The sequence below is a fragment of the Pogoniulus pusillus genome, chromosome 25, assembly GCF_015220805.1.
Source record: "Pogoniulus pusillus isolate bPogPus1 chromosome 25, bPogPus1.pri, whole genome shotgun sequence".
NCBI classification, from domain to species: domain Eukaryota; kingdom Metazoa; phylum Chordata; class Aves; order Piciformes; family Lybiidae; genus Pogoniulus; species Pogoniulus pusillus.
In genome coordinates, this window is record NC_087288.1 from 17,330,218 (window position 1) to 17,472,953 (window position 142,736).

Below are 142,736 nucleotides of genomic sequence, written 5' to 3' on the forward strand. Positions count from 1 at the left end.
CTCGCTACCCACGGTGAAGGACTGATGGTTCAAGGCTTCCTCGGCGCCTCGGCGCGGGAGGGCTTGTGGGCGCTGGGCCAGCGTTACAAGCCGAGACTCTTCTCTCTCTCCTGACGTTATGCATGCAGCGTTATCAAAAGCTCCCAGAGCGCCCGCAGCGACGTCGCCGGCTTGAGAGGCTCGCTCCCTCCCCTGAGGTGGCAACACCTCATGGCTCATCTGGCCCCGCACGCCGTCCCCTCGGGACCCCGCTGAGGCCTCCAAGAACGCGACTGGCGCCGGCCGCAAGCCCGCCAACCCCGAGGCGGGCTCGGGTTAAGTCAGGCCCACCGCCTTCAGGGGGAGGCTGGGGAGCCGCAGCCCGCCCGGGCGGTCCCAAGGACAGAGCCGTAGGACCTCTGCCGTGAAGGAAGGCACGCACGACTTCCCCGCAGCGGAAGCGCGGGCTGAAGGGCATCCCAACGCCCCCAGGCCGAGGCGATCGGGTCTGAGGGAAGCCACCAGCGCTCCGCAGCCCCTCAGGTGGCGACTTGGCCGCGCTCCGCGCCCCGCCCAGCCAGACCCCCGCCCGCCTGTCAGTCCTGACGGCAGCCAGCGGCCAATGGGAAGAGAGGACGGGGAGGGGGGCGGGGCGATGGCCGAGCAGCCTCCGCAGCGCTATAAAGTGCGGGGCCGGGGGGCGCTGGGAGGTGCGGGGCAGAGCCGAGCGGCGCAAGGAGCGGGCGGGCTGGGCGGCCGGGAGGCGTCGCGGAGCCGGCATGGGCAACTCCGTAGCTAGAGAAGATTTCGAGTGGGTCTACACAGACCAGCCTCATGCCGACCGCCGCAAGGAGATTCTGGGTGAGAAGTGGTGGCTGTGGGGCGGCTGCTGGCTGCTCCTTGTCTCTGGTTGCGTGGGGGGGGGGGGCACCCTACAAAATGGCTGCCAGCCGCCCGCGCTGGGGGGCACCGCGGGGAAGCGCAGCGGCGGAGTGTGCGCTCCTTACCGCCAGCCGTTAGGGGCTTCCGGCGGGGCGGGTTTGCGGCCGTGGCCGGAGTCGGTCTGGGCCAGCGTGAGAAGAGCGGCGCTGGCTGCGTACGTGGAGGCGGGAGCCACCGCCTTGGCGGCGCTGGCGGGGGAGGGGAAGGGAAGGAGCGAGGGGGCGGCTCGCCGCTGGTGAGGACAGGGCTCGAGTCCCGGAATGCTGGACAGGCGATCCGGGCTGCCGTTCTGGGGCACCAAGGAGTGCTGAGGAGCTGTGCCGGTGGCCGGTGGAGAGCGGTGTGGACAGCGGCACGGTTACCCCTCCTGGCCGGCTGCCGGAGCTGCCCGGTGCCGGCCGAAAGCAAGCGGTATAATTGATAAGGTGCCTGCTGCTCGGTATAAATAGCTCCCGTGTGGTGCGCGGAGGTCATCGCGGCGTGGCTAAACAACTGCTTTTTCGAGTTAGATGACTCTATGGGTCCTGAGCTTACTCGAGCCCTTCCGAACCACCGGCGGCTTGTCAGTCCATAGCCATTTCCTTCCTGGGTAGGCTGGAGGTGCAGCTGCTGCTTGCTGGAAGGGTGTCTTCTAATTGCTAGCAACAGAAAAACGCTAATTCTAGAAGCTTCATTATCGCCACAAATGGAAAGATGGTGCTTTTTCACTGCCTTTGCAGCCACATCTTAGTTGGGAAGAAGGGAAGAAACTGCTCTTTTAATCTAAGTGGGTTAGGTAGCTGTAAGGAGAGCTTCTAAATATTTGTTTCTCCTTGTTTTATTCTTCCCCATCTAGCTAAACACCCAGAGATTAAAGCACTGATGAAGCCAGATTACAACCTGATCTGGGTGGTTGTGCTGATGGTTCTTGCACAGTTGACTGCTTTTTACCTAGTGAAAGACTTGGACTGGAAATGGGTAATCTTCTGGGCATATGTTTTTGGAAGCTGCATTAGCCACTCCATGACTTTAGCTATTCACGAGATCTCCCATAACAGTGCCTTTGGCAACAACAAAGCAATGTGGAATCGATGGTTTGGAATATTTGCCAACCTGCCTCTTGGTCTCCCATATTCCATATCCTTCAAGAGATACCACATGGATCATCATCGCTACTTAGGAGGTGATGGAATTGACGTGGACATTCCTACCAACTTTGAAGGCTGGTTTTTCTGCACCCGTTTCAGGAAGTTCATATGGATTGTTCTTCAGCCTTTTTTCTATGCAATTAGACCTCTCTGCATCAATCCTAAACCCATCACTCGACTTGAAATCATCAATTTGTTGGCTCAGCTTTCCTTTGACATTGTGATATATTACTTATGGGGAGTCAAATCCACTTTTTACATGCTTGCTGGTTCAGTGCTTGGACTTGGGTTGCACCCAATCTCGGGCCACTTCATAGCTGAACATTACATGTTTTTAAAAGGACATGAGACTTATTCCTACTATGGGCCACTTAATTTGCTTACTTTTAATGTTGGCTATCACAACGAGCATCATGACTTCCCCAATATTCCTGGAAAGAGCCTTCCACTGGTAAGTTGACCTTCCAAGTTCTTTTTCTTAGAATAAAGCCTTACTTTAACTTGAAAGTCAGGTAGAACAGTGATAGTTGGAAGAATGGAAGTTGGAGAGGGAAAACAAAGCCAAGCCAAAACAGATCAGTTGCTAAGTTGAGTGATAAAGTGAGTAACTACTTACCATGTCGGTGGTATGCAGTGTACTGGTTGCTCAAGCCTCTTCCACAGGTAAAGGTGAGGAAACCTATTTTATGCTTTGCACTAATCAGAACTCTGCAATTACAACCAGCCTTCTACTGTCTTTGGTTTCCATGTATGCAGGGAGCTAGTTAAGCAGCAGATACCTGCAGAGACTTGTCTCTGTCTCCAAAATCTTAAGCATACATTGCAATGCAGTCATTTTTTTAGCCTCTCCTACCCCTGCCATTCTCTGATGGGGGGGAAAGGTGTTTGGATGTACCGCTAATGTTTGTTGTACTGTTGACCAATGTTTAACAGCTTTCCATTCTGGAGCAGCTCTCTTTCCTCTAGTGAGAACCTTTGAACCCTAAATTAGTGTCAGCTGTACACTGACACGATTTAGACTTCAAAGCTAAGCCATAGACCTGTCACATCTGCACGAGATGTGACTTTTCAAACTAGTTTCTCCCTACTTCAGTCTTTGCTGGTGTCTTTTAAACAGGAACTTAATTCTCATTGTCTGTGTTTTCCAGCTGGAGCATGGGAGCACAGGTTTCCAGGGTATACCTAAAACTCATTGACACTCAATTTGCAATCTGACAGCATCTGTAGTGTTGGTCTTACAGGTTTGTTGTGACACTTAGTAACCCTAAGACCTTGTGAGCTTGTGCTTTTGGAGTCTAAACATGATTGTTTCAGTTACCAGAAACAACTGGTCTTGACCAACAAGTGTTGGTGGAACTGCAGATGTACTTTCTTAGCAGGCCAGTTAAATTCTGTAATTGGTTTGAGGCTTTTTTTAAGTGGGATTTCAGGGTTTTGAAAAGCAAATCTTTTTTGTACTCATAGCTGTGTTTGAAAGATTTAAAGCTAAAGTTGCTTTAACTTCCTTTGGTTCACCAGCACAGACCTAGGTACTCAGTGTTTCACCTTTTGCATGAGTAAGAGAATGTAAACAGGGAAGGTTTGTTTGGGGTGCATATGTATGTATATTTTTGATTTAATTGCAGAGGTAAATACTCAGCTCTACTCCCAGGACTCTTAAATCTGCAGCTCTGATAAGGCAACAAAGCCTTCTTTTAGAACAGCGTAGTTAATTTGATTGGACTGGACTCTGCTATGCTGTGTGCTAAAGATCACTGAAGTACTGAACACTCGATTCCAGCTGGGAGTAATTACTGCTGAATAAAGGTACACTGGTTAGATGCAGTGTTCTGCAGGTGTGGTCATGGAACAAAATGATCTTCAGCTCCAAACCAAGCACACAAAGATCTTTTGTTTTGTTTTTCTTCTGTGAAATTCAGTTTTGGTCTATTCAGGTTTTAAAGGCTTTAGGTGATTTGCTTTAAATATCAGTGAGGAAATGGAGTGGGAACCACATCTCTTTGTTTTAAATCATGGTTTAGTCGGCATGTACCTCTGAAAAGTAATTCTTTGCAAGCAGTCTAGTTCTTGAATATCTGTCTTGAGAAACAAGATGTTCCTCAGCAATAAAATGCTTTTTCTTCTGAAGGCTGAGGTTTGAAACCATATGCAAAAATAGCTCTGTTAAACATTTCTGCCTAGAACTCACAACATCCATTTTGGTGATACTCATAACCTGTGACTCACCACTGAACTGAGTCACACGTTTCCACTAGCAGCCAAACTGCTTGCTGTTGTGAGCTACATCATTCCATAGGTAGCACAGTGACTAGAATTCAGTTTCAGCAGAGTTTGTTCTGCTTAGCTTCCAAGTAAGTTTCACACAAAGTTTACTTTAACCAGGGAGCTGCTTTTTCTTTCAAGATATGTTCACACTGGCACTAGCAGCCTGTTCTGGAGAATCTTGCATCTAAAATGAAACTCTGGTGCTCTGCACTGAGGTACAGGTCGAGGACTGTAGAGCTGTCACAATTTGTGCTAATAAAAATAGTAAACAGACCTTGTCTCTCCTCTTCAGGTGAAGAAAATAGCAGCTGAGTATTATGACAACCTGCCACAATATAACTCTTGGATAAAAGTACTGTATGACTTCGTGATGGATGACACAATCAGCCCATATTCACGCATGAAAAGGCATTTAAAGGGTGAAGTGAAACAAGATTAAACTTCTGGCAACCAAAACAAACTCTGAAATGTCTGCTTGCTTTTGAAGTGGCTGGTATAAGGCCTCTTGCTAAAGCTGCTCACCTCTGTCCTAAATTAAGATGTACAGCAATGCAGTAATGCATCCTAAAGGACTTTGTAGCAGACTCCTACCAGCTATAACATTCCTCAGAGTCCTCAGATTCATTGATTTAATAGTGTGTCTTATGTTTGCCTAAGGATCAGTGTTATGTGCATAATGCTCAGTTAAGTCTGTTACAGAATTTACTTTGGCAGGTGTTAAATCTATATATAATGTCTCTGACTCTAAATATTTTATAAGGTCTCAATATAGAGCACTGTCCACAACATGCTATTTTAGATGACCATGGTATTAAAATGCTCTACTTACCTGTTAATTCTAAAGTAACATGATTGGTTAACTTAAACCTTCTGCTGAACCTGTTTCTTACCTGGTGGAGAAGCTAAATTTGCACAGAAATGCCTGCTTTTGTTTGAATATGTAGCATGTTTTAAAGTTCCACCTTTCTTACTGAAGATACCTTCAAGGAGCTATTTCTCAGAATGGAACTGGCATCTTTTGAGATAGCTTGTGTGACTTCTTTACACAGGGGAAAAAAGGTAGGGAATTCAAGGGTATTGCCAGCTTTGTGGGTCCCTACCTACTGCCCTGAGCTGTCTGTGTTAGCACACATAGCATGAGCAGCTAGCATTTAGAACTGTGCATGGAGGGATGTTATTAGGGAAGTGAATATCACCAGCTAGGATATTTCATATTGGAACAGGAGGGGTGTTACTAGGGAAGATAATACCACCAGCTTGGATACTTCATATTGGAACAGGAGGGGTGTTACTAGGGAAGATAATATCACCAGCTAGGATATTTCATATTGGAACAGAAGGGGTGTTACTAGGGAAGATAATACCACCAGCTTGGATACTTCATATTGGAACAGAAGGGGTGTTACTAGGGAAGATAATACCACCAAACTGGAACAGGAGGGGTGTTACTAGGGAAGTTAATACCACCAGCTAGGATACTTCATATTGGAACAGAATGGGTGTTACTAGGGAAGATAATACCACCAAACTGGAACAGGAGGGGTGTTACTAGGGAAGACAATACCACCAGCTAGGTTATTTCATATTGGACCATGAGGGGTGTTACTAGGGAAGTCAATATCACCAGCTAGGTTATTTCATATTGGACCATGAGGGGTGTTACTAGGGAAGTTAATATCACCAGCAGAGTTTTTTTTTCCCTATTGGAACAATCTCATTAATTGGAGATTTTTCTGCTTTGTAAAGAAAAATGATTAGGTTTGTCCTGCTGGTACCATGGTTTTAAATGATCAGCCTATAAATAATCATCTGGAAATATGGCTTTGTATGAAAAACAATCAATTGAAGCAGACTGTTTGTGGCAGGCCTTGTTTGCCAGAATACTGTCAGCTTCAACCATTAAGCATATTTGTTACTTCTATACACAAAGATTTTACTTGATTTCTGTCCCCTCCCCCACAACCTACTCTACATCTACAGCTTACTGAATTGTGGTGAGAACACAGCTGGTGACATCAAATTTCCTGCTCCAGATTTTAAACTGGCCAACAGAGAATGGATAGACTTTCTGAATGCTAAAGAATCTCTACATACCTCAGCACAGTATAGTTGCTTTCTGTCTAATGCATTGATGATAGCTCTAAGTTGTTAAAGGTGTCTACAAGTCGCCCTTGTATCTCTATCTGAAAAGATGGAGTCTGATGAAGATGGAAGTCTTTGCTGCTGCCCACACTGGTCTGCTGTAAGTAACTTTATCTGTAGATGCCTTCAACTCCTGCTTTTTGTTCTTTCTTTTTTGTTTGGAAGAAGCTGAGTGTCTCACAGGAACGTGTTGGTGGATCTTGAGCCTTGCTTAACTGAAGTCCTGTTTTTAATGCGTGTTCTTTAAGTGCAGGCCTCTCATCTGTGGTAAGCAATAGCCATGTTATGAAAGTGTAACAACCACTTACAAAGTGACTTCATTATGATGCCAATAACGTGCTGGGGTAGTGTCAAAATAGACTTCATCCCTATTTTTACATGTAATAAAAAAAGGCACATATTAAAGTAATGCTGGGTGATCTTTGTACAGATCTTATACTGAAGGACTTGAGCTTTAATTAGGTGAACTGTAAAGAATCATTCCAGAAGAAAACTGACTTTGGTTGAAAGGCATAAATGAGCTTCCCAGGTTGCAAAACAGTTTCTTTTTAAGATACTTTTGCACAACTGTTTGATTTAAGAAGCAAAAGGTGGAATTACATATCTTGGTGTCGATGGAGGATGGAAAGTGTCTCCAGAAAGCTATACAGCTATAGTTAAGAAATCCTAGATGAATACTTCAGCAGAGTTCAGTGTCAAAATGTTATGCTTCAGCTTAGTTTCCTACTTCATGCAATTACTGATGCCCCTTACTGTCTTCCCAGTGGGTGCTGCAAGTGTGATCTGCTGCTTTTAAACAGGGCTGAGCTTGCCATGTCTCATTTAATCATAGACTAGATTTTATAGCATTGTTTCAGTTGGAAAAGGCCTCCAAGATCAAGTCCAATCATCAACCTAAGGACCACCCTGCCCACTAAACCATGTTCCAAAGTGCCATGTCCACATGTTTTTTGAACACCTCCAGGAATGGTGACTTCACCACCTCCCTGGGCAGCCTGTTCCAATGTCTGACCACTCTGGTAGGGAAGAGTTTTTTCCTAATCTCCAACCTAAACCTCCCCTGGCACAATTTCAGGTCATTTCCTCTCATTCTATTGCCTAATACTAGGGGGAAGAGACTGCCTGCCCACCCCTCTCCAACTTCCTGTCAGTGAGTTGTAGAGAGCAATGAGGTCTCCTGTGACCCTATTTAGAGGAAGCACATTTAAAATGTCTCTAACAATGCTTGAAAGAGACAGGACTTAAGTTTGGCTCTAACCATGGTCTGGTTCTTGCAAGTACTGGTAACCCTAATTTTTAGGCTTACAATTATTGTGTGACACACAAGAGGCTTTGCCATTTAACTTCAGTAGTAGGGATTTTGCCAGACACAGACCATCTGAAAGTTAACCTGTATTGCAGCATAGTTTTACTCTTGAAAACCAAAAGCATTTTTGACCTACTGGTAAAAAGAATTGGGGCAGCTGGACTACCTGACTTGCATTTGTTACATTCTAAATGAGCAACTCTTTCTCCAGTCATAATGTAGTGTTTTAGTCCAAAGGTATGGCATAGAAATAAGAAACATTCCTTTTTTTAATACCTATGAATCATGTAGCTATTGTTTTTAATGAGTTGCATAATAGCATTAAAACCAATGCAAACAGCTGGCATAAGCAGGTTAGTATCATTTGGGGAGTGCTTTATCTGAAAGTTGGAACTAACCACTGAAGAACAAATTAAGCCTAAAGAGGGTTAGAACTCTTGACAGTTAATCTGTTTTGCTTTCAATAAATTCTATTCAGGTGGAATGAGTTAACTTTTTGTCTTTCTGCTTGCTTGTTCTATGTAAATAAAGCATCTTACTAGTTTGTCAGTTTGGCAAACCCTTTTCCTTTATGTGAAATCACCCAGGAGTTTAACTGTCAAAACACAGTTGACTTTGGGTCAGCTCTGTTAAATATGTCACCCAAGTATTTTAGCTGCAGTTAAGTCATGCAGAGCTCTGAATCCCCTTCAGGGCTTTCTGACTAACTTACAGGTTTTGGAATAAACCCTTGCATGGGTTTGTTTATGGCATGCAGTAAGCCTTGCATGGCTTCTAAATACACACATACACACTTCCTCTCCCTCCTCCCCTTCTCCCCCCTACAGTTATTTGAGGCTGCTTAAGTGTAATAAGAAATGCATCCTGGAATCTGCTTACACTAGGCATGAGTTTTCCCACAGGACAGGCATGGGTATATTCCTCTTTCAAAACAACTTTTCTCTCTAGCATTCTTGTTTTGCTGTTGAACTTGTCTGATCCACAACAGTGGCCAATTAGCATGTGTTAAGTGGGTGCATGTTTATGGCTATGAAGCTCCATATTTTCAGATCCAAGGCAAGACTTCCTGTCTCTCAGGAACCAGAGGTCAGCTGAAGTGCAGTTAAGACTTCTGTTTCTGTGTCTCAGAATTTATCTGGCTAAATCTTTAAATGCAGACAGAAATGTCTCTCTTGTAGAGAGGTGGACACTTAATGATCTCGGTGGTTTACTTCTGCTTCCTTTATTCTATCAGATGAAGTGGCATGCCCTGGTAGACCTTAAATATTTAATGCTATAGCCTGTCATACTAACCCTGTTGGCCAAACAGGAGAAAATCTGCTTTCAGAGAGTGGCCTTGCATGGTAAGTGGCCTAAGATGCAGCTTTTGGAATGTGTACTCTGTAATTTGCAAAAGCAAAGCAAGTTCTCCTGGTGTTTTGTGTTTGGTTGGTTGTGTTTTTTTTGCTTGCATATTCTGGGTCTGCCAATATTGCTTTAGTAGAGTAACCTGCAACTCTATAGATAGAGAATTTTCTATCACATCCTCTAATTCACAGTCAAGGCTGCCATACTATACAAGGCTTTAATCAGGACAAGAATGTTGAAAGTTTCCTATTGAGCCCGAAACTTTTTCCTTGCTGTCAGTTCTCTGCTCTGCCTCTGCCCCATTTACATACTTAAGTTAGCATCTAATGTGCACTGGGACAGAGTCAGCCTCATCATTAAATATGTGGCAAGCCTCAGGAAAAAAAGAATGGTGTGATGAACAATTTCTTCCATCTTGTCCCAACAGAAACAAGGTGACTAAAGGGAAAAAGTCCTCTAGGCATATCTGTTGGGAGGAGGAGTAGCTGCACATGCAGGGTGGAGTGGTCTCTGTATTGCATGAGAAAGCTTGTTCCTCAAAGCCTCATCCTCTGTACAAGGAATCTTGGAGTTTCTTTCTTACCAACTTTGGGTTTGTTTTCAGTGAGCAGTAGCATAGCCTAAGCTGAATTTCCCACAAGCAGCAGTGTAGGTGCAGCACTTGGGTAAACAGAGCTCAGTTGCCTACCCGGGTCTGCTTGTGACAAAGGTGTAGCCCAGGCGAAGTAAGCAAACAGGATATGGGCACATTGCTGACCTGGCAATTTCTGCCTTTCAACTTTGCTTGTAAACTTCAACTCCTCCTGCACCCTACTTCTTCACTCCCATGTTAGGGAAGAATGATCATCGGCCACCTTGTTTGTAAAAGGAGTTTTGTGTTACAACTCTGGGAAAGACTACATTGTTACTACTTGGCTAGTACTTTCCCCTTACTCTTGCCTTGCAAGTCCTACCTTCTTTTTTGCTCTGAGTATTTACACAGGAGTAATACCACTGTAAGAAAGCAGGAGTGAAAAAAAAGGCTTTGACTGTGCTGCTGCTTGAGGACTTCATTCTTCATAAGCTCATCAACTGCAGCTAGCTTTGCGTATGGCATCAGAATTTTCCTCATGTGGTTATTTTCACCTGTAGTAAGTGGCTTTCTTGCCACATCACTTTTCCAAGGAAGGAGGACAAACTTTTCTAAGTTGTGTCACAGTTAGACCTTTTTCAAGTCCCAGTTGGGGTTTTAAATGTAGTTTGTGTTGAAGCCACTGTTTTTATCTTCCTGTGGCATGCACTGAGTAAAATGGAGGGCAGCTTCAGACTTGATCTTGGAGGTATTGTGTAATACTTTCATAGGGCTCCTGCATGACTCTCTTCTCCCTGAGCTGAGTGCTGTTATACTAGAAGTCCACAATTTACCTTCTCACAGTTGTAGCTATGGTAAAAGGTAGTAAAAGAAACATCCTGTGAAGTTGTGGATGTAGAGCTAAACCACAGAGAAGTTTATGTAACAGAGGTAGTACTTGTCTAGCTCTGCACATGACATGGAGGTAGGATTTCACACTGAAATTAGTAATTTTGCTGATATCTACTAATTGCATTGCCTCATAGAATGTTAAGGGTTGGAAGAAACCTCCAGAGGTCAAGTCCAACCTACTTGCCAAAGCAGAATTACCTCGGGCAGGTCACACAGGAACACATCCAGGCAGGGTCTGAAAGTATCCAGAGAAGGAGACTCCACAACCTCTCTGAGCAGCCTATTCCAATGCTCCAGCACCTTCACTCCAAAGAAGTTTCTCCTCAAGTAATGACGTTGTAGTAATGAACATCCACAAGTGAACTACTCTGATAAAATAATTCTTCCTCTTGGGTTTCTGGGAATCACAGCTCTAATATTTACAAGCAGAAAAGTGTCTGCTTTATATGCAGGAACTTAATTTGTTGGCCTTGCCAAAGTCTGAGTCACTGAGTTGCAGATTTCCTTAGAAGAGGGAGTGAATATCATACTGTGCTGTGAAAAAGAAATCAATGCTAAGTACAAGCAGCCCTAACTTGTGGTTTTGAAATGTAATTCTGTGGTCATTAGTCATCTGTAACAGCCTTCCACATTTACCTTTGGCAAAATAGTACATCTTTTGTCATGGCAACTCTGAGAAGAATCTAGGATGCTATTCCCTTTCAGGGCAAGTTCAGTCTTCAAGTTAGATAAGGTTGTTCAGGGTCACATGTAGCAAAGCATGGCAGTTTAAAAGAATTATGATCTTGTCCCTCATTAAGTACAGGGGAAAGTGTAAGGAATAAAGGTTGCTTACAAACCTGTTTTACAAGGAGAGTTCATTAAGTTGGATAATATCAATTACTTAATTGTCCCATGAAATGTTCTATGATGTCCTAGAATAGAATCAGTCACAAGGATCATCCAGTTCCAACCTTCCTGGCATGGGCAGGGACACCCTACCCTAGATCAGGCTGGCCACAGCCCCATCCAGCCTGGCCTTAAACACATCCAGGGACAGGGCTTCAAACACTTCCCTGGGCAACCCATTCCAGGCTCTCACCACTCTCATGCTGAAGAACTTCTTCCTTGCGTCCAGTGTGAACCTACTCATATCCAGCTTTGCTCCATTCCCCTTAGTCCTGTCACTCCCTGATATCCTGAAAAGTCAGCCAGTTGTATTTCTGATCCTTGTCCAATGGTTGCAGTGCTTCTAGGAAGAGTATTACTGATAAAAGACAGGAGCTGAGATTAAAGAAATCCACAGCATATGGCAGTGGGGAAAAAAATAAATCAGTGACAGCTCATAGGTTTCAGAAATCAGTTCACCTTTCAGTTTGTCTTAGATACTTCCCCACTTGCTGATGCTGAAAGTTATGATCCCTCTTTCCAAGATGGAGTTTACCCCCCCAAAAAAAAAACCACCCCCAAAAAAAAACCCACCAAAAAGTCCAACAACACAAATCCCTCAAAACTTCAGGCTCTTGGCCTTGTTCATAGAATCAACCAGGTTGGAAGAGACCTTCAAGATCATCCAGTCCAACCTAGCACCCAGCCCTAGCCAGTCAACCAGACCATGGCACTAAGTGCCTCATCCAGGCTTTTCTTGAACACCTCCAGGGACAGTGACTCTACCACCTCCCTGGGCAGCCCATTCCAATGCCAATCACTCTCTCTGTGAACAACTTCCTCCTAACATCCAGCCTAGACCTCTCCTGATTGCACAACTTGGACTGTGTCCCCTTGTTCTGTTGCTGGTTGCCTGGGAGAAGAGGCCAACCCCCACCTGGCTACAACCTCCCTTCAGGTCGTTGTAGACAGCAATGAGCTCTGCCCTGAGCCTCCTCTTCTGCAGGCTGCACACCCCCAGCTCCCTCAGCCTCTCCTCATAGGGTTTGTGTTCCAGGCCCCTCACCAGCTTTGTTGCCCTTCTCTGGACACCTTCCAGCACCTCAACATCTCTCTTGAATGGAGGGGCCTGGAACACAAACCCTTAAAAGAGTAACATTTTCCTCTCTACAGAGGATAGCAAAACACTTCAGATATGCAATGCAATTTTTGGTTGGTTTAGATTTAGCCCAAACAATCCAAACAACAACAGCAAAACAAGAGAAAGGGCTTGTTACACAGCTTCCAGTTTCAAATGTTTCTTAGGTAGCTGTTAAATTGTATCATAGCACTCCCTGGGTTTTCAAACTTGACTCTCTCCTGCCAGCTTGCCATCTGTGGATAGCTGCTTTTGCTAAGGTGAAGAGAAGCTGTGAGAACCTGTGCTGGCACAATCATAACTTGTCACTGTATTTGGGAAAGGCATGACTAATGGTATGATCAGATACAGTATGGCACTTCCCCAGTCTGCTTTCACAGCTTTGTTCTTCCAGTGATTCCTCCAGAGTTCTTGCAAGCAGCAGCTTTCATCTGAGGTTGTAAACAGCACCTGGAGCTGTGTAAACACTTTGCAGGGTTAGGCTTTAGGCTTCTGATGGATTTCTGATTGAGGGCACCAACCATATCAGAATGGTTCTACCTCTTTGGCACTAAAAGCACACTGTAGCACATTTTTATGTAAATGGTGATGAGCAGGAAGGGTGTATTCTGTTTTTTTTTATTCTGCAAGTAGCCAAGAATGCTTTAGTAGGTTGTGAGGACCTTTTTTCCTGGTAGTTAAAAAAGCTAAGTGATTCAGTATGGCTTCTTTCCAACCTGTCTCTTGAAAAATTAGGTGCCATAGGTGTTATTCTCTTCTGGGAATTGTCCAAACGTGTCACCTGCACAGGGAGTGATGCAGTTCTTCATACATTCTTTGATCCTAACAGTGCCAAGAGAAAAGGAAACAAGAGATGAGTGAAAAAATCATGCAATGTTGAAAAGTGACTTTGTATGTATGACTTCAAGGGACACAAACCAGCTATAGACACTACAAGCTATATTAAAAAATTACAAACCCCTAACTAAAGCCAAGTGCCACTACCATGGCTCATCAGTGAGGCTCTCCAGTGACAGTCACCAACAATATGTAATTAACCTAAGTCTTTGGCAGTGTCCTTACACTTTGTATTGTCATGCTAGATTCAGATCACAACTTCACTGAGAAGACACTGCCATTTTTACCAGGGGAGCTGCTGAACTCTCATCTTATCATGAACAGATAAGGTCATCTTTTGCTAGGCTGTTTCTTTATCCTTGTCATGAGTCACTCAAATTACAGCTGAGGGACAGAATTACTTAAAGCCATTAACTTCCACTGAAATAACTGGCTTCAGAAGATGATGTCTGTCCACAACTTGGTTTGGTTTGTCTTGAATCAGCCAACTTATCCAAAAAGCAAGTTAACTGAACTCAAAGGTGTGTATGGGAGGGAAGGGAAGAATTTGAAGCACTAAATCAGTGAGATGCAGAAGTATTCATCAGAAAGTCGTGGAAAGCTGTTAGACTGAATTTGTCTAACCAGTTGGAAGTAACATCCAGAAAAGGGAGGTAAGTGTCTTAAACTCCAAAAGAGAATTTTGAAATGCCTAACTAAAAATTCTCCAAAATGGGTATAACTGAAATATCAGGACTCAGATGTGATATTTAAGCTGCCTTTGATGCTAGATGACATTTCTGGTTAACTTATGAACCAGAAGGAGTATGTCTGAATACTTAACCAGTGATTATTATGGTAGAAGAGATGTTTTAAGTTTTTTGTGGCTGTTACTCCCCAAGTGTTTGCTTAGCAATTAGCAAAGGGGAAGAAAACAATTCATGTTATTTTAAAAGGGTCTTGGGGCTAAAGATCACTTTCAAAGTGTTGAAAAGGTCACTGACCATCAGAATAAAATAATGATGGAAGTAAATAGTTAACTTCTCTCTGGCTAGTGCTCAAAGAGTACATATTAAGGTATATTGCATGCAGTATACTTGTGTATAGATCTGTGTTGCCACAAGCTCTGCAGCTACAGCAATTCCTATGTATATTAACTTCTGAATTACAGCAGTTAAGATAACTGAAGAGTTTTCCTGTCAGTCACTAAAAAGCAGGTCATAAGAAAACCTTTAAAACAAACTTCCTTGACAAACACAAATAATTAAAAGACTGATAAGAAATAACTGAGATGATTACAGTGGGTTTTACTTCTTATCTCAAAATTTTTTGCACATCAACAGAGATGGTGAAGCATCTCTGCATGTCACATGTATCTAGGTTGGGGGAAGGTGGTGGCAAGGTGTGGTGTACTCTGAAGGCCTTGAATGTTAACTGAATTCCACAGATGTAAGAGGCTGGGGCAAGGTCAATAACCCTTCTGGGAATGTCACTAAGTCCAAGGTGCTACACTAAAAGATAATCTTGATAGCACAGTAATGCATCATCTGCTCCTGGAAAGGGAAACAAAAATTCTGACCTTGCAAAAGACATTAGGTTGTGTCAGTTAGAAATACATGCAAGTATACAGCAACCTTAACTACTCTCACCAGTCTCCAGTGTAAGAGAAGCCTTTCCAGGGGAGTAATGAGGCTCCCATACCTGAAGCTTATCAGCAACCTTAACTACTCTCACCAGTCTCCAGTGTAAAAGAATCCTTTCTAGGGGAGTAATGAGGCTCCCATACCTGAAGCTTATCAGCAACCTTAACTACTCTCACCAGTCTCCAGTATAAGAGAATCCTTTCTAGGGGAGTAATGAGACTCTCATACTTGAAGCTTATCAGCAACCTTAGCTACTCTCACCAGTCTCCAGTATAAGAGAATCCTTTCCAGGGGAGTAATGAGGCTCCCATACCTGAACTTATCAGCAACCTTAACTACTCTCACCAGTCTCCAGTATAAGAGAATCCTTTCCAGGGGAGTAATGAAGCTCCCATACCTGAAGCTTATCAGCAACCTTAACTACTCTCACCAGTCTCCAGTGTAAGAGAATCCTTTCTAGGGGAGTAATGAGGCTCCCATACCTGAAGCTTATCAGCAACCTTAACTACTCTCACCAGTCTCCAGTATAAGAGAAGCCTTTCCAGGGGAGTAATGAGGCTCCCATACCTGAAGCTTATTAGCAACCTTAACTACTCTCACCAGTCTCCAGTATAAAAGAATCCTTTCCAGGGGAGTAATGAGGCTCCCATACCTGAAGCTTATCAGCAACCTGAACTACTCTCTCCAGTCTCCAGTATAAGAGAATCCTTTCCAGAGGAGTAATGAGGCACCCATACCTGAAGCTTATCTTACCTTTTGTGACACTGATGATCTCACTTTCTTAAAAGCTTCTTCAAAATGTTTACGGGAAACCTTGATTCCTCCTTCAAGAGCAAGGCATAATAAACAACAAAAATGGCAAAGTAAGAGACAATCACTTGCTTATTGCACTTATTTCAAGGCAGCATTCATGAAACCTAACTGCATATGCTAGTCAGCTGGATGAGATTTGATTTGGTAGTGTTATGAACACCTGAACTCTCGTATTTTATGTAGACTTCTGCCCGTGATGGTAGGTGAGATCTCAATCCTTCTATCTATTGCACCTGAAGCCAAACAATACTTAGTTGTTTCAGCAAGTTATTTTAGTTATTACTGTTTCAACTTGATTGATAATTTTATTCATCAGTTAACTGCAGCTTGTATCAAATCCAGTTAAAATTCAAGTTTTTAGCTGTCCTGAAAGTGGATGCCTCAGATCCTGCTGCTTCCACACTGGGCTGTAGTTTCTACACATATTTAATACAAAGCTTCCCTACAGAGTGTTTTTCAGTGGGTATCTACTATGTCATTCCAGTTCTACTGCAGGATGCTAAACTCTTAAATAATCAGCTTCATATCATTGCTTTATCTGGCATTACCCATGAGTGATCATAGAATCATAGAATCAACCAGGTTGGAAGAGACCTCCAAGATCATCCAGGCCAACCTAGCACCCAGCCCTAGCCAGTCAACCAGACCATGGCACTAAGTGCCTCATCCAGTCACTTCAACTCCCTGTGTTTAAGCTGATGCAAATTGCCTTTTTTACCTCAATGCAACTATCCATACTTATCATTCTTAATAATAACCTTTTGAAACAGGTGGTTGTTTTGTGTTTTTTTTTTAGCAATCTAAAATATAAGCATGTCTGCAATAAATAACAAGACTTCTCTACTCTCACAAGCAAGTGCTTTGTTCAATTTAGACTTAAGAATCCCAAGATACCCCTACTGTACGGATTCATTACAATGCTACTGTTATGCACAGGGATCAGATATGATAAATGTACAAAAAATAAGTCTTCAGAGTCAGTTTGATATAAAACAGAACAGGAATTAGTCCAGACTGATTCCTTAAAAAGGAAAGATGAAGGTGAAATTTCATTAAGCTAACCACACAACGTTGCTGCTCTTTCTCACCTCAGTCCCCTGAAGCTCTATATGGTGATGGGAACCTTGAATAGAAGTTATACCAGTATAAATGAAGCTGTAAACTCAAAACATCAGCACCTTAACTTAATTCCCTCAGGGAATACTACTTCAACTTTTGTCCAGGGAGATGGTGGAAGCACCATCCCTGGAGGTGTTCAAGAAAGGTGTGGATATGGCACTTCAGGACACAGTTTAATAGCCAGGGTAGTCTTAGGTTGATAGTTGGACTCAATTATCCTGGAGGGCTCTTCTAACCCAAATGATTATGTGATTCTGTGAAACTTAGGTGTTTCCCAGAAGCCAGGTCATTTTATGACTGAGTCATCAAAAACTCCATAAAATGAAGCTTTCACTTTTGTTTTTAAAGCCTGTAACTTCTAAATCAAATTGTGAAGCAAGATACAGCCTTAACTGCAAGGAGGGAGGAAAGGGCATTAATCAAGTAGGAAGATCAATATCATTAAGGACATGGTTATTAGAAAAAGTCAAAGTGAAACAGTCTATGATACTGCTCTCCTCAGACCCCACCTGGGATACTGTGTACAGTTCTGGAGCCCTCAACACAAGAGGGGCATGGAACTGCTGGAGTGAGTCCAGAGGAGGGCCACGAAGATGCTCAGAGGGCTGCAGCAGCTCTGCTATGAGGACAGGCTGAGAGAGTTGGGGCTCTTCAGTCTGGAGAAGAGAAGGATTCAAGGAGACCTTATAGTGGCCTTCCAGTATCTGAAGGGGGCCTACAGGAAGGCTGGGGAGGGACTATTGACAAGGGCTTGTAATGACAGGATGAGGGGGAATGGGTTTGAACTGACAGAGGGGAGATTTAGAATGGATGTTAGGAGGAAGTTCCTTCCAGTGAGGGTGGTGAGACACTGGCACAGGTTGCCCAGGGAGGCTGTGGCTGCTTCCTCCCTGGAGGTGTTTAAGGCCAGGTTGGATGAGGCCTTGAGCAACCTGCCTATGGCAGGGGGTTGGAGCTGGATGATCCTTGAGGTCCCTTCCAAGAGTCCCTTGCAAGAGTATTAGCTAAGGCTAGACATAAGCATCCTCTTATTTATTGCTAGGTTAAGTAGTCTGTTTCTCACCAATTATCAGATTATGCTACTCCCTGCTTACTGCATGATAAAAGTAGGCACAAAGCTTGATACCATGGAGAATTTAGCTGTCAACCCATACCTTGGCTGTCTGCATTAACACAGAATCACAGCATTGCTTCTTGATTTCTGTTGACAAAACCATTTAGTTCAAGTAGGTATAAATGGTTTAATACTTAAAACTATTTATATTGATAATTATTATAGTTAATAATTAAATTTATCAACGGGTAGAATATCTTTAAAAGAAAACACCAAGTACTTAAAACCCAAAATGTGACATTTGGAGGGGTTTTCTTCCTAGTTTTTTCTCATTAATTTGAAAGTATCAAACAAATATACATCAGATTCATGAGGCTGGGGAGAGGCCTTGAGCACAGCCCTATGAGGAGAGGCTGAGGGAGCTGGGATTGGTTAGCCTGGAGAAGAGGAGGCTCAGGGCAGACCTTATTGCTGTCTACAACTACCTGAGGGGAGGTTGTGGCCAGGAGGAGGTTGCTCTCTTCTCTCAGGTGGCCAGCACCAGAACAAGAGGACACAGCCTCAAGCTATGCCAGGGGAAATTTAGGCTGGAGGTGAGGAGAAAGTTCTTCCCTGAGAGAGTCATTGGACACTGGAATGGGCTGCCCGGGGAGGTGGTGGAGTCGCCGTCCCTGGAGCTGTTCAAGGCAGGACTGGACGTGGCACTTGGTGCCATGGTCTGGCCTTGAGCTCTGTGGTAAAGGGTTGGACTTGATGATCTGTGAGGTCTCTTCCAACCTTGGTGATACTGTGACACTGTGTGATACTGTGATACAGTTGTTAAACCGTACTTGCTTTTAACTGCTGTAACAAGAAGTCTCATAGACTCTTCACTTAAGAATATCACCTTTACAGACTACTCAGGTGATTTGATGTCACTTGCTACCTTTAAAAACAACTATACCAATAAAAAGGGGTCCTCTGGGATACGGTCATTGATTCAGAAAGCTAATGAACTTTTATTCTCAAGTTGTGCCAGGGGAGGTCTAGGCTGGATGTTAGGAGGAAGTTGTTGGCAGAGAGAGTGATTGGCATTGGAATGGGCTGCCCAGGGAGGTGGTGGAGTTGCGATCCCTGGAGGTGTTGAAGAAAAGCCTGGATGAGGCACTTAATGCCATGGTCTGGTTGACTGGCTAGGGCTGGGTGCTAGGTTGGCCAGGATGATCTTGGAGGTCTCTTCCAACCTGGTTGATTCTATGCATTTGTCTTTGCAGCTGAACATACCAACAGCTTCTCACACTCTGCATATTCTTTGTAACTAGGATCTACATGAAAGATATACACAGGCAATATTAAACTAAACAGGTTGGTTGGGATGTTAAGTCACAAGGATCAGATGGTGTTCACCCAAATGTTCTGAAGGAACTTGTTTATGGAAGTGCAGAATTGCTGGCTAGATTGTGCACTTGCTGTTACAGCCACCAAAAGACTGGTAAACTCCAAAGAGTGGACAGAAAGCTGATTTCAGGATACCATAGAGCTTAATGGTCACTTTTCAGTACAGGCAGTGGGAGGTTCCTGCTCTGGCACTGGTGCTGAATGAAATCTGTTTTATGCAACATCTTCAATAGTGGTTTGCAAAAGGGAGCCATCAAGTTTGCACATGATACTGAACTCTTCTAGGCAGTCAAACTCTGGGCCAGTGATGAGGAACTTTAAGGATGATGGAGCACTGGAACAGGGCTGCCTGGAGACATTCAAAACAGGGCTAGACATGTTCCTATGTGACCTTTAGATGAACCTGCCTTGGCAGAAAGTGGAGTTTGACTTGAGCTCCAGAGGTCCCTTCCAGCCCCTACCATACAGTGATACTGTAATTCACAGTATCACAGTATCACAGTATCACCAAGGTTGGAAGAGACCTCACAGATCATCAAGTCCAACCCTTTATTCCAGAGAGACTACATAAAACTGAAAATCTGCCCAAGCCTTGTTAGGATTCCCTCCCTTCCCAGACAAACTGCAGTATCTGGCAGCTCCCAGAACACAGTGGCTAACACAATGAGCTCTCCCAGGAAGAGCTGGAAGTAGAACTTATGGATTCTTTCAGGAAACAGTACAAAAAGGATACCTTTCCATTCCACTATAAAGAAGTCCTTTCCAACAAACCACTGTGAAGTGTCAAAAAAAAAACAACCCACCCACCCTACCCCCTGAATTTATTCCAGAGGGAAAAAATATCAGGTTGCAACAGAAACATTGCAACAGTTTGCACATTGATAGATAGGTGCAGCACTGATCTCAGCCAGGTGATTTCAAAGTGCTGGCTGATGAGGACACATCTACAGTCACGCAAAGAACGTGGGAGAGGGAGTCAGCTGTGCACATCCTGTGGCAACACTGAAGGAAGAAATTCTCCAGTCTGTGTACACACACTGCCCTTTTTGAAGATACAAATGAACAAGGTCTCAAATCAGAAACCACCTTGGGCACTCTCATAGCAGCCAGGGCTGACATCTTGGAAATCCAAATGCAAGGACATCCCAAAAAAGCAGTTGCTATAAACATGCAGATCAAGCTCTACATACTCTACGAGCCTGCCAGCTGCCAACACTAGCTGCAGCTCTTATATGTGAAGGGCTCAGCTCTGGATCACTATAAAATCCCCAAATTTCCATCTCAAATCAGGAAGGTTTTTCCATCTATGATTGGACTTGATGATCCTGGAGGTCTTTTCCAATCAAAATTATTCTGTGATTCTACAGCAAGCAAAATGGGTTAAATCACATAGGTGAATATGTGAGCTGGTTAAATATAGGGGATTGTGTAAAAAATATATATAAATAAATAGAGATACATGTATCATTTGGGATGGATTCTGGATGTACAGGGAGCTGTTGGTCTTCCCTTTGGAGAAGACAGAGGGGAGATTGGGTCAGTGTCTACAAATATCTGAGAGATGGGTGTCAAGTGGATGGGGCCAATCTTTTTTTGCTGCAGCAATAAGACAAGGAGCAATGGCTAAAAATTGGAACATAGAAGGTTTCACCTCAGCATGAGGAAGAACTTCTGTACAGTGAGTGTGATAGAGCACTGGAATAGGCTGCCCAGAGCGGTTGCGGAGTCATCTCTGGAGCCTTTCAAAACCTACCTGGATGCATTCCTGAGCAAACAACCCTGGGTGATCCTACCTTGGCAGGGAGATTGGACTTGATGATCTTTGGAGGCCTTTCCCAAACTCTAAAATTCTGTGATTCTTTTAATAGTGAAGGTTTTAAAGGTTTCTTTCTATTTTGGTCTCCTTCTAAATGAAAAGAGTAGTTCTCTCAAAAAAACCAACAAAAACCCCCCACAAATACAAACATTCTGCTCCTAACCTGCTGTGGTTAAAAACTACAGGAGACTGAATATGTACTAACCAAAAAAGAATGATTCAAAGCCATTAAATGCCCATCCTGGTTCTTAGGAACCAGAGGCATAATGAAAGCCTAATACAAAAGCCCAGCCTGGTTCTTAGGAACCAGAGGCATAATGAAAGCCTAATACAAAAGCCCAGCCTGGTTCTTAGGAACCAGAGGCATAATGAAAGCCTAATACAAAAGCCCAGCCTGATTCTTAGGAACCAGAGGCATAATGAAAGCCTAATATAAAAGCCCAGCCTGGTTCTTAGGAGCCAGAGGCATAATGAAAGCCTAATATATTTTCCAAGGACCTCACCTGTTAAGTCACAGTTCCATCTCAGCTTTGCATTTTGACTTAAGTGTAAACTAACCAACAAAATTACTGGAAAAATAATTCTAGGTACACATTTCAGAGCAGAACTTCCAATTTAATTTTCTTATTTGCACAGAAAAAATAATAATTGAAAACCCAGGAAAATACAACTTAAACCAAAAGTGCAGAGAGATATAGAAAGGGCAGACTTGAAACAAGTTGAACTGAGGTGGTTTTGTCTGGAAAAGAAATTAAGGGGAGATCTTGCAGCTCTCTACAACTACCTCAAAGGAGGTTGCAGTGAGGCTGGTGTTGGTCTCTTCTCCCTAAATGGCCTTAAGATGGGGGAGCTGGGGTTGTTTAGCCCAGAGAAGAGGAGGCTCAGGGGGGACATCATTGCTGTCTGCAACTACCTGAAGGGAGGCTGTAGCCAGGTAGGGGCTGATCACTTCTCCCAGACAACCAGCAACAGAACAAGGGGACACAGTCTCAAGTTGTGCCAGGGGAGGTCTAGGCTGGATGTTAGGAGGAAGTTGTTGGCAGAGAGAGTGATTGGCATTGGAATGCGCTGCCCAGGAAGGTGGTAGAGTCACCATGCCTAGAGGTGTTGAAGCAAAGCCTGGATGAGGCACTTAGTGACATGGTCTAGTTGACTGGCTAGGGCTGGGTGCTAGGTTGGACTGGATGATCTTGGAGGTCTCTTTCAGCCTGGTTGATTCTATGATTCTATGTGCCAGAGATGGTTTAAGATTGGCTATTAGGAAAAAATGTCTTCCCTGCAAGAGTGGTCAGGCATTGGAACAGGCTGCCCAGGGAAGTGGTGGAATCACCATTCCTGGGGGTGTTCAAGAAATGTGTAGATGTGGTGCTTCAGGATATAGTTTAGTGGTCATGGTAGTTGAGTTATGGTTGGACTCAATCTTAGAGGTGTTTTCTGACCTTAGTGATTCTACAATTTGTCACTCCCTGTTAAAGCCCTGGCAAGAGCCACTGATAAGCTCAGCACCTACAATCAGAAACAGCAAAGAGATTTTCCGAGTGCTGCTGCTACTACACATCTGACAATTCTTCTTTGGCTTAGGAGTCATCATTAATGCACAGCATGCACATCTTTATGCTTGCTTTGAACTACTTCACATCCCATTTATCCTCTCATTGTTAAGAGTTTTTGTAAAGCTCTCTTACCTTTCTTGCTTTGAGCATTCTGCTGGGCCATCTCCTGTCTCAAGGCGCAAATGGAAGCCTCACGCACTAGAGCAGAAAGGTCTGCCCCTCTGCAGAGACAAACACCACAGTAGTTTAGGATAAATTTCTCTTCTCTTTTGCTGATGGCTTGCAGCATGGCAAGGCACTACAAATGATGGTCAGAGACTCACTGTGCTGTCATAAAGGTTCATCTTATGAACACTGGAAAGAGATCTGAGAACTACTTAAAGCTGCAACTTCCATTATGTGATGACATCCTCCAGATTTTAGGCACAGATAAAACAAATGAGGAGCAGGGGAAGAGTAAACTCCCTCACCTAGCATCCTTAAAAACACCAAAGGATTGAACAACACTGTGCTACTTAGTGAAAACTTGATGGTTTTGTTCGGTCAGTCTAATGAAAGATTCAATCAGAAAGACACGTTATTACAAAAGGGAGTTGCCCTGCTGAAAGCTGCACCAACAGGTAACATGCTCTTAAAATAACAGCATCCACAGAACATGGTCAGATTAATCTTCACAAATATTTGTTTTCAGCTGTCAGACTTTTCACAATCCTGCAAACTGCTACAAGTCACTGAACCCAAGAACATTTTCTTGATTAACTCCCCCTGCTTCATTAGAGGGCATTAGGAAAGTTGCTATATGAAAAACAACTAAAACAAATTCAACCAAACCCAAAATCCAACTAACTAAAAAAAAAAAAAACAAGCCCACCATCCCACAAAACAACCAACCACCACCAAAACACAAACTCAAACACAATAAAACAGAAACCCCCCACAACAACAACAACAACAACAACAAAACCCAACCCAAAGCCACACAACGCATGCAAAAACCAAAGAAAAACCTAAAACTTCATAGTAAGTACAAAGGGCAGAAACCCAAAAAATGTTCACCTTCCCCAAATATGAGACAAAGGCAAGCTAAAAAAAAATCATTACTGGTGATAGCTTCCATTTCTAAGATTCAAAAGCAACACTTTGACAGCAGTGTCTTGTACATTTATAGCGTCATAGAATGGTTTGGGTTGGAATGGACCTTGAAGAACATTTAGATCCAACCTTGTTGCCATGGGTGGGGACACCTCCCACTCAACCAGGTTGCTTAAGACCTCATCCAACCTGGCCTTGAATACTTCCAGGGAGTTTTAAAATTTACAATCTCCCTGGGCAGTGCCTCACCATCTATAGAATCATAGAATCAAGCAGGTTGGAAGAGACCTCCAAGATCATCCAGGCCAACCTAGCACCCAGCCCTAGCCAGTCAACCAGACCATGGCACTAAGTGCCTCAGACAGGCTTTGCTTCAACACCTCCAGGCATGGTGACTCCACTACCTCCCTGGGCAGCCCATTCCAATGCCAATCACTCTCTCTGCCAACAACTTCCTCCTAACATCCAGCCTAGACCTCCCCTGGCACAACTTGAGACTGTGTCCCCTTGTTCTATTGCTGGTTGCCTGGCAGAAGAGGCCAACCCCCACCTGGCTACAGCCTCCCTTCAGGTAGTTGTAGACAGCAACCCGTTCCAATGTCTCACCACCCTAAATAATTTCTTCCTAACAATTTCTTCCTAATCTCCAGTCTAAATCTCCCCTCTTTCACCTTAAAGCCATTCCCTCTCATCCTATCTCTACAAGCCCTCTAAAAAGTCTTTCCAGGCTTTCTTGTAGACCTCATTCAGGTACTGAAAGGCCACTATAAGGCCTCCCCAGTGCTCATTTTTTGTGAAATACAGAAAATGATTAACTATTAATAAATAATGTAATGGTGTAAAGCTTTTTGAAGTTGTGTAGAACACAACTGCAGTTTTTCTGACAGTTATGATTCTCAAGCATTCCAATAGGCTGGATGTTAGGAGAAAGTTGTTGGCAGAGAGAGTGATTGGCATTGGAATGGGCTGCCCAGGGAGGTGGTGGAGGCACTGTCCCTGTAGGTGACTGGTTGAGGCATTTAGTAACATAGTGTAGCTGACTGGATAGGTCTGGGTGCTAGGTTGGCCTGGATGATCTTGGAGGTCTCTTCCAACCTGGTTGATTCTATGATATGATTCAATAAAAGGCATCTTGCTATTCCTAAAGCACAAGCTGAAATAGGCCCTCATTACTTTGTCAAACACATTGCTTTCAACTGTGTGATGGAACAAGTTGGTTATGGTTATTTAACCAATTTGCTTTCATCACCATATTTTGGTCCACAACTTGAAGATCCTCAGATCATGAAAGCTTTATGAAATAAATTCAAGCAAAACCAGCTTCTATTGATTTGTATACAAAACATAAGTAGGACTATTTCAGATGCTAAAAGACCTTAGCATCCATATAGCCTGTGGATGTGGTCTATCTGGACTTTAGCAAGGCCTTTGACCCTGTCCCCTATAGCTAACTGCTGGCTAAGCTGTCAGCCCATGGCTTGGATGGCAACACTCTGTGCTGGGTTAGGAACTGGCTGGAGGGATGAGCCCAGAGAGTGGTGGTGAATGGTGCCACATCCAGCTGGCAGCTGTCACTAGCAGTGTCCCTCAGGGATCAGTGCTGGGCCCCATCCTCTTTAACATCTTCATAGATGATCTGGATGAGGGCATGGAGTCAGTCATCAGCAAGTTTGCAGATGACACTAAGCTGGGGGCAGATGTGGCTGGGTTGGAGGGCAGAAGGGCTCTGCAGCAGGACCTTGACCGCCTGGACAGATGGGCAGAGTCCAAGGGGATGGTGTTCAATAGCTCCAAGTGCAGGGTGCTGCACTTTGGCCACAGCAACCCCATGCAGAGATACAGGCTGGGGTCAGAGTGGCTGGAGAGCAGCCAGACAGAGGGATCTGGAGGTGCTGATTGATACCCACCTGAACATGAGCCAGCAGTGTGGCCAAGAGAGCCAGTGGCATCCTGGCCTGCATCAGGAATGGTGTGGTCAGCAGGAGCAGAGAGGTCATTCTGCCCCTGTACTCTGCACTGCTTAGACCACACCTTGAGTGCTGTGTTCAGTTCTGGGCCCCCCAGTTTAGGAGGGACATTGAGATGCTTGAGCGTGTCCAGAGAAGGGCAACGAGGCTGGGGAGAGGCCTTGAGCACAGCCCTACGAGGAGAGGCTGAGGGAGCTGGGATTGGTTAGCCTGGAGAAGAGGAGGCTCAGGGGAGACCTCATTGCTGTCTACAACTACCTGAGGGGTGGCTGTGGCCAGGAGGAGGTTGCTCTCTTCTCTCAGGTGGCCAGCACCAGAACAAGAGGACACAGCCTCAGACTACGCCAGGGGAAATTTAGGCTTGAGGTGAGGAGAAAGTTCTTCCCTGAGAGAGTCATTGGACACTGGAATGGGCTGCCCGGGGAGGTGGTGGAGTCGCCGTCCCTGGAGCTGTTCAAGGCAGGATTGGACGTGGCACTTGGTGCCATGGTCTGGCCTTGAGCTCTGTGGTAAAGGGTTGGACTTGATGGTCTGTGAGGTCTCTTCCAACCTTGGTGATACTGTACTGATACTGATAGTCCTACCAACTCTTTGGAAAAAAAAACCCAACCCACAAGCAAAAGCAAGAGAAATAGCATAAAGGAAAGGCTTATAAACCTTGGAAGTGAGACTCATAACACATTACCAGGCTTCAGAAGATGGTGGGCACTGAACACCATATTTTCAAGTCAAAACTAGAGGCTACTCACGTGTAACAATCACAGTGCTGACTGTAGGCAATTTCTTCAAGGCTTACACTGCTTTCGAGGGGAGGCCGGGTGCCATCCTAAAGGAGTGGAGAGAATCATTACTATGAAACAGTAATGCTAACTTGTAGCTTCCCACCAACAGAGGAGAGCAGCCCTGCAGAAAAGGACTTGGGGGTACTGTTGAATGAGAAGCTGGGCATCAGCCAACAATGTGCACTTGCAGCCCAGAAGGTCAATGGCATCCTGGGTTGCATCAAAAGTAGCATGGCCAGCAGGTTGAGAGAAGTGATTCTGCCACTCCACTCTGCTCTGGTGAGACCTCACCAGTACTGTGTCCAGCTCTCAGGCCCCCAACCCAAGAGTGGCATGGACCTGCTGCAGTGGGTTCAAAGAGGGCCACAAAGATGATCAGAGGGCTGGATCATGTCCCCTCTGGAGAAAGGCTGAAAGAGTTTGGGTTGTTCAGCCTGGAGAAAAGGCTCCAGCCTCGTAGCTGCATTTCAATAGCTGACCTACAGGAAGGCTGGGGGGGGACTGTTTAGAAGGGCATGTAGTGATAGGACAAGGGCAAAGGTTTTCAACTACAGCAGGATAGATTCAGATTGGACATTAAGTTCTTCACAGTGAGGGTGGTGAAATTCTGGAACAGGCTGCTCAGAGATACCATTGAGGCTCCACCCCTAGAGACATTCAAGATCAGACTTGCTATGTACTTGGGCAACCTGATCTAGTTGGAGGTGTCTCTGCTCACTGTAGTGGGGCTGGACAAGATGACCTTTGAGAATCCCCTCCAACCAGATGCCACCTGTGAAAATGATGCCCAGCCTGTCACAGGGCAATGTAACACTGACAGGATTCCATCTGGACATGCCTTAAGTAGCTGGTGACACCAGCAGTGTTGCTTAGCTTAACTTCCTCTAATTGTACTGTGTCTGGAAATTAAATAGCTAAGAACAAGAGTGTAGATTTAGCATCACACCTTTAAGACAGAATAAATGGTATATATTTTATGGTCTAGATATTCATTTTCAAACTTACAAGTCTTCCACTCTGGATTTCATAAAACTTCACATATAATGGAGACTTTTTGACACTACTCTTCCATATTATTACTGCTTCCTCCACAAAGATCCCAGAAGTGGTTTCTTTTGTGATGATTTTTGAATCTCCAATACCAAGAAATACTGAATAATGTTATAAATTGTATCTGAAATTAGCCAACAAATGGAGATTTCCCTATTGCCCTTCAACAACAGTAGAACAGTAACATGGTAGTACAGAAATTCTAGATGCCTATAGCATCAAACAATACCAGAGTTCACACATGGATGTCCCCTCTCTGGAGGTGTTCAAGGCCAGGTGGGATGAGTCCCTGAGCAATGTGGTTGTTGTGGTAGGCCTGATGGGCCCAAAATAGGCTTATCCATGCCCTGCCTTGCCTAGGCATGCTTCTCTGCTTTGCCAGAGAGGCAAGCGAGGGAAATGGACACAAAAGAACCTGGAGCCACTGAGTCTGGCCTGCCCAGGGTCCTGTGGTGTAAGGCACACACACTTAACTTGTGCCTGCCTAGTGCAAGGCCTGTGCTCTTCCCAAATTAGGGAAAAGCAAGCCTATGGCTTTGCCTAATATGGTAACTGTCATCCTGATTGGTTATTCTGTGTCCAAAGGGCAATTAATCTCAGCCCACATTGATAAAAGGAGATGTGCAGGTGAACAACCTGCTTTGCTTCCCTGCTTTGCTTCCCTGCTCTGTGCCTGCTCTCTCTGCTGTGCCCAGCCCTGCTGCTATTGCACACTGCCTTATTGCTGCCTGCTAAACTCCACTGCTGCCAGTTACCAGGAGCAGACGCTGGATGCCTGCAGGCAATCAGCCTGTGTGGCCAGTGTGACACCGTGCTGAGACTGCACCACATCTGCCTCTGCACCTGAAGGTGCTGCCTAGAACCCCTGGACATATATCCAGGAGACAAGGTCAGAGACTGTCTGCGTCCTGTCCTCAGAAGCTGGGAAGATTCAAGCCTCAATGTCCAACAAGACAGAGTCCCCTGAAAGCATTTGGGCACTGTGTGGACTGTGGCTAAGCCCCCACGAGTGGGTAATACTAATCTGTGAGTAAATGCTCAATGCCTCTTTGTAATTCTCCATTGCCTTCTGCCATAGAGCAGAAAGAGCTCCTTGAGCCCAGCTACTGGGCATGTGGCATAGTGACCACAAGCAGCATCTGACCTCAGGAACCTTCTCTGCCAGCTCAATGAATGTTTCTATATTTTGCTGGTTATTGCTAGGTCTAGATATTATCCACAGAATGTTTCCATGACTGTGTAAGAACCAAAATATTATTAAAATGAGTGGTCAGGGGTGAGGAGAGTTCTGAATAGCAACATTAACAAACAATACTCATTTTGGAAAATATCATCTCCCATCAACTAATTTCCCCTCCCCAACAGTGGTCTAGTGGAAGGTTTCCCTGCCCATGGCAGGAAAGGTTGGAACTAGATGATCTTTAAGACCACTTCAAACTCAAAACATTTACTGAATGTTGAATTAATCTTCAGTAAAATATCAGGTAGAAAGAGGCACAGCACAGTAACCAAACCAGCAAAGAAGTTCATAGACTCATAGAATCAACCAGGTTGGAAGAGACCTCCAAGCTCATCCAGTCCAACCTAGCCCCCAGCCCTATCTAATCAACTAGACCATGGCACTGAGTGCCTCAGCCAGTCAAAGGAATAGCCTGATTTTGGAACACTTTGAAAGGAGACACCTGGAAACAAGGAAGCTTTCTACAGTTTCCTATGAGATGCTCTAGTAATGATACAGGACTGCAAGTCAGAGAGACACCTTTGCCACTATAAGGACACATCTTACCTATAGCTTTGAGCAACAACATACTTTGGGCTTTTTTTGAGTGGGGTGATCTGTCTACTCTGGAGACAAGGTCAGCAGTATGTGCAGCAGAGAAGCTTGATACAGCCTGCAGGAACCTAAGGATACTACTTCATAACTGCAACATGTGAAGACATGCTTCTCTTGCATAATTAATACCCACCTTGAAAAGGACTGATTTCTACAAGTTAACTGAAATAAAAGCCTTTCACAACAAAGCTTCAACCTACATTTATGCTGTCAGCCTTCATTACAACCTATTCCTCCCCCTGACTCCCTCGCCTACGCATACTGCCTTTGTAAGTGTCTGTCTTGGGTTCAAATGCAAGTTCCCAGAGACTCTAATAAATTTAATAGACCCAAGGACAATTTATAGAATTTATAGAGTGCCCTCCCCTCTTCCCCCTCCTTTCCCCAAAAGACAGGGAGAGAGAGAGAAGTAGGGACACCCAAATAAATCAATCTCACTCGATTTGGAAGTTAAAAAGGGAAAGTTTAACAATAACTTAGAAAAAAAAAGGGATTGGAGGTAGGGGAGTTTACAAAGGATAAGGAAGGGAAAACAGCAAAATACAAACAGGGATGGATACAACCCGAGCTGTGTGATGGTGTCTCTGCCTCGTGGCTGCCACGTGGTGTGCTGGGATGCAGTATGAGTGTGTGTGGTCATTGGTGAACGCAGGAAAAGAGGAAGAGACAGGAGAACTCCTGTCTCTTTTATACCACAGGAAGTAGGGGGAGTGGGCTAACCATCACCTGGAGTGTGGCCCACCCCTGGGGAGGGGCCAAGACCCCTAGGGTCAGGTTCAGGGTTACTCCCCCAGGAGTGTTAACCCTATACAGCATCCATGTTTTCCATTAGCAACAAGTCTCAGTCTTCACACCCTGTGCACATAACTCAGGGATTTCTGGGAATGCATACCATCACCCAGGAACCACTCACAAGTGCACCAAACACTTTGTTTTATCTAGCTCTGAGCACATAGCAAGTGTTCCTGTACACAGATTTTACAGATTTCCTTTATCTGAAGTGTGTGGATGAAATCTGACATTTTCAGTTGAATGTATTTTCCTCCCTGCATAGTTCATGTGCTTCTTGCAGATAATTCCTGTACACTCTTGAAGAAAACAACAAGTGTTTTTCTTGTTCTTAAAACTAGAAACAGAAACCTTTGCCTAGCTTTACTGGAACTCTGGTGACTGGAGAAGTAATAAAGTGAGAACACCATCAGCCTCTGCATGGAACGAACACAGAAACAGGCAAGGAAAAGACTCATTCAGAGGAGGTTTGTATTTCATTTCTGCTGGCCTGTTAATTAAGAGCTGAGGAAAAAATCCATTAAATACTTAATATCTCGTTAGCTACAAAGATTTGTGACCAAAATATTAAGAATAATATGATTTAAATGTGCAGAGAAGTATCTGGCATTCCAAAAACAACACACTCTGATAACCAAAGACAGGATCCACAGGAACCAAGCTGTTGAACACCCTGCAATGCATTGCTGTTATCACAAGGGCCATAATCAGATAAGGCCACAGCAAAGACTGTTTGTCAGCAGAAGACAATATGTTCTGAGAGGAGAATAATGTCAAGGTTACCACATCCCATATGCCACTCCTCTTGGTGTTATCCCAACAGGAAGATAGGCTGTAACCACAAAGATTCCCAGAAGGTAGGAGCAAAGACTCTTGAGCAACCTCACGCAAGATTTCTAGCAGCTGAAGTAAGCACAATTCTGAACTGTTTGGTTCTTACAGGGAGATCTAGAAAACAACCTAACAATCAGTTTGTCATCAGTTAAAGGGAAGCCAAAAGATGAAGCAAGGACTGAGCACAGACTTCCTTATCCTCCATGCCATGCACAGTTTAGGTGCTTGCATCTTCATGACTATATGGGGCTGTAAGAGTGCGAGCAAGTGAATTTTACGAGTGAGAGAAATCAGTTTTCCCATGGAGTCCTACACCAAGCTTTGCTGCACTGTTTACCATATCATTAACTAAACTGAGAGCACTTCAGACAATCCCAAATCTCCAAAGATTCTCCAGCAAATAAAAAATAGAGAGAACAAGGCCCAATACCTCTGTCTTAAAAACCAGAGCAGATGTAAACTCTGCACCAAAATCTTACTACTCTTTTTAGAGAGTCTAGTGACTGTCTCTTACCACTGCCTTCTTCCAGAAGAACAAGGTTGTCTGCATCAAGTCAGAACACCAAAGTTTTCAAGAACACTTTGAGTTATTTAAAATAATAAACTTGGTAAAATAAAACCCATTAATTCCTTAGAGTATGCTTGAAAAGCCAATCCATGGATGCTACACTGCAATTCTCCCTAGGTCTTCAAAAATCTTTAACAACAGGATTGTAAAATCCTTAACTGAAATAGTTCTATAAAGCTTAGAAACAATAAAACTGATCTACTGCGAATATCAAGGGGACGGAGTGGCTGGAGAGCAGCCAGGAGGAAGGGGACCTGATAGAGAGTAGGGTGAAGATGAGGCAGCAGTGTGCCCAGGTGGCCAAGAGAGCCAATGGCATCCTGGCCTGCATCAGGAACAGTGTGGCCAGCAGGACAAGGGAGGGCCCAGAACTGGACACAGCACTCAAGGTGTGGCCTGAGCAGTGCTGAGCACAGGGGCAGAATAACCTCCCTTGTCCTACTGGCCACACTGTTCCTGATACAGACCAGGATGCCACTGGCTCTCTTGGCCACCTGGGCACACTGCTGCCTCATCTTCAGCCTACTCTCTATCAGTACCCCAGTGTCCCTTGCCTCCTGGCTGCTTTCCAGCCACTCTGTCCCCAGCCTGTAGTGCTGCTTGGGGTTGCTGTGGCCAAAGTGCAGAACCCTGCACTTGGCCTTGTTCAATCTCATCCCATTGGCCTCTGCCCACCCATCCAGCCTGGCAAGGTCCCTCTGCAGGGCACTCCTACCTTCCAACAGCTCCACACCTGCTCCTAGTTTGGTGTCATCTGCAAACTTACTGATACTGAATTCAATCCCCTCGTCCAGATCATCAATAAAGATGTTGAACAGGACTGGGCCCAGCACTGATCCCTGGGGCACACCACTAGTGCCAGCTGCCAGCTGGCTGTGGCACCATTCACCATCACTCTCCGGGCTCTGCCATCCAGCCAGTTCTTGATCCAGCACAGAGTGAATCTGTCCAAACCATGAGCTGCCTGCTTGGCTAGGAGCTTCTTGCAACTCATTCTGTACAATTTCAGTTTGTCTGAAATCATTCCACCAAGCTCTGGGATTAGGATTTATTTCCAAATACTCACTTTGGTGATGGTCTTTAAAATAGCAAGTCGATCTTCAGGTGGTGGCAAACCAACATACAGTGTTTTATCCAGTCTACCAGGACGTAGGATAGCTGGGTCAATTATATCTTAGAGAGGAGAAAAAAAAACAACCAGAAAAAGAATTATCCAGTAATTATATAGAGCTGTAGGAAAATGTACAGATGAGAAGAAATATAGGCAGACTTGTGGCATAACAGGAATCTCTGAACATTAACATAACTGACTGAAACAGAGTTACTGAATGGTTTGGGTTGGAAGGGACCTTAAAGATCACCTAGTTCAAGTTTCCCTGCCATGGGCAGGGATGCTTTCCACTAGACCAGGTTGCTCAAGGCCTTGGCCAACCTGGCCTCTAATGCCTGTAGGGAGTAGGCATCTACAACCTCCCTGGGCAACCTATTCCACTACCCTCAATGTAAAGAATTTCTTCCCTGTCAAGTAGGAGCCTCTATTACCTAATACAGTTAAGCTGCATCTGCTCATAAATACCAGCTTCATCTCTTCCCAGAGGAAGACCACTCTATCAGTGGCAATACAGTCCTACAGCATTGTTCCTGTCACACCTAGTATACTCCAGTGAGGAATTCCACATGAATGCAGAACAAGAGATACAAACAGTTTCAGTTTGTTCTATAGGAAGCAATCCTGCCTGTTTTAACCATTGCAAACCTGTTTGAAAGGCACAGTGAGAAATTACAAACAACAAGCACACTGGGCCAATTAGAAGCATTCAGATGTAAACTTAATTCTACTGAATCACAGAATTACCCAGGTTGGAAAAGACCTCTAGGATCATCAAGTACAACCTATCACCTAACCCTTCCAATTAACTAAGCCATGGCACTAAGTGCCTCATCCAGCCTCCTGTTAAACATGTCCAGGGACGGTGCCTCCACTACCTCCCCAGGCAGCCCATTCCAATGCCAATCACTCTCTGCCAACAACTTCCTCCTAACATCCAGCCTAGACCTCCCCTGCCACAACTTGAGACTGCGTCCCCTCCTTCTGTTGTTGGTTGCCTGGGAGAAGAGGCCAACCCCACCTGGCTACAGCCTCCCTTCAGGTAGTTGTAGACAGCAATGAGGTCTGCCCTGATCCTCCTCTTCTCCAGGCTAAACACCCTCAGCTCCCTCAGCCTCTCTTCATAGGGTTTGTGTTCCAGGCCCCTCACCAGCTTTGTTGCCCTTCTCTGGACACCTTCCAGCACCTCAACATCTCTCTTGAATTGAGGGGCCCAGAACTGGACACAGCACTCAAGCTGTGGTCTGACCAGTGCTGAGTACAGGGGCAGAATAACCTCCCTTGTCCTGCTGGCCACACTGCTCCTGATGCAGGCCAGGATGCCATTGGCTCTCTTGGCCACCTGGGCACACTGCTGCCTCATCTTCAGCTACTCTCTACCAGTACCCCCAGGTCCCTTTCTTCCTGGCTGATCTAAGCCACTCTGTCTCCAGCCTGTAGTGCTGCTTGGGGTTGTTGTGGCCAAAGTGCAGAACCCTGCACTTGGCCTTGTTCAATCTCATCCCATTGGCCTCTGCCCACCCATCCAGCCTGGCCAGGTCCCTCTGCAGGGCTCTCCTACCCTCCAACAGATCCACACCTGCTCCTAGCTTGGTGTCATCTGCAAACTTACTGATGCTGAACTCAATCCCCTCGTCCAGATCATCAATAAAGACTTTGAACAGGACTGGGCCTAGCACTGATCCCTGGGGAACACCACTAGTGCCAGCTGCCAACTGGATGTGGCACCATTCACCACCACTCTCTGGGCTCTGCCATCCAGCCAGTTCCTGACCCAGCACAGAATCTATCCAAGCTATGAGCTGCCAGCTTGGCTAGGAGCTTCTTGTGGCAGACAGTGCCAAAGGCTTTGCTGAAATCCAGGCAGACTACATCCACAGCCTGCCCCACATACACCAGGCAGTAACCTGATCATAAGAGGAGATCAGGTTGGTGAGGCAGGACCTGCCCTTCCTAAACCCATGCTGGCTGGGCCTGATCCCTTGGCCATCCTGTAGGTGCTTTGTGATGGCACTCAAGATGACCTGTTCCATGCCCTTGCCTGGCACTGAGGTCAGGCTGACAGGTCTGCAGTTTTGTTGTAAGACAGTGCCATTTTCCAATTCATTTGGCAAAATCACACAACATGACACTTAAGAGCACATCCATTCCCTGCTGTTTTCAAAGGTTAAAACAGGCCCTAGCCTCCAGACCATTACACATTTCAGTTTGCTACACTGCTCCTCAAACTGCTGCAAATTTGCATCCTTTTCATTCAGTTCTGTTGGAAGCATCTTTTCATGAATGTGACATTTTATTGTACAGCTGATTATTTACACATCCACACAACTGCAAAAGAGTCTGCCACGTTCACACAAGTTTGGTGCCTATCAGCAACAATGGTATTGGGTTGAGTCCATCAAACTTCTCCTATAGTCACCTACAGCTCATGATGTTGTATCTGAGGTATACAAGATCTAGGTCCTGACGCTCTTGGTGTTCTGGAATGTAAGCTCAGAAACCCTGAAAGCTTTTCTTTGACTCTAGATGAACACTGGAATCAACTTTGCTCCTACACAACAACTGACCTCCACTAAAGTTACTGGGAAAGACATAACAACATTTAAGGGCTGCTGAAATATGCATTATACTACACAGAAACCTCATTTCTACGTGAATTAGAATCATCATGAAAGAAATTGCTCCATGCCTCATGTATTAGTTGCTTTTCTTAGATATTATCTTGCCTTTAAGTCAGAAACATCTATAAACAGGTAGAAAAACAGCAAACAAAAAAAAAAACCCAAACCAGAAATGTAGCTATTGTCAGAGACTGGAGATTGTTTTTTTAGTGTTTCCAAACATGTGGTTCAGGTGAATAGCTCTGGAAAACTTAACATAAACTTGCTGAACTAAAATAGAACTCAGGGAAACTAGCCCCAGACTTTGAAAGTAACAGGTGGAGGAGGATTTTGCAGGAAGTACTTGAAAAAAGCTAGAGAAAAAGATCATGAATAAAAGCAGACACAACTGCAATTGACCTCAAGCTTAAGTCATTATCAATTTGTAGTGTTCTATTGGAAACAACTCCAAGCAGCGCTACAGGCTGGGGACTGAGAGGCTGGAAAGCAGCCAGGAGGAAAGGGACCTGGGGGTACTGATAGATAGTAGGCTGAAGCTGAGGCAGCAGTGTGCCCAGGTGGCCAAGAGAGCCAATGGCATCCTGGCCTGCATCAGGAACAGTGTGGCCAGCAGGACAAGGGAGGTTATTCTGCCCCTGTGCTCAGCACTGGTCAGGCCACACCTTGAGTGCTGTGTCCAGTTCTGGGCCCCTCCATTCAAGAGAGATGTTGAGGTGCTGGAATGTATCCAGAGAAGGGCAACAAAGGTGGTGAGGGGCCTGGAACACAAACCCTATGAGGAGAGGCTGAGGGAGCTGGGGGTGTGCAGCCTGCAGAAGAGGAGGCTCAGGGCAGACCTCACTGCTGTGTACAACTACCTGAAGGGAGGCTGTAGCCAGGTGGGGTTGGGCTCTTCTCCCAGGCAACCAGCAACAGAACAAGGGGACACAGTCTCAAGTTGTGGCAGGGCAGGTCTAGGCTGGATGTTAGGAGGAAGTTCTTGCCAAAGAGTGATTGGCATTGGAATGGGCTGCCCAAGGAGGTGGAGGCGGCACCGTCCCTGAGGGTCTTCAAGCAAAGCCTGGCTGAGGCACTTAGTGCCATGGTCTGGTTGATTGGACAGGGCTGGGTGATAGGTTGGCCTGGATGATCTTGGAGGTCTCTTCCAACCTGGTTGATTCTATGATTCTATGTGTTATTCCTTTGTGAGTTGTACTGCAGATGAACAGCTGCTGTCTGAGCTAACAGCGTGTGCTGGATTGGAAATTTATCACCTAGCATCCAGTTCTGCAGAACTGAAACAAAGCAAATACCTTGACTCTGGGTGTCACCTGGATTTGCACACTGGATAAAGTAGCTTTCTTGGGGGACTACCTTCTTAAGCCATGTAAATCATGAATGAATTACACAAGAGAAAAATCAGTTTGCCAAGTTTAACAGCAACCTCAGTAGAAGTTCTTTTGCTAAAAGTTGCATCAGTTGGAAACTATCATTCACACTGACAAATGCAGGTATCATAGCAAAAGTTGGCAGTCTAAACTTAACAGTTACTCAAACACACAGCTGATACCCTTCTGAAGCAGGAGACCTATTCTATCCAAACTGCACAGACAATTGCCTCCCCCAGCTAAAGCTGCATGTGCCAAGCTTTGCCTTTCAGAAAGATACTTTATTGTGTTCACAAATCAACTCTTTTAGCAAGACAGAATTATTTTCCAAGTCTAGAATTAGTAGGTATCTTTACATTCTTCAATTTCAGAGTATTTGCTACCCTTACCATTGCATTTTCTTCATGTTTGGTATTTTTAGCTTTAAGTCACTGGCTAGAAACACACTGCTGAAGCAGTGGAAAATCATGGAATCATTAAGGTTGAAAAAGACCTCTAAGATCACTGAGTCCAACCATTGACATAGTGTGGATGGATTTCTTGCTAACAGAGGACATGAATTGATAACCATGAGCAATCTGTGCTGCAGAGTGTCCTTGAGCCCATCCTGGAGGTAGAAAGAAGGCAGTGAAGCAAATCCCCACATGCAGCTGCAGGAGGCAGGGTCTGCTGGCTGCAGGAGGCTGACCCTACAAGCTGTTTATATAAGTTTAATCTATCTGTACCTCACACACAACCTTAAGCCTATCTGTGCCTTTCACATGTATCAATCTTAGCTAAGCTAGCTATGCACACCTCTTCCAAGTTAGCATATAAGTCACTGTATCACTGCATAAACAGGAGATCAATGATCTAACCATAGTGGTGCTCCAATTGTTACTCTGGGGTGCGATTGCCAGCAACATAGCACCACCATGGCCATTAAACCATGTCCCTAAGTGCCATGGCCAGACATTTCTTGCACACCTCTGGGGATGTTGACTCCACCACCTCCCTGAGCAGCTTGTTCCCATGACTGAACACTCTTTCAGTAAAGAAATTCTTCCTAATATCCAACCTGAACCTTCCCTGGTGCAGCTTGAGGCCATTACCTCTTTTCCTCTTATTAATCACTTGGGAGAAGAAGTCAACACTGACCTCACTACAACTTCCTTACAGGTAGCTGTAGAGAGTAATGAGGTCACTTTTCAGCCTCCTCTTCTTCAGAGTTCATATCTTGCAATTTTCCCACCTTCCCTCAAGCATTAGTTCCACCTTCATTACTCAACAGAACTTTATAACTTTAACTATTCTAGTATAGTAAAACAAAACGTTTGTCACTGCAACTCTGCAAGACAAACATGACCTTTTGAAAAGTGAAAAACATGAAAATAAATAAACATAAAACCCCTCAGCTGTCACAAACGTAGTTCACATTAGCATAATGGTAAAACTGCATCCACTACAAGGCTTATCATGGGACAGGTTAATACTCCTACAAGTGTCTATTTACTCATGAGACCCATAAGCAAATAGGGAATCAGTGTAAATCTAAACCTGCAAAGCTGGGAGGTAGGACAAACCTACCACACACACAAGTATTCACAGCTTGAAATCAACATTTGACCAGTATTTACACTGAATTGGCCCTTACAAAGCTACTTAAATTACTTGCACTCAGCTGCCTCTAGGAGAGCAGGCATTAGCTTGGAGCAGTGCCATGTACACACTGTACCAGGGTACTGTTCCCACAGGACCTGTGGTACACCTGAACTGGCACTGTAGGAGGTCAAGCTGGGTATTTCCTCAACTTCAAATGTTGGAATTCACATCCCAAACCAGTCATACCAGTCAGAGTTAATGAAGATGTTACTGTCACCATCAACAGTTACAGAAACAAAGAACTGTTTCAGTTGAAAAGACCCCTAGGATCACCAAGTCCAATAGTCAACCTAAGACCACCATGCCAACATTTCCTGAACACCACCAGATTCCCAGGCAGCCTGTTCCAATGCCTGACCCCTCTTTCAGGAAAGAAATTCTTCCTGGTATCCAATCTGAACCTCCTTGGCACACTTTCAGGCCACTTCTTCTCATTCTATCACCTGATACCAGGGAGAAAAGACCAACCCCCACTTTGTGATAACCCACTTTCAGAGAGTTGTAGAGAATAATGAGGCCTGTCCTCAGCCTCCAACAGACTAAACAAAGCAAGTTCCCTCAGCCACTCCTCATAAGACCTCTTCTCTACAACCTCTGCCAGCTTTGTTGCCCTTTTCTGAACGTGCTCCAGCAGCTCAATGTCTTTCTTGTAGTGAGGGACCCAAAACTGAACCCAGGATTTGAGGTGTGACCTCACCAGTGCTGAGTACATGGGCACAATCACTTCCCTACTCCTGCTGGCCACAGTGTTCCTGATCCAGGCCAGCATGTTGTTTGCTTTCTTGGTCACCTGGGCACACCACTGACTCATGTTCAACTGACTGTCCACCAGCCCTTGAGAAACACTAACAAATAAAGCTGCTTAACATAAATATTTGCACTGGCCCAAATAATTTAACAGTTGGTTTTGTTCCTAAGGCCACCTGATGAGAGTACTACCAACATCCTTGATACATCCAACAGGATATATATATGTATATATAAAATGTGCCCAGGTGGGCAAGAGAGCCAATGGCATCCTGGCCTGCATCAGGAACAGTGTGGCCAGTAGGACAAGGGAGGTTATTCTGCCCCTGTGCTCAGCACTGCTCAGGCCACACCTTGAGTGCTGTGTCCAGTTCTGGGCTCCTCAATTCAAGAGAGATGTTGAGGTGCTGGAAGGTGTCCAGAGAAGGGCAACAAAGCTGGTGAGGGGCCTGGAACACAAACCCTATGGGGGGAGGCTGAGGTAGCTGGGGGTGTGCAGCCTGGAGAAGAGGAGGCTCAGGGCAGAGCTCATTGCTCTCTACAACTACCTGAAGGGAGGCTGTAGCCAGGTGGGGTTGGTCTCTTCTCCCAGGCAACCACCAATAGAACAAGGGAACACAGTCTCAAGTTGTGCTGGGAGAGGTCTAGGCTGGATGTTCGGAGGAAGTTGTTGGCAGAGAGAGTGATTGGCATTGGAATGGGCTGCCCAGGGAGGTGGTGGAGTCACCATCCCTGGAGGTGTTCAAGCAAAGCCTGGCTGAGGCACTTAGTGCCATGGTCTAGTTGACTGTCTAGGGCTGGGTGCTAGGTTGGACTGGAGGTCTCTTCCAACCTGGTTGATTCTGTGATTCTATGCTACACTGTATAATCTCATTTCCTTTTCTGCATTGGATTAGCTAGGTCAGAATCATCAAGATCACACCAAGAAATTTACCACTTTAAAAATCAAAGACTTTCTACAAACAGAAACAGATTTAAGTATCTACCGCCCATAATTCACCACATAGAAGTTTGTCATGGTGAAAAGAATTCAAGAGACAAGAAAATACTTCTCAAAATCTTTCAGTTTTTGGACCATTGGAAAAAAAACCAAGAACACCTTTTAACTGTTATTTTATGTGATATCACAGAAACATTCTGGTTGGAAAAGCCCCTCAGGAGCACCAAGTCCAACCCAGATCCCTGCTCTGAAAGGTGAACCCTAAACCATATCCCCAAGCATCACATCCAAAGGACTTTTAAGCACATCCTGAGGTAGTGACTCCATCTCCTCCCTGGACAGCACATTCCAGTGCCTGACCACTCTTGCTGGAAAATATCCTCATGTCCTAAACCTACCCAGTGGCAGCTTGAGGCCATTCCCTCTTGTTCTATCACTGTTCACCTGTGAGAAGAGACCAGCACCAACCTCTCCACAAGGTCCTTTCAGGTAGCTGTAGACACCAATGAGGTCTCCCCTCAGCCTCCTCTTCCTCACACTAACCATCCCCAGCTCCTTCAGTTACTCTTTGTAAGATTCATTCTGCAGGCCCTTCACAGCCTCCTTGCCCTCCTCTGCACTCACTCCAGCACCTCCAATTCCCTCTTGCATTGAGGTAGCCAAAACTAAACACAATGCCTGAGTCACAGGCCTCACCAGAGCTGAGTACATGGGCACGTCGTGGCCAAAGGTGGCAGTCATCACACAGCTAACTGAACTGGGGTCATATGGAGCTGGCAGTGCAAGAGGTTGCATTTTAGAGCACCTACCTTAGAAATCCAAAAGAAGAACAAACAAAAAGCCTGGAGAACTAATGTGGGGATAACAACACATTTTCCTTGACGTATAAGACTCAAGCAACCTGCCAAGCATTTTATCTTTCTCTCCTTCTACTTTATATCCAAAGTAGCTATGCCACTATTTTTCCCTGTTATTGAGCTGTTTTCTTCATTAGCATTCTATTACTTGTCCTTACTGAATACATGCGAGAGGGCAGGAAAGAGAGGGCAGGAAAGAGAGGGCAGGAAAGAGAGGGCAGGAAAGAGAGGGCAGGAAAGAGAGGGCAGGAAAGAGAGGGCAGGAAAGAGAGGGCAGGAAAGAGAGGGCAGGAAAGAGAGGGCAGGAAAGAGAGGGCAGGAAAGAGAGGGCAGGAAAGAGAGGGCAGGAAAGAGAGGGCAGGAAAGAGAGGGCAGGAAAGAGAGGGCAGGAAAGAGAGGGCAGGAAAGAGAGGGCAGGAAAGAGAGGGCAGGAAAGAGAGGGCAGGAAAGAGAGGGCAGGAAAGAGAGGGCAGGAAAGAGAGGGCAGGAAAGAGAGGGCAGGAAAGAGAGGGCAGGAAAGAGAGGGCAGGAAAGAGAGGGCAGGAAAGAGAGGGCAGGAAAGAGAGGGCAGGAAAGAGAGGGCAGGAAAGAGAGGGCAGGAAAGAGAGGGCAGGAAAGAGAGGGCAGGAAAGAGAGGGCAGGAAAGAGAGGGCAGGAAAGAGAGGGCAGGAAAGAGAGGGCAGGAAAGAGAGGGCAGGAAAGAGAGGGCAGGAAAGAGAGGGCAGGAAAGAGAGGGCAGGAAAGAGAAAGTTGGTTGTAAAAGCCATAGTACTTGTAGATGTCAGGGCTTAGCTTATTAACTGAGAAGATGCTGCAGGGATTAGAAAAAGCTATGGAAAACTGAAAAGCCACCAAGCAAGCACAGGCAGCTGTTAATAGCAAAGAATGACAGATCCTGAGGGAACAACAGAGTAACAGCTTCAGGCTGAGGGAACAGAATTTGAAACATGAAACCCAGGAAGCAAAAGAGAGGCAAATGGAAAAATGATTTAACGTTTGGCAGATGCCTCAAGGGAAAAACTCCACAAAATTAAAGAGCAGAAAACTGTAAGATTGCTTTGAATAGAAAATCAATGCAATCAGCAAACCCAAAAACACCCCAAAGCCCCCCAGTTTATGTATTAGTTCTCACTTGTTCTATTATATTTTAAGGAGATAATCCAAAATCCAATTAAGACAAAGACCTTCAAAGCATTTTACAGTAATGGTATCAGGTGGTAACTAAGACACATTTTAAAGAGGTTGCTTCAGCTCACACTGTCACAAGAACAGTGGAACTGATAGGAAAAGGTCTGGATTTGAGGAGATATTCTAATTTTAAGAACAGGTAAAGTTAGTTATAGAATTCAACTACACAAGAAAAGATGACTTTATTGTAGGAGAACCAAGGCCATCCAGTTTCTTTTGTTTATGATTTCTGTTTCCTTACCTGGCCTGTTTGTGGCAGCCATAATGAAAACCTGCTGACGATTCTCCAGACCATCCATCTCTGTCAGTAACTGGTTAACAACTCTGACACTGGCTCCTGACTTTAAGAGAAGGAATTTGTCAGCAAAATGAAGGAAACAGTGGGAATGTGAATACTTCAAAGTGAAAAAAACCCAAAGATCTATTAGCTCCTTGCCCTGAAATACTACTCAATGTTTCTTTTTCACAGTTCTAATGTAGTTGCATTCTGGATTTCTACTGTCATATTCTTAGCATCTTTCCAACCTGAATTCATGCTACTTAAACACCTGCCACACATTTTGATGTGTGGCAAAGGTTTTCTTTCCCATTAAAAAGAAAGGAATCACTTAAATACATATTTATAAGCACTTCATAGAGGTATTTATTTATAGATATTTATGCTAAGAGCAGCCAAAACTTTCCAATATTCAGGTTCTGAAATAACCCAAAATAAGTATGTTCTCCAAACCACTGAAACAGCAGTTTCAGTAGGTAAGCTACTCAGAGTTAATTGTTAACTTCACAGGAGAGCCATCTCAGTACAACCAATCTCAACAGCTTAATCCTAATTTCATTCCAAAGATGGGGAGAGAGAAAGCAGAGGAGCTGGAGGACAAGAGTTCAGATAGCCTGATGATTCTGAAGAATGTTGTTCTGAGTGTTGTTGTTTTATTTGAAACATACAAAGCTATAAATCCACCTATGGATAATTAGAATACACCATCAAAATGCACACACGTCTTCAAGAAAAGACTGCATGAGGCACTTGGTGCCATGGTCTAGTTGACTGGATAGGGCTGGGGGATAGGTTGGACTGGATGATCTTGGAGGTCTCTTCCAACCTGGTTGATTCTATGATAAAAAGCCAGTGGAAACACCAAATACCCCTGAGTTTCAGTTATGAATACCAAGGGTTGTCACCAGTATCAGCCTGAGTGACAAAAAGTGTCCAGTGTCCTGCCTTGACAGCACTTTAACAGGGTTAAAGGTGGTTGTGAAGAGCAGGAGTGAGGTCAAAGCATGCTTGCTCTCCCTCCTTGGCTACCATCTATGCCAAGTAGTGGGTACCTTCTTTCCTGGCTCTGTGAGAGCCACCACAAGAAGTCAAGTCTGAACTTTTCAGCTGGGCTGTCTTTCATAGAAGGCAAAAAACATTCAAAAGACAAGGTACCATTCAGAAACAGTTGACCAAACTTCCCCTCTCTTATGAACAGGCCCCCCAGTTTAGGAGGGACATCGAAATGCTTGAGCGTGTCCAGAGAAGGGCGACGAGGCTGGGGAGAGGCCTTGAGCACAGCCCTACGAGGAGAGGCTGAGGGAGCTGGGATTGGTTAGCCTGGAGAAGAGGAGGCTCAGGGGTGACCTTATTGCTGTCTACAACTACCTGAGGGGAGGTTGTAGCCAGGAGGAGGTTGCTCTCTTCTCTCAGGTGGCCAGCACCAGAACAAGAGGACACAGCCTCAAGCTATGCAGGGAGAAATTTAGGCTCGAGGTGAGGAGAAAGTTCTTCCCTGAGAGAGTCATTGGACACTGGAATGGGCTGCCCGGGGAGGTGGTGGAGTCGCCATCCCTGGAGCTGTTCAAGGCAGGATTGGACGTGGCACTTGGTGCCATGGTCTGGCCTTGAGCTCTGTGGTAAAGGGTTGGACTTGATGATCTGTGAGGTCTCTTCCAACCCTGATGATGATACTGTGATACATTTTTCTGTTGAAGTAATTGATGGTAATATCTGAATAGTACTCTACTCAACTTGTCTGTTGAAAAAAAAAAGATTAATCTTCCCTTTCAGCTATCAACAAGCATGCACCAGTACAGTATTATAAAACAGATGCATGAAAACTAGAGCAGATTTTCCTTTCAACACACTAACTGTTCGTGCTAACACTGCCTTGCAAAAGCAGAAGTTAATTTTAGGTGCAGATGTAGTTCCTAATTGCAAAACAACAACAAAAAATGAGGTCAGAGAAAACTTCAGAAGTTCACACCTCTGAAGTCTAATGCATTTCAGTTGTGCTCCTGACTCAAACTGTCTCATGGCCCAGTTCACATTGTTCAAATTAATATCTACTCCATGCAGGCATATTAGGAGGAAGTCTTCACAGAGAGAGTGATTTCCCATTGGAATGGGCTGCCCAGGGAGGTGGTGGAGGCACCGTCCCTGGAGGTGTTCAAGCAAAGCCTGGCTGAGGCACTTAGTGCCGTGGTCTAGTTGACTGGCTAGGGTTGGGGGATAGGTTGGACTGGATGATCTTGGAGGTCTCTTCCAACCTGGTTGATTCTATGATCACAGCTGTGTAAAGGTATCAGGCAGGATTCAGCCACAGACATGCTATTAAGCTGTGCTCCATCTTTTCCTGTGGCTCTCCAAAACCACATTGGTGGATACACACAGATCTCTGGATGTTTTTTTTATATATAGGTGTGCTAGTTTGAAGCAGGCTAGAATGTTTTGGTGAGAAGAACTAGATTACAGGCTGTGGAAAGAAAACAATGGTGATGGCTACTTCGCTCACAGCCTTGCTGAGATGTATAGGAACAAGAAATGAAAACATTAGATAAGACACTCGGCACCATGCTCGCTTGGGCTGCTGGCTGAGCTGCATCTCTCTAACCTCACTCTCCACTTTGGGCTAATTCACTTTGCTTCCTAACCCCTTGACCAAACCTCTATTCTTTCTTGGGACTGGGGTAAGGTTGAGAGGGGTAGGGGAAAGGTGAAGGGGTGGTTGAGAGCCCCTCCTGGGGACTCAGGTTTCTGGGAGTTGTGTTTCTGCATTACCTTTTACCTTGTCTATTTCTGTCTATAACTGCATACACTGTAAATCTCTGCTTGTCTATTGTGCTGAGCTGTAAGTATAAGCTTCATTCATATTTCCAGAGCTGGCTGAATCTAGTCTGGGTGATTTCTAAAGTGTGTGGGGTGGGTGTATAGGGTTAACACTCCAGGGGGAGTAACCCTGAACCTGACCCTAGGGGTCTTGACCCCTCCCCAGGAGTGGGTCCGATGGTTAGCCCACTCCTCCACTTCCTGACCATAAAAGCAGGGGGCGTCTGGTTTATCTCTCTTGCTCTCTCGCTCTGCAACACATCTCTCTCTGCCGATCTCTCTGCATTTTCCCTGCATACCATGAGGCAGACACGAGGCAGACAAAGCCATCACCATCACAAACTCGGGTTGTATTCATACATTTTGTGTTTTGCTATTTTCCCTTCCCTATCCTTTGTAAACTTCCCTACCTCAGATACCTCTTCTAAGTTATTGTTTAACTTTTCCTTTTAACTTCCAAATCGAGTGAGATTGATTTATTGGGTGTGCTTATCTCTCTCTATATATATATCTAATCACTCTCTTTGGGAAAGGAGGGGGAAGAGGGGAGGGCACTCCACAAATTGTTATTGGTTCTATCAAATTTATTAGAGTCTCTGGGAATTTAAATTAGAACTGAGACAGTGAGGAACACCCAAACCATCACAATTGGATTGCTTTTCGTGGGAGATACTGAACGCAAAACCTCTCCGTGTACTCCTGTTGCTGCCACAATGCCATAAAAACTGCAACTGAGATAATTTATATATATATGGATATATTTGAAGACAGACTTACTTCATGGCCAGACCTTCGAGGGCACAAAGCATCCACTTCATCAAAAAATATAACACAAGGGGCAGAATTCCTGGCACGCTGGAATACCTGACGTACAGCACGTTCACTTTCACCAACGTACTAAAGCAAAGGACAAAGCACAGTCAGACATGAAGACTTTGCTTGGAGAAAAAACAGAAATTCAGTTTTAAAAGCCATCTGAGGTGCTCTGCAACCTGCTAAGAAGTTTATTTCTGCTAACAGTTTATTACACCTATTTCCATACAGACCTGGGCCAGAATGTTGTGGTGAATGGGGTTACATCTAATGAGCAGCCAGCTAGAAGTGATGTTGCCCTGGGCTTATTACTAGGGCCAGATTTGTTTAACATTTTAGCAATGATCTGGATGAGGGAATTAAGTGCACCCTCAGTAAGTCTGCAGATGACACTAAGCTGGGAGGGAGCATTGCTGTGCTTGAGGGTTAAAAAGACTCTGCAGAAAGAGCTGGGCAAGCTGAGCTGATGTCAGTTGCATAAGGGTTAACAAAGCCAAGTGCCAGGTCCTGCACTTAGGCCATAATGAACTCACAAAGACTTCAGGTTTGGGGCAGAGTAGCTGGAAAATCGCTCAGCAGAAAAGGATCTAGAGGTGCTGGTTGAGAGATGCCGAACATGAGCCAGCAGTGTGCATAGGTGGCCAAGCAGGCCAGCAGCATCCTGGCTGGATCAGGAATCGTGTGGCCAAACAAGTAGAGAAGTGATCATGCCCCTGTATTTGTCATTGCTGAGTCCACACCTTGAATGCTGGGTTCAGTTTTGGGCCTCCACTATAAGAAAGAGATAGATGTGCTGGAGCATGTCCAGAGAAAGGCAACAAAGCTGGTGAAGGGTCTGGAGAACAGGTTTGGTGAGGAGCAGCTGAAGGAACTAGTTTTGTTTAGTCTGAAGAAGAGGAGGCTTTAGGGGACCTCATTGTTCTGAGGAATATGGTTTAACAGCCATGGCAGAGTTAGGTTGAAGGTTGGACTCAATGATCTTAGAGGTCTTTTCCAACTGAAACAATTCTCTGATTCTATTCTGCAACTCCAAGATTTACAAGGGAAGTAGCTCACTTTTGGCAGTTTGTAGCATGCTCAGATTTTAATAGAATTCCTATTCTCTGGAAGCATCTAAATCTAAGTTACCACCATTCTGCTGATGAGAATTAACAAATACCACCTTCATTAATGACCCTGTTGTTCTTCAGCTGTTCAAAAGTAAGCCCAATGAGCAACTGGAGCACAATGAACAACATCAGTTCATACAGTAGTTGCCTGAAGTCAAGGGATAGGTGGTAGGGAACTGCATAGTAAGCCAGAATTTCATTTTGCATTATTAATTGCAGGACTGGGAGTTACCAAGTTGAAATGCAAGCAATTCTCTTGGGACCTCATTGCTGTCTGAGGGATGAGTATGAACTTTGTGTATTTTACATGTTTTTGTACTGCTTTATGTAGTTGTGAATAGTACTTCCACTTAAATTTCCAGTTCTTTCCAATCCTGTGTGGAGAATTTTCTTCTACTCCTTTGGGGAGGGATAAGAGAGTTCCTCTCTGCTCTCTAAACCCAATACAATTAGAAATTCTGCTTGCCCTACATGTTGGACAAGAATTCCATGAATATCAAAACCCACACTGATTAGTGCCTACCATATTTAGCAGTTCAGGACCTTTCACAGATATGAAGTTCAGTCCAGATTCATTTGCCACAGCCTATAAAAATAAGAAAGAGATATATAAACCTCACATTTGAGATATAGAAACCTCACTTTTTTTTGTGTTTTCTCTGGCTCTGAGCATGGAGCATAAACAAACTTACAGGAAGGAACATAGTTATCAACTCTTTGTAAAATACAGAAAACAGCACAAAGCATAATTAGATGCAATTAAGAGTGAAAGAGAGGCAGGGAATTTAGCAAGATGTTTTCTTTCCTTCATGAGGCAGTGTTCCAGACTCACATCCCCACCCTCCTCCTGCATATTAGCTGAAGATTCTTCAATAATTACTGGGAGTTAAAGAGATATTCAGTTACATAAGAACATTTGCAGACAAAGATGAGTGACTACCTGCATTTATATGGGGAGGCCTTAAGAAGGTGAAATATTTGAGGAGAAGGCTAATAAAAAGTATTTTCAGTAAATATAAGAAATAAAAATACTTAAGGATCATAGAATGGTCTAGGTTGGAAGGGACCTCAAGGAGAGACTGAGGGAGCTGAGGTTGTTTAGCCTGCAGAAGAGGAGGCTCAGAGGGGACCTCATTGGTGTCTACAACTACCTGAAGGGAGGCTGTAGTCAGGTGGGGGCTGGTGTCTTCTCCCAAGCAACCAGCAACAGAACAAGGGGACACAGTCTCAAGCTGTGCCAGGGGAAGTATAGGCTGGATGTTAGGGGGAAGTTCTTCACAGAGACAGTGATTGGCATTGGAATGGGCTGCCCAGGGAGGTGGTGGAGCCACCGTCCCTGGAGGTGTTCAAGAAAAGCCTGGCTGAGGCACTTAGTGCCATGGTATGGTTGACTGGATGGGGCTGGGTGCTAGATTGGCTTGGATGATCTTGGAGGTCTCTTCCAACCTGGTTGATTCTATGATCATCCAGCTCCAGTCTCTCGCTGTAGGCAGGGACACCTCACACTAGAGAAGGCTGCTCAAGGCCTCATCCAGCCTGGCCTTAAATATCTCCAGGAAGGAAACAGCCACAACCTCCCTGGGCAACTCGTTTACAGTGTCTCACCACCCTCACTGGAAAGAACTTCCTCCTAACATCTAGTCTAAATCTCCCCTCTGCCAGTTTAAACCCATTACCCTTATAATAGAGTGTAGACTACTTCCAAATATATATATATACACACACACACACACACAGAAGTTCATATAACTTAGTGGCAGTGAAATATTTCTGGAATTGTGCCAGGGGAGGTTTAGGTTGGTGTGATGGTTTGGGTATTCCCTGCCCCCACACACTTTGGAAATCACCCAGACTAGACTCAGTCAGCTCTGGAAATTTGAATGAAGCTTACAGTTTAACTCAATATACAAGGAGGTATTTACAGTATATGCAGTTATAGACAGAAATAGACAAGGTAAAAGGTAATACAGAGACACAACAGCCCTCCCAGAAACCTGAGGCCCCAGAGGGGCTCCCAACTGCCCTTCTACCTTCTCCCACCCCCCTCAACCTTACCTCAATCCCAAGGAAGAATGGAGGTTTGGCCAGAGGGTTAGGAAGCAAAGTGGATTAATCAGAGAGACGGGAGAGAGACTAGAGAGAAGCACAGCTCAGGCAATGCCCCAAGCAGAAGTGCCCTATCTATGTTTTGATTCTTGTTTTTATACATCTCAGCAAGCCTATGAGGGAAGTAGACATCACCCTTGTTTTCCTTTCACAGCCTGTAATCGAATTCTTCTCACCAAAACATTCTTCAAACAAGCACAGTTTGATATTAGGAAAAAATTATTTCTTGCAAGAGAGATCAGGCATTGGAACAGGCTGCCCAGAGAGGTGGCAGAGTCACCATGCCTGGAGGTGGTCAAGAAATGTGTGGACATGGCATTTCAGGACATGGTTTTATGTCCATAGTGATCTAAGGTTGACTGTTGGACTTGATAATCCTAGAGGTCTTTTCCAACCAACACAATTCCATGATTCTGTAAGTGGCTAACAGAGCTTCTTTGCTACTTTCTTCTTAATCAACTTAATTCCTTCAAGTTTTGCAGTAACTCCCCTTTAATTCAAGTAAAACAGTAACTTTGGTGAGACTAAGAAAAATCAATTAACTTTAACACAGAGCCCCAAATCTATATTCCTGATAAGAAGCAGTGCAAAAGCTCAGCTTCAGGCAGTGTCATGCAGATTCTGCATTCCTACACAAATGTCCATTTCAAGAAGATTCTCCAGTAGTTTTATATATGTTTAGAAAATTCATTACCTTAGCTAACAGTGTTTTGCCACACCCAGGAGGCCCTGCAAGAAGGACACCAGCTGGAGTAGTCAGGCCCAGAGCTTTAAATTGCTCAGGGTTTCGCACAGGTGCCTGTAAAAGCAATTATCAGTTAGCTGTGAGAAAAACCTAACATAAAACTTTTCATTTCAGTTACAACTGGATGAAGCAATCATTCATAAATGAGTTCTTTATCCCAATTCTTTGTAGGATAAAAAAAAAACAACACAGGAAACAAAAAAACAGCCATTCAGCATCTTATTATCTTGCACTGGTAAGTACCCCAAAATGAGACAAAGAGGCAAAGATTTTATTTACCCAAATTATAATCTTAAAGTGTTAGCTTTAAGAATCAATCTGTGGGATTGAGAGGGCAGTGAGGCTGCTAACCTCCCAGGTATACAGTCTCCAATTCTTTGTGTGGCAATTTCACAACTATGGTTATTGGTATAAAACTCTTAGAATACTTAAGATACAGCAAAAACAAACACACTGAAAACCATAAGGCTGAATACAGTATGTGAAATAGAGCCCAGAGCATGGCCACTAAGATGCTGAGGGCACTCTGATGCCTGTAAGCTAAGGAAAGGCTGAGAGAGCTGAGGCTGTTTAGCCTGGAGAAGAGAAGGCTGAGGGGTGATCTCACTAATGCTTACAAATATCTAAGGGGTGAGTGTCAGGAAGATGAGGCCAGACTCTTCTCAGTGGTCCCCAGTGACAGGACAAGAAGTAATGAACAGAAACTTGAACACAGTAAATTCCATCTAAACATGAGGAGGAACTTTACTGTGAGGGTAGCAAAGCACTGGAAGAGGCTGCCCAGAGAGGTGACAGAGTCTCCATCTCTGGAGACTGCCTGAGATGTTCCTATGTGATCTGCTTCAGGTGATCCTGCTCTGGAAGGGTGTTTGGATTCAATGACTTTCAGAGGTCACTTCCAATCCCTATCAAGCTGTGATTCTGTGAAGTGTTAAGCACATGCATTAGACCAGTAGCAAATTCAAAAGTAAGTTATAGAAGCCTGACTATTTTAAAGGAGGACCATGTACAATGTATAGTTGGTGGCACATTAGATCCCATAGGTAGCACCATTATACCTTAAACAAATATTCAAAAGCAAACAAGTGTAGTTTTATTTACAGTCTAAGACATCTTTTAAAGTAAGGTTAATTCATACCAATATTGCCATAGTCAGCTCCTCCCGAACGTCCTCCAGGGCTCCAATGTCTGCCCATGTCACATCAGGAATTGTGACAAAGCCTTCTCTCTTGGCAGAGGGCTGCACTGATGACAGTGCAACAATAAAATCATTCATCTCAATGCACAGCTTCTGCAGCTGCTCCTCAGGCAAGGGCTCCTGCTTCTTCAGCAAATCCAGAAGTCTCTGCAATTCATCCTTTGAGGAGATAGAAAGACAGAGAAAAAGATTATGGACTGGATTAGATTTCAAGAGCCCTTTTTCTTCTAAAAGCTTTTTTAAAGCACTATTTTCTTCAACTGCAATATTAAAGAAATTCTTATAAACAATACACATAAAATATGGAAAACAACATTAAACATTAACATCAATGATAAAACTATTTCAGGAAAGCACTGTGCACACTTAACATTTGTGTAAGCACTGAGATGACAGACTGCATCAGAAATGGTGTGGTCAGCAGGAGCAGGGAGGTCATTCTGCCCCTGTACTCTGCACTGGTTAGACCACATCTTGAGTACTGTGTCCAGTTCTGGGCCCCCCAGTTTAGGAGGGACACTGAGATGCTTGAGCATGTCCAGAGAAGGGCAATGAGGCTGGAGAGAGGCCTTGAGCACAGCCCTAGGAGGAGAGGCTGAGGGAGCTGGGATTGGTTAGCCTGGAGAAGAGGAGGCTCAGGGGAGACCTTATTGCTGTCTACAACTACCCGAGGGGAGGTTGTAGCCAGGAGGAGGTTGCTCTCTTCTCTCAGGTGGCCAGCACCAGAACGAGAGGACACAGCCTCAGGCTACTCCAGGGGAAATTTAGGCTGGAGGTGAGGAGAAAGTTCTTCACTGAGAGAGTCATTGGACACTGGAATGGGCTGCCCGGGGAGGTGGTGGAGTCGCCGTCCCTGGAGCTGTTCAAGGCAGGATTGGACGTGGCACTTGGTGCCATGGTCTGGCCTTGAGCTCTGTGGTAAAGGGTTGGACTTGATGATCTGTGAGGTCTCTTCCAACCTTGGTGATACTGTGATACTGTAATCTCCATTTAGATGCTACAGAGACAGAGCTAGCACATGTGCTTCACCTTCATTTTGTCTTCCTACTGTTTCTCCCATACTGATTTGGAGGAAGTTCTTTCTGTGCTGAATTTTCCAAAGTACATATTTATGGCAAGTATCTATTTTTAATAAGAAATTGGTTTCCAGACAAAGCAAAAAAACTTCCCCTGAACAGCACAATTTCAGCACACACATACACTTTTATTCAAGAAAACCTGACTTCAAGCCATCAACATATTTCTTAACCTGGTTTTGTAACCAGGCCCTGATAAAGTCTGGGCAAACAGAATGGAGATACAGCGAAATGCTTCTCAGCACTGTTTCACCTTGCAGACCAAGGCATCCCAGATAAGTATGTCTCAATTTCCCTTACCAGTTCTGTACTGAGAAAACTATCTGTGCTAGTTTGAAGCAAGCTAGAATGTTCTGGTGAGAAGAGCTAGATTATAGGCTGTGAAAGGAAAACAGTGGTGATGTCTACTCCCCTCAGAGTCTTGCTGAAGAAGAAACGAAAACATTAAATAACACTCTGGCCATTTTTCACTCTCTCTGGCTGGGCTCTGACTGAGCTGCATCTCCCTAACCTCACCTTCCATTTGGCCTAACCCACTTTGCTTCTTAACCTTTTTGTTGAACCTCTATTCTTCTTTAGGACTGGGGTAAGGTTGAGAGGGGCAGGGGGAAGGTGCAGGCGTGGTTGGGAGCCCCTCCTGGGGACTCAGGTTTCTGGGAGGGCTGTTGTGTTTCTGTATTACCTTTTACCTTGCATATTTCTGTATATAACTGTATATACTGTAAATATCTGCTTGTATATTGTGCTAAGCTGTAAATAAATAGCTTCATTTATATTCCCAGAGCTGGCTGAGCCTAATCTGGGTAATTTCTAAAGTGTGGGGGGGCAGGGAACACCCAAACCATCACACTATCAGAGAAAATAAATGATCAAAGAACTTTACACCTTCATAGCATCAATGCATCCCAGTCTAATACAGAGTGGCAGCATCAAAGCAAGCTGATATGTAAAACTACACCATGAGTTTTACTGTGAGACAGTAAGAGAAAAAACCTCCTCTGTTACATTCCCACATTCTTCTCAGAGCAGTGTATGGGCAAAGTACCACTTCCCATTTGTTGCAACTAAGATAGCCCTACAACTGAATACAGAGAAACAGAAGTGTTTTAAGCCCTCCCTCTTTAACAGAACCATTGAGAGAGCCTCTGTGACCACTGAGTTTGTTTACATGAATTGTGTGAATGATTTTTAAAGGTTTTGTATGTTTGTTTTTCCATTTATAAACATAATAAAAGGGCTTTAATTACAATACTCTGTATTAGACTATGTCAACCTCCTGCCAGCTATCAAAATATGGCTCTGTTAGGATTAGATTTCCTCATTCTCAAAAATCCCTTTGATCGTGGTGGTGTTGATAAAAGCCCCAATCACCTGCCCCTCCCTGCTTTCTTTTGGCTCCATCAGGCCCCAGGAAACACTGAGGCATGCAATTTGACTCTGTTACCCTAATACAAAGGCTTACTACAGCTTTTTACACTACTTACAATAACAGTTTTCTTTGACAGTACTAAAACAAGAATCTGAATACAATGTGGATTTAAAAGCACTTTGTTTTAATTCTCCAGACAAATCTTTAGGAAGCCTACACATAATGTAGGCACACACTCCAGATTTTGAGAAGCAGGACCAAGAATTTCTATACTAAGACAGACTTTAGCTAACTGTAACTATACCACATCAAGAAGAGCCCAAGGCATTATTACAGATATTTCACTGAGGGCACAGCAAACAGCCTGGTAAAAACCTCAGTGCAAGTCTGTTATTGTTTAAATTCTTTTAGAGGTGATACACTTTTGACAAGAGATATAGCCACTATTTTAACCCCTGGTCTGCTAGAAAACTACCTGAAGGGAGGTTGTAGCCAGGTGGGGGGTGGCCTCTTCTCCCAGGCAGCCAGCAATAGAACAAGGGGACACAGTCTCAAATTGTGCCAGGGAAAGTACAGGCTGGATGTTAGGAGGAAGTTCTTCACAGAGAGAGTGATTGGCATTGGAATGGGCTGCCCAAGGAGGTGGTGGAGGCACTGTCCCTGGAGGTGTTCAAGAAAAGCCTGGCTGAGGCACTTAGTGTCATGGTCTAGTTGACTGGCTAGGGCTGGGTGCTAGGTTGGCCTGGATGATCTTGGAGGTCTCTTCCAACCTGCTTGATTCTATGATTCTATGAAACAACAAAATACATAAACCAAGGAAAGAAACTATACTTTGTATAAAATATTAACACTCCTAGAAACAGTGGGGTTTGGAAGTCAGTTATTCAGACCCATTGCATGGGCTGGTATTTCTAAATGAAAATTTAATATTACACTGACAATAGATTGTTGAAGGAAGAGATACCTTAGGAGGAAGCTCTAATTGCCTGGTATCCTCTTCTACCATGATGTCTGCTCCTGTTCCCGTGTTCTCTTCAGCAGTGGTTCCTTCAGTGTGCATGTGTTTCCTTTCCTGCTTTTCAGATTTTATCAGGACCCTGTTCACTGTGCACATAGCTGCTTCACGACAAAGTGCCATCAGATCAGCACCGACATAACCCGGAGTCAGCCGTGCTAAGTGATTAAATTCAAAGGACTCTGGGAGCTTAAGTTTTCGACACAAGGTCTGAAGAATTCTAATCAAGAAGGGAGAAAGAACAACAAAATAAAGATGAAGCTGTGGCTTTTTAAATTTCCACATCAGAACAGCATTGACTTAAGGTTTCTTTCAGTCCACATGAACTGACATCGTACAGTAAGAACAGTGTTCACTCAACTAGGGAGAAACCAACAAAGCTATGCTATGTATCTTTCCAGTTCTTAAAACAAACAGCAACAGCATCAACCTCTTCCTCTACTCTGCCCTGGTGAGACCACAGCTGGAGTATTGTGCTCAGTTCTGGGCTCACCAATTCAAGACTGTCAAAAGACTGGATGAGGCATTTAGTGCCATGGCCTGGATGACTGGGTAGGGCTGGGTGCTAGGTTGGACTGGATGAGCTTGGAGGTCTCTTCCAACCTGGTTGATTCTATGATTCTAAGAGGAGTAGCAATATACTAGAGAGTGTCCAATGGAGGGCTGCAAGGACAATTAAAGGACTGGAACACCTGTCTGATGAGGAAAAGCTAAGGGATCTGGAGAAGACTGAGAGATCTTATTAATGTTTATAAATATCAGAAGGGAGAGTGTCCAGGGGCCAGTCTCTTTTCAGTGGTGACCTGTAATGAAGAGCAATGCATACAAACTGGAACACAGAAGTTCCACCTCAACATGAAAAACTTCTTTACTGTGTGGGTCATGCAGCACTGGAACAGGTTTCCCAGAGAGGTTGTGGAGTGTCCTTCTCCAGAGACACATCTGGACGTGTTCCTGTGTGACCTGCCCCAGGTGATCCTGCTTTGGCAGGGAGGTTGCATTCAAACTCTGGAGGTCCCTTTCAATCCCTACAGTTCTAAGATTCTGTGAACCAGGAAATGTCAATCACTGAGTAAAAGCTAGTTTTGGTGAATCTAAGTATTAGAGACTTCTTAAATCTTAGTTTGATTCCAAATTGACAGAGTAGACCTTAGAATGTAGTGCTGAAATGCACACAAGTTATCTCTTAGTGCCATGGTCTAGTTGATTGGTTAAGGCTGGGTGATAGGTTGGACTGGATGATCTTGGAGGTCTCTTCCAACCTGGTTGATTCTATGATTCTATGATTTAACCTTGTATTCATAACAATCTTACTCTGCATTGTCTGTGCCATCCCATTTGTATGTATTTAATGAAGAACATTCATGATATTCTGCAAGGAGCAAACGAAATCAGACTGTGTGAGTAGCTTAGTCTTTTAATCTTTAGTATCTTTCCCCTACCATTGTTGTTGGAATACAATTGTAGCTATTTCCTATATTCCCAGTAAAACTACTGGGTGTTGGGAGGAAGTTCTTCACAGAGAGAGTGATTTGCCATTGGAATGGGCTGCCCAGGGAGGTGGTGGAGTCACCATCCCTGCAGGTGTTCAAGCAAAGCCTGGCTGAGGCACTTAGTGCCATGGTCTGGTTGACTGGATAGGGCTGAGTGCTAGGTTGGGCTGAATGATCTTGGAGGTCTCTTCCAACCTTGGTGATACTTTCATAGAATCATAGAGTTGTTTGGGTTGGAAAGGACCTTTAAAGGTCATCTAGTCAACCTCTGCAGCAGGTAATCTAGTCAAACCTTCAGTTAGACCAGGCAGAGCCTGCATTCTGTAACTTCTTGCTTTTGAAGCAGCATCTAAGCATCAGCTGGCTCCTGACAGCAAATGGCCATAAGATGTTCTCCTTACTTTCCTTAAATTTTCATGTTAACTTACATATTATTTGTTTCTGAATTAATCAAAAAGAAGCTTAAAAGTTTATGACACATACTTTTCTCTGGCTTGTTCATCTGGGATCCCTAAACAAATTTCTCGATCAAACCTCCCAGCTCGCCTCAGCGCAGGGTCCAGTGAGTCAGGTCTGTTGGTTGCTCCGATAACGAGGACCTGAGTAGTGACAGCCACATTGTTCAAGTCTAAGAAAAAGGAAGGAAGGAAATCAGTAGTCATATTTACCATCTCAACTTTGCTCTGGTATTTATGGGACTTTGTTTCTGCAGCACACACAGCAATACTGAGAACAGAGATAAACCATCAAGAGGCACACTAAAATGCTGTTCAACCTGATTTCTACTACCTAGAACTCACATTTTGCAGACTCAAGCAAAAAGAAGCATTTCAAATTCCATTTGACAATTTTTCCTATTGTATCTCTTTACACAACAGACAGGTTTCTATAATGCTGCACAGACCATTGTGAAAGTAATGTAATAATGTCTCCTCAAACTCATTAAAATCTTCCTACTAACCCTAAGTAAACCAAAAATATGATAAGTTATTACCACTCTCTCCACTAAAGTCACCACAAGTCTCACTGAAGGAAAGCAGAGAGTGAGCCTGATAATGAGAAAGTTCAGCTGCTCCTGAAACTGACCATCCATGCAGGTTAGGAACTGAGCAACAATCCTCCTCTCCATGTCCTTCGATGCCACTTCTCTTTTTGGGGTGATTGCATCAATCTCATCAATGAAAAGGACACATGGTGCACTGGACTAGCAACAGGAAAGAGAAAGAATTACAGAATTATACTGACAAGTGGATTATGAAAGACCTTTTTTTCAGGTTTTCTGCCTTATGACTATTACTGCAAGTCAACCTATCCTGGAGCAATTCTACTAACTATTTTGAGCGTCACCAGACTACAAAACTGTGCTCAGATGAAGCTCTGCTAAGGTGTGAGATTTAAAATGTCTCCACATGTTGTTTAAAATGTATATGTATCTTTATATTCCTGCATCTTGGCCTGGATCAGGATTGGAGTGGCCAGCAGGAGTAAGGAACTGATTGTGCCCAAGTACTCAGCACTGGTGAGGCTGCACCTCAAATCCTGGGTTCAGTTTTGGACCCCTCACTGCAAGAAAGACATTAAGATTCTGGAGTGTGTCTAGAGAAGGCAACAAGGTGGTGAAAGGCCTGGAGAACAAGTCTTATGAGGAGCTGCTGAGGGAACTGGGATTGTTTAGTCTGGAGAAGAAGAGGCTGAAGGGAGACCTCACTGATTTCTACAACTCCCTGAAAGGAGCTGTTCAAGGCAAGATTGGATGTGGCACTTGGTGCCATGTTCTAGCCTTGAGCTCTGTGGTAAAGGGTTGGACTTGATGATCTGTGAGGTCTCTTCCAACCCTGATGACACTGTGATACTGTGAGGTGTAGTGAGGTAGTGGTCAGTCTCTTCTTGCTAGTATGGGTGATAGAATGAGAGGAAACAGCCTGGAACTGTGCCAGGGGAGCTTTAGGCTGGATATTAGGAACAATTTCTTTCCTGCAAGAGTAGTTAGGCACAGGGACGGGCTGCCCAGGGAGGGGGCACTGTCCCTGGAGGTGTTCAATAAGTGTGTGGATATGGCACTTTGAGATATGGTTTAAAAGACATGGTGGTCTTAGGCTGATGGTTGGACTTAATCTTGGAGGTCTTTTTCAACTGATACAATTCCATGAATGCTATGTTTTCCATAAATATAGAAAATCAGACAAGAAAGGTTTGGTTTAAATCAGACAAGAAAGGTTTGGGTTTTCCTTTTGTCCTCTCAGTGACATTAGAGCTGTGGAATTTCAAGAGCTAGTATTACTGACATGCAGAATGAAACAAAAGAAGCAGTAGGTAGTCATGAAAAAAACATCTGCCAACTTCATGATTACTACAGAGTCTGACCATGCTCAAAGAGTAAAAATGAGCAACGAGCAACTCCTACAAGTGTTCTTAAACTCCATGTACTGCATGTCCAGCAAAAGACAACACTAATATGCAATAAGTGAGAAGCATGGAATTGTGTCAGTTGGAAAGATCTCTAAGATAACCAATTAGTGCAACTAGCAGAAGAGGAGAGTGTTTAAGTGACATGAGATTATTAACATTCTCCAAAAGGACTAGAAACACAAAGGAATACTTAAGGAAAACACTAGAATCGTCTTCCAAAGAAGTCCCATTAAAACCAATGTTTTCAAACCCTTGCACCGTGTTATCAGGTAGAAACTGCGCCATCTAGTTGCCGTCCATTTTTTTGCTGGCAGAGAGAAAAAGCTCTAAAGGTTGATTTACAGAACCATAGAATCAACCAGGTTGGAAAAGACCTCCAAAATCATGCAGTCCAACCTATCACCCATCCTCCTCCTCAGCTGCAATGCAGCAGCTCTCTCTCCTGCTTGATGATGATTCATCTGTCAGGCTGATGTCTGACATGAGGGAGAAGAGGTAAAGTGGGCCTCAGGTAGGCTTAGAATCAAAGATACTCATTAATAAATAACATCAGTCTTAGATTAATAGGATTTAAAGTGTATTAAAGGCTACATAACAGCTGTGAGTCTGTCCTAGTTTCAGCTGGGATGAGGTTCGTTTTCATTCCAGCTGGTACAGAGTAGTGGTTTGGGTTTAGGATGAGAGGAGTGTTGCTAACACATGGATGCTTTAGCTGTTGCTGAGCAGTGCTTACACTAAGCCAAGCACTTTGCAGCTCCTCATGCTGCCCAATTAGTGAGGGGGGCCGACAGTGCACAAGAAGCTGATCCAGACTGTGCAAATCATAGAATCAACCAGGTTGGAAGAGATCTCCAAGATCATCCAGTCATGGAATGGCAGGGGATGGAAGAGACCTCTGAAGATTGTTGCATCCAATTCTCTTGTCAAAGCAGGACACCCCCAGGGATGGTGACTCCACCACCTCCCTGGGCAGCCCATTCCAATGCCAATTACTTTCTCTGCCAACAACTTCCTCCTAACATCCAGCCTATACCTCCCCTGGCACAACTTGAGACTGTGTCCCCTCCTTCTGTTGCTGGTTGCCTGGGAGAAGAGGCCAACCCCACCTGGCTACAGCCTCCCTTCAAGATAGCAATGAGGTCTGCCCTGAGCCTCCTCCAGGCTGCACACTCCCAGCTTCCTCAGCCTCTCCTCACAGGGTTTGTGTTCCAGGCCCCTCACCAGCTTTGTTGCCATTCTCTGGACACCTTCCAGCACCTCAGCATCTCTTTTGAATTGAGGAGCCCAGAACTGGACACAGCATTCAAGGTGTGGCCCGACCAGTGCTGAGTACAGGGGCAGAATAACCTCCCTTGTCCTGCTGGCCACACTGCTCCTGATGCAGGCCAGGATGCCATTGGCTCTCCTGCCCACCTGGGCACACTGCTGGCTCATGTTGAGCTACTATCCACCAGTAACCCCAGGTCTCTTTCTTCCTGGCTGCTCTCCAGCCACTCTGTCCCCAGCCTGTAGCACTGCTTGGGGTTCTAGCATCTTCACAATCAATCTTTTGCACTACTTAGCATTCCTTTTAGCAGGACATACTCTAAACATCTATATGCAGTGGTGGAGAAGATTAAAAATGGAAACCCAGACCATTATCAGAGATCAGGAATAGAAAACTATCTGCATGAAATAAAACATTAGTCATGGTGGAAATAAAAGAAAAATCTGCATTTAAAAAAATTAAATTATCTCAACCTGATGCTCTTTGCTTCTTTCTAGTCTGGAAGTCACACTAAAGCAAGACTACAACTATAATTTAACTCCTGCTTGTATGATCTTTGTCCCCGATTTCTCCTTTCAAATCTAAACACTTCAAGTCTTAAGATTTACTCAAATTCCAAGCCATATAAAACCTGCAAAAATCCCCTCTACTAAAATAAATCATAATGAGCTGCTTTTATACATATTTTTTTAATCACAGTATCACAGTATTATTAGGATTGGAAGAGACCTCACAGATCATCAAGTCCAACCCTTTACCACAGAGCTCAAACGATTTCACATTCTGTAGCCCCTTCGGGTCTCTCAGTCTCTCTAATAAAATAGATATTCCAGACCCTTAGAATCATAGAATCAACCAGGTTGGAAGAGACCTCCAACATCATCCAGTCCAACCTAGCACCCAGCCCTAGCCAGTCAACTAGACCATGGCACTAAGTGCCTCAGCCAGTCTTTTCTTGAAGACCCCCAGGGACGGTGCCTCCACCACCTCCCTGGGCAGCCAATTCCAATGGGAAATCACTCTCTCTGTGAAGAACTTCTTCCTAACATCCAGCCTATACCTACCCTGGCACAACTTGAGACTGTGTCCCCTTGTTCTATTGCTGGTTGCCTGGGAGAAGAGGCCACCCCCCACCTGGCTACAGTGCCCCTTCAAGTAGTTGTAGACAGTAATAAGATCACCCCTGAGCCTCCTCTTCTCCAGGCTAAACAGGCCCAGCTCCCTCAACCTCTCCTCATAGGATTTGTGCTCCAGGCCCCTCACCAGCTTTGTTGCCCTTCTCTGGACATGTTCCAGCACCTAATGAAGCTAAGCAGCTCAAAACAAGGAAACAGTTTATGTTGTTTGCTTTACATGGATACCATGAACTATCTTTCGTCAAGACTTCAGAACAATCATCTTTGTGCTTCATGACAGCATGGCAGTACAAGGGAATTCTGGTTACAGAAGGGGAGACACTATGACTTGGGTGCAAGAGTATAAAGATTCACTAACATTCAATCAAATTAAAACTATAGCAATAAATTACAAATCTTTACAAAGAAAAAGACAGACAGATCATGGTGTTATTTCCAATGGGTGCCTCACCACAGCCTGCTCAAATAATTCCCTCAGTTTCTGCTCAGATTCTCCTGACACTCCAGATACCATCTCTGTTGCTGCTACTTTCAGCATTGGCAGCTCAAGTTCCTGAAAGAGACAAGGAACACTGAATTGAGATATCCAGAGATTAGAAATGTTTCCTGTCCTAGAGGACAAGCATTTTCTATTATCACAGAAACATTTAGGTTGGAAAAGACCTTTGAGATTTTTGAGTCCAACTATTAACTCTACCAACTCCACCACTTAGCCATATCATCCACAAGCACCGCATGTATGTGGCCTTTAAGCACCTGAAAGGGTGCTGTGGAGGGTTGGTGCTGGTCTATTCTCACAGGTAATTAGTGACAGAACAAGAGGGAATGGCCTCAAGCCATGACCAGGTAGGTTTAGACTGGATATTAGGAAGATTTTTTTCACAGAAAGAGTGGTCAGGCATTGGAATGGGCTGCCCAGGGAGGTGGTAGAGTCGCCAACCCTGGGTGTGTTTAAAAGTCATTCAAATGTGGTGCTTGGGATTATGGTTTAGGGGTGAACCTGGTAGAGTAGGGTTCTCCATTGGTCTTGGTGATCCTGAAGGTCTTTTCCAACTTGAATGTTTCTGTGATTCTGTAATTTACACACACTTAAATCTAAGTTATAATCTCTGACATTTAAGGAACACCTGTATTAAAGAAATGGCCACATTATCACTGAATAGCCCTAAACAGACCCTAGATTTACATCCAAAACAGGCACACAGCAGCCTCACCACACACCAAACTACCAATACTAATAATGTCATATGCTCTGAAATCATTAATTTGAAAGAGGCAAGGCAACATCCAATTTTGAAACTCAGAAATCATTGTTTAACAGGTATCACCCAACAATGTAATGCTTCATAAAAGATGGTAAAGTTGAATCCAGACTTAGAACAAAACACTATGATAAATATAACCACAAGTATCTTCCATTTATAGCCTTCTCAATACCCATGCCTGCATTGCTGGTAGATGGCAAGTTATCCACAGAATAGCAATGTGCCCCTGTGGCCAAGAAGGCCAATGGTATCCTGGGGTACATTAAGAAGAGTGGGGCCAGCAGTTCAAGGGACACTCCTCTTGCCCTCTACCCTGCTCTGGTGAGACCACACCAGGAGTACTGTGTCTGGTTCTGGGCTTCTCAGTTCAAGAGGGACAGGGATGTAGTAGAGTGTCCAACAGACAATGGTTAAGGGACTGGAACATCTGTCTGATGATGAACAGCTGAGAGACTTGGGGCTCTTTAGCCTGGAAAAGAGAAGGCTAAGAGGGGATCTTATCAATGTCTACAAATATCTGAAGGGTGGGTGTCCAGAAGAAGGTGCTATGAAAGGACAAGGGGCAGTGGACATAAGCTGGAACACAGCAAGTTCCACCTTGACATGAGATAAAAAACTTCTTTACTGTGATGGTGATGCAGAACTGAAGCAAGCTGCCCAGAAAGGTAGTGGAGTCTGCTTCTCCAGAGACTTTCAAGACCCATCTGGATATGGTTCCTGCATGACCTGCCCTAGGTGATTCTGCTTTATCCAGGAGGATTGGATTTGATCTTTAGAAGTTCCTTCCAATTTCCCTACCATTCTAGGATACTGTGATTGTCATCCTCAGAACAATAAAGTCAAACATAAAACCTTATCATTATGTTGCCTCTTCACATATGAGCCTCTGTCAAGCACAGACTGAGATGGAATTCAAACAAGGGAAGTGAAGAAGAATGTATTTTAGACTAAGACAAGAAGGAGAGAAAAGAGAAGAAAAGAGGGAACAATCTAGTTTAGCATGAAGAGGATTATTCTTTTATTTCTCTAAATATAATTTAGAAGAAGAAACTGTCAATGTAAATCCATCTCACCCCAGCAATTGCCTGTGCAAGCAGTGTCTTTCCACAGCCTGGTGGTCCATGTAAAAGAAAACCACGAGGTGGAACCACACCTAACTGGTTATAGACTTCAGGGTGACGGAGATGAATGAGCATCTTGCATATTTCCTGTTGACAATGGGAGAGACCTTCCATTAAATTGCAGGAATTAATATTACAGATTGATAATATCACAGTCAGGCTAAAACAAAGCTAGTTCTGTTTATTAATGTAGATCATAGAATTGTTTCAGTTGGAAAAGACCTCCAGGATCATCAAGTCCAGCTATCAACCTAAGACCACTATGGCCATTCAACCACATCCCAAAGTGCCACAGCCACAGGTTTCTTGAACACTTCCAGGGATGGTGACTCCACCACCTCCCTGGGCAGCCTGTTCCAATGCCTGACAGCTCTTTCAAGAGTGGTCATGACTGGCACAACTTGAGGCCCTTTCATTCTGTTACTTGATAGTAGGGAGAAGAGACAGACCCCCACCTCACACCAATCTTTTAGGGAGTTGTAGAGAGTGAGATCTCCCCTCAGTCTCTTCTTGTCTAGACTAAACAATCCCAGTTTCCTCAGCCACTCTCAAGACCTATTCTCCAGACTCTTCACCAATTTTGTTGCCTCTCTCTGGATGTGCTCCAACACCTCAGTGTCTTTATTTTAGTATGGGGCCCAAAACTGAACCCAGCATTCAAGGTGCAGCCTCACCAGTGCCGAGTACACGGGCATGATCACTTCCTTACTCCTGCTGCCTACACCATTCCTGATCCAATCCAGGATAATGTTGGCCTTCTTGGCCACACTGCTGGCTCATGTTCACACAGCTGTCAACCAGCAACCCCAGGTCCTTTTCTGCCAAGCAATTTTTTAGCTGCTCTGCCCAATTTCAGTGACTGCTTTCAGAAAGATCAAAGGAAAAAACAGAACAAAACAAACCAAGCACAGAAAACTTTGTTGCTGCTGGCATAAGCAGCTATTCTCAGTGCCATGCAGATGAATTCTGCCAAATCTCATCTTCGTAATTTTTTTTTGGTGCAACATTTTATTCAGTGCATTTTGTAGCCCACAAGTACAATTTTAACTAACCTTTAAAGTTTCGTCATTGCCTCCCACATCCTCAAACTTCACTGAAGGATGGTAAAGCTCTGGTCCCTTCCTTCTAACTGTTAAGGAGGAAAAGTTATGCACGTTTAAGTATAGTATAATAGTTGCTAACTTCAAACAAAAGAGTACTCAGTCTAAACAATTAGCTAAGCATAGGGTGTATTATTTTTTGATAGCAAACACAGGACTGGAGGGTTTTTTTAGTACATTAAGGCTAAATTTCTTATGAAAAACCACTCAATTTCATGTCACTTCTCTGCACCTAAGGAAACACTTCCCCACTAATGGACTCCAGCCCTGGAAAGGTAGAGGTTGGAAGGGACACCCAGAGATCATCGAATCCAACTCCCCTGCCAAACCAGGATCACCTAGGGCAGGTCACACAAGAATGCATCCATGTGGGTTTTGAAAGTCTCTATAGGAGACTCCACAATCTTTCTGGGCAGCCTATTCCAGAAGTTTTTGCCCAGGTACCATCTTTTTATTTGAAGCAGCACACCAAAAGTAACTTCTCACCTTTTTCTTTAAGTAAGGCAGAATTAATTTCGCCATCTACATCCGCAGATTCTTCCTTTTTCCTTTTTGCTCTCTTACCCTTTGTCTTCTTCCTTTCACTCTCCAATACTGAAAACTCTGGTGATTTCTAGGGCATAAAACCATAATTAAGACATACAAAACTTTGCAAGCCAATGAATTTCTGCAAATACTTCAAGAACAAAAAGTATTCTTAAATGATCTTCTATGATGCTCAATTTAAGACACAATATTCAACATTACATGAATAAAGACAAGCAAGGCAGGAATGTAACCTCTTGATTTTTGTAGAAAATTCTTTTTTTACTTAGGATTTTGCTCCCTATTAAGGAGTTAATTACATCAGTCACTTCTTTGCTAAGAACACACACTTGTAAGCAAAATATATTCCAAACCAGCTCCCCAGAAAAAATCCAAACCACTAATCAAAACTAGACACCAGTTATTTGCATATCATAAAGCAATCCACTTTGGGAATGAGTAAAACTCTATCATATGTATTTTCTCCAACAACACCAATTCTTATTACTAGTAAGTCATGAGTGACTGTGAGAAAGTATTATTTAGTGTCAACACAAGTTAACTGCTTGTTAAACAAGGACTAGTACAGGAGAAAAGAAATGAAAAAGAGAGTTAATGCAAGTTGGGGGTTGAGTGGTTTAGGGTTTTTTTTGAGTAAAAAGTATTGCAAACATTTTACACACTTGTAAGCAAAATATAATCCCAACCAACTCCCCAGAAAAAAAACCCAAACCACTAAGCAAAACTAGACACCAGTTATTTGCATATCATAAAGCAATCCACTTTGGGAATGAGTAAAACTCTATCATATGTATTTTCTCCAACAACACCAATTCTTATTACTAGTAAGTCATGAGTGACTGTGAGAAGTATTATTTAGTGTCAACACAAGTTAACTGCTTGTTAAATAAGGACTAGGACAGGAGAAAAGAAATAAAACAGAGATTTAATGAAAGTTGGGGGTTGAGTGGTTTAGGGTTTTTTTTTGAGGAAAGAGTATTGTAAACATTTTACACACTTGTAAGCAAAATATAATCCTAACCAACTCCCCAGAAAAAAAACCCCAAACCACTAATCAAAACTAGACACCAGTTATTTGCATATCATAAAGCAATCCACTTTGGGAATGAGTAAAACTCTATCATATGTATTTTCTCCAACAACACCAATTCTTATTACTAGTAAGTCATGAGTGACTGTGAGAAAGTATTATTTAGTGTCAACACAAGTTAACTGCTTGTTAAATAAGGACTAGGACAGGAGAAAAGAAATAAAACAGAGATTTAATGAAAGTTGGGGGTTGAGTGGTTTAGGTTTTTTTTTGAGTAAAAAGTATTGCAAACATTTTACACACTTGTAAGCAAAATATAATCCCAACCAACTCCCCAGAAAAAAAAACCCAAACCACTAAGCAAAACTAGACACCAGTTATTTGTATATCATAAAGCAATCCACTTTGGGAATGAGTAAAACTCTATCATATGTATTTTCTCCAACACCACCAATTCTTATTACTAGTAAGTCATGAGTGACTGTGAGAAAGTATTATTTAGTGTCAATACAAGTTAACTGCTTGTTAAAAAAGGACTAGTACAGGAGAAAAGAAATGAGATTTAATGAAAGTTGGGGGTTGAGCAGTTTAGGGTTTGAGGAAAGAGTATTGCAAACATTTTACAGTTTGAAGATGTGCTAGTTTGAAGCTAGCTGAGGTATTTTGGTGAGAAGAATTAGATTACAGGCTGTGAAAAAGAAACAATGGTGATGTCTCCTTCACTCATAGGCTTGCTGAGATGGCTAAGAAAAAGAATATAAATATAGGTAACAGGTCGCTCTCTGAGGCTGAACTTCTCTCTCTAACCTAACCTGCTGTCTGTGTGACTAATCCACCTGCTTCCTAACCCCCCTGGTCGACCCTCCAAACTACCTTAAACATAAGGCAAGGTCTTGGGTAAGGTAGAGGCGTGGGAGGAAGGTGGGAGGGTGGTTGTGAGTCCTTCCTGGGGACTCAGGTTTCTGAGAGGGCTGTTGTGTTTCTGTATTACTTTTTAACTTGTATATTTCTGTCTATAACTGTTTATACTGTAAATCTCTGCTTGTCTATTGTGCTAAGCTGTAAATATAAAGCTTCATTCAATTTCCAAAGCCACTGAGTCTAGTCTGGGTGATTTTCCAAAGTGTGGGGGGTGGGGAACACCCAAACCATCACAGAAGATGAAGATCTCCCTTTTACTTGACTTCCCTATATATAGTTCTTCCTTCATAGAAAAAAAAGAGCATCCTGCCAAGATGTCTGGTTGACCAAACACCCTAAATCTTCTCTCTCATACATAAATGACAAGGTTTTGATAGTAAAAGTTGTTGCTTCCTAATCAACAAAAAAAATAGGGAGGAGGAGGAGGAAATCAAAGTAAGCAATATGTCTGGATAGGAAGAGGGTCCTATTTGTGAGTAGGTCCTGGGTTTAATTCTTATAAATCAATGAAACTTCCTTTTAACTTCCTCAACTCTTGTCCATTCAAAACATCACAGCCTTCCCCAAGTTATTAAGACTTAAACAGTGGTAAAGAGAGACCACAAGCTCTGGCTACAGCAAGCCACATGCTTCCTGACTAGTTAGGTTGGTCACTGCCAAATGGAGTAAGTAACAGCTAAATTCCATTTGTTTCTCTCACTACAGTCACCAACTGGATCTTTCTAATGCTGTGAGAAAAGTTCCACCAGGTTCTGCTTTTTCCCTTGAAAAAATGTGGAGGAAATTCAAAATTCTGTGACTTTTCACAGGTTTGAAATGGGTCAGAAGGTTCAAAAATCACTTCTGACATGGCAAAGCCTTTCCTTCTTCAGAAACCAAGATAAAAACAAGTACTCCACTGGCTTAAGCCAGTGTTTTCTTTCTATGTAACATGTTCACTATCTTTAAAGACAGCATGAACAGTTGTAATGAAGTATTTTTAAAAGCCAGAGAGAAAGACAGTCTTTTTGGTCACCTTAGTACCACCCTTCCAAAGTCTGTCAAATTACACAGGAATTCATCACACAGAATCAGAGAAAGACAGGAGTTAGAAGGATCCTCTGGAGATTCTAGGCAGGTTCACCTACATCAGGCTACAAAGGAATGCATCCAGGAAGGTTTTGAATGACTTCAGAGATGGACACTTCACAATCTGTCTGGGCAGTCTGCTCCAGTGCTCTACCATCCTCAGCATAAAGAAATTCCTTCTCATGTTTAGATGGAACCTTCCACAGTCAAGTTTGTGCCCATTACCTCTTGTCCTGTCACTGGGCACCACCAAGAAGACTGGCCCCATCCTCCTGACACCCACTCATCCTTTAAATATGCATAAGCACCCACAAGATCCCCCCTCAGTATCCTCTAGGCTAAAAGGCCTCAAGTCTCACAGCCTTTCTTCCTAAGACAGATGTTCTAGTCCTTTAATCATCTTTGTAGCCCTTTGCTGTACTACCTCAAGCAATTCCCTGTTCTTCTTGAGCTGGGAAGCCCAGAACTGGACTCAGTACTGCAGATGTGGCCTCACCAAGAGTAGATGGGGAGGAGAACCTCGCTGCCAGCCTCCAGCTTTGGCTTAGCAGAATTAAAGTTGCCTGGTGCTGCATTTATCAGGGGAGGAGAGAGAGTATATCTAAAAGTTATTATATTTCTGCTTGCTACTTAAATCACACTGGGTTTGTAAAACACAATACCTCAGAAATCAGTTTCTTTCCATCTCCTTCTCCATCCTCAGAAAGGTCAGTGAAAAAGTCTTTTCCAGAGGGAGTTTTATCAATGAACCAGCCACCATCGGAGACGCGTGTTCCAACCTGTGTTCCTGGTGAGAGGGTGCTTGTTTGAGGTGCTGTTCTCACAGGAGCAGGGGTTTCCATTGGTTCACTTTTTGGAGTGGTTGGAGTGGAATTGGGATTCCCTTTCTTGTACAAGCTCAGCAGAGAACTGTTCATGTGATTTGTAGACTGTAGATTCATGTATTTTAAAAGAAAATGCACAGGTTATAATGTGGATTATTCCTATTAAGAGGCCAATGAAAACATAAGCATTACTCAGCTTTGCCTCAGATGGAGGAAGCAGAAGCACAGAATGGCTTAGGTTGGAAGGAACCTCACAGATCATCTGCTCCAACTTCCCTATCATGGGCAGGGATATCTCTCAACTAGACTTGCTTGCTCAAGGCCTCATCCAACCTGGCCTTGAACACTTCCAGGGAGTGAGCATCCACAACTGCCCTAGGCAACTCATTCTAGCATCTCACCAGCACTGTACTGAAGAACTTCTTCCCCAGATCTAGTCTAATCCTACTCTCCCTCAGTTTAAAAACCATTCCTCCTTGTCCTGTCCTTATTCTTATAAAATAAAAGTGCCTCTCCAGCCTTCCTGCAGGTTCCCTTCAGGTATTAGAAGGCAGCTATAAGATCCCCCCAGACCATGCACCTTTCAACCCATTCCCCTGTAAATCAAATGACTGCATATAAATCCATGTGCTGGTTGGAGACACAACAGCCTTTGCTATTTATCCTGAAATCAGCCCTGTTAATTGACAGTCACATATGTCAGTTCCATCACTCATTTCATTAATTTCATAGCCAAACACTTCAGACCCCTAGTGTGCTTTTCCTGCCATGGCTTCCTCCTTTTTATCCAGAAAACAGCCTCTGCTCAGCTTTGTAGATTCTCAGTTGGAATTGTCATCTCTGACCATGCATCATTTCATCTCCACTTCTAAACTCTCCAAGTGCATTGCAGTGTCACAACACAGAATCATGTCTGACCCAAATACAATCATAATGAAATACAACTTACTAGATCTTCTGGATAATCATCATAATCAGAAGTATCTGTGGCACTCCCTGTAGTCCTTTTCATGGAAAGAAGGCAAACATTATTAACATTATCAGAGAAGAAATACAAGTGAGACACCCACAAAACAAAATAAATGCAATTTCCACAACTTAGTTCCCCAGAACTATGATATATAGCCTAAGGCTGGAGAAAAAAATCTTGATCTGCAAGGTCTAAATTTACTACCACGAAGAGTAAAAGCTGCATCTCTTATAAGGCTGTGGTGACTTGGATCAATCTCGCAATCTAGCTGAAAGACTTAGGTTTGAAAGTCCTAAAATCAAGTGATGTAGGATCAGTTTGATTCAGTTCACTGAGATATTACACAATCACCAATTCTGGCACAAGGAAAGTAGAAGCAAATCACTGTTGAACTAGACTCATCCTTATGACTAATGTCCTAATTTCACAGAATGGTAGAGGTTGGAAGGGATGTCCATGGACCATCGGGTCCAACCTCCCTGCCAAAGCAGGAAGATCTAGGGCAGGCCACACAGGAACACATCCAGGTTGGCTTTGAAAGTCTCTAGAGAAGCAGACTCCACAACTTCTCTGTGCAGCCTGTTCCAGTGCTCTGTCATCCTCATAGCAAAGAAGTTTCTCCTCATGTTGAGGTAGAATTTCCTGTGTTCTATCTTATATCTGTTATTCCTTGTCCTATTACAAGGTGATATTGACAAGAGCCTGTCTCCTTCCTCTTGACACCCATCCCTCAAGATACATATAGACATTGAAAAGATCCCCTCTCAGCCTTCTCCAGACTAAGCAGTCCTATATCTCTCAGGCTTTCTTCATAGAATAGATGTTCAAGTCCCTCATAGCTCTCTGTTGGACCCTCTCCAGTAGATCCCTGCCTCTCTTCAACTGGGAAGCCCAAAACTGGATACAAATTTCAGATGTGGTCTCACCAGGACAGAGTAGAAGGGCAGATCCTTAATATGTATCATACCTTCGAGAAACCAGAATAGTCTGTGGGACTATGCATAGGGTTAGGAGCCAGGAAATCTTAATCACAATCTCATACCCAGTAGATATTTAATTTGAATTATCTTGTCTTGTAGTCTTATCTCTCAGATTTAGCTAATATCTCTCACACCCAAAAAAGACTAAGAAGTAAACAAATGAACTAAATTGCATGAGGACTATGGTATTATGTGGAAAAGTATCAAGGAAGCCCCAAGTATATCTGCTGATTCAGTGACATATATATAAAGAGAGAAGTCATGACTGGCTCTAGTAACTGGTAAAAAAAGTGCTTCCATTAACTGGAGGTAACTTCTGATGAAGTCAAGCTTATGGGAAGTCTAGGATCTCTCTGTGATTTTTAAACTATCAATAGGAAGACAGAAACTTTTAAGGAAATTATAATACTAATGGCATTATTAAAGTAATCCAATGGTAAAAACTCTTCTTACTCATTCTTCTCTTGTTGTCTTGCTCTTTTTGCCAGATGTTCAGCTTCTAAACCTGCTAAATCTTCTTGTTCCTTTTCGTTACTGATTATTCCAAACACTGTAAAGGTAAGTTCAAACACAGTAAGAAAACAGCCAAAGCATAATCAAAGAATTTGGTGTCTTGGACATAATAGTAGCAGAACTACCTTTTTCGACTTGCAGTCTAAAAGCATTTCTTTTTCTTCGTCCATATTCTACACTAGAAGAAGAATAAAATAAACATGTGACAACAATTTCTTTTGCCACTCAAAGTGTTGTCATTTGCAATGAAAAAAACAAATAAAAGGGAAACAAACAACATTTTAAATTGATACCCAAGCTTCTACACAGTGACTGTTTTCCTTAAGCCTGGAATAGCTCAATCACTGGGAGGAAAGAAATCCACTAAACTATAACGCTCTGTAAAAGGATGTTTAGTAAAAAATATCAAAGTCTTCTTTAACTGTAGCTATAGAGAAGCAGCAATGGGTGTCACAACACTAATAACACTTCAATTCAAACAAGAATATATACATACAGACTACTGTCCAGAAAGGACAGCAAGAAGTAACTGTGCTAATTCATAATGGTCACTGTAAGAAAATTTGATTCAAAGTGCATTCTTAAATATTAACCCAAACCAAACTAAAAAAATCAAAATGGAAGAACCTAAACCAAAACCTGGAAGCACCCTAAGGAAGAAGTCTGGTTTCCTTTCTCTAGCAAGGCACTAATAAACAGAATATGCAAACACAAAGGAATATACTTCACCTTCAGTAACCCTGACACCCACAAAACCTACTGCAATAAAACCTTGCCCTCCACTCAGAAAAACACAATGGCCTAAAAATAATTAGACTCACTGTCCTGCTGAGCAACTGAGTGAGATTTAGACTTACTGAATCCTGCATTTGCCTGCACTTAAGTGTTACTTTCCCTCATACTTTAAGCTTACTGAAGTATGGACCAATGCGCTGTAATGCATCTGTAGCTGTTTAATAAAAGCCAAACCAAAATCAAACCAAAGACACAAAAAAGCCTGCAGACCACAACTAGATCTTGTAATGCCAATGCACTAATAAAATATAAATTACTAGATATATCTGCAGAGGAAAATGATCATAGAACTGCAAGATTGGAAGAGACTTTAGAGATCATCAAGTCCAACAGCTCACAGTGATACCACTAATGCTAAACTACTACCACTAGACCACATCCCTATGTGTATCTACCTTATTTCAATCAAGCTCAACAACTCACAGTGAACATAAGGCAAATGAAAATGTTGACTGAAAATACATAAATGTGATATAACAAAATAATTATACTCTATATTTTAAATGCAGAAGATAAGAATATGAATCTTTGCTCACCTGTAGGTTTTCTGCAAATCAGATGCTAGGATCCTCATGTCAACATATTGGCCACATTTATTACTTGCAAGATACTGAAATGAAGAGTTTTAAGCAGTGAATACAATTTTTGTCAATCACTTCATCAGAACAGTTAGGTCAAACACATCTATTTCAAACTGTAGTACCTTTAGAAGTCAAAATGAAAACTAACACCAGCTTTGAACACAGCTAGCCAGCACTTCCCAAAGAAATGGGAAATGGTAAGACAGATAACTAGGTAGCTGTGTTTTGTGGGGGAAAGCAGCGTATATTATTTTGGTCCTTGAATGACTACTGCTGGTGGCACTGCTGGAGCAGCTCCAGAGGAGAGCCATGAGGATGATCAGAAGGCTGGTGCACCTCCTCTGTGGAGACAGGCTGTGGAAGCTGGGACTGTTCAACCTGGCTCTGGGGAGACCTTACAGTAGCCTTCCAGTACCTGAAGCGGGCTACAAGAAAGCTGGAGAGGGTTTTTTTTCACAAGGCCTTGCAATGATAAGACAAGGGAGAAGGAATTAAAGCTTGAAAAGGGCAGATTTAGACTGGATATTAGAAAGAAATTCTTTACAGTGAGGACGGGGAGACACTGAAACAGGCTTTCCAGGCCATGGAAGCCTCTTTCCTGGAGGTGTTCAATATCAGGTTAGATGTGGCCTTGAGCAACCTCATCTAGTGTCCTTGCCCATGCCAGGGAGGTTGGAACTAGATGATCTTTAAGGTTCCTTCCAATCCAAACCATTCTATAAATTACTCTGCAAGCCACACACCATTTTATGGTCAACCCTTCTGAAGTTCTTGGTTACTCTCAGTTACACTCATTGCTTTGGGCTTTTTTAGCATCTCCTATCTTAAAAATGAAACAACCTAACTCAATTAGTATGGATCATTGGTATGGAACCTTAATCTTTGCAATACTTTTCAATAAATAGAATCATAGAATCAACCAGGTTGGAAGAGACCTCCAAGATCATCCAGTCCAACCTATCACCCTGCCCTATTTATTTTATTTATTTTTATTTTATTTCTATATATTTATATTTATTTATACTAAGCCTTTTTTCATTTTCTGACTTATTTTATTTCTATATATTTCTATTTATTTATATTAAGCATTTTTTCATTTTCTGACTATTTTTATTTTATTTCTATATATTTATTTCTATATAGTTATATTCGTTTATAGTAAGCCTTCTTTCATTTTCTGACTATTTTGTTTTATTTCTATATATTTATATTTGTTTATAGTAAGCCTTCTTTCATTTTCTGACTATTTTATTTCTATATATTTATATTTATTTCTATATATTTATTTATATTAAGCCTTTTTCATTTTCTGACTATTTTATTTCTATATATTTATTTCTATATATTTATATTTGTTTATAGTAAGCCTTCTTTCATTTTCTGACTATTTTATTTCTAAATATTTATATTCGTTTCTATATATTTGTTTATACTAAGCCTTCTTTCATTTTATATTTTATTTCTATATATTTATATTGATTTCTATATATTTCTATGTATTTCTATATATTTATATTTGTTTCTATTAAGCCTTTTTCATTTTCTATTTTATTTTATTTCTATATATTTATATTTATTTCTATATATTTCTATTTATTTCTATTAAGCCTTTTTTCATTTTCTGACAGCTGCTAGTCCAACCTATTTTCAAATCACAAATTATGAAAGTGTGCTAATATGTACTAAGTTGCAGGTACCACTGTACTCCACTGGCTTTCTTCCTCTACTCTTTGAACTAGGAGTGAGATGAAGAGTCAATACTCTAATGGTGGATTCCTTCTTGAAAAAAAAGGGTAGAGATTCTCTCTAAAGGACAAAGTATCACAAGTGTCAGAGCAAAGTGAATTTCAAAATGCCATTAATACCTCTAATTCAGGCAATCACATTGCATACAGCTGAATACAGCTGCTACTGACCTGCAGAAAATAGCAAGCCTATGATAAATGCATGTGCTAATTTGAGGCAGGCTAGAGTGTTTTGGTGAGAAGAGCTAGATTACAGGCTGTAAAAAGAAAACAGTGGTGTTGTCTGCTTCACTCACAGGCTTGCTGAGAAGGAAAGGAACAAGAAATAGAAACATTAGATAACCACTCTCACTTGGGCTGCTGGCTGAGCTGCATCTCTCTAACCTCACCCTCCACTTTGGGCTGATCCACTTTGCTTCCTAACCCCCTGGCCAAATCTCCATTCTTCCTTGGGACTGGGGTAAGGTTGAGAGGAGCAGGGGGAAGGTGCAGGGGTGGTTGAGAGCCCCTCCTGGGGACTCAGGCTTCTGGGAGGGCTGCTGTGTTTCTGTATTACCTTTTACCTTGTCCATTTCTGTCTGTAACTGCATATAGTGTAAATCTGTGCTTGTCTATTGTGCTAGCTGTAAACATAAGCTTAATTCGTATTTCCAGAGCCGGCTGAGTCTAGCCTGGGTGATTTCTAAAGTGTGGGGGGATGGAGAACACCCAAACCATCACAATGCAGCTGCCTTTCCCATTTCAGAAGACACAGCCTGTATGATCTTGTAAAGGAAAATAAGCAAGCTTCCTCAAGCTGCCACTCAGATTAAGGAGTTTGAAGCAGAGTACACTTACACATGCTAAAAATGGTGTCTAATCTGAGAAGAGACCCTAAATGTTAATAAAGGGTAACACAGCACTATGCCACCTGAAGAAATCCCTATTCTTCACACGTGTTGTGGAAGTGATCACATTTTCCCCCCTTTCTTCACTCATTTAATATAATCAAAGTAAATAGTTCCAAATGCAAAACGTTCAACTTGCCTATATCCACCCAGAGTGTACTCTTTTTTGGGGGGCTATTTATTTTATGCTTGAATCATGGAATCGTTAAGATTGGTAGAGACATCCATAATGATCATATTCAATCATCAACCCAGCACTACCATGGCCACAAAACCATGTCCCAAAATTTCATGGTTTTTGAACACCTTTTGTTGACTCAACCACTTACTTCCCTGGGCACCCTATTTCAATGCCTGACCACTCTATCAGTAAAGAAGTCATAGAATCATAGAATCAACCAGGTTGGAAGAGACCTCCAAGCTCAGCCAGTCCAACCTAGCACCCAGCCCTAGCCAGTCAACCAGACCATGGCACTAAGTGCCTCAGCCAGGCTTGGCTTCAACACCTCCAGGGACGGTGCCTCCACCACCTCCCTGGGCAGCCCATTCCAACGCCAATCACTCTCTCTGCCAACAACTTCCTCCTAACATCCAGCCTAGACCTGCCCTGGCACAACTTGAGACTGTGTCCCCTTGTTCTGTTGCTGGTTGCCTGGGAGAAGAGGCCAACCCCACCTGGCTACAGCCTCCCTTCAGGTAGTTGTAGACAGCAATGAGCTCTGCCCTGAGCCTCCTCTTCTGCAGGCTGCACACCCCCAGCTCCCTCAGCCTCTCCTCATAGGGTTTGTGTTCCAGGCCCCTCACCAGCTTTGTTGCCCTTCTCTGGACACCTTCCAGCACCTCAACATCTCTCTTGAATTGAGGGGCCCAGAACTGGACACAGCACTCAAGACGTCTCTCCTAATACACAAACTAAACGACTCCAAGCACAACTTGCGGCCATTTCCTCTTGTCCTACCACTGGTTACTTGGGACACTGACTCCCACCCCATCACAGCCTCCTTTCAGGGAGCTGCAGAAAGCGGTAACGTCTCCCCTCAGCCGCGCTTTCTCCAGACCGAAAAATCTCAGTCCCCTCGGCCCTCCTCAGCAGCCGGCTTCAGAATCCTAAGTACCGATTAGGATGGAAGCAAGCAGCAAAATGTAACAGACGAGAAGTGAGAGATAAAAAAACAAAAACCCCAAACGTTTCTTAAAGGTCTTTTTAAAGCCCTGAGAGACAAGGCCGAGGTTTGACGCCCGCTGCCCTCCCACCCCGCACTTGAGCGGGCCGGATGCTCCAGGCCGCTTCCAGCGAGCCCCACCACATCAGCCGGGTGGGATCAACGCCTCGCCGCCGCCGCCGGGCCGCGGAGCCGAAAGCTGCCGGCCAGCCGTCGCTGCACGCCACGGCCGGTACCTGCTTAATCCGCTGCTTCAGCCGCAGATCCACGAAGTGCCCCGGACGGCTTCGCATGGCTGCTTCCCGCCCGCCCCAGCCGAGGGCCTGTCCGCCGGCACAGGGTCTGTCGCCGAGCGTCGCCGCGCAGGCGGGAGCCGGGAGCCGGGAGCAGACAGCGGCCGGGCGCTCCAGCCGCGCCGCCGCAGCCCCCTTCGCGCCGCCCGCCAGCCCCGGCACACCAAACCGGCCCGGCGGCGGAAGAGTCCCCGTCTGCGCACGCTCTTCTTCCGGCTCTGACCCGCCGAGAGTCTGATTATCTTCCAAACAGGTACCCCGGTCAGAGCTGCGTGCGGTCCCCGCCAGCACCCAGGCAGGGCAGGCACATGCCCGCACTGCCACCGCCCGGCCGCGGCCCCTCGGGAGGCCTGGGCGCAGCGAGCCGCAGCGACTCCGCTTCCCAGCACGCCGCGCGGCGCGGCCCGCCCTGAGGACTCCATTTCCCAGCATGCTGCGCGCCGCAGGCCGGCCCAGCCCATGGGGCGTGGCGTACGGCGGCCGGGAGGGAGGGCGGGCGGCGGCCGCGGCGGGATGGAGTCGGTGGTCTTCATCTTCTCGCTGATCGACTGCTGCGCCCTCATCTTCCTCTCCGTCTACTTTGTATCCTTCTCCTCTGGGTCTGATTGCTGTTCGGGGTGGGTAGGGTTGGGGTTGCACCCTCGCCTAGCGGACCGAGAAGGGTCGGCGCTGAGGGCGGTCGGGGCCGGAGCCGCCAGGCTGGCGGTGGGTTGAGGCTGGCGGGGCGGGAGGGCCTCCGCCGGGCAAAGGCCGATGGCGAGGCGTGCCCGGGGCGGCAGCCCCTCTGAGGAGAGCGAGAGAGAGAGGCGGCGGTTGGGAGGCAGGCGCGCCTCTCACGGGGAAAGGGCGAGTGATTCAGTGCCCGAAATATGTTGGCTTCCTCGAGTGCTGGAGCTCTGGGGCTGCAGGCTGCCTTGGGCGTCTGCGCCCGGCGCTGTGGAAAACACATCTCCGGGCAGGAGCGGCGTGTGCTTGGCGTTGGTGTAGAGGAAGCGGCGGAGAAGTGTGCTGGGCACCCTTTGGAATGAACAGGCCTATTACAATTACGGCAGTGCAATAGTCTCGTAAGGATGCCTCGCTCTAGCTGAGAGTTGGAGCCTGGAGACTGTCAGTTCTTCGGCAAACAACATTTCCGTGTGATTTGTTACGCAGTTGCCTGCAGCCTGGCGTTGTTAGAACGTGAAAGCACTGATTTGGTTTTCTCTTCTCGATTGTTTGTTTTGTTTTCCCAATTTTCTCTCCTACTCCTTCAAGTTTGGGTTCTATTTCAGCATCTACCCAGTTGTGCTGCCAGGACATTTTATAGCAGTACAGAAGCACTTAAATTCGTCCTAGGGGGACAGGTTAATTGTTGAAAAATTCAAAGACTGCCAGGGGGACCTGGAGAGGCTGCAGAGGTGGGCACAAGCCAACCTCAGGAGGTTCAACAAGAGCAAGTGCAAGGTCCTGCATCTGGGTCTGGGCAATGCCAAGCACAAATGCAGGCTGGGCAGTGAGTGGCTGGAGAGCAGCCCTGAGGAGAGGGACTTGGGGGTGCTGGTGGACAAGAAGCTCAACAGCAGCCAGCAGTGTGCACTTGCAGCCTGGAGGGACAGCCAGAGCCTGGGCTGCATCAGAAGTGTGGCCAGCAGGGCCAGGGAGGTGATTCTCCTTCTCTACTGTGCTCTGCTGAGACCCCACCTGGAGTCCTGCATCCAGCTCTGGAGCCCCCATTACAAGAAGGATGTGGAGATGCTGGAGTGTGTCCAGAGAAGGGCCACTGGGATGCTCAGAGGGCTGCAGCAGCTCTGCTGTGAGCACAGACTGAAAGAGTTGGGGCTGTGCAGGCTGGAGCAGAGGAGGCTCCCAGGTGACCTTCTTGTGGCCTGCCAGGATCTGAAGGGAGCTTACGAAGAATTTGGGAAGGGACTTTTTAGGCTGTCAGGGAGTGCCAGGACTGGGGGGAATGGAGCAAAGCTGGAGATGGGTAGGTTGAGGCTGGAAGTGAGGAGGAAGTTGTTGAGCATGAGAGTGGTGAGAGGCTGGAATGGGTTGCCCAGGGAGGTGGTTGAGGCCCCATCCCTGGAGGTGTATAGGGCCAGGCTGGCTGAGGCTGTGTGCAGCCTGCTGTAGGGTAGGGTGTCCTTGCCCATGGCAAGGGGGGTTGGAACTGGCTGCTCCTTGTGTTCCCTTCCAACCCTGCCTGATTATATGATTCTGTGCCTCTATTTTAGGGATATAATTTGTTGGAGCATTTGTTTAGCATGATCTGCACAAATGTATCCTCAGCCTTTCCTGTGAGGACTTTTCTGTATAAAATCTTCATATTTTACTTGCTGGAAGTTCATTTGATAACGATATTGCCTGCTTATTTCCTAGCACAGTATGATTAACTCAGTGTTGCTGTAAATGTAAGAAAAGCAAGGCAGATCCACTCAAAGCAGTACTGTGTTTAGTATTTAGCTGGATTGTGAGGACAATGTTTAAAGTGCATTAGCTTTTTCTTCCCTTTAAGTTCTAGTTTCAAGTATTGTAGTAATAGTTTGTGATGTGGAAAATAGCAAGTTGGCCTCCTTGGTGTGTTTTAAGGTTTGAACTGAACTTTAGCACTTGTGCAACAGTTGTCATTGAAATGGCATCATAAAATCATTTGGCCTGATGATAAATGTGGCCTAACTTCCTACCTAAGGTAGGAATGAGTTGTAACCCATTGAAAAATGCCTCAGCACTGGTCAGGCCACACCTTGAGTACTGTGTCCAGTTCTGGGCTCCTCAGTTCAAGAGAGATGTTGAGGTGCTGGAAGGTGTCCAGAGAAGGGCAACAAAGCTGGTGAGGGGCCTGGAACACAAAGCCTATGAGGAGAGGCTGAGGGAGCTGGGGGTGTGCAGCCTGGAGGAGGCTCAGGGCAGACCTCATTGCTCTCTACCTGAAGGGAGGCTGTAGCCAGGTGGGATTGGTCTCTTCTGCCGGGCAAGCAGCAACAGAACAAGGGGACACAATCTCAAGTTGTGCAATCAGGGGAGGTCTAGGCTGGATGTTAGGAGGAAGTTGTTGGCAGAGAGAGTGATTGGCATTGGAATGGGCTGCCCAGGGAAGTGGTGGAGGCACCGTGCCTGGAGGTGTTCAAGCAAAGCCTGGCTGAGGCACTTGGTGCCATGGTCTGGTTGACTGGCTAGGGCTGGGTGCTAGGTTGGCCTGGATGATCTTGGATGTCTCTTCCAACCTGGTTGATTCTGTGATTCTAAGACTACACTGAGAGCAGAGTGCTCTGCCTGAGGGGATAAAAATAAAGCTTTATGTATTCCGAGTTACTGTACAAGTTTTCCTAATCTTGGATTTCAGATAATTACTCTCTCAGATTTGGAATGTGACTACATTAATGCTCGATCCTGCTGCTCAAAACTCAATAAAGTAAATTCTTCTTCTTTACATTCATTATTATTTAAGAAAAAGGGATGTAATGTACATCTGAAGAGCATGTATCTCTTGTCTGTGTTTGATTGTCTCTTTCAGATGCACATATTTCAGGTCATTCAGTCACAGAAGGCTGTGCTGCTGACCCTCAGTGCTCTGAGTTAGGCTGCTGCTTTGAATTTGTGGGACTGAGACATAACTCTTCACAGAGCTTTTGAGTTCTGTGCTTTAATTCTTGAATCTGCCCACACCAAGAGGCTCTGCTCTGATCCTTACAGCAACTTTCTCTGATGCTTCTGTCTAGTTTCTTACCACTTGAACAGTAGAGGGGTTTATTGTTATAACTACTGTTTAAACCAAGTCTGATTAAAACTGATAGTTTAAACCAAATCTGATTAAAACATGGGCTTTCCCACATGGATGTTCACTTTAAAGATCTTTTCTCTCTTAGTATTAGAGGGAATGCTACAAGATACTATCACACTGAAAATGAATTATTGGATATTCACTTTAAAGATCTTTTCTCTCTTAGTGTAAGAGGGAATGCTACAGGATCCTATCACACTGAAAATGAATTATTGGATATTCACTTTAAAGATCTTTTCTTTCTTAGTGTAAGGGAATGCTACAGGATAGTATCACACTGAAAATGAATTATTGGATATTCACTTTAAAGATCTTTTCTCTCTTAGTGTAAGGGAATGCTACAGGATAGTATCACACTGAAAAGGAATTATTGGATATTCACTTTAAAGATCTTTTCTCTCTTAGTATAAGAGGGAATGCTACAGGATACTATCACACTGAAAAGGAATTATTGGATAGTCACTTTAAAGATCTTTTCTCTCTTCGTGTAAGAGGGAATGCTACAGGATCCTATCACACTGAAAAGGAATTATTGGATATTCACTTTAAAGATCTTTTCTTTCTTAGTGTAAGAGGGAATGCTACAAGATACTATCACACTGAAAAGGAATTATTGGATATTCACTTTAAAGATCTTTTCTCTCTTAGTGTAAGAGGGAATGCTACAGGATCCTATCACACTGAAAAGGAAATTATTGCTAGAGACTGACCCAATTGAATTATGCCAGTTCTCCTACTGATCAATTCTCTTTACTGTTCCAAGCCTGAGGGTGTTTGTATGTCCTGTATCTGCAGGTTTTAGTTACCTGCTTCACTCGTTCCTAAGTCCACTGCTCTCTGCACTCTATACTTTCTTAACTTGCTTTCTTAAGTGCTTGTGTAATATAGTGATGTCCAAACAGCTGCTGTGCTTCTCTTAGGAATGTTTGTGATACTTTGATAAAGTAACTCTGTTATATTATCTCAGGGCTTGATTTCTGGCTATCTCACCTGTTATCTGAAGGTATTCATTTCTCCACATTGTGATGAAATCAGATGCCTTGAGTTTTAAGTGATTAGATTGAATGATAATTCCATGATGGATCCCTTTTTCAGAAAGGAATTTCCTTTTGTATGTATAACTTTTATTTTTCTTTCTCCCTTTTTGCAGTGGGTGGTCCCTGAGGTGATTGGCCATGCTGTTGTCACTGTATTAATGCTTATTTCATTGCACTGGTTCATCTTTCTCCTTAATTTACCAGTAGCAACGTGGAATATATATAGGTAAGTGCAAAGGGGCTTGTGTGCTTGCTTATTTTTCTCAGTATTACTTTGTAGTGCAGTGTGGAAATAGTGTCCAGTTTAGGTTGGACCTTGAAGATCATCTGGTTGTTGAAATCCTTCAGCTGTGTTCTTGAGCTGCAAACAGTCTTCATGGATCTGACATGAAACTCCTTTCCTAGCAATTAAACTTAGAAGAAACTCTGCAGTGTCAAGGGTATGAAAACTTTGGGCCTTTCCTTGCGTTCTCTCTTAATTTGTGACTCATTCCCAAGTTCAGAAGAAACAGTAGCATGTTAATTGGGATTATGAAGTACCATAAACAACTGTTAATCCTTTTCATGCTGTACTTAGAGATCTGATAATGATATCAGCATAAAAGTACTTAGTTCAGCATTGCTGATGGCTGTAAAACTATCAGCCCGTGGTATTGTTTTCTACACTGTCCTTGCTTTACTGTCTTGTCTCTCCCCCTCATTTTCACTGTTTTCAGTCCCTTATTTTTGCCTTTTATTTGGAAGGGCTTGCAGAATATTCATCTCTTGACAGCTATTAATGTTACCCCTCTTTGTATACTGGTCCATACTGGAACTGGTTTATCAGTAGGCATCATGGGGACTGTCAGTTCAGTTATTTTTGGTGTCACTTGACATACAGAGAACTAAAACTTTACAATTGTCCAGCTAATGAAAACTGGGTGTGGATTTGTTGCAATTTATCTACAATCACTGTACAGAGGACAAAATGATAGTCAGAAAAATGGTGGACTCTCAAGTAGTTGGGCTGCATGAGAGAGAGGAGAAGCTGTCTATTACTGAAACTAGGATTAAGTAGGAACAGATGAAAGTTGGACCCAGTATTAATTGCTGCGAACTTCTAGCATCAGCCAAATGTGTTTGATTCATCTTCATATGCTATAATAATTCAGGAAGCAATTTCTGGAGTCAATGTTGCTGCACATGAATTCAGTAAGGCTTATGATTATCATTCTAGAAATTAAAGTGTGTTGAGATTGAAGAAGTCTGTGCCTTGTAGTTTATCTAAGTGATTATAGGGAGAAAGCAGGATAATAATGTCATCTGCTTATTCTCTTTCCTTCAAAACCTGCTTAATCTTGCAGAGTAAATGGCAGTTAACAGGCAGCACTGGTTTAATATACTAATACTAATGCTTTCCTCAGTGTATATCTGGAAATGGTTTCTCCTGGAGCTGCTTTGTTCCTTACATGGAGCTAAGAAGGCCATCAGCACCCTGGCCTGTATCAGGGAGTGTGACCAGCAGGACCAGAGGAGCAATTGTCCCCTGTACTCCACGCTGATCAGGCTACACCTTGGAAACTGGGTTCAGTTTTGGAGCACTCACTACTAGAAAGACACTGAGATGCTGGAGCATGTCCAGAGAAGGGCAACAAAGCTGGTGAAGGGTCTGGAGAACAGGTCTGGTGAGGAGCAGCCGAGGGAACTGGGGTTGTTTAGTCTAAAGAAAGGAGGCTGAGGGGAGACCTTTTTGATCTCTGAAACTCCCTGAAAGGAGTCTAGAGCCAGGTGGCTGTTGATCTCTTCTCTCTAGGAAGAAATGGCCTCAGATTGGACCAGGGGAGGTTTAGGTTGAAGATTAGAAGAAACTTCTTACTGAAAGGCTTCTCAAAGACTGAAACAGGCTGCTGAGGGAGGTGATTGAGTCCCCATCCCCAAAGGTGTTTCCAAGATGCCAGAGATGTGGTGCTGAGGCCATGGTTTAGCACCAGCTTTGGTAGAGTTAGAGAATGGTTGGACTTGATGATCTTAAAGGTCTTTTCCAGCCAAAACAATTCTATGCTTCTATGATTGTCTTGATTTCAGAAAGAGTAAGGAAGCTTTCTGTGAAGTTGTTTGTGTGAAACAAATCCTGGGGAGATGAAATTGGTCAAAAACAGCATGAAGGGAGACCGTCAAAGCTGCAGCATGTTTATTTCAACATCCTGCTGGCTCTTATTTGCTCAGCATACTCAGATGCTGAAGTTATTTTTTTAATGAAGTTTGTAGTGCCTTCCAGAATCTCCAGTGGGATACAGTTTTATCTTACATTCCCCCTTGTTTTAAAACACATTTTTGAAGCATCTTGTTTGATATGTAGATAGCTATCAAATCTATTAAATATCTAGATAGATATAAAATAGATGCTTTTAAAATTCTGAAGTGTTTCATAGACCTGCTAATACATAAAATAAACCAAAATTACAAAGAAATTATGTGGATGAGAAGGCAGAAAGAAAGCAGCTCTTAAAGTTGAGCACTTCCCTTTTCTTTTCCTTGTTCTCTTTTTTTATGTACACATCCTTGTGATGACAAGTCCAAGGAATGTGATCCTTGCCGTGGCTTTAAGTAGATTGTTTCCCTCTTAAAACTGAAGGAGTGGGCAAAACAAAAAGTGTGTGGAGGGGAAGTGCCTTTAAAGTACAGGGGAAATTTTGAACAGGTTTTCCATGGTTTCATTTAGAGAGAAATGTCCTGTTGATGTGGCAGCATCTTCCACTGAATAGAGGTGCTGGATACACCAATCTGTAAATTCACTACAGCTGACAGTTTTCTTGGAATCATAGAATCAACCAACCAGGTTGAAGAGACCTCCAAGATCATCCAGTCCAACCTAGCACCCAGCCCTAGCCAGTCAACCAGACCATGGCACTAAGTGCCTCAGCCAGGCTTTGCTTCAACACCTCCAGGGATGGCCACTCCACCACCTCCCTGGGCAGACCATTCCAATGGCAGATTTGCTGCAGAAGTTTTTTGCTGTTTAGAGTATGACAGCTGGTATGAATTGAGTTTGCCACTGTGCAGCATCCTTGTGTCCATGACTGCAGTTCCTTACATGTGTAACAGGAGTTGTGCTCACTTCTGGGCCTCTTGGCAAAACTAGCTCCCTTGGGTTGAGGAGAGGCTGAGGGAGCTGGGGGTGTGCAGCCTGCAGAAGAGGAGGCTCAGGGCAGACCTCATTGCTGTCTACAACTACCTGAAGGGAGGCTGTAGCCAGGTGGGGTTGGTCTCTTATCCCAGGCAGCCAGCAACAGAACACGAGGACACAGTCTCAAGTTGTGCCAGGGCAGGTCTAGGCTGGATGTTAGGTGGAAGTTGTTGGCAGAGAGAGTGATTGGCATTGGAATGGGCTGCCCAGGGAGGTGGTGGAGTCGCCGTGCCTAGAGGTGTTCAGGCAAAGCCTGGCTGAGGCACTTAGTGCCGTGGTCTGGTTGACTGGCTAGGGCTGGGTGCTAGGTTGGACTGGATGAGCTTGGAGGTCTCTTCCAGCCTGCTTGATTCTGTGTGTCCCTGCTGAAATAAGGCAGGATGGTTGTGATAAAAACAGGAAGAATCACATAGATCCTTTGTCTGAGGACATCTCATTTTGACCTCTGGAGTTTGTGATTATCTGATGTGGCTTTCTGGTAAATAAATAGCTAGTTCTTAGCTAAATTAATTATTTTCCAGTCCCTTTCTTCTAATGTATTTTTCCACTGTGGGTAGAGGTTTCCTTCATTAACACCAAGTAACCACATACAGCAAGTAAAACAAACAGGGATTGGCTATGGCCAGGAGTCACCGTCCCTGGAGGTGTTCAAGAAAAGACTGGATGAGGCACTTGGTGCCATGGTCTGGTTGACTGGATAGGGCTGGGTGCTAGGTTGGACTGGATGATCTTGGGGGTCTCTTCCAACGTGGTTGATTCCATGAAACTCTCCCTTTTATGCATGGGAAGCTGGGCTGATCCTTTTAGCAGCACCTCTGTACTCTGTGGGCTGTAGTGGCAGCAACACAAGCAACATCCTGATACTGAAAGGGAAATTAAAAAGCTCCCTTGTGGTGAATTGTGAAGCAGCTCTTTAGATAAAAGTTCCTTTTGTTAAAGCTCTTCCTCTCTCCTTTCCCTAATGTTTTGATGAGTATACTTCTGGTCTTTGTTGTTTGGTTTTGTCTTTCTTTTTTCTGCTCTTAAAATTTCAGGTACATTATGGTGCCAAGTGGAAACATGGGGGTGTTTGATCCCACAGAGATCCACAATCGAGGACAACTGAAATCACACATGAAGGAAGCTATGATTAAACTAGGCTTTCATCTGCTGTGTTTCTTCATGTACCTTTACAGGTTAGTTCCCAAAATTTCTCCCAAGGAACAAAGGAATTGTCTGCCAGCTATTTTTATACCCTCTGTTCTGCTAGTGTAATTGCTGTGTTCATGTCTTATCTTCTTGCATCCTGCTAAGCCTCAATAACGTGTTTTGACAGCTATCTGTGAGCTCATTATATGCCTTTATTCTTCCTGATCAAACACTGTTTGGAAACCTAAACTACTCCTTAATCTCAAAACCACTATTAAGTACAATCTAAAGAGTTAGACAGTTTCAGCACCTAGAATAAGTGGCCTATTTAGAATGGAAATTATCTTGAGGATTAAGTTTATTTTACAAGTTCTGGTTTAGAAGATAAGGTGTTAACTTACCCAGCTCAAAACAGATGAGTTTTGTGATGGGGCCACTGAGTACAAGATGAAAGAACTGCTGTTCTACTGCAGTATTCCTTGTGCAGTGCTTCTCTTCATAAGCAAAGCCCATAGCACAGTTGCCTTGACTTTCTCTTTCAGAATCAAGTGCAGTTCTCTCATGAAAGTAATAGCTATTCCTATTTGCACATGCTTCAGTAATCCACTGGTGTCATGTTTTCTGTTTTGTCACAGTATGATTCTGGCTTTAATAAATGATTGAGAAGTTGAAAAAGAATCCTTAGCTGCCAAATTGGGTCATCACTCCAGTGACTGGTGGTGGAGCCTCAGACACCTTCCGAACATACCTAGATCAGTGTCATCATGCAGTATATTTTTTCCTCTTTGAACAAGAAATATTTTTCTGTATTTTTAACATAAAATCTTTTCAAAAGACGTTGGATTTGTCTAGCAGTTGTTTTTGTTCCTTTTACAACCCAAACTGCTGGAGCTGCTACTTCTGTAAGATGAAATCCTTACTTACAGAGCTGATTAAATGGTGAGAAGTGAAACTCACTTCAGAAGCATGGGCTGGTAACAGGGGTAGTTCCAGAAGGAATTTAAGTGCAGCTCTGATTGCTGCTTACTGAAAGGCATCAGGATGTGCCTCTGGCTCTCAAGCTGTCCTGTTAGAGCCTGGTTTGAAGCAGTGCTCGGAACATAGATTTCAAAGTGGAAGCAGTAGCTCAGTTTGCATCTTTGTGTCAGTGTGTTTTCCAGCTAAAAAACAATGGAATAAACATCATGCTTTACTCCCTTCCCATCCCTCTCTTTGACAACCCCTATGAAGTGTTTTGTGTTTGGTGGATCAAGGTCTGCTTTGGTAAAAATGACACTTGTGTGTAAGGCTGAAAACCAGATAAATAAGAAACATGATTAATACTTGCTTTTTCCCTTCAGCTCTTGTTATTGAAAATAGATATCCATACAATGTAAGCTTTGTATTGTGCCAGGGTTGGAGTTGATTGCAGAGCAAAAGACTTATCTGCAGTCACTACTCCATGGACCTGCTCTTTCCATATCCACTGAGGTGAAAAAAAAAGAGTATGCCTAGCTCAGGGAGGTGGCCTAGTGAACCAAAACTCAGTTATCTCAATTCTGATGTGACTCTGCTTCAAGGACACAAACCCTGTGAGGAGAGGCTGAGGGAGCTGGGGGTGTTTAGCCTGCAGAAGTGGAGGCTCAGGGATGACCTCATTGCAAGCTGTAGCCAGGTGGGGGTTGGTCTCTTCTCCCAGGCAACCAACAACAGAACAAGGGGACACAGTCTCAAGCTGTGCCAGGGGAAGTATAGGCTGGATGTTAGGAGGAAATTGTTCCCAGAGAGAGTGATTGGAGTTGGAATGGGCTGCCCAGGGAGGTGGTGGAGTTGCTGTCCCTGGAGGTGTTCAAGAAGAGCCTGGCTGAGGCACTTAGTGCCATGGTCTGGTTGACTGGCTAGGGCTGGGTGCTAGGTTGGCCTGGATGAGCTTGGAAGTCTCTTCCAACCTGGTGGATTCTATGATTCAAAGTAAGGTTTCTGAAGTGCTGTTTTTGCAGCAGCAGTAAGTATATAAATTGGAATTTGTACCCTCTCTGTCCAGTAGCTTTTACATCTTTTTATATGTGGATGGAAATGGGGTTTTGGAAACAAACACTTCAAGTGAACACTTCAGAAATACAGCTCTGCAGTTAAGTCCTAAAATTTATGAGCCCTTCCTTCTTCAGGTCTTGTTCTTCGGCATTATCACTGCAGTTGGCAGATTGTTTTCAGGGCCAGCAGTGAAAATACAACACTGAAGCTCGAGTTCCTCTAGATATCTTGTCTTCAGTGTTTGATCTAGGAAAAGCTTGGATTTAAATTTGTGATGGATGGAGTCCAAGTTCAGCTCTTGCAAAGATGAAAATCACTCGTTAAAATTATAGCTAAGGAAATAACAACCACAGCTGCATGCTACTGACTGCAAGTCACCACACAAATCAAGCTACAGAAAGTACTGCCTTACAAAGCTGAAGTCCAGACAGGAAAAAGAGCAATTCAAACTTTAAAAGAGAGAGAGAAGTTAGCAACTTTTGAAGCAGCTCCTAGGGTAAGCAATTAAGTTAGTTGTCTGTGCAAGATATATTCACAGTATCACAGTATCACCAAGGTTGGAAGAGACCTCATAGATCATCAAGTCCAACCCTTTACCACAGAGCTCAAGGCCAGACCATGGCACCAAGTGCCACGTCCAATCCTGCCTTGAACAGCTCCAGGGACGGCGACTCCACCACCTCCCCGGGCAGCCCATTCCAGTGTCCAGTGACTCTCTCAGGGAAGAACTTTCTCCTCACCTCCAGCCTAAATTTCCCCTGGCATAGCTTGAGGCTGTGTCCTCTTGTTCTGGTGCTGGCCACCTGAGAGAAGTGACCACATACTTTGGCTTCACAAGCAAGGGCAGTGTGAGTAAGCTGCTTGAGAAAGGTCCTTGCTGTAGTGGTAGCTGTAGATAAATGTAACAACAGTTAGGTCTAATTGCAAAGACATGGGTTTGAGCTAAGAGCTTTATTACTACTGAAAATGTATGTAAGGTACAGGGACATTGTCTTCAATGATTTCTAGCTAATTGCACCTCATAATTACTGGGATGACATGAGAAAGAGTAGGCCTCTTCCCCAGTGTAATTGGTAAAAATTGCCTCTCATTGCAAAGCTTCTGTTCTCCCCTGCTGAGGGAAGGGTTTCTTCAGAGGGCAGCAGAATATGGATGGATAAAGGACAATAACAACATATCTGGGGTGGGAATAAAGTGTGGGGGTAGCACATGTCTTACTTTGTATCCCTGACCTAAAGGCTGAGGGAGCTGGGGTTGTTTAGCCTGGAGGAGGCTCAGGGGCAGCCTCATTGCATGCTGTAGCCAGGTGGGGTTGGTCTCTTCTCCCAGGCAACCAGCAACGGAACAAAGGACACAGTCTCAAGTTGTGCCAGGGGAGGTCTAGGCTGGATGTTAGGAGGAAGTTGTTGGCAGAGAGAGTGATTGGCATTGGAATGGGCTGCCCAGGGAGGTGGTGGAGGCACCGTCCCTGGAGGTGTTGAAGCAAAGCCTGGCTGAGGCACTTAGTGCCATGGTCTGGTTGACTGGCTAGGGCTGGGTGCTAGGTTGGACTGGACGAGCTTGGAGGTCTCTGGTTGATTTTATGAACACAGTCAGTGAGATGAATGGTGTGACCCAAGAAAATGCAGGGTAACAACTTGAAACACTCCTGCACTCCACCAAACCACATCTGTTTAGTGTTGGAACAGCCTTTTTCCTCATTCCTTTTCTCACAAGCAGCTCTGCAGAATTTCGTGCAAATGCTGAGAAAAGAACCTTTTAGTGTTTTGCCTCTCAGGATATGCTAATTATGGGATGGAAGCATGCAAGAGCTACTATTGGGGCTAGGACCATAAAGCAGTTACCAGTAAAGCGTCTTTGGCAGAAATGTTAGTCACATCAACTTCAGTGGTTACTCTTCAAAGCATTATAGCTCTTTCATAGTGAGGAGACAACTGGGACTGCTGTCCTTCTGCAATGAGTTGATTGAAAGGCAGAGATAAGGCAGCAGTAGAAGCATAGTACCAAACCCAGCCCAAAACTCCTAACTGCCTTTGTCTGTTGTGTGGATCTTTCATAGCTGACGTGAGCCTGCAATCTAACAAGGCTCCTACAAATTCCCAAGGGAAGCAGCACCTTGAAAGGAGTAAAGCAGAGCCATTGCATTTGCAGCTGCCTGTAAGCCATCATTATCCATACACTGCTGAAACTGTGAGGGAGGGAATGAAGTTAACACAGAGGTGTTACTGCAGGGAGCAAAGACCTTTTCTAACTGCTTAAAGCCTCTGACCTTCTCTAAAAGGGAAATGCATTTGGCAAAAGGTTTTGAGTTTGGAAAAGCTACAGCAGGGGGAGGGCAAATGTAGCTACAGCTTTTTATTTCACAGAACATGAGCTAGAGCTGAATCAAAACCATCTAAAATCATGGAATTACAGAATGGTAGAGACTGGAAGGGACCTCTGGAGACCAAGTCCAACCCCCCTGCCAAAGCAGGATCATCTAGAGTGGGTCACATAGGAATGCATCTGCACAGGTTTAGAATGTCTTCAGAAGTCACAAGAAACAAATCCAGATGGGTCCTGAAAGTCTCTAGAGGAGGAGACTCCACAGCCTCTTTGGGCAGCCTGTGCTTGGTACCCTTACAGTAAAGTTTCTCCTCACATTGAGGTGAAGCTTCCTGTGTTCAATTCGTATCCATTGCTCATCATCCTAGCACAGGGCACCCCTTCTCCTTGACACAAAAATGGGGTTCTTTGGCACAGGAAAGAGGTATAAAAAGTCAGGATTAATTGGAACAAAGACAAGTGGAGCAGTGGTTGCAAGAGCCCTAAGCCACAAAAGCTGCTTAGGTCAGGTTCCAAGAGAAGTCTGGTGGTCCCTGATGTCCAGTTTAAGAGAAAACTAAGCAGGAGCTGGAAGTACAGGAGCGCCTTCCTAAGAAGTAGTATCAACCTCCCCCGGAGAACTCAGTGATCATCTAAAGCAACCCTTGTCTGGTACTGAAGCCAGCTCCAGCACGGAGGAGTCAAGGCTTTCAGGGAGCCTCAAAGGAGCCAGACATTCAACAACTTAGATAAGCACACAACAGAACACAGGCAAGCAGAGTGCTAAAGGCAGAATGAAAACACAAACACAAGGTAGAGCAGAGCCCTGCAGCAAGGGCTAGAAAGCCTGTAACAAAACACTTGAGTGAATCTTCTTCAGCTAAAAGGCCACAAATGAAAGAAAAGAGAATGGGGGGGAGAGGGAGTCTATAATTAATCATAGAATCAACCAGGTTGGAAGAGACCTCCAAGATCAGCCAGTCCAACCTAGCACCCAGCCCTATCCAATCAACCAGACCATGGCACTAAGTGCCTCAGCCAGGCTTTTCTTGAAGACCCCCAGGGATGGTGCCTCCACCACCTCCCTGGGCAGCCCATTCCAATGCCAATCACTCTCTCTGTGAAGAACTTCTTCCTAATATCCAGCCTAGACCTACCCTGGCACAACTTGAGATTGTGTCCCCTTGTTCTATTGCTGGTTACCTGGGAGAAGAGACCAACCCCCACCTGGCTACAGCCTCCCTTCAGGTAGTTGTAGACAGTAATACGATCACCCCTGAGCCTCCTCTTCTCCAGGCTGCACACCCCCAGCTCCCTCAACCTCTCCTCATAGGATTTGTGCTCCAGGCCCCTCACCAGCTTTGTTGCCCTTCTCTGGACATGTTCCAGCACCTCAACATCTTTCTTGAATTGAGGGGCCCAGAACTGGACACAGCACTCAAGGTGTGGCCTGACCAGTGCTGAGTACAGGGGCAGAATAACCTCCCTTGTCCTGCTGGCCACACTGCTCCTGATGCAGGCCAGGATGCCATTGGCTCTCTTGGCCACCTGGGCACACTAATGATCCAGAAATGAACATCCAAGTCAGTCGTGCCAGTGAAGGTAGGGAAACTAAGAACTATTCATTCCAGTTATTTATTCTGTTTATTGAATCGAAAGAAAGGGAATACAAACATTTCTGTCAAGTGCTGTGCACCAACATGGAGGAAAAAAAAAAAGTGTTTTGTTGTTTTGCTTTTTTTCATAAGAAAAAAAAAAAACAAACCCTCCTAAAACCAAATCTGAAGTTAATGTAGTTCCAATTGAACAGTAGTTTTTAAAAGATAGGTTTAAAACACTACACATTTACAAAACGAGAGTTAAAAAAAAAGCTCAAAACTGTGTCCTGTAAAATAATTCAAGTCAACCCAAGTGAAAATAAATACCAGCCCCCAAAAAAGTTCTGATGGTTTTAACATAGCAAAGAAATTTAACTAGGTAATAGAATCTGAGGAGAGTAAACACTCCAACCCCTTCCCCCCCCCCCCCCCCAAAAAAAAAAATCAATCCAGAAAGTTTAAGAACGCAAATCCTTTTGAAACATTTAATATCAGTCCATAGCAAAGAGTCATTACATACCAAAAGCTCTAAGTGTTAACTAGTTCCACCACAACTCCATGTAAATCTTGACAATTTAGAAACCTTGAGATCAACAATCAAGTTCTTGGTTTGGTGTTTTTCCCCTCCCCCCCCCCCCCCCGATCTCTACAGCTTGGTTTGTAAGTACATACATGCTTTGAGGAGTTATTTTTGTCCCTTGAAGTTTTGAAGGAGCCAATCATTAAGTTTAGGGTTTATTTTTTTTTCCCCCCCTCTTCATCTGTGCCTAAAAAAAGGTTAAAAGGTTCAAATCTAGCACGTGGAGCCCTAACAATGAAAAATGGGTGAGGGAAAAAAAAAAAAAAGAGAGATGGGGCACAATAAATTTCAAGTTTATAAAAATATATTGATATTAACCAAAAAAAAAACCCTCCAACCCCCACCTCTTCTGGTCAAAAGGACACTTCACATACACAAGACTTAAAAGCATGTAATAAAACATTGACAAGTACCTAGAACGTTTGGTTCTCTGTTTGTGCACTCAACACATTCACACCAGATGGGTGGAACACTCTCACGGACCTTTTGAGTCCAGATTATCTGGATTAATAGACTGAAAAACTTTTAGTTCAACTAGAAGCAGCTACTGCAGCAGTAGTTCAACACTGCACACTTCAATTAAGTCCACCCTGTTTAAAAACAAAAGTGTCAGAGTTAATTATTCCTTTTTTTTTTTCTTCTCCTTTCTATGAGTTTGCAAAATTAAAGTGTGGCAGCTGAAAAATGGTCTCCAGGCAATGTGGTAAAGACGGGGGGGGGGGGGGGGGGGGTGTCAAAAGGATTTAGCTCTTTATGGGATGGATGTTCCCCTGAAGAGTTGTCTCCAAAAACACCCAACCAACCAAAAAGATAGATACAAAGTGTATTTTGTAGCTAAAAATATGGACTATTGAAAGTGCATTTTTCCTTCTCCACCTTGAGTTACAGTAGTTTGTCTGTTGCTTTTTATGTGCATTGCTCTTTCTCTATTTCCCTGCCCATTTGCATCTACATCATCTTCCCCCAACCTACAACTAGTTGTACAAGCCCTGCTTTCCTTGCTCAGCAAGGCTTCAGAACTGATTTCTGATGGGATGATGGCTTAGCTGTGTAGAAGTATACAACTAGGCACAAACTCCCACCAACAGACCAAGTTAACTTCAACATAGCCTATTTGAAACCAAGTTGAGGTACTGGCAAGATCTGGATACATTTCCAGATTGCATCTTTGCTGTAATCCTAAAAAGAAGTTAAAGTTGGAGAACTTCAGAAAATCCAGGGGGAGTTTAAAACAAGTGTCATTTGCCCCCCCCCCCCCCCCCACTACCCTCCCCTCCAAAATAAGGGCAGATCTAGCATTTTGCCTTTTGTGCTCTGGAAATCACTTACCTGAGCAGCTGAAGAGCATTCAGATTACAAAATGCTTCAGCAGAGCTTTTAAGGATCTGCCTTAACAAGAACCTGTGGCTCCCATGAGTATTTCAAGCTAGCAGCTGACCAGAGAAAGTTACAAGAGGAGTACACAATTATTTACCTCGCAAACCATAGGTCTGTTGACTAGAAATACTGGCACTGTGTACTCATTCCATGCTCTTACAAATGTAGATAGGCTGGAAATTGTGTTGGAAATAAGCAAACTTACTTTCCCCCCACCCTGCTCCCCATAACCTCATTCTGTAGTTTGTGTACACAAAGTATTGGTGCTTTTCAATGCACATACTGTGAATAGCTGACACGTTAGAAGCACCTGGGAAACATCACTCCTGCCAGATCTAGTGATGTCAGTTTACAGAGGGACCAAGTAGTTGAAGATTTCTGTCACCTTTCTCTCCTCTCTGTCACCTGCAAGCAGCAAACCCCTGTGCAGTCTGCTGTTACACTGGAAAAGCTGCTACCTCTCTGTGGAGATTCCCTTGATGCTGCATAGCTGCACCACAAAACTGAAGTGGCTGTAGTGGAATATGTGCTTCTCACTCACTCTGTTTCTAAATACCTCAAGTGTTATTTTAGAGATACAAACCAAGCCCAGAAGAGAAACCTCGAAACGGAGGGGTAGTTATTTTGGCAAAAGGACTACATTTCCATTTCTAGTTACAATGCATTGCAGTGGAAGGTAGGCAGCAGTCTACACTCCCCCCCCCCACCCAGAGCTTGTACTAGGTAAGGGGCCTCACTTCGGTCAGATGCAGCCACCACATTCAACATGCCTATTGAAGTGCATGAGACTTCAAATCTAAACCTGAGATTTGATCCAGCCTTCAGCACCTGCCTACAGCTCCCACTGAAGTCCCGTGAGCGTAATGCAAGCAAGAGGTGCCAGACTATTGTATGAGACACTGCTAAGAGACATCAAACCCAGGATTATTATTATTAGGTCAATGATGCTGTTTGAAAACAGAGGTTCCAGAGTAAGACAGTACTAGAGGAACTCTGAAAGACTCACATATTGGTGTTGCTTATGAATTATACCAGGTTCTAAACATACAAAACATTCTTTACAGTTTAAATATCCAGACTTTCAGCAAGCTAAACCTTTGGGGTATAAAGTTCACTTTAGAAACTGGTCTGTTTCTCTGTAACATAGATTCCACAAAACAAGACTGACTCATCTCATGCTGTCTTAACTAGGAAGAGAAACAAACGTTCTCCTCTAGAACTGGCTAGAAGAAATTAGTTGTAGCCTTAAATTTACACCTGTATTTCCAGTACTGAGGACCAGGAATTGCTGCAATGGCAACCACACCCTCAGCAGGTGTCTGGAATCTAAAAACATAATTAAAATTAAGTCTAAGCTGCTGAGCTTCATTTTGGTTTTGTATTTTTCTGGGAAAGAAAAGAGGGACTGTTTATGTTAGACACCACATTCCCATTCAAAGTGGCTACACTTCCCAGGAACTCCAGCAAACCTTCCCCCACCCTTCTTCCACACATGACTAATATGAACACTAAATCATCATCTCTTTAAAGGATGAACTCCACTCTTCTCTTCACATCCATTATTGGTGGCATGCCTTTCCCTGCTCCCTTCTCTACTTCACAGCAGTACCAACACAACTTTTCCACCCAAGGTGGCAAAAGAGGATCCAGTGCCATCCCATGATTAATTTGTATGTAGTACAGAAGCACATCGATGCCACACTATCTGTTTATGTAATATATATATATATACACTTAAAATGCAGATGTCTCTTAGTGTGGAATATTAATAGAACCACTCCTAGGTGTGTCAAGATGTTCACAGCACCAGCTGGCAACAAATTCTGGGAGAGGCCTTTAGATCTCCAAACTTAAAAAGGATTATTATGGAAAAGAAAACAAAATCTATAGACCTTTATCAAACAAAGAAAAATTTGCCATTGTAATACAAGTGTTTAATTATGATTTGTTAGGTTAATTACTTTTACAAAACGTTGACTTGGTGAAGAAAGGATTCCACACATTCTTCCCTGGAGGCATAGTCGTCTACCTTTTTTTTTTAACCAGCGCTGTTGCATACGTTTAGGTCATTAAAACACACACAACAAACCAAACCCAACGCTGAGACGACCTCATCTTGTTTAAATTCTCGGTCTGGTGGCGCACTCTGAACACTTCTCCTAACAACCTGGCAAGGTGGACAGCGAAGTTTATCCTTCTAGAACAAGCTTCACTGCCTAAACAAAGCTCTTTCCAGACACTGCTTGTGATTGGGTCTCAAGACACTCCGGAGAAGCATCGGTGATAGCATAGCGTGTTTTCACGACGCTTCTTGCATTGTTTGAATTCCAAATGTATACAAATGAAGTCGTTTTCATCCTATAAATAATTTATTTTAAAAAAATTGTGCTGTTAACCCCTTTGGCAGGGCAACGAGCTATGTGAAAAGTACAAAACTTTCTGTCCAATGTGATACTGAGAGTGCTTTTGACATAGTTCATTGGTTTATCATCTCAATTGATATATACTGCGCAACGGGCAAGGCTAGAATCCATGAACCAAGCTGCAAAGATCTCAAGCTAAGTAAGGCGGAGAGAGACTTGAGAAACAAGAGAAGGAAATACTTTCCTATCCAATGTATACTCTTCAGACTAAAGCACTCTTTCTATCAAGCCTTCTAAACTGTTAAATAAAGTGTTCCAAACAAGCATTTAAACTTCATTACACAGAAGAGCAACAAGAACAGTAGCCTGCCAGACAAAAAGGCAGGAGGGAAAAATATATATACTGAGTTCAATGGTTAGCCTGAATGTAGCACAGTTCTTCACAACCGATGGGGGGGGGGGGGGGTAATTTCAACACGGTGTCCAACAACGTTCTAACGACGTGCTTCATCTCGACTGGTTACTATGAAGCAAGGTGGTAAATGTTTGGCCCCAACTGGGCTTCAGAAATGGTTCTTTTTTTGTTTGTTTGTTTTCATGACGAGCATGTCTGTCCAGCTATCAATCATGTTTGTTTGCACCAAATCCCAAGCCATTTAAAATACGACTAATTAAGTTACTGAAGTCGTCTGCTCCAAATTTGCCATCAACTATCCATGCTACTGCATTCCTCTGAGCAAAAACAAAAACATAAGAGAAAGAAATCACACCTTGAAGAGCTGGTCAGCAGTTAACACTTCCATTGCAAGGTCATCAGTACAGCATATTTATCCGAGTTTTACTGAACATGCATTAGTTAATGGCTCTTAAGCTGTAACTAAATCCCATGCTAAAAAATACTTGGCATATTATTCATGTTAGAGATTCATTTAGCGTGCTAAGCCTTGGTATACAAAGAGCATCTCTTCCAAAAAGGCACAACACATTTGCCTTCCAACTCCAGGGAGCCATGCTAATTAGAGCTGGCTCTCATCCATCTAAGTTTCCTGAGTTGTTAGGTGGTATTCCCAGAACCACAGAATGTTACAGGTTGGAAGGGACCTTGTAAGATCATCTAAGCCCAATTCCCCCATCAGAGCAGGATCATCAGTCTGAGCAGCACCTGCACTTCCTGTGAAAAAATCTATTTTCTATTGCTTTGGGGTTTTTTTGTCTTTAATTTTCTGCAGTTACTGAAAAAAGTGAATAGCTAACTGGACAAAGCAAACACAACCAGAGTAAATCCATCTGAAAGGTAGGAGCTGAGTCCTTACGGGTGCATTCAAGGTGTTACAAAGAGGAGATTGGCCAGGATGGACTACCAGGTGCGGTATCAGAAGCAGATGCATCAGAAAGCACAGGAGCAGAAAGGAGGTAATCTCCCTAGCATCCTTTCAGCTTTCAACCATTTTCACCTAAGGGGTAGCCTGAACTAGAGGTGTTCACTTATCTAGAAGAACTCATTAGGTTTCCCATGGATTACTTTGTCCAGGTTCCCATTGAACTCCCATGTCCACACCCAGTATTGGAGAGGTCTTGTGGCAATGGGATATACTACATTCTGCTTTGGTGCCTGCTGTTCATGTTTACCCCAAGGCTGAATGTGCAATGCCAGAAGCCTATAAACTGCAGAATTGCCACTCATGAGGTCATCTCATTAACTGTTCAGGAGGGAGGTATGAAATGTTGAGAACATGTCTGCATTTTACCAGTGACAAAAGCTGCATTCTCTCCTTGGCACAGACAATTGCTGAGGGGTAGGAAAGAATCAATCATGTAGAGATTTTATTATGGGAATCTTCATTATGTCTGGATTTGGATTGGATAATGGGCTTTACTGAAAGAGTGGTCAGGCAGTGGAACAGGCTGCCCAGGGAGGTGGTGGAGTCACCATCGCTGGAGATGTTCAAGAAACATGTGGACATGGCACTTGGGGACATGGTTTAATGGCCACGGGGGTCTTTGGTTGACAACTGGACTCAATCTTAGAGGTCTTTCCTAGCCAAGACAATTCTGTGGTTCTGGGAGTCCTCTTTAAGTATTTAAATAGCATTTATCCAATCTGCAGTGTGCTCAGAATGCATCGTTTCAATTTTAACAACACTGCAGGTTATTAAACCTCAGGCACTGGAGGCAAGAATTTAAGAAGTCTATATAAGTTAGTATAATCCTGAGGGCCTGGTGACATCAAAGTTATCCACAGCACATCAGAAATTTGAGCATCATTTTGGAAACACCACTTGTTTCCTTTTTATTCCACATGAAAACATGAACTCATTTTTAGCAAGAGTAACCATTCTAACCCAATACTTAGAAGCATTTTTCTTTTCATTTATAAAATCACAGAGTGGGTGGAAGGGACCTCTAGAGATCATCTAGTCCAACTCCCCTGCTAAAGCAGGGGCAGATCAGACAGGAACACATCCAGATAGGTCTTGAATGTCTCTGGAGAAGATGACTCCACATCCTCTCCCGGCAGCCTGCTCCAGTGCTCCCTCACCTTCACCCTGAGCCAGCTATCCTTGATGTAAGCTTTTAGAGGTTTGCTAACAGTGCCAGGCACACAACCCCCCTCTGTTTTTTACCTTCAATATCCTGGTTGTCTACGAAAGGTGCTGGTCCCCATATTCTAACGGTGCCGTCATCCGAAGCGCTGGCCATCATGGATGGAACCTGCGGGTTCCAGCTGACGCAGTTCACGGTACGCGTGTGCCCCGTCAGCTCCGCGATGGGCAGCTCGCTACGCTTGTGCCAAATATATACTTTGTGATCTAAATCAAATATGCAGCAGGGAAAAAAACAACACACAACCAAAACATGAGAAGGTGCTCTGCACAGGCTGGTTTCTCGTATCAAACAGCACTTCCACCCACTGAAAGAACTGAAGGAACACTCCACCCCGCTAGCGTTGTAAAATCCATGTCTAAACCCCATGTGTCTTCAATTTGCAGTAGCACTGACAAAGCTTTTCTTCCAAAAGTGATCAAAAGGACACAGGTAAAGCTCTTTCATCAAGAGGCAGGTTTGCTTTCCAAGTCTACTACTTACAAACGTAGTAGACTCCAAGTCTACTTTTTGAATCTCCTAAGCTTGGTATTTGAAAGAAGTATTTCACCACAATGTAAATAAGCCAAGTTGATCACCTGAGGAACGCCTTTGGAACATCCCAAGCATAAGGTGAACAAGTATGTATTACTAGCATTACCCAAAACCTTACTAATTAGGTCTAGCATTAAAATACTTTGATTTGAAGGGTTTAAATATGGATGTTACTCTGAAGGCTTAGGCAAACATACCAATCTTCCTCTATTCCTCCTCCCAAACCCTTAGAAAACAAACTTGCTCTCTGACCTACCTGCTAGAATAGCATCATGGAACCATGTGAGATAACTCAATTGTCTTCTGCTCAATCAGCTCATTTGAGTACAACACCTTTATATATACTTGCATGGATGCAAATGTTCTGGTTGAGTTTACATTCCACTTACGATTTCAAGAGACTACATATCCACGCTATTCACCAAACAACACAATGCACTCTCTGCTTAAACACTGGACAGGCAAGCCTCTGCTGTCTGGGAGAATCAAAGCCTAAACACAAACCAGTATTTTGGTGCTTGTCAGAATGCCTGTATTTTGGTTTGGAAAAAACAAGTTAGCTAGATTAAGGCAGCAGTCAGTTTCTCTCTCAGAAAGAGGCCTATTTTCCTCCCATGGATGCAAACATTCAGACAACCATACTTAGTTGCCAAGATACCTTAAGTTTCAGAAGTTATGGCAATGTTATTTGTCTACTCCTTAAAAAACTTTGGGTTTGTTTGCTTGGTTTTAAAAATACAGAGACTTTCTTAGTAGCAACATTTGCAACAATTCAAAGAATGCAAAGAGGCAACAGCTTCAGCCAGTCCAAATGTATAAATAAGGGTGCCACCAGTTTAAGTACTGCTCTGTAGTTTAAGGCAATGAAGGCAAGAATAAATGAACAGGGGAAAATAAAAATAAGGGCTTATTTACTGTAGTATCTACACCTACACATGCACATCAGTGCAAACCCTGACATTTTGGGTACTCTGGTCCCAAACCAAGAACCTTGTTCACACTGGATTGGAGGTGCTGTCTTTCAGTCGTCATATTCCACTGGGTCTGCTCAAAGGGTTTTCAGTTTTATTTTAGACACATTTGGTGTTTTCCAGAACAGGATAATAGCAGTGTCCTGGTCAACCTTATTTCTTAACAGCTAGGAGTTACATAGTACTAACAGTGACTGCTTGCATATTCCAAGCCTAATTCTTAGCCCTGAATAAGTCTGATCTTAAGTGACCTCCACAGGAGGTGACAGTACCATGTCAGTGACAGAGCTGTGCATATTCAACATACAAACCATCAGTCTTTATTCTTGCCAGAAACAGTTGAATAAAAACACACCACATAATCCTCTGATCACTAAGAAACCCTACCAGACTATGTCAACAACTGCTTAATTTAATACTATGCTTAATTTGAGACTACTCCTTCCATAATTAGTCTGAGGACTACACTGAAATGAAAATAAACATCACCACACCTGTATCTTCAGCAGGCAAACGAGGTTGGTACTCCTCAGCAATTATTTTATTGATTCAAATAGTAAGCTTAAGAATCATACCACAAAAAGAAGAAACCTCAAGAACATGCCACCCACTTCTAATTGAAACCATGCAGATGCTTTTGATTTAGAGAAGCAACACAAAAGATTCATTAACTCTTTCTACTACTACCCTCCCCTCTTTTTGCTGGCACGTTAATTATTTCTTGAGGTATGAAGAGCACTGAGATTGTGGCAAACTTACTTAATGAACCAATTGCTTGCTTTTGTAAGATGACAGCTGCTAGCACCATTAAAAAAGTAAGCTACAGGAAGGATACAGTATTCCAGTTTTCTGCACAAAAGGGATTGATGTTACCTTCACTGCCGCTTGCGATGAAATCTTCATTATGACCTCCGAAACACGAGTGAATTGTGTAAAATCCTTGTGTAACACCTTGATACTTTCTCACTAAAACTCTGTCTTGTAAATCCCATAAGTGAACTCCCTGGGAATAAGCAGTATAAAGAATGTTATTTTATTACTAACTCTTATGCACTGAATTCTTCTGCAATGCTAAAAAGAACTTCTTAAACACATTGGTTCAGCCACACTCGGCACTGGTTCTAGCTCAAGAGAGCAAAGATATGCCAAATTAAACTTCTAGTCTGTGGGCCCTTCCATTCTGAAAGCTCCTATTTTGACTAAAGATAAAGAAAATCTAATTCTCACTCCTCTAGATGTGTCAACCTGCCCACCATTAATGCTGTACCTGGCTTCCCAATGCAATAGCCAGGTATTAACACTTAACTACACAGTTCATAAGATGAAACACTTAAGTGTAAATCAGACACTACATTAAAAATAGAACTTAGAGTAATCATAATCATAGAATCAACCAGGTTGGAAGAGACCTCCAAGATCATCCAGTCCAACCTAGCACCCAACCCTAGCCACTCAACTAGACCAAGGCACTAAGTGCCTCGTCCAGTCTTCTCCAGAGCACCTCCAGGGACAGCAACTCCACCACCTCCCTGGGCAGCCCATTCCAATGCCAATCACTCTCTCTGGGAAGAGCTTCCTCCTAACATGCAGCCTATACCTCCCCCAGTACAACTTGAGACTGTGTCCCCTTGTTCTGTTGCTGGTTGCCTGGGAGAAGAGACCAATCCCCACCTGACTACACTGCCTCCTTGGAATAGAATGCCATGCTACATTTATGAACAATAAGGCCTTTCTGCTACATGAAATACAAGTGGTCAGTATAAAACATTCCAATTTACAGCAAAACATTTGCAATTAAGCAGCACTTAGAAGCTCATTTGTTTGCATTTCCTCTCATTAGCACCAACTCACCTGAGTTGCTACATTTAACAAAGCTAAACGTCCATTTTTAGAAATAGTAAAAGACATAATGGGGTGATCTTCTTGTACTCTGGAATGGTAAGATAAATCAGTGTTACGAGTATGCTTAAGCAAACAATGATGCAACACCAAGACAAAAGGCAGGTCCTTTCTCTCCACTATCAGCCAGGGAAAGACAGCTCTGAAGCTGAAATTCAGTACATCTCTATGTGTCCCAGTACAAAACAGGTCTGCAATAGTTTGCTCACACTTAAGATAAATCCCAAGACCAAAAGGTACTTCAGATCTCAAATCCAACTTCTAACTTCTAGATAAGATCTAGTGGAATAGGCCAGGAAATGAGATGATAGCAATGTCAAAGCAGCCACCAGAAACCTACTCCTGTGCTTAGGAAGTTATTTCTAATATTGATGTGATGCTTCCTGCCTGTGATTTGAACTCACAAATTCTTGTCCCATATAATCATTAAGGGCTGGAAAAAGTCCAGCTACCAGAACTACTAAACTATATCCCAAAGCCTCACATGTACACATTTCTTGAACACCTGCAGGGATAGTGACTCCACTGCCTCCCTGGGCAGACTGTTCCGATGCCTTGACTACTCTTTCAGGAAAGAAATTTGTCCTAATATCCAACCTAAACCTCCCCTGGCACAACTTCAGCCCATCTCCTCTTGTCCTATTCTCCCTTTAATACTGACTGCATTTTAATAACACATTTCCCATCCTGCCCCACAAAACCTTGTTCACTATTTTTTTCTAACCCTAAGATCCAAGGCCTCAAAACCAGAGAAAGAAGTAGTTACATGTTCCTGTCTGTGAGATCCTCAAAGTTATAACCCCGAATTCGCTGGTGTGTGTCCGATGCTAGAACGGTTTTCCCATCACTCAAGCACCAAAGGCATTGTACTCTCACCCCTTCCCAGGAGTCAAGGAGATTGCCATCTAAATCCTAATTGGAAAAGGAGAAAAAAAAATCAAAAGTGAAATAGAAATGTTAGTTTCAGATTTCACATTATCACAGTATCATCAGGGTTGGAAGAGACCTCGTAGATCATCAAGTCCAACCCTTTACCACAGAGCTCAAGGCCAGACCATGGCACCAAGTGCCACGTCCAGTCCTGCCTTGAACAGCTCCAGGGACAGCGACTCCACCACCTCCCCGGGCAGCCCATTCCAGTATCCAATGACTCTCTCAGGGAAGAACTTTCTCCTCACCTCAAGCCCAAATTTCCCCTGGCACAGCCTGAGGCTGTGTCCTCTGGTTCTGGTGCTGGCCACCTGAGAGAAGAGAGCAACCTCCTCCTGGCCACAACCACCCCTCAGGTAGTTGTAGACAGCAATAAGGTCTCCCCTGAGCCTCCTCTTCTCCAGGCTAACCAATCCCAGCTCCCTCAGCCTCTCCTCATAGGGCTGTGCTCAAGGCCTCTCCCCAGCCTCGTCGCCCTTCTCTGGACATGCTCAAGCATCTCAATGTCCCTTTTAAACTGGGGGGCCCAGAACTGAACACAGCACTCAAGGTGTGGTCTAAGCAGTGCAGAGTACAGGGGCAGAATGACCTCCCTGCTCCTGCTGGCCACACCATTCCTGATGCAGGCCAGGATGCCACTGGCTCTCTTAGCCACCTGGGCACACTGCTGGCTCATGTTCAGGCGGGTATCAATCAGCACCCCCAGATCCCTTTCTGTTTGGCTGAGGAGCTGCAATGCAAGCATCTTTTTTACTTGATGTGCAGACAATTGCTTGATAAAGCAATTAGAAGAAATAACTGTAAAAAGGACTTAGTGAATTAAAAATTCCTTGTCTTAATCAAGGGCTTTTGTAGGCATCCATCCTGGAGAGATGGTACTTTCATCACTTGGTTTCTCATGCATGACATATGCATCATGTTACAGGTCTCACCTTTGCAATGAGTGAGGTTTGCATACTGCACTATTACTCTGGGCACCAATTCAGATGGCAAATAATCAGAAGTAGGGTAAGACTGTGGCCCACCACCCAAAAATCAACATTAGTCAAGTGCTGACTTTCATCTCTTTACAGTAAGCAATGACAGCATGCAAAAATTATGTGGAACAATCTTTGTGGACAAAGGCAGTCTATTTTATTTGTGCATTTTCTAGTCCAGCTAAGAGAAAAACTCTCAACCCTCCACAAATCCTCCTTCTTGCAGACAAAAGGTGTTTGAAGCCCCCTGATATACACAGAACTGCTGCTCAAATACTAGCATTAAACATATTACTGCATTAAACCTAATATTAGCATTAAGCACATTACTGCTCTGAATTACAAAAGGATCAGAAGTTTCACTGTACACACATGAAAAAACATGCACCTCAGAACTGCCCATGACAAAACTTTCAGTTCTGGCTTTGTTCTCAGTGGGAGAGGTGCAGAGAACTTACACACTGATAGAACTGCCCACGCTGACCTCCCGTTACAAAACGCTTCCCATCGGGATTCCAGGCCACGCTCGTTAAGCTGTCTTCATGAGACTGGCTCATCTTTGTCCTCAGCTCCCCAGTCTAGAATATAAAAGGCAGCAAAGTCTTACACCAGCACCCTCTCCCAAAGAGGTATTCAGTATTTTGAACTGTATTTTAACATATTTACTCAACAAACTCCAACCTAAACGTATGAATAATGCAATAGAAAAGTAGAACTACAGCAGCATTTCCAGTGACCCTGACTTGATTTGGGACAACTTCCTTTGCTCCTCAAATCAAGAGAGATGGACTAGTTGGTATGTCAGGCAACTGGAAGATTGTGAATAAAGAAAGGAATCAGAAAAGTTTGAAGAACATGTAAGAGAAGCAACATGAAATGAAAAGCTAAAATACAGAAAAGACAGAGGCAGGAGGCAGATACAAGATGACAACATACACTAATAAAAAAGTTGGAAGTATCAGAATATTCAGAACATTTTCCTACCTAAACTCAGACACTCCATGATAAAATTTAGCTTCCATTCCTAGCTTATACCAGTACTGTTTCACAAGACAGTGTGTGGCTTACCACTGTTAACACAGTAAAGGCTTCTCTCTGTTGCCTTGTGCCAGCTCTAGAGCTCTTCACTGAGCCAATTTAGTCAATCAGAAGAATTTGAAGGGTGAAAAAAAAGGGAATGGTTTTGGTTTAGGAAATTAAATTAGTTCAGAGTCCAAGGCAGCACAAGACAGCCTATAGAGCCCACAACTGAGGCAGAGGAAGCTTTTATATCAACTCAAGTGCCCATAAAAATTGACAGCAGCAAATGATTTTCAAATTCATGGAGGAAATGGCAAAATGCCCTTGTGTCTGCAATTAAATTTAAGCATCTGCAGATCTTCTCCTGACATCACTTGCAGGGTTACACAAAGCAAACCCAGCTTGTATCTTTATACAGTTTTACCACTTGTTACAATTTCCAAGGTGCAATCACTCCTCTTAGATATTAATTCCTCCCTCTGTTTCCTCTAATTAATTTACTGTTCTTTTCAGTAGCTCTCTAAGATCCTACGGATTTAAGCCACCCCTTCTCACAACCTATCAGTAAACACAGAATGGTAGAGGTGGGAAGGGACCTCCAGAGATCAGAGTCTAAGCCCAGGCCAAAGCAAGACCACCAAGGCCAGATCCCACAGGAATGCATCCAGATGGGTCTTGAAAGTCTCTAGAGAAACAGACTCCACATTCTCTCTGGGCAGCCTGTTCCAGGCCTCCAGCACCCTTACAGCAAAGAAATTTTTGCTCATTTGAGAGGGAAGCAGATGCCCTAGAACTGCTGTACAGGTACTTCAACTTGCCCTCTGAATTGCAGTATTGTTCCAACCAAGTACAGAGTATTTGTAGGCTGCCACAGTAATTTTTTCACACTGATGGGGAGTGGGCTGATGAGCATCACTCCCTCACACTCAGATCCATACAGAACAAGGGTGTAGAAATTACTTCTTTCACATCCAACATATTTCTCTGCTGAAACAAAAGCAGTAGGCTGATGTCACCACTTACTTGTACATTCCAGAGCCAAAGCTCAGAACAATCATCAGGGCCACAGGCAACAAGATAGTTGTCATCTGGACTCCAAGCAATATAAGACACACCATATGCATGACCTTCTAACGTCTTAAGTAGTTTTAGCTGGTGAGTATCCTGAAACAAGAGAGATTTTGTTGGAGACAATGCAGATGAACTCCTACTTCATTCCACATACACAGTGTGTCCAAGTACAGCATGGCAAGTTTGCTTTGTACAACTTGGCAACTGCATTTTACAAGACATATGAGTAGGTTCTTACTGGAAAAGCAGTTGCTAGCTTACAGAGTAGGGCTATAAAAGGAAAGCTCTTAAATTTCATGTGCAAAACAAACCACTCGTAGGCATTTTTGTTCTAATCTTCCATGATTTTGAAAGGTAGAAGCATTGTGTGCAGAGTTGTCCACTACATTACACATGCTTTAGTATGGAAGACTTTTGTCATGTCAAGTCTCTCTACACCAACTGGCACACCAAAGTATACGATCCATACTTGCTTATAAGTAACTTAATTCTGTAAAGACATGCTGGAAGCCTGTTATGTTTAAACAGAGAGCCAGAAGCTTGAGGTAGGCTGACAAGTGAAAACCTCCAAGTGCCAATATTGTTACAAACTTGAGTGTGCCACTCAAGAGAGAAATTTTACAGTTAGATATTTCTAAAAGGTTCCCTGAGAGGTGTTCTCACTTCACAACTGTTGCCTACAGCAAAGCTGTTGCATCCTTTCTGACAGATTTATTGAATGAAGCATACTTCACTCATCCAGAGTACCTTGTATCACCTTTATGTTACAACTGTTCTACTGGTGCCTCCTCAGAAGAAGCTGAATTCCAAGCAGCTTAACAAAAGAAGTATCACAGCTCAATACTATGAAACCACCACACTCACTTCCTAAATACACAAATGGATTTTCAAACAGAATCAGCACTGACTCTTGACAAGGGGCACATACAGAAAGGATGACTGAGCCTGTGAAAACTGTTAGCAATGTATTTTTGGGAAAGAGACAAGTGGATTCTCCTCCCTCCCCTCTTTCCCCCCCCCCCCTTCTGCATGGGGGATGTTTACACCTCCTACTTCTCTTCAAAGAGAGTGACTCATTTCAAAACCCAGCTTGATTTCTAAAATTGTCCTTCTCTCTTTTGTTTTAGTATTAAACATCAGAGCACCTCTTGATTCTAAAGAGAAAGAACATGGTCAGAGGAAGAGTGACATGAAAGCCTGTTTCCAGGGACCAGCTGTGAGGTATTTGGTGACTTTCAGACAGCTGACAGCTTTGATAGTTCTGCTGGATTAAAAAAAACACTAAATTCCTCAGAAGAAAGTGGGCTGAGAAAAATCATAGAATCAACCAGGTTGGAAGAGACCTCCAAGATCAGCCAGTCCAACCTAGCACCCAGCCCTAGCCAGTCAACCAGACCATGGCACTAAGTGCCTCAGCCAGCCTTTTCTTGAACACCTCCAGGGACAGCAACTCCACCATCCTGGGCATCCCATTCCAATGGCAATCACCCTCTCTGCCAACAACTTCCTCCTAATATCCAGCCTAGATCTCCCTTGGCACAACTGGAGACTGTGTCCCCTTGTTCTGATGCTGGCTGACTAGGAGAAACGACAACCTCCCTTCAGGTAGTTCCAAGGCCTCCTTTTCCACTCTACTATTCCTGGTCTGGATCAGACGTTGCTGTGTCTGTAGCTAAACTGATTGGCAAGGAAACCAAGTCATGTCCACACACTGGAGATCATGGACGTCTTTTTACATCAGGACTGAAGTAGCCTCTCACTTCTGCATCACACTGAGACTCATAAAGAGCATCATACAAAGGATATTTCTCTTCTAACAATAGGACTTGTGGTTGTTTGTACCTTTCACCCTTCTCTCTAAATACAGCAAAACTCCCCTGCCATGTGTTGTTCTATAGCAGTAGTAGTTCAGGAAAATGTTCCCAAATTTAGTCAATCTGTTCCCCACCCACCCCTAAAAGAAATCTCAGTGCTTCTGCTTCTTAACTTCACAGCTTTTTTTCTTATGTAAAAGGAACTAGTCAGGTATCAGATTAAGTTTGCAGTAGTTGAGCTCCTTGGCTGAAAACCCAAAAACCTGTCACCAGCGTTTAGAAAAGTGTGGAAAAGAAGAATAGTGTTTCTGTAAGGAAACAAGTTAAAGGAAAAACCTTGCATGCCAGATAAGGGGATGTAGCTACTCTGCTTATCCTTGGTGCTCTAAATATTCTACTACACTTAGTAACAGTCAGATAATGCATTATCAAACCTAGTTCCCTCAAAACATAATTTAACGCTGCTGAGCCTGCAAAAGAATTTGGAAATTAACAAATGAAAACAGAAAGAGGGGTTAAGAGATCTTAGACATGTAGTTGGGTCTTAGAAAAAAAGCAGTTAAGAAAATCATGCTATGAAACAAGGGTAACACATGGCAACAGGATCACTATACTTCAAGAGGGGTGATGAAGAAAACCAAAGGATTCTCAGGCACTAAATGTGTGTTGAAGGAATACTGGTCTTTTAACCCAGTGTTCTTTGGAAAGCAGCCAGGAGGAAAGGGACCTGGGGGTACTGATAGATAGTAAGCTGAAGATGAGGCAGCAGTGTGCCCAGGTGGCCATGAGAGCCAGTGGCATCCTGGCCTGCATCAGGAGCAGTGTGGCCAGTAGGACAAGGGAGGTTCTTCTGCCCCTGTACTCAGCACTGGTCAGGCCACACCTGGAGTACTGTGTCCAGTTCTGGGCCCCTCAATTCAAGAGAGATGTTGAGGTGCTGGAACATGTCCAGAGAAGGGCAACAAAGCTGGTGAGGGGCCTGGAACACAAACCCTATGAGGAGAGGCTGAGGGAGCTGGGGGTGTGCAGCCTGCAGAAGAGGAGGCTCAGGGCAGACCTCATTGCTGTCTACAACTACCTGAAGGGACATTGTAGCCAGGTAGGGGGTGGCCTCTTCTCCCAGGTAACCAGCAATAGAACAAGGGGACACAGTCTCAAGTTGTGCTGGGGGAAGTATAGGCTGGATGCTAGGAGGAAGTTCTTCACAAAGAGAGTGATTGGCATTGGAATGGGCTGCCCAGGGAGGTGTTCAATAAAAGCCTGGATGAGGCACTAAGTGCCATGGTCTAGTTGATTGGACAGGGCTGGGTGATAGGTTGGACTGGATGATCTTGGAGGTCTCTTCCAGCCTGGTTGATTCTATGATTTGCCCATAGCTGACCAGATGTTTCCCTGTGGTTTATACACAGATTATTCTAATTCTGTATACCTAAAGCCTTGGAAAAACTGATTAAACTTATGGTTCAAACCACTGTCAACTGCCACAGGAAATGTGAGAAGTGTGCTCTAACAAATGTGGAAATTAACTGTTTGAGTTTTGTGGCCTAACATTATCTAGGAAACCAGATCCTCGATAGGGTTTCACTTCAATTCTTTCTGAAGGTACTCAAATACAGAAGATAAAAAACCCTCCACAACACTGCTTTTTCACTGACTGTTCATTAAGATTTTATTCCTTTACCAACCCTTGGCCAAAAGGGATAAAGCACTCAAAAATATTTACTTGGTTTGATCAACCAGATATTAGCTAACAATTGACTACAGAATGTGCTAATAAAGACGTTGGCTTTAAAGCTTATCAATACAAAAGGAGGATGCACTTCTACAACCCAATAACAAGTTAACAACATTTGAATCACAGAATCAACCAGGTTGGAAGAGACCTCTAAGATCATCCAGTCCAACCTGTCCCCCAGCCCTATCCAGTCAACTAAACTAAGTGCCTCATCCAGTCTTTTCTTGAACACCTCTTAAGAACTACCTCTTAAGAGTTACTCTGGTTTTAACAAAATCCAAAATACACAGATCATTTCCTAGCCAAATAACAGAAGTCAACTCCTGCTGGTATGCATCTCTTGATCCAGACAAACAAAACACAACACAACAGTTCTACCCCTGAAAAAGCCACAGCACTTGCTGCTGGTTCAGGGACTATATAACAACTATGCACATGGAACAGCATTATAAGTCATCCCATCTTCTTCATAGCAAAAAGGCTTTCTAATCTGTAGTGGAAAAAAAAAGGACTGGGTTCAGCTCTCAAATCCTATTGAAAGGAAGTATGGAGCTACAAAAGCTTTTGATCTTCCATTTATCATAGAAGTTTTCAGCTTTGTGGCTGAAAAAAGGCAAAACCCCTATTTCTGATTGTGTTTCACATGCATTAGCACCTTCAAATATTGTGTGCATGTTTATTCAGAGTTTTGAATGCTTATGAAACAGATGGACATACTCTCATATCACTTCTGCAAGTCAGATAAAAGAGTCTTTGGTTCACTGCTCCATCTTTTTATTTATACAAGAATAGATTTGGGTAGAAAAGAGGAATCTTGTAGCAGGAGAAAATTTCATACAAAAAGAAACAGTGCCACATATTAGTATCAAAACCTGAAGTTGCAGACTGAGCAAATAGATGGGAGTACTTGTGTGTGCCAGTGGATTCTGACAAGGGTTTAAATTGCAGGGTGATAGAAGTTGGAAGGGACCTCCAGAGACTGAGCCCAACCCCCTGCCAAAGCAGGATCACCTAGGGCAGGTCACACAGGAACACAGCCAGACAGGCCTTGAAAGTCTCCAGAGGAGGAGACTCCACAACCTTCCTGGGCAGCCTGTTTCAGTGCTCCATTGAGCTCACTATCAAGAAGCTGTCACATGTTGAGATGGAACTTCTGTGTTCCAGTTTGTACTGCCTTGTGTCCTATCACAGTACACCACTGAAAACAACCTGGCCCTTTCTTGACACTCATCCCTCAGGTTTAAGATCTTCTCTCCTCTTCTCCAGACTAAAGAGTCTCTCAGCCTTTCCTCAGACAGATGTTTCAGTCCCTTAACTGTCCCTCCATTGAACACTCTAGTATATCCCTGTCCCTCTTGAACTGGGGAGCCCACAACCAGACACAATCCTCCAGATGTGGTCTCAGCAGGGCAGAGCAGAGTGGGAGAAGGACTTCCTTTGACTTGCCAAGGCAAATCTTACAACAGCACCTGGTGTGAAGCAGTATACTGGTAAAACTTCAGTATAGCACATACCATTTTCATACTCAAAGTAATATATGGTGAAATGGATAGGAGTATTTAAATCCAAGTCTACTAGTAATAACAAGATAACAAAAAGGGGATAGTCACATACATAGATATAAGTACTTCTAGTAAGAGTGATTTAGAAGAAATGTTCATTGCTGCCATGCTTCCTTCTTCCACTTTCACCCACTGCTTCTCAAGGCCTTCAAAGAGAAGGTCCCCTGGAGAGGACACCAGAATGCTCTACCCCATGCTACTGGTTAGGGATACATACAGTCCCTGCCCCAACACAGCCTGCAGCTGCAGCCTTCCAGAATCACAGAATTGTTTTGGTTGGAAAAGACCATTTCAGATCAAGTCCAAATATTAATCCAGCACTGCCAGGTCATGCTCAGACATCAGGTTTTCAAGTGTCCTCCTTCACTAACCTACACTGCCCAGAGTCTTCAGTCTTAGTATCATAGTATCATCAGGGTTGGAAGAGACCTCACAGATCATCAAGTCCAACCCTTTACCACAGAGCTCAAGGCCAGACCATGGCACCAAGTGCCACATCCAGTCCTGCCTTGAACAGCTCCAGGGACGGCGACTCCACCACCTCCCCAGGCAGCCCATTCCAGTGTCCAATGACTCTCTCAGGGAAGAACTTTCTCCTCACCTCCAGCCTAAATTTCCCCTGGCATACCCTGAGGCTGTGTCCTCTTGTTCTGGCGCTGGCCACCTGAGAGAAGAGAGCAACCTCCTCCTGGCCACAACCTCCCCTCAGGTAGTTGTAGACAGCAATAAGGTCTCCCCTGAGCCTCCTGTTCTCCAGGCTAACCAATCCCAGCTCCCTCAGCCTCTCCTCGTAGGGCTGTGCTCAAGGCCTCTCCCCAGCCTCATCGCCCTTCTCTGGACACGCTCAAGCATCTCAATGTCCCTTTTAAACTGGGGGGCCCAGAACTGAACACAGCACTCAAGGTGTGGTCTAACCAGTGCAGAGTACAGGGGCAGAATGACCTCCCTGCTCCTGCTGGCCACACCATTCCTGATGCAGGCCAGGATGCCACTGGCTCTCTTGGCCACCTGGGCACACTGCTGGCTCATGTTCAGGCGGGTATCAATCAGCACCCCCAGATCCCTTTCTGTCTGGCTGCTCTCCAGCCACTCCGACCCCAGCCTGTATCTCTGCATGGGGTTGTTGTAGCCAAAGTGCAGCACCCTGCACTTGGAGCTATTGAACCCCATCCCCTTGGACTCTGCCCATCTGTCCAGGCGGTCAAGGTCCTGCTGCAGAGCCCTTCTGCCTTCCAACTCAGTCACATCTGCCCCTAGCTTGGTGTCATCTGCAAACTTGCTGATGACTGACGTCTACACCCCAGGGAAACACTCTAGAGAACAGGCCACAGTACACATCCTATCCTACAAAAATCAAACTGTCCTAGCCAGAAAAAGCAGAGGAGGGAAAGAAATGACAAGTCATACACGTTTTAACACACTGAACACTTACTGGATCAACCTGCCATATGATGACAGTTGTGTCCTTAGATCCTGTTGCTAGTTTAGTGCCATCATTGGAGAATTTACAGAACCACACTTCATTACAGTGCTCCGTTAGTATCTGCTGTGTATAGCATGGGAACTGTTTCCTGGGAAAAGAAAAGATACATTTCCAGATAAGTAAGAAAGCAATAAAGTTTGGGGTATGTTTGGTTTTGTTGGGGTTTTTTTAATCCAACTAGATGGAAGACCAAATGATATCCCTCTATTAACAACTGCTTTGAATAAGTACAGAACAAAGTGTGTTGTCTGGCAAAAAGCTTGCACCCCCAAGTGAGCATAATAGTAAGAATGCAGAACTAGTCTTATTTCACTCACATATTTTGCTTTCATATATCTTGGAATAAAATTGACCTAATAAAATTGACCTTATTAGGAGCGTAGCAGCTTACTGCTATGATGTATAGAAAATACTGGATTCCAAACCTCTTTGAACCCTACATGAAACTATTTATTCACACATACTGAGAAAGAGTCAAGCATTCCTCTAGAGAGGATATTTTGGTTACACAACTAGTAAAAGATAGCAGTCCAAATATTAAGCTGTGTAAGTTTTATTTCACTTAGTTTGCCTACTGTATAAGAATTTGAGAGCTAAGATAAAACAAATGGAGGCTTTTACAGCAGTGAAAGCCTACATAGTAGTTTATTGTGGTATTACTTTTAGAAGTGATATCACAGTTAACTATGAGCCAATTGCTCAGATGCACTAAAATGTAGTTTTATCCATCTCTGCAAGCCTATGAGTGTAGCAGACATCACCTTTGTTTCCTTTAATCATAGAATCAACCAGGTTGGAAGAGACCTCCAAGATCAGCCAGTCCAGCCTAGCACCCAGCCCTGGCCAATCAACCAGACCATGGCACTAAGTGCCTCAGCCAGGCTTTGCTTCAACATCTCTAACCATGAACACTTTTCCTTGAACTGCAAGGATCCTGAAGTGGTTCATTCTTATGCTGAGTTTTTGTGGTGCCAAGTGCAACAGGGCAACACAATTCTAACGGGACAACAGTACTATAGTAACAGTCTTACCACTGGACAGAAACTGGCCTGAAAAACCCAACTTACTTCTTTTGGCTTTTAAAAAATACAGTTTGGTGGTGGCCAGGCTGACAGCTGCAAAAACTACTTCTAACCAGAAGCTAGACAAAGTTCTGCTTAATGTAGTGTCTGTACTCTCTCAGGCCATTTTCCTTTACCATAGGAGGTTTCCTATCCTATGCTCAAAGAGTGCTGAACTGCATTAAACCACCACATAGTCATGTAACTACAGAACGAATCTTAATGATCACCTAGTTCCAACCTCTCTGCCATGGGCAAGGACACCTTCCACTAGACCAGTTTGCTCAAAAGTTTGTCCAACCTGGCCTCCTCCAGGGAGGGGGGCAATTTCTGTCTTGTGGTAGAGAAGGATTAACAAAACATAGATACACATATCTGTATTTGGCTTCCTTGGGTACATATACTTGGGTATGTAATTTCTAGAGAAACAATCTGTCCTGTTCTTGGCTTAAAGCTGACAGAAAGCAGTTCAGCTGACAATGGAACACCGAGCCCACAGCAGACATACCCACTCACAAAAGATGATATTTTTTGGTAAGTCTAGAAGGATATAAGCAAGACCTTACACATGTGCACCTATGGGAAGACCATTTCATTATTACTTAAGCCATATTACAACAAATTAGCATTTTTTCCCCTCAGAGCAACAGTTTGCTCCAGAAGGTGAGAGTGTCTTTATCCATAACTTACACAAAGCTGAAGAGGCACACTCTGGCCCAAGAGAAGCCTTTCATCATATTTCATTTAAAACAAACACTCTATAAAACAATGGTGCCTGTATTTTAAAGCTTAAGAAAAACAGTCAAGGTTTTGCAGATGTGAAAAGCAAGCAGTGAAATGCTGGAGCACCTAACTCTCATAGTAAGGTGGCCTTTAGGTTTCTGACAAAGGGTAACAAGCACAGTTGATCAGCTGCCGCAGACACATTCCAGTACTGAATTATGCTATTCACAACCCAGTCAAATCAGAGCTCTCACAACTTTATCTTAACTAATGAAACATACAATCCAGCAAGTCTGACCTCACAGACAGCAAAGCAAACAGTAAATAACCTTTCTGCAGAAGGAAATAGCAGCAAGAAACCAAACCCAGTTATCTAACAGATTCTGGTTTTGATAACTAGATACTAATACATCTCACAGGGTTTTCTTTTGTGCACTGTTTCATTACATAATGTTCTGTTCTGCAAAACACATGTTCACATACAACAACAGATAACTATTTGTTAGATACTTAATTTCAGTATTTGCAGAAGTGCAAAATACTGAAGAAAGCACCAAAAGTGGTACATATAATAGAAAATGTATTCCTCAATAGTTCTTTTTCAGAAAGGCTACATTAAGCTAGTACCTAGAAATCAGCAGCATTTACCTCTCATTTGGGCTTTGCTGTTTATAAATAAACTCAGATTGAAGTTAATTAGTTCATTTACATGAAAGCATGACAGACAAATTCCAGGATGGGGACAGAAGAGAACCCAACCAAATAAAACACCCAAGCAGGCTGAAGGATCTCAAAACCAAAAATGCCCACGGCCAGGAGCTCAATTCTCTGTTATCAAAATTCCAGGCACAGTAAGGTGAAGCTCCTCACCTTCACTTGCAGCAGTTTCACCCTCTTATCTCCCCCTCTTATGAAGTGATTACATTTGAGTTAAACATTTTACCTATTAGTGCAATTCAAGCATGCTTGATCAAAACATTGCCAGAAGTCCAAAACAGATTAGTTCCAACTAAAAGAAGGGAAGGTTGTCAGTGTTCTGTCATTTAGTAGTACAGAACATAAGTTGTCTAAGCTATTAGACTATTGTTACTTCTGTCAGTTTAATCAAAATTTGGCTTCCACTGTCTTTAACTCACCTCATTATGCCCAAGCATGGCAGCATGTACAGCGCACCACATACTGATCTCAGACCCCTGCAATAGGTAGGGACAATAGGTTGAGTTGAGGACAGAATGGAAGCCTTCATTTTGAAGTGGTTTGTTTTGGTTTCTTTGGTTTATTTTTTTTAATGTAGTCCTGAGTATTTGTGTTATGTATACATACCAAATAGGCACACTTAGGAAGTATCACCTTAGGTAAAAAAACCCAAACCTTTGTGTCAGCAAATAGATTCAGATGGGTGAAACTCAGGCCAGATTTTTTGCATATAGTAGCCTTTAGCTATGGCTCTTCCCAGTAAGACTTCAGTACACTGTGCTCTTTGTGGCTTGATTACAGAATCATAGAATGGTTTAGGGTTGGAAGGGACCTTTAAAAGTCATCCTGTCCTACTCTGTTGGATTAATCACTCAAACCCTCTACAGAGCATCCAATATTGATTATGGGCTTGTGTAAAGACTAAAATTAAATCTCTTTCCATTACTGTAAGTTTCACTTCTGAAGCAGGGAAGCTACAAGTGCATTATCTGATCACTTCCAATAGCTCTTAGAACAGGCAACAAGCAAGTGTCCACACATGTACACATAAAACTGCTAGAACAACGTGGTGCATTTGTATCATTGGAAAAAATGCAGGCTAGACAGCAGTCTAAAAAAACATTGTTTGAACACAGGAAGTACTGAAGATTCTATTTAAAAACCTTAAGATAGCTACAGTAAAATACTATGGAAGCCTGCATCTTTATAGTTTCCAAGCAACCTGAAGATGTAAGTCAGTATCCAGTATCATGGAAGCCTGCATCTTTATAGTTTCCAAGCAACCTGAAAATGTAAGCTGAGTTCAGAAAGTTTCTATAAGCATGTTTATTAGTAATTAACTTTCTGAGATGAGCTAACATTAACATAAAAACAATATCCCTGTAAACTCAAGTGTTAACCTGTTACATGAACAAACATAAGGCTACCATACACAGTCTTTATTCTCTAGGTGCCTTAGCCCTCCTTCCCTTATTACACCATGCACAGCAGGCTTCCATAAAAGCTATACTGAGTTTTAGGTCCTCATCCAGGTTTTGCTGGATGAGATGAAACTGCTCAAGTCAGACGTTAGTTAAAAAGAAGTATCTTCCTGTTTCATGTCTAGTGGAGTATAGCATCAGTTTAGTTAAAAGAAGAGTTAGTCAGGTAAGTTAAGAGCTACTACATGGGTAAGAGACATATTCAAGCCTTACGACCTTAAAAAGTCTGAGAAAATAGGTCATTATATCATTCACATTACACATTAGGTAGAACAGAAATTTCTACTGCACATTTCTACTCTATTTTAACCTGTGTGTTTAAAAGCATCTCACTGTTCATTATTAGAAGTTGAAGCTGAAAGCTGACTTGATGAAGTATGCTTCAATAGGCTTTCTACATTCCCATAAGCAGAAAGAGTAACATACTAGTGATTCACCAGTGAGAAAGCACAGCAATCACATGTTGATTAAACAGACCAGCTGTCCAAAAGCACAAGAAACAAGTGGCTAAGGATTAGCATAGTAACATATTCTATTCATACCCACCTGATTAAAACATTAAAGCTTCAATCTGACCCCATTATCCCATATCCAGCTACTAAAGTCTTCTATTCTCCCCCTCTCCACTGCTCATTGAGAACTGCCTTTTCCTAGTCCACTCCGGTTAAACCAACTCAGAACATCTTTCACATTCCTTTTTAACAGCAGATAAAATTAAGTTATTTTTAAAAGACAAACAAAATAAATATATATAATTGTTGCCCACCTTATAAGTTGCAAGGGTTTCTTACCTACTACAAACATGATCTATTAGCAGCGAGACAGAATCTAGATTACTATCTAGTTTCGTATTGTGATATAGGCACCGGTCCCGTTGTAACTCCACAGCCTGACGTAGCAGGTTCTGTAAACGCCTTGGAGGAAGCATCACTGATGGGGGTAGGTATGCTTTAAAAGAGTTCAGAAACAAAAGGCAATCAAAACCAAGTGACAAGTAACAATGTATTTTGATGTCAGTGTTTTTAAAGATCTTAGTAAATAAAGCTTAAGAGCTAGAAGGTGAGAGTGCATGCAGCTTGTCAAGTTTAGAACTAAGCATCCAAAATTAGAATCACAGAATGGAGAAGGTGGAAGGGACCTGACAATGCAGGATCACCTAGGGCAGGTCACACGGGAACACATCCAGATGAATCTTCAAAGTCTCTAGAGAATGAGACTCCATGACCCCTCTAGACAGCCTATTCCAGAGCTGCCAGCACTCTCGAAGGAAAGAAGTTTCTCCTCATGTTGAGTTGGAACTTCCTGTGTTCCACTTTGTATCCACGGCCCCTTGTCCTATCAGAGGACACCACTGAAAAGAGACTGGCTCCTTGACACCCACCCTTTGGATATTAGTAAACATTAAGAAGATCTCCTCTCCTTCTTCTCTTCTCCAAACTAAACGGTCCCAAGTCTCTCAGCCTTTCCTCATTCCAGTCCCTAAACCATCCTCATAGCCTCCATGGGAAGCTCTCTATTATATCCCTGTCCCTCCTGAACTGCAACTGGAACCTGCAACTGAACACAATACTCCAGATGTAGTCTCATCAGGCCAGAGTAGAGGACAAGAACCTCCCCTGACCTCTTGGAAACACTCTTCTTAATGCATCCTAGGATACCATTTGCCTTCCTGGGCACAAGGGCACATCGGTGTCCCATAGATAACTTATTGTCAAAGCATAAACTTCTGGAAAGTTGAGCTGTATGCAAGGTATTTGTAGTTACTGTATAGGTTGTCCTAGCCAACAAGCACCACAAGTTGACTCAGAATCTAGTATTTAACAAAATCTGTAAAACAACAGTTGCAGCTGTGTGAAGGAATTCTCTATTAACACGATCAAAATAAACAATACCGTGGGGTATATGACTAATACACAGTATTACACTAGTCACAAGAGAAGGAAAAGCATAATTCAAAGCCAAATTTGATCAACCAGTACTAGTATCCCTAGTGGTTGTAGGCCACATTAAGTTGCACTGCACTTACAGAATCCCTTCTCAGAACCTCACATTTGATCACCAAGTTATACTATTACTACATGCAGCAGAGCTAATAAATAAGAGCTCCTATTACAAACAGTTCAGAGACAGCAAAAGGTTAGATACAGAAGATCAAAGGGTAAAGGCACCTAAAGGCATCCCCATTAACTGAGAAAAGCAAAAGCAACAAGTGCTGTTAAAAGTCAGTTCCTGGGATAAGTTATGTAAAATGAACTGGATTTACAGAAGTGAGAAATTCTGAACACTAAAACATCTTACTCTGGAGTTTGTCCAAAAGTTTAGATCTGGAAGCTGTTCCTTTCCCTTCCCACTCTGCTTTTGCACGCAAGTCTTCTGCATGGCTACACATCAGATACCTGTTTAAAACAAGTGCACACACACCAACAGACCAAGTGTTTCTGGAATCCTTCTTCTCGTTTTTAAGCATGATATATACTGTAACATTGTTAATGAACTGGAAACAGGTGACATAAGCTTGAGACCACTAGGAAAAAAGGCAGGGAACTATTCTACATAAACACTCATCTTCAGAACAAACATCTACAAACTGACAACAGAAAACACAAACAGATTTTAGAGAAAGTATAAATGTCTTGTTTTCATCTAAGGACCATATTCACCTACTTAATTGGCTAACAACTCTCAAGGTAAGACGACCATACACATGTATGTATTCATCTGGGTTCTAGAACAGCAAATCATAAGACCAGGTTATTTCCGACCATTCAATACAGAATACTGTCTACCGAATAGTCTTGTTTACTCACCATTTTAACACATTTCACTACAGCTTATTAATCAACAGTATAATAGCTTCAATACAATTTGAGTTTCGACAATGTAGGCCTTCCAGAACCATATCATTCCTTAGAAACCCCCTGAAAGAGCTCTCAAAATTCAAGCACTTACCCACTGAGGACATGAATGCGTTCTGTATTATATTTCAGAGGCGTCAGTTCACAGCGCAGAACTTGAAGTGCCTCCAGGACCTTTCCATCCTCCAGGTACTCCAGGTACTTCTGCTGCAGCAGCAAAAACTTCATCCTCTGACATGACAGAAAGCAGCAGTCAGGGGAAAAAGGTTGACTGAAGTTTCAGAAAACGTTTGAGCCTAAACAGAACAGTAGAAACCATTCTACTATGCCCTTCAGAAATACAGCTATACGTAATGTTTCATTACTTCTTTTTGCTGGGTTTTCAACAACATTGCAGCAATTAAGTTACCCATTAATCTCCTTCCTGCCTTATGGGGCACCAAGTACCTTCCTACCTCATTTCTTGTATCCCCTCTTCAATTTGTCTCATTTTCATATTCAATCCCCTTCCAGTCACTGTTCTTCAAACCCTTGAGTAGGCTTCCCAATCTCACACTTTATCAAGAAAAGCACTCAAAAGCAGCTAATCACATATTTAACACCACATGACAGCACAGAAGACAAGCAGCCAACTTAAGTTCTCATATTGCTTACATAGGAGCTGACATGGATTGTTTGCATAGCATATAGCAGTAACAAATTGACACTGCTTGAGGTTTTGGTTTGTAGTTCCACGTTAAGCTGTTTCACTTGGGTGTTGTGTAATATTTCAGGGTTACAGGAAAAGTAATATATAGTTCCTTTTATCTAAGAATCACTTCTCAGAATTAATCACTGCTATTTCATAGTGTTCCTTTCATCTTGCAGTTTGGGGTTGTTATGTTTAAAAAGAAATCAAAATCAAGCCTATTATTCTAACAACAAATATCTGTGGATTGACAAAGTAAACTACATCAGGTATTCATTTACTATATCCAAAATCAGAACCCTGAGATCCTCAAAACTTTTAATACCAATTTATCAGAAACACAGTTTGGTTGTTTCTGGAAGAAAGTAGCTGTTCTGTATTTGCAGAACAGTTTATCTTTACAGCAAGCAGTTATCAGAAAGGAAAAAAAAAAAAGACATTTCTGGTCCATAACACTCACCAGGTTAAGAGAGATACATTCTTAGACATAATGTTCATTCTGTTTCTCACTGTTAAGTGCAACAAGCTACCTTTGCTGTTCTAATGAACATATCACCAGTTCAATCACTGGTTTCCTTTGCTTTGTCAGATCTCAGGCACCTCGCTATTTTCATGCTCATATTTGGTCAATGTTTACATAGTTTCAAGCACACTGCTAGCCTCTTTGAGTAGAGGCATAATCAGAAAGCTTAAGATGCTTCTGTCCTAGTAAAGCTTACATAAAAGTTTAAGACTCGCTATGTGTAAAATCCCAAGTTAAAACACAAAGCAGTTTTAGCTCCCAGAGACATTCAGTCCCTCAGAAGAATCAAGTTTCCAGATACAGGCCTATTAACTTACCACACAGCTTTGTGAAGCATAAAACATTACACAGTTAAGATGACTTATGTTCAAACATGTCTGTAGTACTCTGTACATGACAGGCCAGCTCAGGTTACATTTCCTATGCAGGTCTTGAGTTTATTTATGCATCACTTGGCAATTTATCCAAACAAGACAACATTTTGTGGTGTTCTAATGTCAAAACCCAAAATGTATCCAAATTATTTACAGCCTCAGTGGTTGATTCCATGCAGTAGGCTAGCAGACCTTGTGTTCTTTGCTTATAAATCAGCAGCAGGAGGGATAAGAGCTTCCTCTCCCAGGTATGCAGGTGCTCAGAAGGATTCATGCAGATGCTCAGGTAGCAAACATATAACCGTATAAAATATACCTCTTGGCCACCTCACACTGATGATCCCCATCAGAGTAAAAAAATGAGGTACTTCCAGTGTGTAATAAAACCAATGTAATTCCTCCAACTCTTCCTTCTGCACTCACTACATACATTTAAGAGAAAAATGATACAAGCTTAATATTGTATCTGTACCTAATTACTTTTTGTCCCCCTCTTTTAAGATTTGCCATTTTCATTTCTTTAGGAGAAATTAAAGAGAGCAAAAAACCTCTGCAACAGTTTTTTGTAATGCCAGCTCTAAAAATTCCATGGAAGCATTACAAGAACACTACCATGCAGAATGCTACTGCCAAGTGATCCAGAGGTACAACTGAAGTTTTGGGTTACAAAGTACAATTTCCAGTGCCATGTACAACTTAAATATTAGGACTATAAAAGCCTCCAGAATATTACAGTACTGTACACTTTGTGCAGGAGTCTGATGCTAACATAATGCAGAATGAGAATAAAGTATAAGCAGATTCAAACTAACATATCTATAGCAAAAGGCAGGGACTAAAGTGTTGATAGGGAAATTCTGTCAACTGCTTCCAAACTTACCCTACAGCATACTCAGTGGCATGAATGTGGTCTTGTAAATGTAAGAGTCACATACCAGTGGCATCACATTTCAAGTAATTTTTAATATCAGGACACTCACAGCCTCCTAATACTTATTTCTGTGCAACTATTGACTGCTGACAACTAAGTTTCACTAAGCCACTAAATTTTGTCTTCATTTTCCCCTCAACTACTTACATGCCCTACTAAATGGTACTGCTAATTATTGCCAATATTTAGCCACCTAATCACTGCCAATATCATAATTTTATGGCTGGCAAGGACCATTTTGACTACATCACCTCTTCTAGAAGGAAAAAAACACAATATCTGTAACTGTAAAAGCAAGCACCTCACTAAGAGAGCAAGTATAAAATTCATCTGATACAATGCACCCACAAGAACAGCTTACTCATTCCCCATATTCTTCAGCTGCCTTCCAAAGAAGGGAGATAAAAATGATCATAATCCAAACTACACCATGCCTGGGATTTGTTATTATCATCTTAGTGCTTGCAATCAAAATTCGACATAATTACACTCTTTCCAATTGAACAATTTAAATGCAGACACCACCATTGTTTAACCTACTACACAGATTTTTCACTGTGGGCCCCATGAAGAGCCCAGCGCAACAGTTTCAGCACTGTAGTCTGGCTGGTTTTGTTCAGTTACCTCATCCAGTCTTCCAGTTCTACAGAAGTGCTGCTGCTTCTAGAAGCTATTATTTAAACAGAACCTCCAATCACCCTGAGGCAAAACTAAGACCAAGTTAATAGATTTACAGGGGAGTTTTGGGTTGTTTTCATGCCTGCACTCTTAGCACATCGCTTTTTTCAAACTACAACCTTTGATTACCAACACAAATGTTTAGTACTTCATTCCTTTGCTGTCCTAATTGTTAGTAATGAAACCTCTTGCAGAATCTTAAATTCTAGGAAGTTTTGTGTGCATTACGATTCATCTTCACTAAGTAATCAAAGGTGAAAGCCTCAGCAACATGACTGAAAATAACAGGACAAGCATCCTACCACAGCAGATAAATTGGGCCATTTTGATCAGTGGTTACAGTAGCAAATCTTGAGACATTTAATGCATAATAACCTAATTTGAGGATTAAATTTATAGTTGTTATTTTTGACCTGCGTGAGGTCTCTTCCAACCCTGATGATACTATGATACTATGATAAATAAGTGAACATTACTGAAACTCTTCTTTGAAATGAAGGTAATTAAAAATACATGCTCACCATAGCAGCTATCTGCATACTGCCTGCAGAACTAAGACCTCAATTTTCATTCCTTTATAGTCTTTATTATTTTGATAGCCTTGTAAAACACTGATAAAAGCATGTAAAAACAATCCAAAATTCAGTAGTAAGATTAGGTATGTAAAAGGCAGAAAACATTCTGGCCTATGGCATTTAACAAGGTTTCAAGCATACCAAATACTTGCCAACAGGGAAATTGCATTAATGCTAGTAGCAAAAAAGTCACCTAACAGGTAGGTGGAGCACTCTGCTCAAACAAGAAGATATAAATCATCTTTTTTGTCCTATTGTCTGCTACAGGTTGTACACTTTCAAAACTAGGGGAAAGCCTTATTCAAGTAAAGAGGGTGATCTCAAAGTACATTCCATAGAATATAAGCTCTGTGGAGGAAGTTATATTGAGGAATAGACTCCATGTTTCTTCCTAGGTTAAATCAGTTATCCAAGACAGATGCTTAACAGCCCTAAAGTCAGCAAAACCTCAGGCTGGCTTGAAGCTGGTATTTTCTAAGCATTGCTCAAGGAAAAATAACATGCTTAAATCAACTGTAAAGTTTTCCTACAGATTGTCTCAAGACAGCTGTATCTTATGTGCTGGAAAAGCAAACATGACTAATCACACACTATACAGCAGTCAGCTGTGTTGACACGAATAGAAATAGCAGACTGTTTTGTGCCCCCCTCTCTGTCCCCCAACATAACACACAGCATCAAAGCCTTACAAGTTGAAAGACTAAACACGAAATGGCTAATCTCACCTATGGAACCTCCAGCACTTTAAAACAGAAGTAGTGTTTTTAAAACACATACTCATTCCCTTCACTCATCAGACATTTCAAAAGCATCCTGGTTATTTTGTTCAGGTCATATTAACTATAAGGAACCAAAAAAAACCAACCCACTCCAAACCACAAACCATCAACCAAAAATAAACCATGCACATACACACCCTATTCTGTTAAACACTCTGTGTCACCTCAACTTTTAGGTACCCATTCTTCTTGCGTGCACACATTTTCAAAACATCCAGTCACACAGTATGAGTCACAAGTCAGGAGTCCAGGAAAGCCAAAATCTGATTTTCCTGTTTTAAAGAGCTACCTGCTGCAGCATCTTCTTCGGACTTTCTCTAAATCAAGACATGTACCATCTTCATTAGCTCTGACTTTCTTGCAGACAGGATTACCTACAGAGCATAAAGCATCCCTCCTTACCTGTAATGATCTTTCTCTAGTTTTCCAGGTGCTGACTATACTAATACCCACCCATAATCTCAAGTACATATAAAAGGCCAGGCAAGGAGGGAGGTGGAGACAACATGCACACAATGGAGCACGCACAAGTCCAACTCATCCTTGCAAATCAATACTGTCTTGCACACATGTAAGACACTTAACACTTATCTCTTTTAAATCATAGGAACTTTGTATAAAAGAGAACAACTTTAACAGTTAATATTTGCTTCAAGTAAACTTCAGTAAGACAAGTATTTTTATTGCACCAAGTTTTACCCAAGCAGTTACAAATCAATATTAATAGGAGCACGCTTTCAGAGGCCTGCAGAACAGCAGAAGGAAAATATCCCCTTTTTCCTCGAATTAAACTCCACAAAACACTGACACTCAGTTAAATCCTGCCTCCCTGACACATACAACATTTCAATACTACAGAAAGACCTGCTAAGTTTTGAAGCAGATTTTCTCAGGTTTCTGACTTCTGATGATCATTCATATTCACGTACAGTGGTTTCACATTTTCAATCTTCAGGAACTACTGAAAGCTGAACTATTTGAACAGAGGTCAAGTCTTTAAGAAAAGAACTAGTCGAATTAAGAGGTGCTAAGCTTTGACCGAATTAACAGAACTGAATGTAAACTTCTCTCAAGTGCCCTCTGATGTTTTGTTAAACATCTGTTTTTCTTACTTCACTTCCTGTTCTTTCTCGCCCTCCCCCATCAGACAGGAAATTGTCTTGACAACAAATGAATCAGCTAGAAGTGGAGCTAAGCAGCCATCAGCTGATTCTTCATTGTTTACAGTCACAGACACTTCAAAAAGCCTTGCCACTGCTTTCTTCTCAAGTGACCATAGATGTTCTAACTTCATTTCATTAAAACAAACCTTCGAACACAACAGAACAAGCTGCTTGGAAGAGCTAACTAATGACTTTTCATCTCAACATTGGAAAAAAAAAAAATCAAACCAAGAAACATTTTCTCCAAGGTAAGTGAAATCACAACACCACATATTGCAATTGTCAAGTCACAGGATCTACCAACCTTTTATTTCTAGGTTCATCTTTAAAGAAAAAAAAAAAAGCCAGCCAAAGAGAAAAAGCTCTAAATAAAATCCCAAACAGCAATACAAATGCATTTGCTCTTTAGAAGCCATCTGGAAAAGCAACAGTATTGTTCATGGTCCATGGCAGCCTCTATATTCTTGTAATGTGCTTTTACAATGCCAACTCCACATCAGTATTACTGTATTTTGTTTCTAAACTTCTCTTCCCTGAAGGAAACCCAACTCTGGCAAACAAATATTGTGAGAACTATTGCAAGTTTGAAATTAGGAATTGCTTATGTTGAATACTACAGAAACTGACCTATTTTAGGCCTGTTACAGGAATTATATTTTATCAGTTAAGTATGTTTAACAAAGTTTAAACATTCACTATACCAAATATTAGTCTTAAGACTTTTTGAGTTTCCTATCTCACGGCCTAAAAAAGCATTAAGGAAGTCCAGGTTAGTATGACGTTTGAGATAGCATGCAAGCTGCTTAAAGTAAGAAAAAGAAAGAAGGACAAGAGCTATGGACAGCCAACTCCATAGTGAAAGATAACACCACTACAATTAGTCCAACTATACAGCTCTGAAAGAGTTCAAGTGTGCCTCTTACCACAATTGCATGCGGAGAATGCACTAAGGCCTTAAGTTCATTCAGGTCGTTCTCGGCCTGTAGAAATCAGCATAAGAAAAACAAAACAAAACAAAACAAACAAAACAGTATGTAAAGAGGTTGGATTTTGAATTCTCTCATAGATACTATAAATTTAAACAGCGGTTAATACAGTCCTATAAGCCCTACGTTACCTTATCCCATTCTCCTTCCATGACATGATTGCGGAATTTGGTAGCTGAAGGATGTTCTAAACGACATCCTGACTCTTGCATGAGAAGATCAACAGTCTGGCTGCAGGAGAGATACAGTGTAAACAAAACCCGACCAGTTTTACCCTCACAAATACACCGCCTGCTACGATAACAGTTAACCATATTTAAAAGCAACTTTAACAAAGCAAGAATACTATGACCAGATTCAGATGCTTGTCTGAAAAGACCCTCGGCTGCCTGAGACATGTAAACAGCTACCTATACCTAAAGCAAGTTGTCAAACGAGCTTGAAAACTTTGCTGAAGTACCATAAAGTATGTGACTTACCAGCCACCACAAACATCCATCCCTGCACGGAAGATAAACTTCATGAAGGAAGACGCAGACTAAAAAGCTGTTAACTACTGGCTACTATCCCCTGTCCCCTCCCACCCCACCCCCAAAAAAGGAGAACACAGAAACCTACTACATCTGCAACAGGCCTTTTTCTTCCTCGCATACTGAAAGACGGGCTCCTTAAAATAAAATAAACAAACTCACGAACCTGTAGCCCTCCCCCTTTTACACTAAAAATAGCTTATTTACTGTGGTGTTGTCTATGAACGGTCACGAGTTTGCTGCTGTAAACTTGCCTCTTGTGGCAGAGGCAGTTTCTTTTGTGGGCTGTGTTCTTTATAACTGCCCCATTCCACAACGTTTGGAAGAATTCTTTTGTGGTAGCTACACGAAGACTTGACAGGACCTCTCTAGCCTCCTCCTCGACTTAGGACGTGTTGGCTTTAGCTTTACTCTCAAAGTTGAGTGTCGTGATTAAATTCTTAGGGCTTCCTCCACTTCACTGGGAAGTAATTTTCCCCACTCCCATTTTCCTAATGGGCCCACATAGTAATTTCAAGGCGACAGATATGATTATCATCAAAAACAAAAGTCCAGCACAAACCTGCAGAGGCCTTCACCACATACAGGCACGAAGGTTTTCTGAGTGAAACCAAAGAGCCTATTTAAGCGGCAGTTCAGTTTGTGCTCGCTTCCTCCGAGCTGACAAGCCAAATCTTAAGAGCTGATCTGCAAAAAGCTGCTCCCCCACGGCCAGCTGCGGGCTCCATTATGTTTACCAGATAACTTCTCGACTAACACATTTGTATCGATCTACCCTTATCGGTGTGCAACTCGACTTCCATATTGCCATCCCTGGCAGGGGACTCTCCCAGCCTGTCCCTTCGCAGACACTGAGCTGGCCGACACAGGCTTAGCAAACACACCTCTGGCTCCATTTTTTTCGCGAGCAGGCCTGCCCCGCTGTTCTGCCTCGTAGCCGGTCACTAGTGGCTCCTGTCTGGGCACTACCAAGCTGCGACAGGCCAGTTTTTGCCACCTTCCAGCCCCTCACCAGAGGTCCCTTCCAGTGCCCCCCACTCCCCGCCCCAGCACTCCACTTCGGGCTGCCCGTTCTCCGCGGGGACCACCGGCCTCCCGTGACCCCGTCACCCCCTCCCCGCGGCCGGAGACGGGGACAGCGGGGCTTGTGTGCAGGGCCTTCCCCGATCCGATGGCGGCTCTTCGATGAGGGCACCCCGGCCAGCACAGGTAGGGATGGTTCCTCCCCTCGGCTGCGCTCCCCCACCGCGGCCTCCCAGTCTCCGCGGCCGCGGCCACTTACTTGAGGCCCAGGCCATGGAGGTGCTGCCCGATCAGCCGGATCACGTCCTCGTCGGACTGCGAGAGCCGCTTCTTCTTCTTCAGGGCGCTGCCACTGCTGCCGCCCCCCAGCTCCGCAGCGGCCGGGCCGGGGCCCCCGGCGGAGGGCACCCCGTTGTTGACGCTGAGGCCGCCGGGGCTGCCGCCGCCGCTGTTGGCCGAGGGCAGCAACCCGTTGGCATGGGCCAGCTGGTCACCAGCGGCCGTGCCCGCCGAGGCCTCGCCGTTCTGGGCGCCCAGGCAGCCCAGCTCTGGGCCCGCTGGACCCTGCGGCGGCTGCTGCTGCTGGCCCCCTCCTGCCCCGTTGGCCTGCATGGCGCTGCCAACACCGCTGCTGCTGCCTCTGAGCGGGGCGGCGGCGGGGGCGAGCCCGGCGGAGAGCGAGGGGGACTGGGACGAGGTGAGGCCTGCTCTGCCCGCTGAAGCCCCGGGCTCTCCTGCTCCCTCCACCGCCGCCGCCGGGGAGGCCCGGGCTTTCTTCCGCGGGGGCGGGGAGGCTCCGCCGGTGTCCGAGTCGGAGGAGGAGGAAGCGGAGGCCAGAGTTTCCTCGCCGAGAGCGGCCGTGGTGGGAAGCCGGGGGGGCGAGAAGGGGGCGGCGGGGGTGAAGGGAGGCGGAGCGGGGCCCTGTGCCCCCCGGGGGTCCCGGAGGCAGCGCCGCCGCCCGCTCGGGGCTCCCTCTGGCGATGGCGGCCGCCGCTGCCCTGAGCCCCCGCCCGGCAGCCCCAGGCGCCCGGCCCGCTCCGCTCGCTGCCCGCTGGGTTTGTCTCCTCTCAGCCCAGCTGCAGCCTAATGGAGTCCGGGCCGGGACGTCACAGGAAATTCCTATACTGCCCCCTACACACACTTCCGCCGCCCGGGGCGGGGGGTGGGGTACCGGCCCTGTGGGTGCTGGGGGGCGCTGGCGGCGCCAGCCCTCCGGGGTCGCCGCCGACGCCCCGCTAGCGACTCCCGGGCCGCCACCGGCCGGCCTTCGGGGCAGGGCTCCAGCGACGCCTGTGAGGGCCGTAGAAGTCTTGTCAGGGAGGGATCCGGGGGGTCCTGTGCCTGTGCCCGGCGTGTCCCCGCACCTCTGAGTGCTGGGGCAGAAAGCTCGACGGTGGAGAAGTGTGAAGGTGTGTGGCGGCCACAGACGATGAGCAGCCAGCTCCCACTGCGTGAACGCATCTTGGTGGGTTTGCTCGCCTCGCCAATGCGGTGAGGCTGACTGGGCAGAAGAGGGTTACAGTAATTTCCTGAAGCAATCTGTTCGGGGTTCTCAAGAAAAAAGCAGAAATGCTCAATGAAATCACATCCTGACGTTGCCCAGGTTGATTGCTGGAAAGGTTCAGGCTCACTGGTCTTGTCTTTTGTAGTTGCTGTATGCGTTGGCATGGAAGCAGAAGGGAAAAAAAATGGTTTTAGCCATAGGTCTTCCAGGGGTGTTGGAAATTGAGGCACCCCTGTTAGGACACTGGGCATTTTAGGGGTCCCCAGGCTCTGCCTGAGGTCTCTCTCTCCTGTCCCCTTCGGTGCAGTAGAGAGTAAACTCAAGTCATCAGGCAAGTCTGATCGAAAGTCAGGAGAGGAGTGAAATCTTGGTATTAAAAAAGTTAGTCTCTTGAATATGTTATGTGCTATTTGGTTGACAGCCTGGAATGTTCATAGAATCATAGAATCATAGAATCAACCAGGTTGGAAGAGACCTCCAAGATCATCCAGTCCAACCTATCCCCCAGCCCTAGCCAATCAACCAGACCATGGCACTAAGTGCCTCATCCAGTCTTTTCTTGAGACCCCCAGGGACAGTGCCTCCACCACCTCCCTGGGCAGCCCATTCCAATGGGAAATCACTTTCTCTGTGAAGAACTTCTTCCTAATATCCAGCCTATACCTACCCTGGCACAACTTGAGACTGTGTCCCCTCTCAAGCTTTTCACCGAAACCCAAAGATAAAGTTTTGGTGGTTTGGGGGGGTTTTTTGTTTGTTTGTTTTCTTTTTTTCCCCTTAATGGTAGCTGATATTAACATCAGTTCTGGGCCCCCCAGTTTAGGAGGGACATTGAGATGCTTGAGCGTGTCCAGAGAAGGGCAATGAGGCTGGGGAGAGGCCTTGAGCACAGCCCTACAAGGAGAGGCTGAGGGAGCTGGGATTGGTTAGCCTGGAGAAGAGGAGGCTCAGGGGAGACCTCATTGCTGTCTACAACTACCTGAGGGGTGGTTGTGGCCAGGAGGAGGTTGCTCTCTTCTCTCAGGTGGCCAGCACCAGAACAAGAGGACACAGCCTCAGGCTGCACCAGGGGAGATTTAGGCTGGAGGTGAGAAGAAAGTTCTTCCCTGAGAGAGTCATTGGACACTGGAATGGGCTGCCCGGGGAGGTGGTGGAGTCGCCATCCCTGGAGCTGTTCAAGGCAGGACTGGACGTGGCACTTGGTGCCATGGTCTGGCCTTGAGCTCTGTGGTAAAGGGTTGGACTTGAATCATCAAGGTCTCTTCCAACCTTGGTGATACTGTGATCTAATCATCTCCTTTAGAAGCTGAGGCTTTAGGAGTAATGAATGTTTACCAACTTAAGTTAAAATGATAAGGCAGGACAACAGTACTTTCTTTAAACTGGAACTCTGAACAAATCTGACTGAGGGAAACCATAGGCCAAAGACCAGTGGAGAAGTCTCTGAAGAGAAAAAATCTGTGTAAAGAGTGAAACCAGGGGGGGAGATGAGATTCCAACTGGCCAGTTGAAGAAGATACCCTACCTTGGCCATTTATAGAGGCCTCAGAGCATAGTTGATAACAGCTCTTACACCAGAGAGAGAAGCTGGAAAGAGCTTTGTCACTGAGCAGTTCCCACGTGTGGCTGTCCAATTAACTTCAACATTGTTCTTCTGGAGAGAGGAGCGTGTCAATTTTGTGTTCCTTAGCTCACCAGCCCTTGCTGGAGAACACAATACTTGTGTTTAAGCTGCTTCACTGCTACTGCATCTCCTCATGTGTCCATTACTCTGCCTTTTCAGCCTTCTTGAGTTCTTCCTTAGCTTTCTGCCTTCCCAGGTCAGGCCATCACTGAATCTATAATTCAACTATTTGGGTAAAGATGACAGGAACAGTACAGAGAGATGCATAATAAAGGCACCTGCAAGTGAATTCTAGAGAGCAAGACTGGGTTTTCAGGGAGATACCCGCCTGAACATGAGCCAGCAGTGTGCCCAGGTGGCCAAGAGAGCCAGTGGCATCCTGGCCTGCATCAGGAATGGTGTGGCCAGCAGGAGCAGGGAGGTCATTCTGCCCCTGTACTCTGCACTGGTTAGACCACACCTTGAGTCCTGTGTTCAGTTCTGGGCTCCCCAGTTTAGGAGGGACATTGAGATGCTTGAGCGTGTCCAGAGAAGGGCAACGAGGCTGGGGAGAGGCCTTGAGCACAGCCCTATGAGGAGAGGCTGAGGGAGCTGGGATTGGTTAGCCTGGAGAAGAGGAGGCTCAGGGGAGACCTCATTGATGTCTACAACTACCTGAGGGGTGGTTGTGGCCAGGAGGAGGTTGCTCTCTTCTCTCAGGTGGCCAGCACCAGAACAAGAGGACACAGCCTCAGGCTGCACCAGGGGAGATTTAGGCTGGAGGTGAGGAGAAAGTTCTTCCCTGAGAGAGTCATTGGACACTGGAATGGGCTGCCCGGGGAGGTGGTGGAGTCGCCGTCCCTGGGGCTGTTCAAGGCAGGATTGGACATGGCACTTGGTGCCATGGTCTGGCCTTGAGCTCTGTGGTAAAGGGTTGGACTTGATGATCTGTGAGGTCTCTTCCAACCCTGATGATACTATGATACTATGATAAAGTTGCCCATGCCCTGCCCTGTGCCTCAGTGTCCAGGATGGGAGTTAAAACCTCTTCTCACCGTGTCACTTTGCATTGCTGCCCCCTCTGCTACTTGCCTTGCCACACATCTGGAAAACCTAACCTTCCTTGGGCAATGACTTCATTACCCGTGCACAGCCTGCTGCTCCCACGCATCAGCTCCTGTCTTGATGACTTTGTGAAGAGTATTTGTCATAAAAGAAATTTATCACAGTATCATCAAGGTTGGAAGAGACCTCAGATCATCAAGTCCAACCCTTTACCACAGAACTCAACCATGGCACCAAGTGCCACGTCCAGTCTTGCCTTGAACAGCCCCAGGGACAGCGACTCCACCACCTCCCTGGGCAGAGCCCTTCTGCCCTCCAACCCAGCCACATCTGCCCCCAGCTTGGTGTCATCTGCAAACTTGCTGATGACTGACTCCATGCCCTCATCCAGATCATCTATGAAGATGTTAAAAGAGGATGGGGCCCAGCACTGATCCTTGAGGGACACCACTAGTGACAGCTGCCAGCTGGATGTGGCACCATTCACCACCACTCTCTGGGCTTGGCCCTCCAGCCAGTTCCTAACCCAGCACAGAGTGTTGCCATCCAAGCCATGGGCTGACAGCTTAGCCAGCAGTTTGCTGTGGGGGACAGTGTCAGATTCCAAATGTGGAATCCCTTTGCTGTAGCTGGATGATATTATATGGGCAAGTGACTCTACATACCTGTCTGTGGTAAAAAAAATGCCTCATGGGTTCAGAGTTTCCTCCATTCATTTCAATTAAATACTCTCGGGCAGTAAGAGTAGTGTTTGAGCTCAAAAGAACATAAAATATAACCTTTAAGAGGTACAGGCATTGGAACAGGCTGCCCAGGGAAAGTGGTAGTCTCCCTCCCAGGAAGTGTTTAAAGAATGTGTAGATGTGGCCCTTTGAGGCATGGTTTAGTGGGCATGGTGATGTTGGGTTCATGCTTGAACCTGATGACCTTGGAGATCTCTTCCAAATGCAATCATTTCATGGTTTTGTGATTCTACATTCTGCTGCATTAATCTCAGTGCAAGTTCTTGCCACTACCCCTCATTGCCTTCCTTGAGGGGGGAGGTATCCCAGCAACAATGCAAATAGCTGGAGGAAGGAGATCGATATTGCTAGGGTGGTGTAGGCCCTGGGCTCCTGTGACAGAGGGAGATAGTTTGAGATCTGAAAGTTTCTCAGGATCCTAGCTAACCTGAAGGTAGAAAGGGAATGATTCATAGTCCTAGCTGTAAAGGGCATGCTTCAGCCAGACCCTACCTGACATGGGATTCCCAGAGCAGCTCTTGGCTTTCCTAGTCATAGGGAAAGTCTTTCCTTCACCTAGGCTTTTCCCAGTCACCAGGTGGAGGTCCTGAGAGATAGATCTGTGGCTGGCAGTCCTTCCTCCCTATGTTACAGCAAGGGAAAAGAGAATCAGGAAAAGGGCAGTGACACTATGTTTTAGCAGTCTGTCATCGGCCAAGTCCTGATTTGAATCCTAATTCTATTCCACACCCTTATGAAAGAGGGCACATTTAAAGACAACTCAAATAAGTGTGCAGATTTGGGAGCAATTAGACAAATCAGCTAGTAAATACAAACCACATCTCACTTGTGGCAGAGGATTCTATTAAAACAGCAAACCTATGCATTTATCATACTTAGACACCTTCAAAGTTTCACAGAATCACAGAATGCCAGGTTGGAAGGGACACTAAGGATCATCTGGCCCAACCTTGATAGGTTGGTTCAAACAAGATGGCCCAGCACCCTGTCAAGCTGAGTCTTAAGACTTTCCAGTGCTGGGGAATCCACTGCTTCCCTTGGGAGATTATTCCAATGTCTAACTGTTGTCATGAGGAAAGATGTCCCAAAATTAGAGAATAAATGCAGCAGTTCAACAAAATAAGCACCCAGAAGAGGAATTTTTGAGACAAATTTAGGCAACTTTAAATGCAGTTGTTATTTCACAGAGTCCCAGAAACATTCTGGTTGGCAAAGCCCCTCAGGAGCACCAAGTCCAACCCACATCCCTACTCTGAAAGGTGAACCCTAAACCATATCCCCAAGCATCACATCCAAAGGACTTTTAAGCACATCCTGAGGTAGTGACTCCACCTCCTCCCTGGACAGCACATTCCAGTGCCTGACCACTCTTGCTGGAAAATATCCTCATGTCCTAAACCTACCCAGTGGCAGCTTGAGGCCATTCCCTCTTGTTCTATCACTGTTCACCTGTGAGAAGAGACCAGCACCAACCTCTCCACAAGGTCCTTTCAGGTAGCTGTAGACATCAATGAGGTCTCCCCTCAGCCTCCTCTTCCTCACACTAACCATCCCCAGCTCCTTCAGTTACTCTTCTTAAGATTCATTCTGCAGGCCCTTCACAGCTTCCTTGCCCTCCTCTGCACTCACTCCAGCACCTCCACATCCCTCTTGTATTGAGGTAGCCAATACCAACCATGTTACTGAAGCAGAGGGATCATACAGAGCCATGCAGAATATGCCCTGATTTGACTAAGGAGTAATTCCAGCTACTCCCTGTTGTACAGGCTCATGTCTTTAATAGAAGAACTGTTGAAGAAACACTTTTTAGTTACTGTGAAATTTCAGTAGACTGGTGAGACCAATCACTCCATATCACAACCAACCAGTGAAATGACCAGCCAGCTGAACAGGAGCCAGCAGTGTGCTCAGGTGACTGCAAAGGCTAACAGCATCCTGGCCTGGATCGGGAATAGTGTGGCCAGCAGGAGTAGAGGAGTCATCATGTCCCTGTACTCAGCACTGGTGAGGCTGCACCTCAAATGCTGGATTTAGTTTTGGGCCATTCACTACACGATGTTGAGATGCTGGAAGGTGTCCAGAGAAGGGCAACAAAGCTGATGAGGGACCTGGAGCACAAATCCTATGAGGAGAGGCTGAGGGAGCTGGAGGTGTGCAGCCTGGAGAAGAGGAGGCTCAGGGCAGAGCTCATTGCTGTCTACAACTACCTGAAGGGAGGCTGTAGCCAGGTGGGGTTGGTCTCTTCTCCCAGGCAACCAGCACCAGAACAAGGGGACACAGTCTCAAGTTGTGGCAGGGGAGTTCTAGGCTGGATGTTAGGAGGAAGTTCTTGTCAGAGAGAGTGATTGGCATTGGAATGGGCTGCCCAGGGAGGTGGTGGAGTCACTGTCCCTGGAGGTGTTGAAGCAAAGCCTGGCTGAGGCACTTAGTGCCATGGTCTGGTTGACTGGCTAGGGCTGGGTGCTATTTGGACTGGATGATCTTGGAGGTCTCTTCCAATCTGGTTGATTCTATGAGGATTCTATGATGATGATTCTGTGATGAAGAAAGACATTGAGGTGCTGGAGCATGTCCAGAGAAGGGCAACAAAGCTGGTAAAGGGTCTAGAGGAAGCATTATCAGGATCAGCTGAGGGAACTGGAGAAAAGGAAACTGAGGAGAGACTTCATTGCTCTTGACAACTCCCATAAGGCTGTCAGATTGAGGTGGGGATTGATCTCTTCTGCCTAGTATCAAGTGCTAGAACAAGAGGAAATGGCCTGAACTTGTGCCTGGGGAGGCTTAGGTTGGATATTAGGAAGAATTTCTTCTCTGCAAGAGTGGTCAGGCATTGGAACAGGCTGCCCAGGGAGACAGTGGAGTCACTGTCCCTGGACATGTTCAAGAAATGTGTGAACGTGGTACTTCAGGACATGGTGTAATGATCATGATGGTCTTAGGTTGATGGATAGACTTACTGATCTTAGAGGTCCTTTCCAACCAAAACACTTCTGTGATTCTCTGAAGTGCAAAATATGTTGAACAAGTGGTATCTTTGTGTGTAAGAAAACTGTCTTGAGACGTTCTAGGCCAAATAGAAACGCTTGAGAAGCAAGAAGCACTTCCCTTTTTCTATGTCTAGAAAGCAAAGAACAAAAACAAAACCAAGCCATTTTGAATTTCTAATTTATGGGCTGACTAATGAAACCTTAGTTAATCTTTTTGGGGTTTTTTTTTTCAGTTATGAAGCAGGAAGCCCAGACCTGAATAATAGGAAGGAACTCTTTCATTAAGAGTTTTTGATGATAACTGTGTGACGCTGCTTTGGTTAAGCTGAAATGTTACAACGTGTTAGAGAAAATCCTGGAGGGATGGATAAATAGTCAAAGCTACATGTTGAAGGTAATGAATCATTTGATTCCCTCCTATCATGTGTATGTGTCTATACTTTTCCTTTTCTTCTGCTCCAAATTTGAGGTTACTGGAAACAAACCAACTAACGGCAAGGGACAGAGGAAGAAATAATAATTTAGAACAATGACATTTTCCATAGTGCCAGTTAAAGAAATGCTTGAACAGGCATCTGCATATCTGGCAACTTTCCAAAGATGAGATATGGATTGAAAGCAACCATCTTCCTTAAACAGCATTTCTAGAAAGCATTCATCAGATTGGAGATTTGTGAACGAGTTAAAGTAGTGATTCCATCAGTTTATGTAGAGGGTGGTTGATATTCCATTAAAGGAATGAAAAGCCAAAGGATGGCTGGAGATGCACCTGAATGAGAACATGAGGAGGTGGTGGAGTCACCATCCCTGGAGGTGTTCAAGGAAAGACTGGATGAGGCACTTGGTGCCATGATCTAGTTGACTGGATAGGGCTGGGTGCTAGGTTGACCTGGATGATCTTGGAGGTCTCTTCCAACCTGGTTGATTCTATGATTCTATGAGGTACAACAAAAAGGGCTTCTACAGGTGCATTGGCAGCCAAAGGAAGGCAAGGGGAAAGGTGGGCATGCTGCAGAATTGTGTGATTGACTTGGTGGTAAAGGTAAAGGCTGAGATACTCAAGGCCTCCTTCACTTTGGCCTTTACTGGAAAAAAGCTTTTATGTCTGCTGCAGAGTTTGGTGGGAGAGGAAGACTACCACAGTAGGATAAAATCCACTGAGTTAGACTGGGCATATAAAAGTCTACTGGACCATATAGTGTGCATTTGAGCGTTGAGGGAACTGGCCAGCCTCGTGTGTTCACTCCCTATGACATTTGAAAGGCTGTGGCATTTGGAAGAGTGCTGCTGACTGAAAAAAGATAGTTAGGCCTTTAAGTTCAGTTATGTTTGTGTAGGGACATCATGTTGTCTTGTAGGTGAGCTTGTGTCAAGGATAAGGGCATTAGTGCTATTGTTGTGACCTAACTAAACATTAGGTAATCACACCGTGTTTTCTGTCTGTCCAATTCATGTACATGTGCTGATGTTGACCTCTGCACTCTGCTGAGCAATCACAGTGTGACGTGGTAACAAAAAGTGACTCCAAAAGTGCTGTGGATCCCATGTAGTATGGAAAGTCCTGTTTCACACAGGGTGTGGCACGTTATTACATGGTCAATACAGCTTTTCATAGGAAGAGCAGACATGACATGGCTTTCTCTGTATTTCTGTTGCCACAGGTGTCTTTATGCATGGCACAGGATGCTCTGTATTGGGAGAAGTCAGACTTCTCTGTATGGGCAGATCAAACACATGCATGTGCAAGAGTTCTGTTGCCAGACTGGCACTTACCATGCAACTTCTCTGAGCGTGTATAGCAAGACAACATTGCCTGTGCTGTGAATCTGATGTCAGACTTGTTTTGCATTCATGGTTTATCTGTCTGCAACTATCCTAGATATCAGCCTGCAAAATCTGTCTGTGTGTATGTTGTGTTACATCAGTCATGATTGTCCTACTCTATTTAGTGCTGGTGAGGCCACACCTTGAATACTGTGTTCAGTTTTGTGCCTCTCACTGCAAGAAGGGTGTTAAGTTGCTGGAGTGTGTCTAGAAAAGAGCAACTAAGCTGGTGAAGGGCCTTGAACATGTTTTATGAGGAACATCTGAGGAAATTGACAGCTGTCATTGTCTTAAGAAGAGGAGGCCAAGGGGAGGCTTCATCACCCACTACTGCTCCCTCAAAGAAAGTTAGAGGACAAGAGGAAAAGCTTTGCCAAGGGAGGTTAATGCTGGATATTAGGAAACATTTATTCACAGTAATGGTTACCAAGCATTGAAACAGGCTGCCCAGAGAGGTGGTGGAGTCACTGTCCTTGGACTTAAGAGACCTGTGGATTGGTGCTGGAGGATGTGGTTTAGTGATAGTAGCTTAGCATTGTTGGTGGGACTGTGAGCTCTGTGTGAGTGTTGGAGTTGATGGTCTTGAAGGTCTCTTCCAATCTCAACAGTTCTATAATCCCATGATTTTCAGAGGTATTAGGAAGTTATGTTCAGCCAGTATTTGGAAAGATGGTAGTCCACCATGCCAGTGTTTCAAAGAGATATTTCCACACTTGCAACAGACTAAATAACACTGTGCTTGGACTTTGTGAAGGGCTGGGGTTGAGATGGCCACTACATGTGTGACAGATGCTCTCTATTAACCCTTCTCAGAGGGTAGGAGAAAGTGAATAAGAAAGAGAATTGGGTTGGAAAGAAATCTAAAACAGCTTCAGTGAAAATAATAGCCATAAAATGAAGTGTGTACAAACCTATGCAAAATCAATTCTGAACCCACTAACCCAACTGCAATTATTTTACCTTCAGCACTGATGCTGTGGGCAGGCGCTGGGGAAGTCCGAGACTGGACTAACTGGCAAGCAAGAGCTTGATTCAGGAGTTGGATTCTTGAGCTGGATTCAGGAACACACAGATCAAAACCAAAAGCAGAACAGACAGAGTCCTCCTCAGATGCCAGCCACTGAAGAAGAGAACTTGATTCTCATCATCCCTTAGCTTTATACTGACTATGAGGTATGAGGAATGGAATATCTTGTTGATCAGTTTAGGGTCATCTGTGCTGTCTGCTCCTCCCTGCAGATGTGATCTTTTCTGCACCCCCAATGTAGGACATAAGATTCAGCAGTGACCTCGGTCTGCACACCAATCCTTGGTGCTAACTATAAACAACAGCATTAGCACTTCTAGAGGCAGACACTGCCTGTGAAAACATGCTGTGAACTTCAGAAAGTGTGATTACTCAGAAGAGACTGAGCCAAAAAGTAACATCACTGAACAGAATTAGTTCAGTTCTAAGTGAAACCAGGACTGGTTTTGTTTTTTTTTTTCCCCACATGTTCACTCTAACACTTTCTCAACCCCTTCTGAGTATTGTGTGCAGCAGGAGGTGTCAGGTATTCCACAGAAAAGCAAGCCTACACTGCTTTTGTCCTGTGGGGCTTTTCAAGGCTGTGATTTAGGGTGCCTCCTGTAGTTTGTGTCCCCTAATATTAGTGTGCCGATTTCCAGGTCTGGGATGGGTTATCAGTGGTTTTGTGTGAGATTAGATTTATTCTTCTGTTGCAGTTATTTTACTTTTCCTACTGGAGGGCCACTCCCCTGCCTGTTACTTCTTGCAAGCTCTAAAGGCAATTGTTATTTCAGGCATGTTAATTGTGTCTGCCAATTCCCACATAGCTCCTAGAGACTAACCCTGAGTGGGGTAACACACCGCTTTCTATTGTCTATCCATCAAACTAAGACCTGCCTCTGCCAGAATGACATGTACACTATCCTCTCTCTTTTCTGCCTTTTCTGCTTTTCCCTAGAGGGTTGTACTGTAGTGAACTCTTGCATTTGGAACTAAACATTCAAGACCAGGCATGTAGACCTAGTATCCCATATCCACTCTGAAATGGGCAGAGAGGGGAAATTATTACGTAGTCACCAGCAGATTACATCTTAACATTAAGCCTGTGAATAGCTTTTTGGAGCCTTGGGATTACTTAGTAATATTTTATTTTTTCCTTCTTCATCAGGAATATATTCCCAAGTCTGTTTAAAAAAAGCAAATGAGCTGCCCCTCCTTGCTTGCTTTGGACAAGAGATTAAAGGTGAGTTCCACACTTATCAATCATTGCACTACTATTTAAGTGTCTGTTATTTTAAGGGAAAGACCTAGATTTTTGCTGCACCTTTATCTTTGCGTAAATACAACTTTCTGTACAAGCTTCTTCATCCTTCTTGGTATGCCATGTTTATGTCAGAAAAAAAGAACCACAAAATCAGGGAAAAGATTCCTTTGTGTGGATCCATACATTTACATAGGGGGAAAAAAAATCTTTATCCAGTTCAAAACCACTTTCCAGTACATCAGCTCTGGGACTTGCTCTCATACTTAATCATAGAATCAACCAGGTAAGCTGCAGCACAAGAAGTGCCAGCTTAACACAAGGGGGAACTTCTTTCCTGTCAGGGTCCCAGAGCATTGGGACAGGCTCTGGTTGCTTACTCCCTGGGATATAGGACAAGGAGCAATGAGTGTAAACTGCAGCACAGGAGGTTCCACCTCAACACAAGGGGCAACTTTTTGACTGTAAGGGTCACAGAGCACTGGCACAGGCTTCTCAGAGAGGTTGTGGAGTCTCCTTTTCTGAAGACTTTGAAGGCCTGTCTGGATGTGTTCCTCAGTGACCTGAGCTGGAATTTGTGGTCCTGCTGTGGCAGGGGGGTTGAACTGGATGATCTCTTTGGGTCACTTCCAGCCCCTGACATCCTGTGATCTGTGATCACCCAATCCAACCTATCACCCAGCCTTGTCCAATCAAGCAGACCATGGCACTAAGTGCCTCAGCCAGGCTTTGCTTGAACACCTGCAGGGACAGTGACTCCACCACCTCCCTGAGAAAGACCTCTGACATTTTCAAACAGTTCTTGTGACAACAACTCCACCAGTAACCCAGCACAAAATTACTTCTTCTACACACTTGAAAGAATGTTGCACCAGAACCATGCTGGCTTTAGATGCAGAAGGGAAAAAGAGAGTCATGACATTAGCAGCATTGCACATCATTGAAGGGTGATCACTCAAGCTCTCAGGAGGAGACTCGTGCAAGACAGACAGAAGCTTCTTCTATAGCTAACAACGAGCAGTACAATGTTAAATTCATGTGATGTGATGACCTTTAAACATCACATTAGGATTTCCAGAAGAGTGTATTCAGATCTTTTTCCAAAGACTCCTAGTATCTCACAGCTTGTGGTTTGGTGGGGTTTTTTTGGCTAATATATTTGGGTACTAAATAATCTGTTCCTAAACCAAGCTGGTTTCTCAAATATAAAGTGTAATGTTCCCCATGTTTTCTAAAATAGTTGGGTTTCTGAAGAAGGTACAATCAGTGGAATATAGGCAGAGATAGCTTTTACTGATGCATGCTCAGAGTGACTAATAAGTCTTATTTGAATCTTTACCTCACAAATAATACAGTCATTTCAGTGGACAAGAGGAGAGCAACAGATGTCATCTATCTGGGATTTTGTAAAGCCTTTGATACAGGCCCCCACAACATCTTTCTTTAAGTTGGAGAGGTGTGGATTTGATGGGTGAACTGTCTGATGGATAAGGAATTGGTTGGATGATCTCATACAAAGAATAGTGGTCAACAGCTCAAGACAGGTGACAAATGGCGTCCCTAAAGGATCTGTATGGGGACCAGTGCTGTTCAATATCTTCATCAATGGTATTGACAGTGAGATTGAGTGCACCATCATCAAATTTGCAGATGATACTAAGCTGAGTGGTGTGCTTGATAAGACTGAAGGGTGAGATGCCAGCCAGGGGAACCTGGACAGGCTGGGGAGGTAGGCTAAGAGAATCTCTTGAGGTTCAGTGGCTATCTGAACAAGAGGTGATTCTGCCACTCTGCTCTTGTGAGACTCCACCTAGACTACTGCATCCAGCTTTGGAGTCCTCAAGATGAGAAGAACATGGATCTGTAGCAGAGGGTCCAGAAGAGGGCCACAAAGATTATCACAGGGCTTGAGCATTTCTCCTATAAAGAGAGGCTGAAAGAATTGGGTCTGTTCAGGCTGGAGAAGAAAAGGCTCCAGGGAAACCTTATAGCTACATTCTGATGTGTGAAGCAGACCTAGGGGAAGGCTGGGGAAGGACTGTTTAGAAGGGCGTGCAGTGATATCATGAGGGACAATGATTTTACACTGCAGCAGGGCAGACCTAGGTTAAATGTAATGAAGAAGTTCCTTAAAATGGGAGTGGTAAAATACTGGAACAGGTTACCCAAGGATATGATTGAGGCCTGATCCCTGAAAACATTCAAGATCAGATTTGATGTGGCCCTGGGCAGCCTGATTTACTTGGACGTATCCCTGCTCACTGCAGGGGCATTGGACAAAATGACCTTTGAAGGTCTCTTCCAGCCCAATGCTCTCTGTGAATTTCAAATACATGCAAGTTACACCTTTATGCTTCTGTGGCTTCTCTCTTAAAGAGCAGTGCCAAGAGGATTTCTGAAGCATGATGTGGTAGGTAGGCTTTACTGACATTCATCTGGCTGCATTATTCACTACCAGTTTGACTAGTGGGAAAGGACACCATGTGTATTGTCATTTCTATTTTTATCTGTCAGCACAAGATGCTACAATATATTCAATTACATCTGTAGAAGTTTTGAATGAGTTCCTCATTTTCTGTAAGTACTGACACCTCTGTAAGCATCTCCTATTTAACAGCACTTCAGAACACCACATCTGAGAGAGAAGTGTGTCATGCTGGATACACTCAGTGCTAGGAGGCACAGTGGGAAGCAATTCCAGCTGGAAGGAGGAAAGAGAAGCTTTGTAAAACTAGGATCAAAGGCTTGGTCTTTTAAATATTTCAGTGCATGTGTAGACATACTTCTGAGGGTAGTACTGTTTGCTGCATTTTCACAGTTGGAACCTGGTATTATGAATTGTAACAAAGCTGTCACCTCCAAGTAGCTAACTATATTGTACACTGTGGGTACTCAAAACATCACAGTGCATTCTGAAATAAGATCATAGGATCATAGAACTGTTTCACTTGGAAAAGACCTGCAAGATCAT

At 43.9% G+C, this 142,736-nt stretch overlaps 4 protein-coding genes and 2 long non-coding RNA genes across 11 annotated transcripts in view; 4 read left to right on the top strand and 2 right to left on the bottom strand.

The window, feature by feature from the left end:
- The first annotated feature begins 699 nt into the window (after positions 1-699).
- On the top strand, positions 700-8,254 carry DEGS1 (delta 4-desaturase, sphingolipid 1). Its single transcript, XM_064164580.1, has 3 exons — positions 700-840; positions 1,757-2,499; positions 4,606-8,254. Exons 1-3 carry the CDS (start codon positions 759-761, stop codon positions 4,750-4,752), a joined length of 972 nt encoding a protein of 323 aa, XP_064020650.1. The 5' UTR covers positions 700-758; the 3' UTR covers positions 4,753-8,254.
- Positions 8,255-12,692: 4,438 nt separating this feature from the next.
- Positions 12,693-77,152, bottom strand: NVL (nuclear VCP like). 2 transcript variants are annotated; one of them, XM_064164577.1, is made up of 23 exons: positions 76,721-77,147; positions 72,645-72,718; positions 71,439-71,491; positions 71,254-71,350; positions 69,800-69,854; positions 68,689-68,955; positions 64,948-65,074; positions 64,414-64,490; positions 63,314-63,448; positions 61,427-61,528; positions 57,250-57,367; positions 56,647-56,791; positions 54,620-54,890; positions 51,151-51,369; positions 49,962-50,066; positions 47,685-47,747; positions 46,017-46,136; positions 42,393-42,492; positions 32,749-32,855; positions 26,575-26,651; positions 22,899-22,987; positions 15,788-15,858; positions 12,693-13,397 (listed from the first exon to the last, which is right to left on the bottom strand). In XM_064164577.1, exons 1-23 carry the CDS (start codon positions 76,775-76,777, stop codon positions 13,353-13,355), a joined length of 2,574 nt encoding a protein of 857 aa, XP_064020647.1. In that variant the 5' UTR covers positions 76,778-77,147; the 3' UTR covers positions 12,693-13,352. The 2 variants fall into 2 exon arrangements, with proteins under 2 accessions (XP_064020647.1, XP_064020648.1); XM_064164578.1 differs by lacking the exons at positions 12,693-13,397; positions 15,788-15,858; positions 32,749-32,855 and having other exon boundaries at positions 76,721-77,152.
- Positions 49,894-74,861, top strand: LOC135186659 (uncharacterized). 2 transcript variants are annotated; one of them, XR_010307071.1, is made up of 3 exons: positions 49,894-50,247; positions 71,289-71,358; positions 74,733-74,861. It is a non-coding gene; the product is annotated as an uncharacterized LOC135186659 (long non-coding RNA). The 2 variants fall into 2 exon arrangements; XR_010307072.1 differs by lacking the exon at positions 49,894-50,247 and adding an exon at positions 54,964-55,009.
- A 100-nt stretch (positions 77,153-77,252) lies between the features above and the next one.
- On the top strand, positions 77,253-86,705 carry CNIH4 (cornichon family member 4). The gene is made up of 5 exons (XM_064164581.1): positions 77,253-77,359; positions 80,100-80,168; positions 81,688-81,800; positions 85,775-85,915; positions 86,504-86,705. Exons 1-5 carry the CDS (start codon positions 77,291-77,293, stop codon positions 86,529-86,531), a joined length of 420 nt encoding a protein of 139 aa, XP_064020651.1. The 5' UTR covers positions 77,253-77,290; the 3' UTR covers positions 86,532-86,705.
- An 8,947-nt stretch (positions 86,706-95,652) lies between these two features.
- WDR26 (WD repeat domain 26) lies at positions 95,653-128,828 on the bottom strand. Of its 2 annotated transcripts, XM_064164582.1 has the most exons (15): positions 128,029-128,828; positions 126,348-126,447; positions 126,154-126,210; positions 119,614-119,750; positions 118,963-119,060; positions 117,456-117,612; positions 115,624-115,680; positions 112,653-112,791; positions 106,062-106,202; positions 104,477-104,596; positions 102,878-103,023; positions 102,064-102,142; positions 101,086-101,215; positions 98,728-98,913; positions 95,653-96,835 (listed from the first exon to the last, which is right to left on the bottom strand). In XM_064164582.1, the coding sequence occupies exons 1-15, from the start codon at positions 128,379-128,381 to the stop codon at positions 96,810-96,812; spliced, it is 1,926 nt and encodes a 641-aa protein (XP_064020652.1). In that variant the 5' UTR covers positions 128,382-128,828; the 3' UTR covers positions 95,653-96,809. The 2 variants fall into 2 exon arrangements, with proteins under 2 accessions (XP_064020652.1, XP_064020653.1); XM_064164583.1 differs by lacking the exon at positions 115,624-115,680 and having other exon boundaries at positions 128,029-128,827.
- A 103-nt stretch (positions 128,829-128,931) lies between these two features.
- Positions 128,932-142,736, top strand: part of LOC135186661 (uncharacterized) — a 24,901-nt gene continuing 11,096 nt past the window's right edge. For 2 of the 3 annotated variants that reach the window (XR_010307073.1, XR_010307075.1), the window contains exons 1-4: positions 128,932-129,234; positions 135,905-136,065; positions 138,462-138,668; positions 139,673-139,747. This is a non-coding gene — a long non-coding RNA (uncharacterized LOC135186661). The remainder of the gene's footprint in view (positions 129,235-135,904; positions 136,066-138,461; positions 138,669-139,672; positions 139,748-142,736) is intronic. The other variant, XR_010307074.1, reaches the window with a different exon arrangement.

Excerpts from the sequence above, each read along its gene's own strand:
- NVL (XM_064164577.1), bottom strand. The coding sequence starts at position 76,777 with ATGCGAAGCCGTCCGGGGCACTTCGTGGATCTGCGGCTGAAGCAGCGG. Across the intron at positions 54,891-56,646 it reads GATGAACAAGCCAGAGAAAA|AATTCTTCAGACCTTGTGTC; the intron begins GTATGTGTCATA and ends CTTCTTGATTAG. Across the intron at positions 32,856-42,392 it reads GGCTGCCACAAACAGGCCAG|ATATAATTGACCCAGCTATC; the intron begins GTAAGGAAACAG and ends CTCCTCTCTAAG.
- DEGS1 (XM_064164580.1), top strand. The coding sequence starts at position 759 with ATGGGCAACTCCGTAGCTAGAGAAGATTTCGAGTGGGTCTACACAGAC. Across the intron at positions 841-1,756 it reads CCGCCGCAAGGAGATTCTGG|CTAAACACCCAGAGATTAAA; the intron begins GTGAGAAGTGGT and ends TTCCCCATCTAG. Across the intron at positions 2,500-4,605 it reads CTGGAAAGAGCCTTCCACTG|GTGAAGAAAATAGCAGCTGA; the intron begins GTAAGTTGACCT and ends TCTCCTCTTCAG.
- WDR26 (XM_064164582.1), bottom strand. The coding sequence starts at position 128,381 with ATGCAGGCCAACGGGGCAGGAGGGGGCCAGCAGCAGCAGCCGCCGCAG. Across the intron at positions 102,143-102,877 it reads GATCTCACAGACAGGAACAT|AGTACAAGAAGATCACCCCA; the intron begins GTAACTACTTCT and ends TTACCATTCCAG. Across the intron at positions 96,836-98,727 it reads AGACAACCAGGATATTGAAG|AGGAATGCAGTAGCATGGAT; the intron begins GTAAAAAACAGA and ends GTTTTTGCTCAG.
- CNIH4 (XM_064164581.1), top strand. The coding sequence starts at position 77,291 with ATGGAGTCGGTGGTCTTCATCTTCTCGCTGATCGACTGCTGCGCCCTC. Across the intron at positions 77,360-80,099 it reads TCTTCCTCTCCGTCTACTTT|ATAATTACTCTCTCAGATTT; the intron begins GTATCCTTCTCC and ends CTTGGATTTCAG. Across the intron at positions 81,801-85,774 it reads GCAACGTGGAATATATATAG|GTACATTATGGTGCCAAGTG; the intron begins GTAAGTGCAAAG and ends TTAAAATTTCAG.